This window comes from Lynx rufus, unplaced genomic scaffold, assembly GCF_022079265.1.
Source record: "Lynx rufus isolate CCGP_SWC_20201006 ecotype Redwood Valley unplaced genomic scaffold, mLynRuf1.p SCAF_6, whole genome shotgun sequence".
Taxonomy (NCBI): Eukaryota; Metazoa; Chordata; class Mammalia; order Carnivora; family Felidae; genus Lynx; species Lynx rufus.
The window spans coordinates 125948759-126092937 of NW_025814878.1; the positions used below are offsets into that span (position 1 = coordinate 125948759).

Below are 144179 nucleotides of genomic sequence, written 5' to 3' on the forward strand. Positions count from 1 at the left end.
TATTATCGCCCACCAGTTCACAGGTGAAAAAACTGGGGCAGAAGGAAACTAAGCACAGCCAGTCAGCAGAGGAGCTGGGATTCAAACCCCAAACTGCCTGCAACTCAGAGCCAATGACCTTAACCATTACTGATTAGCAACTCACTGGATATTTGAGCTCGAGTTAGCTACTTAGTCTGTCCAATCCTTAAGACTCTCTTGTATAAACAGGGATATAAATATCCACTCTACTGGATTCATGAGATTATGTATATGAAGCTACTATCACAGAATCTGGCATTCAAGAGGCTCTATAAATATTTCTCCTTTCTTTTCTGTTCAATTATATTCCACTCATCTTTTACATTCTGTCTCTTTCATGAAGCCTCCTTGGAAGAAAGAATGAACCACTTCAGCCTACAGTGATCTCTTCCTCCTGTACAATCCAGGAGTTCTAATATTTAGTTTTAAATTGTGTTCCAACTATTTCCTTTAGGTTAGACTTTGCATCTCCACCTAAAATATTTTGTAGGCAGTAGCTACATATTATTCTGTTCACATCCCCTGTATTTTGCAAAATATGTGGTAAGAACTAGATAAATGTTGGCTGGATTAGCATTATAGCCTCCTGGATATGGTCTAAGATAGATCTTGCTTTAGAAAAAGTACATTTTTGGGGCAGCTGGGTGGCTCAGTTAGTTAAGTGCCGGGCTTGGGTAAGTGCTGGACTTCGACTCAGGTCATGATCTCATGGTTTGTGGGTTTCAGCCCCATGTCAGGCTCTGTGCTGACAGCTCAGAGCCTGGAGCCTGCTTGGATTCTGTGTCTCCCTCTCTCTCTGCCCCTTCTTGGCTTATACACATACACACACACACACACACACACACACACACACACACACACACATTCTCTCTTTCTCTCTCAAAAATAAATAAATGTTAAAAAAAATAAAAACAATTTTTTTAGAACAAGTTCATTTTTTTAACTTTATATATTTTGAGAGAGAGAAAGAAAGAGAGAGAGAGAGTGTGTGAGGTGGGGAGGGGCAAAGAGAGAGGAAGAGGGAGAATCCTAAGCAGGCTATGCACTGTCAGCACAGAGCCCCGCAGAGTCCAACATGGAGCTCAAACTCACAAACCATGAGATCATGACCTGAGCTGAAACCAAGAGTTGGACACTTAACTGACTGAACGACCCACGTATCCCTAGAACAAGAGCTTTCTATATTAGAAAAGGCATTATGAAAAAAAAGATTCGTGATTTATCACTTATCCAGCCTGGGTAACAATGAGTAGAAAATGAGGAACAAACTCTAACTCTCTTTTCTTACAGCCTGTGATGTCGAGGCTAACAAACTCTTGTTATTAAAAAACCAACTATGTCTTCCAAATTGCTATATTACCAGGGAAATAACATTGATACTAGAAAACATTAATAGCACCCAACCTTAAATATGTATGGCTGCAATTAGGATTCAAGTGCTTCACAGATGTGTTAATTATTCATAGCTGGTGATTTCCCTCTGAGGTAATTATAAAGACTATTAAAATAACTGGAATTTGTAGAATTGGCTAACTATTGTGTTAAGCCAATCCTGGGAGTGAGCCAAAATGAGAAGCCAAAAAAATGATTCCACTGATAGAAACCACAGCCAAACAACAGAGGCAACTGATTTAAGGATCCAAACACAGCTCATTCTCTCTGAGTTCTTAAATTAGACCTAAGACCACCAGAACCTGGCCCCGGCACACTCCACAGAAGGAACAAAGTACCAAACCTCATGCCTGGCCCGCTTCCACCCAGAGAGACGGCTTTATCCACAATCCTGGGACCGTACGTGGTCTGCTTTCCATCCAGTACTGCGTAACGGCACAGGCCCTACTTTTGCTTTCAGCTTTTGTATGGACTCTTCTTCAGATGTTCTTAATTTCATCCATTACCTCTTTAAAACATTGACCATCTCCATCTACAGTTTCTCAATTTGGGCCTCTTGGCTTAAGAAGGGTCAACAGGAGTCAAAAGAAGACAACGTCAAGCGGTAAGGAATTCTCTAATGTGGACATAATGGCCATTAGAAGGAGCTAGATGAAGGTTGCCAACCACACAGGTCAGCCAAGTGAGGGCCGGGCTAAATGGAAAGATATCTTAAAGGAAGGAAACCTCAATATAGCTATTTCCGCTATTTCTGAAGAAATGGTCTATGTCTAATACAAATCAGAAACAAACAATTTTAAATGCAAATTTCACACTGCACTTCTGAAAGTTATAAATTTCACCAGAGAGCATGTCAAACAATTTGATTCTGATGTATCCTAATGAAAAGGCATTGAATCAGTATCTATGCTTCCAGACAGGGAAAAGATTTATGAATACCTAAACAAGGCAGGCTGAAAATAGTCTACCCGACTGTGAAAAACTTTTGGACGCAGCTTATGCAACCTCCTGACGTAATGAAGTGTCTCAAGTTTCTCTTCATTCTGTTAAATGTTACTCCCTGTGACACTTACACACAATACATTATACCTCTTATTTCATAGGGAGGATATGTCAACACAAAGTCCAATATTCAGATGACATTTCAAACAGGCAATCCTCTGGAAGTTTCCAAATAGCTTTAGAGTTGGCATAGTATAGGCTTCAAGTTCAAATGACTGTCCCCAATTTTTTCTCTGGACACAAAGAAGAAAACCCATAATATGAAGTTATGAAGTAATGAAGTAATTTATCATGCCACTGTCCTTCAGATGAGATTTCCAGAAGGTAGTGTCTAAATATTAGAAATGTTAATTTCTATTGTTTGCACGAACATGATTAGGCTACCTCGGTGATGGCCAGATTGTGAAGGATCACAGAGAAGGCAGCTCTTATTATGAATATCTACCAACCGCATTGAAGACAAAGGACCCACAGGGTTCAAAAAGCTCTCACGCTACTCAAAAACATGTTTTGATGAAATGGATATTCATTCTCTCTAGCAAGTGTATGTTTCTTATCGGAAAGCCTGAAACAGAAGTCCCAAATTCTCTTCAGGAGTAAAAGGAAAACAATGTCGTAAATAACTATAGTTCCAGAGGCCGCAGGTAGTAATCTCTGGGAAGGTTCCCAGAAATGGACAAAAAAGGACCCAAGGCCATCATCTCACCAGAGGCTATAAGGCAGTACAGTGTTCCCAAAGCAAAGACAAACAACTTACCCAGCCAGAGCCCCTCTTAGTAACGCCAAGTGGTACTAATTCATTACTGCTGGTCACTGGATTCCAGTGAAGGAAACTGAAATGTCATACCTTCATTCACAACATGGGCTCATGGAATTATTTTTTCCGGATTCCTTGGGAAGTTAAAGTATTTGAGAAGAATATCAGGAACTGTTGTTTCAGCCTGTTTTGTGAGTAGATAATTGCCTTCCAACTCCATTATTTCAGGAAATGATGTGTGCGGCATTGTTCTTAGATGGGGGTAGCACTCTGTTTTAGCAAGACTCATACATGCTTATTAAACAAAACAAAACAAAAGCATGCAGTCTAAGTAAGTCACTTCGCTGAACTCAGACTTTTTGAATCTGGTCTCTAGATAAGAGGCTGGCCCCAGACAACCTACCCACATACCAATAACATTCTTTTGAAAGGGTGTAAGCAAAACTTGTTTTGAGAAATGAGAAATTTCACCAAAATTACTAAATGTGGTAATAAATAACTTTGGTGAATTAAGTGCTGTCAAAATTGGTTCAGCAAAGACCTGTTTGAAAGGCTAGGTTTTTCTCTAATTTGGGTCTGAATCAAAGGCCAGCCTGGGAACCAGAAGTAAAACATTTCATCCTGAGAAGTACCTTTGATTCCATGGAATATATTAGCTGATCTTCCTGAAATGTGACATCATTTGTGGTACCAGCTGTATGGGTGTGTCATCTAAGGGTTTACAAAACTAGTATTTCTTTGGCTTTAGTATGTATTTTAAGACCATAGAAAGCAGTCTAATCCAGTTAAGTGCTCCAAGGGGAACTCCTACGGACTTCACTTTAAGAAGCTTAATCTACTTACAATCATGACCTATCAACCTTTTTATGGATGGACCGCAAAGAGTGAATTCCCAAATGGATACCTAGAGTTGATGATGATGATAAAACTGTTGAAAAACAAACCAAACATAAATATGGTACTTATAAGTCAGGCTACGTTGGAAATATAGTACGTAAGTTAGCTCATTTAATCCTCAGAACAAACTTATGAGGTAAGTTTTGGTACTTTCACCACCCCTATTTTGCAGATGAGGAAACTGAGGCACAGGGCGGTTAAGTAACCTGCCCGTGGTCACCTACTGAATAAGTAGTGAAGGTGGAACTGAACTCACAATGGACACTTTTACCCCCTCAGTTATCCCATATTTCACGGTTCTCAGATACTTCTGTCTGATTCAGTTATGTATATTACAATTGTCACATCTCCTCTTAACAGAGGTTATTATTTGGATGGTTTGTTAATGAAATGAGAAGTCCTGAGAATTTTCTAGGTAGAGTCTCTATTATGATTCAACCTTCGTTTCCAATAGTTGCGGAAGAGAAGTTTTATTTTCCCCTTGAATAGCATATTACTATATTATAGGATGGGTCAATAAAGAGAAAGCCATTTATATGAAATATCTATGTCTAGCATTGTCATTCAAAAGTTTAAGAATACATTGTCTCTAAAGTTTTTTTAAAAAATCCATTACCAAATGTAGAATTAAGCTATTAAGAAATACCTCAGTTCTTACATTTGTTTTTATTCTACACTTAAAAAAAATCAGGTATGAAGAAATACAGGTGAAGAGTGCTAGACTACAGCATTTCCTCTCATCCACCTACCCATTCACCCATCCATCCATCCATCCATCCATCCATCCATCCAATCAATAAGTCCCACATGCCAGGCACTGTGAATACAGAATGGGTAAGACAGACAAAGTTCCTGCCCTCATGGGGCTTATATTTTAGTCAGGGGACATTAAATACAAATGTGAGGGTGCTATTTTAGGCTGAGTGGTCAGGGATGGCCTCTGTGAGGAGGTGATGTCTTGACCAGAGTGCTAAAGAAAATGAGGGAGGGATTCTTGATTGGATATGGGGCAAAAGCGTGTCAGTCAGAGGCTCCTGGGTGGAAATGAGCTTGGATAGGTTTGAAGATCAGCAAGAAGGCCAGCATGCTAGATGAAACTAAGCAAATGTGCACAGGGGTGGGAGATAAAATGTGACACAGACAGGACCTCATAGGCCATGCCATGAAGCACGGATTTTGTTGAGTGGGAGAGGATGTCATTAGTTTTAAGCAGGTGAATGACAATGCTCTGATCTGTGCTTTCTGAAAGACACATGTCTGCTGTGAGGGAAATGAATTGATGGGAGCAAGAGAAAAAGCATGGAGACTGGTCAAGAAACAGTAGTCTAGGATCTAAGATCTAGGTAGAAAACTGGTAGTGGCTTAGACTAGAATTGCAGCAGTGAGCTGGTAAAAACTGGTGGTTAGACTTGGGATATTATATGAAGGCCGAGTCAATTTGGCTAAATGATGTACTGGATGTGGTGTGTGACGGAAGAATCAAGCACAATGCCGAGATTTTGATCCAAGCAACTGGATAAATGGTGGAGCCTCATACTCATGACATTTGGAAGGGTGGGAGCGGGACAGTTTGGGAGGAAGGGGCATCAAGAGTTCTGTGGAGACAATGAAGTTTGACACCTTTTAGACATCCAAGTAGAGACGCTGACTAGGTCTATTTTTGAATGTGTGAGGGGAAAAGTCAGGGCTAGAGATATAAATTGGGGATAAAGTCATGGGACTGGCTGTAGGCAAGAGAATAGTCTGAGCCTTAGGCACATATAAAATTAGAGGTTGGAAAGAAGAGGCATACCCAGAGAAGTGGAAGGCACCCTGGGAATGTATGGTGATCAGAGAGCCAAGTGGAGAAAGTGTTTCTAGAAGGAGGGAGTAACCAACAGTATCAACTGCTGGGGTAGAAAACTGTGAACTCATTGGATTTGTCTTGATAGAGGCTGCTGGTGACCTTGACAAGAGGGGTTTCAGTGGAGGAGTGGTACTGAAAAGCAGGCTGGAAAGGCCTCAAGGGAGAATACAAGGTAGGGTAAGTGGAGACAGCAGCAATTTTTCAGGCATTTTACTGTAAATGTGAGCAGATAAATGCAGCAGTAGCTAAGGGTAAATGTGGAGCCTCTGGAGGGCCTCGTGAGTCTAGATGGTAGTTTTAACACATTTGTAATCTGTTAAATTAATGATTTTGCATCATCTCTAAATTTTTTATCTTTTCATCTGAAAAAATGGAAGTAAATTAGTTTAACTGGTTATAACCTATGTTTGAAACATGCATTTTTCTTCTGTACACATTAACATTTTTTTTTAATGTTTATTTATTTTTGAGCTAGAGAGAGACAGAGTGCAAGCTGGGAAGGGGCAGAGAGAGAGGGAGACACAGAATCCAAAGCAGGCTCCAGGCTCCAAGCTGTCAGCACAGAGCCTGACATGGGGCTCAAACTCACGAACCGTGAGATCGTGACCCGAGCCAAAGCTGGACACTTAGCCGACTGAGCCACCCAGGCGCCCCTCTTCCGTACACATTTAATCAAAGTTTTGTTTTGTTGCTTTTTTAGGATACAAGGCAGAGTACAAATGGGCATCTAGACTTGGCTCAGTCGGTCAGCTGGCCATAGCAACTCTGAGTATTGCCTCTTACTTTCCGGTAACAGTAATCACACTTTAAAAGGGAACTTGCCCTTTTATTTACTAAAATCAAATCTAGATGCTCCTAGGTGGGCAGTGCAGATGAAATTTCTACTGGAGAACAGTAACCAGGCCTCCCAGGTATAATGTCCACCTTCTCCCTTGGAGATTTCTCCCTGCTATTACCACCATGTATGATGCCAAGGGACACCCACTTCCCAAAATCCACCCCCCCCCACACACACCACTGAGGTCATGTTGGAATATTGAAAAAAGGTTTCACCAAGGATTTGGAGGTTACAAAGTGGAAATAGCATAAAATAAAACTAGATAATCTGGTTTATAAAACATAACTCACTCATCTTTGGCTCAAGTACTCCTATCGAGAGACTCCCTGACTAGCTCCATGTAGCAGAGGTTACCTGTAACCCTAACCCACCAGGAATGCCATCAAATGTGCCCAGATTTCTGAAAGTACAGAGGAGAAGGGAAAGGGAGGGGAGAATGGAGGGATTCTCAACCCCTTTGGCCCTAAGAGTTACCACTTTCTCAGGTGATTGACAGTAGTGTCCATGCATTCCAGCACTCAAGTCAGTCTCACTCTGGGACCTTAAGAAGATACTTACAAGAGATTGTAAGACAATAAACCCAAGAGCAATGCAAGAGCTATATACATAGACACATGTATCAGATATAGGAAGGTGTTTTGTTACCATCTTATAATTGTAGACACCATTGGGACCTGGGATCTCCAACACCACCTTAACTCACTTCATGGTAACCCAGATCTATGATGGGAAGACTAGTTTGGACATGAAAGAAGGGAAGAGGGAAAAAAATGAAAATAAACCCTTAGGAGTTGTTCTCTACAGCCACTTGTCATTTCTCAAGACCCAAAGAAAGCCCTTAGGCGGCACCCTCACAGCCAACTCAGTCACCTCACAGAACGTCCCACACTTAAAAGAAAGAACCTCAGGGGCACCTGAGTGGCTCAGTCGGTTGAGCTTCCGACTTCGGCTCAGGTCATGATCTCCGGGTCTGTGAGTTCGAGCCCCGTGTTGGGCTCTGTGCTGATGGCTCAGAGCCTGGAGTCTGCTTCGGATTCTGTGTCTCCCTCTTTTTCTGACCATCCCCCATTCATGCTCCATCTCTCTCTGTCTCAAAAATAAATAAACATTAAAAAAATTTAAGAAAGAAAGAACCTCAGACAAAATGTATGAAGTTCATTGAATCTGCAAATGAAGATACCTTTATCCAGTGGTGGGTTTAAACAGCTATCATTGTCACCTGAGTACATTTTTAAAAATTTTATTTAAATTTTAGTTAGTTAACATACAGTGCAATACTGATGGCAGGAGTAGAATTTATGGATTCATGACTTACATACAACCCCCAGAGCTTATCACAAGGGTGCTGCTTAATACCCATCACCCATCTAACCCATCCCCCCACGCACCTCCCTCCATCAATCCTCACCTAATGACATTCAAAAATGTGTGAGTGTGCATGATGGTGGTAGGGAAGGGTGCTTCTTTTCTGTCATCTGCTTCCTATTGTTAACAAATCATGTTAAGAATTCCAAAATCTCTTCAGCACCAGAGAAGAAACTGTGACTTCATTTGGAAATAAGGTGGAGAATTTTCTGTTTTGAGGCAGTAAGAGTAGCAATAGAAACGCAAGATGACTGGTGTGAGGCCAGGACTGGCGACAAAGAAGGATTTGGCTTAAACTAGAGAAGTCTCTCTTCATGAACTAAGGGATTTCTCCTTCCTCTGTTCCTATCTGGCAACATTACCTTCAGAGCTAAAGCAAGAGGGGTTCATTCCAGGTCTCTCAAGTTGAAAATCTGGGTACATTTAAATTTTATTTAAAAAAAAATTAAATATAGTGGCTTACATCATTACATACTACTGGTTCTACTACTGGTACCATAATATTTTGAGACCTAATAGTTTTGTGGGCTAGCTAAGAGCCTAATCACTATGTACATCATTATTTCCATCTAGAGATTCATTCCAAGTTCCAAACAGATGACCTAAATTTTGGGGGAAAAAAATATGTATATATTGGTTAATTGGGAGTAATTGTGTGTGTGTGTGTGTGTGTGTGTGTGTGTGTGTGTGTGTGTTTCAAAGAGGTTAAGATTTCAAGTTTCTATTTTTGCAGTATATAGTTCACGTTAAAAGCTTCCTAAGAGAAATAGCAAATAATAAATTAGGTGATGATAGACCAGAAACCTGATGGTATGTATACACTAAAAATAATGGAACACATTAGTCTATGTATTTCTTCATATTCAATCATTATAAAACACACATGTAAGTAGCGTGGATAATTCAAATCTTCCTTAACAAACTCATGACTAGCTCTGTAATATGGAGAGAATTTCCCTTGTTTAAATCATAGTCAGCACATGTTCTCAGCATGGGATATAAAACAGCATAAAACACATTCTTTGTCCTTGAACAATTTAGTCTTCTGGGAAAGGAAATGGGAAATCCTTAAACGGGGGTAGCTGCTTAAAACCCCATAGTATTTTCCCACTAATTATATGAAAGCAAAATATCTAAAAGATGAAGAAAAGACCTTTCAATATCTTTTTGACTTTCCTAATTTATAGTGATCGTACTCTCAAAAGCAAGAATTCAGTTACTTGGGAAAACAATTAAGAATCATATAAAAAGGGTAATGGGGCTGATTATCTAAATCTGAAACTGTGCTAGTAATTGGCGTAATATAAATAGCACATAAACATATCTATATATGGATGTTAACAATCCCCACTACCTTAAATTCCAAACCAAGATCTTCATTTCTAACCCTGCCCTGTCTAGACTAGGAACTGCTGTTTTCAGCTACATTCTCAAGATCCATGAGCAGGTTAGTAATTTCCTCTATCAATCAGTCATGCCTCTGAGTCTACAGAGTAACCTTCCTGTAACTTTCATAGTGCCACTTACTCTAATAGTCTCATTACCTACAGGATAAACACAAATTACTAAAGTTGGAAATGATGTGAAAATTTTCTAAGTGATGTGTTTAAGTCCCTGTATAAATTTAGTGATGGTATGACTAACGCCAGTCTTTTGGCTCCCAAACCAGTGTGCTTTCCAAAATCTAGTCTTCCCTATCACTGTTTTCAACATCGAAGAGTCTACGAATTACTATTTTGAATTTGCTGGGTGTATTTCCATCTGTGTTTTTGAAAAACAAGGGCAGAAACCAACCTTTATTCACTTCTCCATCCCTAGTATCTATTGAGGAATAGAGTGGCTAGAATATAGGTGCTCCATAAATGCTTATTGAACTAAACTGAACCAGACATATTCTGCCATCCTTTTTGTTCTCTAAGACCTAATGAATTCAAGTTTTATCTCTGTTACGAACGATTTCCTGATTATAATTCACAAAGATAATTCCTACCTGGAATTCGCTTGTATATTATGGGGTGTGTGTGTGTGTGTGTATACATATACATATATATTTATATATATAAAATGGCCTTTGACATATTATAAAATATTATGGTCTTTGATATATTATTATTATGGTCTTGGCTTTCCTATTATTATATATATGCACAACTTGATTATAAATTCCTTTAAGATTGAATGCTATATTGACTGTATTTCTCTTGGAATCAAATCCAGATTCTGCACAATGCACCAAGGAATAAATGCTTATTAAATCCTACTTTGGCTTCCATACTAGGTGGGGGAAAATGCCCTGACAACCACCTCTTCGATTCCTATTATTTTCCACCAATTATATGTTTGTCTCTAAACATTCATTTAGAAATTATAACTCTACCTTTATTTGGAGTACAGGACCGAGTTTTTCAAAAATTCATTTGAAAACATTCCTGGGAATGCTGTTTCTTTCTTTCTTTTTTTTTAATGTTTATTTATTTTGAGAGAGAGGAGAGAGAGAGGGAGGGAGGGAGGGAGAGGGGCAGAAAGAGAAGGAGACAGAATCCCAAGCAGGCTCCATACAGTCAGTGCAGAGCCCGATATAGGGCTTGAACCCACAAACTGTGAGATCATGACCTGAACTGAAATCAAGAGTTGGATGCCTAACCAACTGAGCCATGCAGGTGCCCCTGGAAATGTTGTTTCTTGATTTGATTTTCATTACACAGCTGTAACCTAATCATCAGTGCACTAGTCTATATACTTCAGTATAAAGTCCAAAACATCACCTCAGGCTTTTTACTATGTATTTTTACTGCTAATAAAACCCGCACATCAATTATATAGTGAAAAAATATGTATGTTTGAGACAGGAATAAAGTTATGAAAAAATACAATTCTCAAATGTACTCCTAATCCTCCTGAAATCTTGTACATACTTTTCTACATTCTACTATTTTTGCTCAGTGACGTACCTTAAATTCATTATCTCTTACACATCTTTGTTCATAGATGGTATGTACCCATCTACACATAACTGCTTAAATGGAGGGGAAGAGAAAACAAATCTGTTATCATAGTGACACCTGCTGGTTTTAGCTATAAATTTTAGATTCCAAGCAAAGGACACATTCTTTAGAATCAAAATTTTGCTTAGTAAAGTTAAACATTAATGTCTTCCATTTGAAGAAATTGTTTATTTGATGTATAATTAATTTTTGAAACAAATTTATTTAATATGCAATTGACATTTAAAACATTTTTGTGATAATAATCTAACTTTATAAACTGTTTTCTTAAAAATGATACATTTCCAAAAAAAAAAAAAAAGCTTTTTAAGCCTTTTGGAGTACATGATGTTTTTAAAAAAGTGGTTTGACTTGCAGCTTTCTTTTCAAATTCTCTACAAATATATTTTAAGGGAATGCATTACATTAACTCTTAAAATCATTTACAGGATATTTTCTTTGTAGAATTAGAATTTTAGCAATATAAGCAATTTCATAAAAGTTAAGAATTACATCTATGCAATAGAGAAACTTTTTTTAATGTTTGTTTTGAGAGAGAGAGAGAGAGAGAGAGAGAGAGAGAGAGAGAGAGAGAGAATGCGCACATGAGCAGGGGAGGGGCAGAGAGAGAGAGACAGAATCGCAAGCAGGCTCTGCGCGGCCAGCCTGATGCAGGGCTTGAACTCAAGAACCATGAGATCGTGACCCAAGCCAAAACCAAGAATCGGAAGATCAACTGAGCCACCCAGGAGCCCCTAGAGAAACTTTTAAACACAATCTAGCTAATCTCATATATTGACTTTTTTCTATCAGCTCTACTGAGATATGACATATAACACAGAGTTAGCTTAAGGTGTGCAACATGATTTATGTATATATGTCAAAATGGTCGCCATAATAAGTTAACATCCATCACTTTGCAGTTATAATTTTTTTCTTGTGATGAGAACTTTTAAGGTCTATTCCCTTAACAACTTTCAAATATACAATATAGTACTGTTTATTATAGTCCCCATGCTCTACATGACATCCCGTGACTTATTTATTTTACAACTGAAGTTTGTACCTTTGACCCTCTTTGCCCATTTCACTCTCACTCCCCACCCTCCACCTCTGGCAACTACCAATCTGTTTCTGTGAAGTTTTTTTTTTTTTTTAGATTCTGCATATAAGTGAGATCACACAGTATTTGTTTTTCTGTAACTTAACTTACTTACAATGCTCTTAAGACCCATCCATGTTTTTGCAAATGACAAGATTACCTTCTTATGGCTGCTAAATATTCCAGTGTGTACATATGTATCACATTTTCTTTATTCAACTGTTGATGGACTTAGGTTGTTTCCACATCATGGCTACTGTGAATACTGCAATGAAGAGAGGGGTGTAGATATCTCTTCCAGATAGTGATAATGTTTCCTATAAATATATACCCAGATGTGGAATTCCTAGATCCTATGGTAGTTCTAGTTTTAATTTTTTGAGGAACCTCCATACTGTTTTCCATAGTGGCTGCACCAATTTACATTTCCCCTAACAGCGTGTGAGGGTTCCCCTTTCTCCACATCCTTGCCAATACTTGTTATTTCTTATCTTCTTGATAGCACTCTAACAGGCATGCAGTAAAATCTCATTGTGGTTTTGATTTGCATTTCTCTGACGATTAGTGGTGTTGAACACTTATCTATATAACTATTGGCCATTTGTATCACTTTTTTCAAAAAATGTCTATCCAGTTCCTCTGGCCATTTTCCAATTCATTGTTTGCTTTTATGCTGTTGAGTTGTATGGGTTCTTTATATGTTTTGGATAGTAACCTATCAGATATGATTTGCAAATATTTTCTCCCACAGTTTTCATTTTATTGATGTACAGAAATAAGTTTTTTGAAAGTAGTCCCACTTGTTGCTTTTAGTATCAAATGCAAAAAAAATCATCAAATGTCAAAGAGCTTACCTCTATGCCTTCCTTCTTCTAGGGCTTTATGGCCATATATTCAAGTCTTTAATCCATTTTAGTGTATGGTATAAGATAGTGATCAAGTTCATTCTTCTGCATGTGGCTGTCCAGTTTTCCCAATACCATTTATTGAAGAAACTATCCTTTCCCCATTGTGTATGCATGTGTGTGTATGTATATATACATACATACATATATACATGTGTGTGTGTGTGTGTATATATATATATCTTAAAGTTTATTTATTTTGAGAGTGTGCATGTGCGCAGTGGGGAGAGGGGCAGAGATGGGGAGAGAGAATCCCAAGGAGGTTCCACACTCTCAGCACAAAGCTGGATGCAGGGCTCGATCCCATGAACTGCAAGGTCATGACCTGAGCCAAAATCAAGAATCAGATCTCAACTGACTGAGCCACTCAGGCCCCCTCCCCATTGTATATTCTTGACTCTCATCATAAATTAAATGACCATATACACATGGGTTTATTTTTGGGCTCTATACTCTGTCCCACCGATGTGTTCCACTGTTCTGATTACTATAGCTTTGTAATATATTTTGAAATACAGAAATGTGATGCTTCCAGACTTGTTCTTCTTTCTCAAAACTGCTTTGGCTTACCGAGTCTTTCGTAGTTCCATACTGTTTTTAGGATTATTCTATTTCTGTGAAAAATGCCATTGGAATTTTGTTAGGGACTACATTGAAATCTATAGTAATTGTATTGAATTTGGGTAGTACAGACATTTTATACATTTTATTATTCTTCCAGTCCTTGAACACAGAATATCTTCTCATTTATTTGTGTCTTCTTCAATTTTTTTCATCAATATCTGGTAGTTTTCAGCGTAACAATCTTTCACCTCTGGTTAAAATTATTCCTAGGTATTCTTTTTGAGATGTGCAATTTGTAAGGCAATTGCACTTGTAAATGGGTTTTCTTAATTTGATTTCTCTTACTTTTATTGTTGGGTGTATAGAAACACAACTGCATTTTGTGTATTGATTTTGTATCCTATAACTTGGCTGAATCTGTTGATTAGTTCTTTAGATCTAACAGTTTTTTGGTGGCATCTTCAGGGGTTTTCTATATATAATATCATGAAAGAGGTAAAACTGTCTCTCTTTGCAGATGACACTGACTTCTCTTACAGTCAAAATTTTCACTCATAAATGGTAAGATTTGCTATGAAGTCTAAACTCCATGCCTGCCTGGTCTCAATCAAACTTGATTTTCTTTTTTTAAGTTTAAGGGAGGGAAGCAATTACTCCAGAGGAACAATGGGAACCACATTCTGTATTCACTTCCATTTTTAAAAAGTATACTATACTACTGCCCACATTGGCTGTGGAGGGGGTTGGCTGGCCAGAAGGGCTACATGCACTGCAAAAGGTTGGTTCTTCTATCCCGTCTCTCCTTTTGCTATTTAAATAAAGGCTGGACCACTTGGGCCTGGTGTGTGTTGACTGTTCTCAGTGACCTCAAATCACACAGCGGTCTCTTCCCTAGTGGCACTTATCTCTTAACCTTGGCCAAACTCATATCATTTTCTATCCTGTGGCACAGCATTTAACAGTAGATGTTTTCAGTAATTCAGAATATCTTAGAACACTGAAATTTCACATATTGACTTATTAGTGTTTGTAGCACATGAAACATTCTTTTTAAAAAAAAAAAACTATGTAATGGTAAAGAAAAATTGGCGGACACATCTATAGTGTGGATTTTCATGATAGTATTTATGGAATATTTAAAAAAAACATTAGGTATTTTTTATCTATCTAATGTACTGCTGCTGGCTCAGTGATAGGTGAGCAAAACACTGTATTACCTATATTTCTACCATTTTACTTTTTCTCCAAAAGAACACAGGGTGTATGTCTTGCTTACAAGGATGAAGTAAGATTAAATTACATGTAAGGCACTTAAAAGCACAATGTACACTGGAAGCTATAAGCTATGTTATATGAATGTATACTTACCTTAAATCGATTTGGATTATTTCTTCAGAAATAATTATAATCTTGAATTTGTGTGAGGATCAGGTGTTACTTATTAATTTATTGCTCTTATAATGCATCACATTTAAAAATCTCATTTTCTGTTTTTTATGGAACATAAAGATAAAAATTTCAGAGGCCACACTGCTTTGTTAATTTTGCCAGACCAGTGACAAGAAACCACTGTTTTTAGCAGTTAAAATTTAAAAATGAGAAGAGGATGAGCAGGCAGGCAGTGATGTAAGCGATTTTGAGCCTCTCGTCATTCTATGACCTTGAATTACACTGTCAATAAAATATTAATATCCATATTTATTGAAGTTGAAAATTAATGAAATGATTGTAAAATTCTTCTGAAAGACTAAGAAAAAACTACTAGAAAGCACATTTTCTAGAATGGTAGCTTCAAATATTTTCACTGAATTAGTGTTTAAAATATTTTTCTGGTATTTTTCATCCTGAGATATAGACTTATAGCCCAAATTGCAAAAAAGAGCCTCTAAGGTGCCGTTTCAGGAAAGACAGTCACCATGCTAACTTCCAAAGCAATACAACGCTCTACTTTTAATTTGCAATGGCAACAAGAACCTAACACATCAAAATACATGTACATTTAAAAACAGTTGAGAAAGTGAATGAAGTGTTCAGATGGAAAGCCTATCTGTGTTACAGGAGCAAAGACGACAATTTACAATGTATCTTGGAGGCATTTGTGAGTCCTCCAGGTTTTCATGGCACTTCAGGTTTAATACCACAGATCTAATACCTCTATCTACATAGCCATAGTATCTATCTACATATTCACAAATAACAATAATGTCCTGAAAAGAATCCAAAATGATGTATTCAGGTGAAAGTGATGTAGGTTCAGAAAGACTATTATGCTCTCATTTGTTTTCAGTAGCTCACAAATAGTAAGGAAGACTCCAGCAGAAGTAATAAAAACAATCAAATTAGTTCAGAGATAATAAACAATCAAATGAACAATATTTGGTACAATAATGAAAAGGAAAGGTGTCACCTTTTATACAAGAATATGGACACTTCTTTTGGGGGTAATTTTTTAAATTTGGAAGGGAGAGAGAGTGAGAGAGCGAGCGCGCACATGTGAATTCTTACGAGGGGGCAGAGACAGAGGAAGAGAGAGAATCCCAAACAGGGTCTATGCTGTCAACACAGAGCCCAACCTGGGGCTGGATCTCAGGAACCAAGATCATGACCTGAGCTGAGATCAAGAGTTGGACACTTAACCAACTGAGCCACCCAGATGCCCCTTGGGGTAGGTAAATTTTAATATAATAAAATCAACATGTATTTGTCTGACATGCTATTTCTGTGCGGAGAAATCTCACTAGATATTGAATACCAAAAACAATGAGAAAAACATTTATTTTTTTATTCATGGCTGAGTAATGGCAAATTAATAGGAAAAAGTGAAATTCCATAGCATCATTTAGACTGGCAATTGGTAACAGTCCTAAAAGCATTTTCCCATCCCCGTAGCCTGAAAGGGTTCCAGTTTTAAGAAGCCATGCCTACGTGGGGGACAGGAATTACAATTTGGGACTGTCTGCTCCGCCATAACAAAATACTACAGATGGGATGGTTTAAACAAACTTGTTTTCTCACAGTTCTGGAGGTGGTAAGTCCAAAATCACAATTCCAGAAAATTCTACCTCTGGTGAGGCTTACAGATGGCCACCTTTTGCTGTGTCCTCCTATGAACTTTCCTCTGTGTGCAAGTGGAGAGAGAGTGCTCTGTTGTCTCTTCCTCTTTTTATAAGGACTTGGTTACGGGATTGGGGCCCCATCCTCATGACTTCATTTAACCTTAATTACCTCTGTAAAGGCCCTATCTCCAAATACAATCACACAGGGGGTTAGGGCTTCAACATATTAATTTGGCAGGACAAATTCAGTTTGCAACAGGGACTGAGCTGGATGAGCAGTAGGACTGGTGAACCCCCAAAAGGTGTCATTCTCAATGAGTAAACTAGAAAATACCTAAATGTGCCTTTCTTTACTCCAAGGAGATCCATGAAGGGGAAAAAGTCTCCTCTGAGAATGCCTTATCACAGCCCAACACTCACCTATGTTTGAGAATGAATTCACACTACTTCTAAGTGTATGTACACATGTGCATGCATGCAGTGAAGGACAGGGGAGAGAGAGGCAGGAAACCCCAGAGGCAAACTGAAGGGATCCAGGGTTCATCATGCCACAAGATACAAACTGGTGGTGTGAGAAAAATGAAAACACTATCTCCCTATAGAAACATATTTTAAATAAAAACTCCCCAAAATAAAGTTTAGAGGAATACCAACTCATAACCCAAATCACTGATCATATTAGAAAACAAATCACCAATATGCTTGTTTCAGATCAAACAACATACAACAAATTGGTAGATTTAGAGTCACAAAAAAGGAGAAAACATGAAATTATCATATACAGAACATAAACATTTACTATGTCTTAGGAAAAGAAAAGGAGGGGGCAACTGGGTGGCTCAGTCGGTTAAGTGTCTGAATCGACTCTTGATTTTGGTTCAGGTCATGATCTCATGGTTCCTAAGATCGAGCCCTGAGTTGGATTCTGCACTGAGAGCACAGAGCCTGCTTGGGATTCTCTCTCTCTCTCTGCCCCTTACCTGCTCATTCTCTTTCTCACAAAATAAATAAACATTAGATAAAAAAAGAAAAGAAAAAGAGGAAATAATGGAGCTATTTGAAATGACCAGGAATGTTTGAGAAAGAAAGAGACAACACTTTTGGTAAAGAAAAAAACAACTGTAGTTAAAAACTCAATGGGTTAGGGGCTCAGTTGGTTGAGTGTCTGACTCTTGATTTTGGCTCAGATCATGATCCCAGGGTCACAAGATCGAGCCCCACTTCGGGCTTCGTGCTGAGCACGGAGCCTGCTTAAGATTCTCTCTTTCACTCTCCCTCTGCCACTTCTCCTGCTCTCTCTAAATAAATAAATTTTTAAAAATTAAAAAAAAACTCAGTAAGATATAAATTGGTTAGAGATGGCAAGAACGCAGAATTAGGGAACTGGAAAATAGATTTTTAAAGAAATATCCAGAATTCAACACACTGCAGACAAGAGACAAAATACGAAACAGATATAAAAGGGATTTGAAGAACAGTGGGATGGTAAAATGTAAGTGTAATTTGATTTCCTAAAGGAGAGAACAGAGAGAATGAGCAATGTCAATATTTAGAAATAGTAGTTGAGAATTTTCCAGAATTTTGAAAAATCACTAATTTTCAGGTTTAGAAAGCTCAATGAATTTGAATAGGATAATAAAAAGAATTTTGAAAAGATCAAAAATACTGGAATTAAAATAAAAAAGAAAATCCACAGCTAGACACATTGTATTATGATGACTTTAACTGTAAAACACCAAAGATAGACTATAAAGAACCTGAGAGAGAAGACAGTTAGCTTCAAAGGAGTAGTGATCAGCTACAACTGTGACTTCAGAAGCAACAATGGATGCAAGAAGATAATGAAAGAATATCATTAAATACTGAGAGAAAATAATCATCAACCTAGAACTGTAGAGCCACCTAACTTTCAAGGATAATAAAATGATAAGCTTGTGGATAAATCTAAATAAATACTGACTGTATAAAATAAAATAGCTATTTTTGTAGTGAAACAGATAAAATTAAAATTCTAGACACTAATTCATTGAGGAAATAAAACTCTGTTTAGGAAGATAGGAAAGACACTAACTTTGGATTTCATTAACTATGCAGGTTAAACTTCTTGGTAAGCACTGAAAGTTAAAAATTGAGTTTTATCTTTTTTTAAAAAACATTTTATGTTTATTCATCTTGAGAGAGAGAGAGACAGAAAGCACAAGTGGGGGAGAGGCCCAGAGGAGAGACAGAGTCCCAAGCAGGCTCTGCACCATGAGAGCAGAGACCAATGTGAGGCTCGAATTCATGGACCCGGAGATCATGACCTGAGCCAAGATCAAGAGTTGGACGCTAAACTGATTGTGCCACCCAGGCGCCCCAAGTTTTACCTTTTGAACTAGTAGAGGGAGTGTGAATGGAAAAAGAAAGCAAGGGGCGCCTGGGTGGCTCAGTCAGTTAAGCGTCTGACTTCGGCTCAGGTCGTGATCTCATGGTTCGTGAGTTTGAGCCCCACGATGGGCTCTGTGCTGACAGCTCGGGGCCTGGAGCTTGCTTCAGATTCCCACTTTCTCTGTCCCTCCCCCACTCAGACACACAGACAGACACACACACACACACACACACACACACACACACACACTCTCTCTCTCTCTCTCTCTCTGTCTCTCAAGAATAAATAAACATTAAAAAGAAAAAAAAAGAAAAAGAAAATGAAACTCAATCTAAAAGAAGGCAACAAAACAAAACAACCAACCAACAAAACGTGGGCAGTGAGCAAACAGACAAGCACAAGAGATGAGATAAATGAATCCTAGTAAGTTACTAGTTTCAACAAATTTAAATGGATTAAACCCTCCACTTAAAAGATAATTAGATAGAAAGAAAAAAATCCACCTAGAATTTTTGTTAAAAAACACAGATTTAAAAGTAATACAAAACTAAATAAAAAACATTACTAGGAATAGAAGCTACACTATAAATGTAAGATTTATTCTAAGCTTTGAAGAAAGAAAATGCTAAACTTATATGTACCTAATAAGAAAGTTTCAAAATACAGAAAATGAAAATTGACAGAATGACAGGAAGAATTAGAATATCCACTAGAGTAGGAAATTTCAACATATCTCAGAATCTGAGGGATCACTGAGAAGGAAAACAGTGAAACAGATAATTTGAACAACACTGTAAGTTTGTTTAATGGATACCCAATAACTGGAAAACAGTGTATGTTGAAACACTAATGAAACACTTACAAAAACTAACAATATTTTAGGTCATAAAGCGAATAAATTTCAATGTACCAGTCTGATACGGCCCCATTCTCTAACCACAATCCAATTACAGCATAAATTCATTATAAGAACAATTTAAAAATCTACAGGTTATGAAATGAAAAACCACCCGCAAATATGTAAGTCAAAAAAAGAAATCATAATGAAAAACAGAAAATACTTAGGCCTTAAAAACAAATGTTGCTATAGCACTTTAAAAGGACAGAACATTATTTCATTTGATCATTATAAAATCATCCTGTGAGCTACACAGAACCTATATTACCTCTGCTCAACCACATAAACAGTAGAAATGTTGAAAATTAAAGTTAACTTTTTAGGTAAATAAAATATCTATCAAAAGTGCTTTGGAAACTGAGATGTGAGGGAAAATATTAAGGGGAAGGCAAACCAACTGTCTCTTTCACACACTATGTTGAATAGCTCACAAAGTTATAAAGAAAGAATGTACTATCTTAACGTTTAAAGTTCAAGATGCCCACCAATTCATTTTGGTTTAAGAAGTCCTTTAGATCCTTATGTAAAATATACGAACTTATAATGGTATTTATTATTCATATGAGATGAACAAACACCATCAGAAACCTCTGCTGCACGAGTGGATGGAGGAACCAGTTAAGAGTACGTTTGCTCTCACACACACAGTCCTGATTTCTTGGTTATAGCATCTGTTCAAACGGTGCACAGGCAATTAACAGCATTCCAAAAACTGCCTACAGTACAAAGGGAATTTTCATTTAAGGTTCCCCTCCCTTTTCATGTGTGGGCTATTTTTGGAAGTATGGTTTTATTTTTTTCCATCCACTGAAAGAGAATTAAGAAAATTCCAACATGCCTTTGTGTCAGCAAGTGCTCTTTTTTAGTCCAGGTACCAGAGAATGATTGATGAACCTGTCAAGCCTACAGTAGCGGACAGAGAAAGTTGGCAGAAGTTCAGTGTTATTGAAAGAAATCTCAAATACTTATTTCATCTCCTCTATTAACTTTAATCACATTTTCAACATGGAGCCAAGAATGAAGCTTTGACAGGGGGCCATAAATTTACACAAGCAAGCATTGTCACTTTTCTGCAGTAGCAAGACTGAGATAACACAAGAGAGTTGGGTATTTTCTTTCCTGCCCCTTTCTTTATTGAAGAGCACTAAAAAAATATTTGAAAGATTTACCCATACCTCAAATTCATTTGCCATAAATCTCAAGAAATTATTGCATTTAATTTTGCTTGGTTTATGGCAAATAAAAAAATCAATTTAATTCCTCAATTAGACTGTTAAAAGCAGATTTTTTTTTTTTTAAAGATCACAGTGATGACAGAATTGGTACATGTTTCATCATAATACACCTGCTTATGAGAACAGACGTTGAACACTAAAAAAGGATTTACATTTAACATGGATCATTTGCTATGTGGGCAAACACTTCTGGTTTATTCAGAGCCAGAATCTTTATATGGTTCCAGAGGGACTCCTTGGCAGATTCTGCTGATTACTCATTAAACAGTTGAAACATGTATGGACATTATTTATCTTACAAAGCTTACCCACAGCAAAACAGACACAAAAACGAGGTAAATGAGGTGAATACTACGGACAAGATTATGGTTCTTGGAAAGGCTAAAAGTCAAATATATTTTTGGTAAGCTTTTCCTTCTAAGTATGTTTTAAAAGTTGAAAATATTAAGTGCCGGAAGGCCACAAAATTTAACAAGTGTGTTTTGTCACTCAGTGAAACACACGGCATTATGCTGAACTGCAAAATCTGTAACCTTTCCCAGCAGGCAGTTCAAAGGCCAACGTGGCCATCTTTGCCTCAGTAGAGACAAGGTTTTGACTGTCCCCTCTCTTAAATATGATCTCTGCTCCAAAGACAGTGGTTTTGTCTACACTACTCATGGAATAATACTGTATAACACTCTTCCAATAGCCAAGGACGTTATGACAGGCAGCTACTGTATCTGCTTCTAAGTCAAATAACTACTGTTCACTCTGTGTGAGAATGAATTAAATTATTTTTCTAAGAAGCCTGTACTTAACAGTTCTCTGAGATGATCAATGGAAAGAACACCCAATGCTGATTAACAAAAAACAAATTTGTACCATTTTTCCTGCTACTCCTCCCCATTCAAATAATCATATGTAGGCACTTAAAACTGGAAAGATGTAGCTCTCTTCTATTAAACACTTAAGACTCCAGTAAGACCTTTCTTTCTTCTGATGTAAGAGTGCCACTGAATATATTGCTAAGCTTGAAGCAGAGGCTAAATGGTTTGGTGGGAACAGTTTTTTGGGGGAAGTCAATGTTTTCTTATTACTTTGTCACTCTTGTGGTTCAAGTTCTTAAAAGGTTGAAAATTTTGCTAGGTCCTTCTCCATCTCGGCATACTGTTCTTTAAGTCTCTCCATGGCTTTTCTGTGTTCTTCATCCACTTCAGCCTGTTTGCTGTGTTGTTCTTTCATGAAATCTTCCCACTGGATTATATGCTGTTTTTCACTAGCTATTAAATGGTCATTAAGAATCTGAGAAAAGAAATTTAAAAGTCACATGACATTTTCCAGACAATTATTCTGCTATGCAGAAGAGACAAACATAACTTTACCTCTTAATATTTGGTTACTACAGCAATAAGTTTGAAAGACACATGCTAAAATTGCATTACAGTTTTAATGTCCAATAGGAACACGACATATAGAAACATCTAAGGCTTCTCTTACCATGACTGAACACGGGTAACCATATTTCTGAAATCTCAAAAATATCTGGTATCTTTAAATGACAAAATCAAACACAATCCAAGTAAAAGTTTATGCGTCTATTTCTCCTCAAGTTCCATTTAACTACCTATAAATTTTACATCAAGTTTAAAGAATATATGCCAAAAAGAAGCATTATTATATTAAATTAAAGTGCAGGTCTTCCATATTTAGATGCATGAAAAAAGTAGATTGTGAATCACTGGAAAAGAATGGAAGACAGGTCTTCAATTCCATCCCTTAAAGTAAGTAAACACCTAACGCGTCTGCGTCAGATATATTAAGTTCTTCTTGAGATTTTCTTAGTATTTCTAGATGAAGACGAAAAAATTTCCTTTTGAGTACCACGACAATAAAGACACAACCACGTGTAAGTCAAAAAGGCATACATTTAGTACAATTAAAATTATTATCTTTGAAGATGCACAACAAAGAGCTGAAGAGGAAAAGAGAGTCTGCAAAATAACTTTATCCTTTATCCCTGCCTTAAATGCTCTACATACACGTCTTCAGAAGTTAAGCTTTGATACAGACTAAGTCCTATGAAGCAAACAAAAACTGTGACAGATGCAGACCATAACAAGTTACAAAGCGCCTCAAGTCAGCACTAATTTCCAGCACTCCAATGAAAACAGGACACCTGGTAGAAGCAGACATTGGTGCCCAGGTGCCTGGCCACACCAGAAAGATAGGTAACAGGAAAAAAAGGAAGCTGTGTTTTCATGCTGCCATGTGTCCTTGCTGCTCCGGTTTCTCTCCCCTCTGAGTCCTGATGATAAACAGGATGAAAAGCTGGACGATCCATCATTCTTTAAGTATTTATGAAGCGCATATTTTTGCTAGCTGTTTTGCCTATCTTACCTGCTTCTAAAAGCTGCTTTCATAAAATTACATTACTTTCACTTTACAGATGAAGAAATTAAGGTTTAAAGGACACCACATTTCATTTCTTCATGGTCACTCAGCTATGAAGTTGGACTCAAACTTAGGTCTTTGTGATACCCAACCCATGCCTTTTCTATCACAAAGAGCAAATCGGATCTTTCCAGAGGAAGGTTTACACAGGTAGCTAAAAGTCTCTTTCGCAAGACAGAAACAACCATTAGAAGAGCTTTTTCTGCCAATGTGATCTGAAGTTCCTCTGCACCGAGCCTTTTCAAGCGAAAAGAGGCTGGATTAGAGGCTGAGGTTTGAGTTAAAGTCAAATGTTCCCTTTTAGTATGTGTCCCAGACCCTAGGACCTGCACAGGCACTACGGTGGTGGGTGAGAGGGCTAGGGAGGGGTTGTTGACGCTATAAATTTGGGAAACAGGTTAACCAAAATCCATTTACCTTTTAACTTTTCAGCCTCATGGACTACAATTCTCCAAAAGATGAATAAAACATGAAGAATTCATTAAACTCTTTTCATGGAACTTTGGCAAACATATTATATTCTCAGAGAGAAGAAAATGCAAACGAGCTCCCTCAAAAATGGAATCCTGCTTTAGCTGTAACTTACTTTTTAATAAATACAGAAAACACTAACGAAACATGCACGCTCAGATGCTGTTTAACCGCCTTTTCTTTTCTTCTTATTCTTTTAGGATACGTACCATAACTGGCCCAGCCAACCCTGTGATTTGGACCACAAGGCAACAGGCTGGACTCCACTTCCCACCAGAGAGCACTTTTTCTAGTACACCTCCACAGAAAAATGAAGATTTGGGAAGCACACTTCAAATTCTGGTTCACTTGCTACTAGTTGCATGAGGCTGAGCAAGTTAAAGTTTCTTTAACTTTAAAATGAGGAGACTAATACTTTACAGTCATAAATAATATTTATGAAGACCAGAGGTATTACATGTTAAGGTCCTAGCTCAGTGCCTGTGGAGCTTAATGAAAACTGATATTACTATTATATGAATTATAAGCAAAACATCTAGAAGCCAGACCAAACCACTTTTTATCTTCCCCATTTTTCCCTTTAATTTTAATAATTTAATTTCAGGAACAGATTCTTATAATAATATGAATACAGGCACTCAAATAAAAGTGACTTTCCTCTTCCCATTCCTGTACTCAATTCAATCTTCCTTGATGATTCCACTATTTACCATCTGGTTCTAAGAAAAAACTTTAAGATGTTGCTAAATACTGGTATGTCTATTTTATAGTTTCAGGATATTATGATATTTTATATATATACATATATCCATCCAACTAGCTTTTTCATAGAAGACAGATCATGTCTTGGCCTCACAGTCCAGGTGAAAAGAAGTTGAATGCTGACCAGTTTCTAATCCAGTTGAAAATCTAGTCTTGCTTTCTTATCAAGAAGTTCTTAAAGTCATTCTATTTCATAGCCTCTCACTTTTAATAACAGTTAAGTGCTATGCAAACTTGCATTCTTCATAGCAATCAGTAAAAACAAAAACAAAAACAAAAAATGGAAGGCAGTTTATACATTCATATACTGACAATCCCATACTCTTTATATACATAAATAAAATTTGGCTACCTGGAAATAACATCTTCCTGAAATTTAGTTGAGAACTATATGGTAAGACTTAATCCATCAAAAGAAAAAAAAGATATCAAGAAGTCCAATTACAAGCATTGTGGTGTTCCTGAAAAGCTCTTCTGATTTTGAATCTACTTACCTTACTTTACACATAATTCTTTTTTTTTTATGTTTATTTATTTTTGAGAGAGAGAGACAGACAGACAGACAGAGCGTGAGTATGAGGGGCAGAGAGACAGGGAGACACAGAATTCGAAGCAAGCTCCAGGCTTCGAGCTGTCAGCACATAGCCTGATGCGGGGCTTGAACCCACAGACTGCAAGATCATGACCTGAGCTGAAGTCGGACACCCAACCAACTGAGCCACTCAGGCGCCCCACTTTACACATAATTCCAACCGTTAGTTAACTGGGTTTCCAAAAGTATACCATATTAAATGTCACAAATTAGAAAAAAAATGCTGATAAATGAGACTGGAAGAAATGATAGGCATCAGCCTTATATATAGGGCAGGAGAACCCAGATAACAAAAACTTAAAACACAGTCTTTGAGGGCATTTGGTACAGAAAACCACTCTCTTGGGGTGCTTAGGTGACTCAGTCGGTTGAGTATCCAACTCTTGATTTCGGTTCAGGTCATGATCCCAGAGTTGTGGGATTGAGACCTGTGTTGGGCTCCGTGCTGAGTGGGGAGCCAGCTTAAATATTCTCTCTCCTGGGGCACCTGGGTGGCATAGTCGGTTAAGTGTCTGACTCTTGATCTCGGCTCAGGTCATGATCTCACAGTTTGTGAGTTTGGGCCCAGCATCAGGCTCTGTGCTGATGGTGCAGAGCCTGCTTGGGACTGTCTCTCCTTCTCTCTGCCCCTCCCCTCCCTGTGCCTTCTGTCTCTCTCTCTCTCGCAAAATAAACAAGCAAATAAATACATAAGTCAAAGGCTCTCTCTCTCTCCTTCTATTGCTCTCCCTGTGCCCTCTCCCCTGCTCACATTCTCTCGCTCTTAAAAAAAAAAAAAATAGATTAAAAAAAAAAAGAACACTCTCTCTTTCTCTTAATTCCCTGAGGACATCTCCATATTCACCATAATGTAAAACTGTATATTCTCAGTAATTCCTAATTCATAAAGAAAGTTAGTCTATAACATTTAGTAAATTTTTTGCAAAAACCAGGGAAGTATGAAATTATATATATATATATGCACTTATTATTTTCGTTGTGAAGCAGCGTGTGTACATAGTGTGGAGCACGTGCAGGCAGAGGAGGTCCTGGGGGTTCGGGGACATCACGGAGCCTCCTGCCCTCCCCAGGCTGCCACCTACTCTTAGAGCCCTGCAGGTCCCAAAGACCATGGGACTCAGAATCCATCTGCAAAACACATCAGCTGCTTAAATAAGTATGAAAGACATTTTTAAAGATTTCCATCCAAGATAAAGTTATAAAAGTGGTGTGCTTAAAGAAGATAAAACCTCAGCCTTGTGGTAAACTTGGCTAAAACTCCTAGACACATAAGGTTTTACTGTATACAATAGCAGAAAATGCCCCAATTAGCTGTCTCCTACTTATCACTCAAGCAAAAGGTAAACAGTGTTCTAAGTCAATAGGCGTGAAGGTTATCCTAGGGTGTATCTACTCCAAATGTGAGGACATGCGACCTGGCCAGCTGTGACTTTACTGGTCAAAATAACAAGGAGCTGAGCAGCTGCTTCATCAGAAGCAGCAGATATGCCTCCCGACAGACTGCCACAATACGTCCTCGGTGCCACCAAAGCCATTCTAATGCCAGCATGCGCCCCAGTTCATACACTTAGAAAATCCACAGATTTAGCTTGACGTGCCAATGAATCTGTTTATAATACAAAGAACTCTCAGAAATAAGGAAAAATCTTTTATAAATACTGAACTAACTGTACACTACCATCACCTGTGCCCATCACTTTCAAAAATAGCCATTCTGCTTTTATGTTCAATTAATGGGGTTCCACAGAAGACTTAGTCTGAAGTAAGTATTCCTCTAATTAAAACACATCTGAAAAACAATTCCATCAAACTATAGTTACATTCAAACAGATTCATACAAGTCTAATAGGAAGTGATATTTCCCCTACATACATACCAAATCCTTTCTCTAGGATCCTTTTTCCTGGCATTATTAGTAGTTCAATGAGTACTGAAGATTTTTTCCTGATGTTTATACAAACGTATTTCTTTAAGAACAACAAAATGAAGTCCTATTACATAGGATGGTCTGCAGCCTTCTCTTTTCAGTAATGACACAATATGTACGAGAGGCACAGCAACAGCAGGAGGGTGGGAGAGCTCTGCCCTGGGTGCAAGCAATAAGAGAGTGTATTGTCTGTAGAGAATTTAAATCAATGACACAAACAAATGAAAGACTGTGTTTTATCATCAGCAGGCACTGACAATACTGAAAAATGCTGGTGATAAAATACTCCTAAACCAAAAATCTCTCTTTGGTCTAAAGCTCTAAATAATTACTGAGGTTACTGTCGAATTTTAATAATATGTTTCAAATTAACACATTTCTATTGTTTATCCTTTAATAAGTTTTGTGTTTTACACTGAAGTTAATTTAGAGGACTTCTAGTTACATAGCCCGTCCCAGACAAAGGTGAAGTCGGCTATACACGTTTATTTAAAAAGCAAATTCCTAATAATTCAGAATCACTTAAGCTTTCTTTAGATGCTCAGCCCCTCCAACTCCCTGGGAGTAATGAAATATTACTACACTTAAATAATGAGAGTAGAGCAACTGCAGATGAAACCTGAATTAGTTCCAATCCATTATTCTACATTATCTTTTCTTGGTACTTAAACTTGCATATGTTTTTATTTGTACTTAAACTTTTTTATACTGTGGGGACATTGGGAGCCACTAGAATAGTTGCCAAAGAAACAAAGACAGTATTGCAATTTCTGGAATTGATCGTGATATGTGATTTTTATAAAGCTCTTCCAGACTTACTTTATGCTTAAAACTTTTCTGAACTATGTATCTATTGCTTCATGTGAGAAATTTTTCAAAATTATTAAAAAAAGCATTTTTAATCAACTATGACTCAAACCTGATTGATAAATCCGTCAATACTATTTAAATAGTCAAAGATCAAATTAGATGAAGTTATTAATAAATCTGCATAAGAATCAAAAGCAAACTAAAATATTATTACTCATTACCATAACATTAATTTGGATAATAGGTGCTTCCTTTTTTTAAAAAAAAATAATTGATGTACTTAAATTTATTAATCTCTTCTTTTTTTCCTTTGGTGGTGTAATATTTCTTAAATTTTTAATTTTTTTTTACCAGTGTGACTACATACATAAAGTTAAAAAGAACACCACCTGCATTTTTTTTTCTTGTTATTATTCTTTAACATCAGGTTTATTAATTAAAAATAATTTTGTTGGGGGGATGTTAAAACCAGGTCTATTCTAGGTATAAAATATTGTACATACACTGCTCCTATAGACCAATTTCCAAGGTCACACAGTGAGAACAGGGTAGAGTAAGGTTAAAAATCCAGTTTTCTACTCTTTTTGCTATATAATGCTATTTAAATGAAATATTTAAATTATTAGTCTCTCAGGATTAGCAATGTTTTAAAAATGACAGAAACTAATAAGTATTTTACATTCCAGTTTCAAAAGTAATTAAGAGCTTTAAAAAACCTGACTGAATATGCCTGAATAGGCATAAAAAAAAATCCATAGGCACACACTGTGTACCACCCACTTGGGGACTTATATGTGGGACTCCTGCTAGTTTTCTTTTTTTTTTTTAATTTTTTTTTTTTTCAACGTTTATTTATTTTTGGGACAGAGAGAGACAGAGCATGAACGGGGGAGGGGCAGAGAGAGAGGGAGACACAGAATCGGAAACAGGCTCCAGGCTCTGAGCCATCAGCCCAGAGCCCGATGCGGGGCTCGAACTCACGGACCGCGAGATCATGACCTGGCTGAAGTCGGACGCTTAACCGACTGCGCCACCCAGGCGCCCCTCCTGCTAGTTTTCAAAACAAAGGTAGAACTAACTTTGCACTAGTTTTTCTTTTTCTAGCAAGAGGTCATATGAAAAAGCACGTGGCATTAAAAATCAAGTCACCCCAGACCAGACGAGTTCACTGGTGATACTACCAAACATTTAAAGAAGAATGAACATTAATCCTTCTCCAACTCTTCAAATAACTGAAGAGGAGGGAAGACTTCCCAACTCATTCTATGAGGCCATCAATGTCTTGAGACCAAAGCTAGACAAAGACACTATAAGAAAAAAGAAGTGCAGATCAATATTCCTGATGAATACTAGCAAGCTGAATTCAACAGCATATTAAAAGGATCATACACCATAAACAAGTATTTTTGGACCATAAGGATGGTTCAATACATGCAAATCAATAAATGAAATATACTACATCAAGAGAATGAAGGGGGAAAAACACAAAATCATGTCAATCTCTGCAGAAAACACATTTGACAAAGTTTTATCTACATGATAAAAACACTGCACAAACTAGTAATAGAAGGAAACTATCTCAACATAATAAAGGCCATAGGTGAAAAACTCACAGTTAACCTCATATCCAGTGGTGAAGAACTGAAAGCTTTCCCTCCAGTATCAGGAAGGAGACAGCGATTCTGCTTTTACCACTTCTACTCAACATAGTATTAGAAGTCCTGGCCAGGGCAATTTGGAGAGAGAGAGAGAGAGCGAGCGAGCGAGCAAGCATCCAAATCAGAAAGAAAGAAGTAAAATTATCTGTTCTTACAGACAACATGATATTATATGTAGAAAACCAGAAGATTGCAACAAAGAACTTACTAGAATAAACAAAGTCAGCAAATTTTGCAGGATACAAAATCAATACTCAAAAATTAGTGCATTTCTATACTCTAACAATGAACAATCCAAAAAAGGTATTAAGAAAATTCCATTTACAACAGTATTGAAAAGAATAAAGTATTTGGGAATGAATTTAACCAAGGAGGAAAAAAGATATACACTGATAACTATAAAACATTCCTGAAAAAGAAATTAAAGACACAGTCATTGGAAAGTCATCTCATGTTCATGGACTGGAAGACTTAATGTAGTTAAGATGTCAGCACTATCCAAAGTGATTTGCAGGGTCAATGGCATCCTTATTAAAATCCCAATGATGTTTTTTGCAGAAATAGAAGAATTCATCCTAAAATTTGTATGAAATCTCAAGTGACACCAAATAGCCAAATCAATCCTGAAACAAGAATGAAGTTGGTTTCACACTCTATTAACCATGTGTCCAGGAGGCTTTGACATCTGGGACCCTTTTTGCCCTGGAGAGACTGTCCCTCCCAGGGCCAGCCTATTCCTAGAGATAGTAAACAACTCCCCACAGCATACCTTTTATATGCAAGCTAACCAGCCCAGAGCCTATACCCCAACCACCTCTACTGGGCTCTCACCCTCTGGGCCACTATCCACCTGCCCTAATCACACAAGGCCAGATAGCCAGGGAGAGCCCTATGCCCCAGAGTCTGCTGAACTCATTCAAATTAGCCAATCCTAAACCTGCTAATCCTGCCTCACATGTTCCTTCCTGCTGCAACTACAATAACCTATTTTCCCCACTCTCTGCCTCCTGACTAACTCTGGTGCTTCCTCATAGGGTCCCATGTGCATGGCAGGCATCCTCTTCTTGGGAACTATGAGTAACAAACAACCTTTCCATGGCAACCACCCCCTTATCTGTTGGCCTCACCATATCTGAATAATAATAAAACCTACATTTTATAAAATACATTTCCTGATTTCAAAACTTACCACGAAGCTATTATAATCAAAATAGTGTGGTACTGCCACAGAGATAGAGAGACCATCAGAATAGAAGAATTAAGAAATAAACCCCTGCATATAAGGTCAAGTAATTTTTGATAAGGGTGTCAAAACCATTCAATAGGGAAAGGGCAATCCTTTCAACAAATGGTGCTGGGAAAACTGGATATCCACATGCAAATAAAAATGAAAATGGACCCTTGCATCATATACGAAAATTACTCAAAATGGGTCAAAGATCTAAATGTTAAGTCCTAAAACTATAAAATTCTTAGAAGAGAGGGATGCTTCAAGACATTGGATTTGGCAATGACTTATTTGTTAGAACACCAAAAGGATAGACAACAAAAGTAAAAATAAACTGAACTTCATCAAAATTAAAAACTTTTGTGTATCAAAGGACTCTATGAACAGAGTGAAAGTCAACCCATAGAATGGGAGAACATGTTTGTAAATCATATATATGATAAAGGGTTAATATCCAAACTATATAAAGAACTCCTACAATTCAACAACAACAAAAACAATCTGGTTTAAAAAATGGACAAAGGACTTGAATGAACATTTCTAGAAAGAAGATACACAAACAGCCAATAAGCAAAGGAAAAGATACTCAACATCATTAATCCTTAAAGAAATGCAAATTGAAACCATAAGAGACCATCTCACACCCATCAGGACTGCTGCTACCAAAGAAACAGAAAATAACAAGTTGACCAGGATGTGAAGAAAATGGAACCCTTGTGCACTGCTGAAGGGACTATAAAGTAGTACAGCTGCCATGGAAAACAGGAAATTTTCCTCAGAAAATTAAAAACAGAATTGCCACTTCATCCAGTAAGTCCACTTTTGCATATATACCCAGAAGAACCATGAACTCATGTTAAAAGCAGTGTTATTCACAAAAGCGAAAAGGTGGAAGCAACCCAAGTATCCACAAATGAACAGATACACAAATATGGAATATACATATAACGGAATACTAGTGATCCTTAAAAAGGAATGAAATTCTGATACTTGCTACAACACAGACGAACCCTGAAGACACTATACTAGAGAAATAAGCCACTCACAAAAAGATAATGTTGTATGATTCCACTTAGAAAAGGTGCCAAGAGTAGTCAAATTATAGAGGCAGAAAGTAGAATGGTGGTCGCCAGGAATGGAGGGGGAGGGTGGGGATGGGGAGCTAGTGTTCCATGAGCACAGAGTCTCAGCTGGGGAAGATAAAAAGTTCTGGAAATGGATGGTAGTAATGACTGTAGAACAACAGGAGTATACTTAATGCCACAGATTTGCACACTTAAAAATAGTTAAAATTTATGTTCTGTGTATTTTACCACAACAAAAAAATTCTCAAATCAGGTTTCAGAGTGTTCCTCCTAAATGAAATCAACTGCATTTCTTAAATAAGTGGATACGTTTGTTTTTCTCAAGATAAAATTAGAAAATGCCAACTTTAAAAAAATAATGAGGGGCTTCCGGGGGGCTCAGTTGGTTAAGCCTCCAACTTTGGCTCAGGTCGGGATCTGATGGTTCATGGGTTTGAGCTCCGCATCAGGCTCTGTGCTGACACTTCAGAACCTGCAGCCTGCTTCGGATTCTGTCTCCCTCTCTCCCAGCCCCTCCCCCACTCAATCTCTGTCTCTCTTTCCCTTTCTCTCTCAAAAAGTAAACATAAAAAAAAAGAAAATGAAGAGAAAGTTTATTAATACACCATAACTGTGTACCAGAAGTACTTAGCTCTAATGATTTTATCTCTTTCTACAAGAGAGAAAGAAATAGTAATAAAAATTGGCTTACATATACCTCTTTAGAGATAAATTTAAACAGGTCTATAAATGAACTCTGGGATACATAAAAGTTTTGCATATATTATGTCTAAGTGATTCTTAACTGGGGTGGGGGGAGGTGGATTTTGACCCTCTTGTCCCTCAAATTTTTGGTTATCACAGCACAAGAGGACGGCTACTGGCATCTAGTGGGTAAAAGCCAAGGATGCTGCTAAACATCCCACAAAGCACAGGACAGCTTCCACAACAAAGAATTATCTGTTCCAAAATGTCAATACTGCAGAGGCTGGGAAACCCTAGTCTAAGGGAAAACTCTGAATAAGCCAATGAAAGTCTAAGGCCCTTTCAAATATGTCAATAATACGCTGTCACTAATTTTACCTATGCCTTACACCAACAAATAAAGAATTTAATTCATTTAGTAAGAAGTGTCAGAATAACTGCCATCAGTAAGGATTTTAAATAGAATACTACATACTGATCTATTTGTATTTTTAAGCTCTATCAAGAATAATGTATATGCTATTTCACTGCTCTCATGAAAAAAATCATGCAGGGGTATAACCAAATCTAATAAATTTCTAGAGACAAGATGAATTAAAGGATTCATGTTTATTTTATTATCACGTCCAGTCTGGTTGAATACGGCTTCACAAACTGACACTTGTGCACGAATCTAAGTTTAAACTACTTACAGATATTAACAGCTCGTTTCCCTTGATGGAATATTTTTCAGAGTCAGTGAATTTTCTAAGCTAGTTGTATTTTCATTTCGCTACTCTTAATGCTAGCTTCCAAAATGCAGCTTTGCGTTAGTGGGTAGTTTTTCAAGACATATGTCAAATAACTGGGGAATGTGCATTTATTGTTCTTCTGAATGTACTTTTAGGTATCAATTGTGGGAAGTGTAATCTGGATGAATGACGTTTATCATAATTTACTTCCCACAGAATTCCACAAATTGTCTTGACATAAAAGAATTAATGATTAACGGCAATAGTCTATTTTATTCCATTACTACTCCCATCTTTCTTTGTCCTGAGAGGTATTCAAATATACAAAATGTAGCCAAAAGTATAACCAAGGGCAACAATTACCATTAGATTGTAAAATGAAGCTACAGGTCGATTTTGCTTTGTACACCTTTGCTAGATAAAACATTAAACTTTATGTCTACATCTTTTATATATATATATGTAATCTGAAACCATGTCAGTTTCAGCAAAAACCAGATGGAGCAGTAAAAAAAAAAAAAGTCCTTAAAGATACATATTTCAAATATTCTGCTAATTAGAGAAGTACTAGAAAAGAAACAAAGACTAAAAGTTTATTGCCCTGAAAGGATATAAGGAATTTTTACTTTTCTCTGAGCTCTGAGAAATACATTTTTGTGTAACTTTCAGCTGGTTAATTTTATTAAATTATCGTGAGAAAATAATCAGAACAGATTCTTTTTTTTTTTTTTTTTAACGTTTATTTTTGAGACAGAGAGAGACAGAGCATGAACAGGGGAGGAGCAGAGAGAGAGGGAGACACAGAATCTGAAACAGGCTCCAGGCTCTGAGCTGTCAGCACAGAGCCCGACGCGGGGCTCAAACTCACAGACCGTGAGATCATGACCTGAGCCGAAGTCAGATGCTTAACCGACCAAGCCACCCAGGCGCCCCTAGAACAGATTCTTATACATGTAGGTTTCATAAATGGCATACTAATTCTTAGTGAAACACATTTCAGTACATTGTACTGAATGTGTATTCCACATTAAAAAATGGTTTAGTAACATTCTCTGACATAATACCTATAAGAAGTATATTTAAGATCAACATAATCTAAGGGCTTTTATTATTTCTTGAGGCCATTTTTTTTTTTTCTTTCAAACCATGTGATGGTATCTTAGTATCTTTTAATTTAGAAAATCATGAATGGGCAGGATTCTCAATGCTTCACCAACTCTAACCAGACCACAGCAGGGCTCTTATCCGCACAGTGAACACCTGCACCTTAAACAAATGACTGGGCTGGCAGGGGAGAAATGGTGCCTTACATTTGGAGTGACAGACAATCTGCAAAGCTGTTTCATGTAGATTACGTAATACAATTTGTCTGGTAAGGAGAGAATCAACCTATCAGGTAAGTAAAACCGGTATTTATTTTGCAGATGAGGAGCTTGAAGGGCAAGGACCTGTCCAAGGGCAAACAGCTGGCTGACAAAAGGAACTACCACAAGTAGAAGATGCCAGTTACTTCTTCACCTAAGCCGGTCATTCTCCTGCCTATATACAGTTAATACACCAAATGTGATAAAAGTTCCAAGTGACAAGAGGAACTATTCCAATTATAATTTTAGGTTAGTTATGCTCAAGAATGACAAAAATTGACATTTAATCACAATCATAACTGCACTGACAATGTCTTAGGAAGACCAATAATGTGTGAGTGCACATTCACATGAATCTGCTTAAATCACAAAGCAACGTGCTACCACAACTTTTTTATTTTATTTTGAAAACCAAGAGAATTGCTTATTTACAGGAATAGCCAGTACAGCCAGCGTTCTATCCACTAGTATTTCTGTTTAAACAGAAATACTCCTGATGCCCTCAACAACAAACCGTTCAATACAGCATTCAAGACTCTACAATTATCTCTGGAAATACCCATTTAGATACTCTACATATCAGCTGCGTGAGACTGCTGACTTCTCACATCTTTTACCTTTGCTTACACTGTATTCCTCGCCCTACAATATCTTTCTTCCCATCCTCTATCAAACTGAGTTCCTATCAAACTTGAGTCCCTACTCAAGGCTGGGCTTGAATGTCACCATCTTCTGAATACATTAGCCAAGATCCTACAAAGTTCTTCGGAACTTGATCACAGCTCTTAGTTTATCCTACATTGCACTAGTGTTAGTGGTTTGGGGCTCCCTCTTCTAGACTGCTAGTTCCTGAGTGTATGAACTGCCTTACACTTAACAAATTGAAATATCCCCACTGGCACCTTGCAGAGGAGAGAACTAAAGAAACACATCCGGTGTCAGCCTGGCATGGCCTATGTAAGGTCCTGTGCTTGTCTTTACAGTGTTCTCTGGACATGATGCAAGCATGACACCGTAACAGATGATCCTGCCCGTGGCCTTGCCTCGCCATTTTATCAACACGCTCAATGGCCCTGCTTCCTGACCCAGCCTGCTGTGACCTTACACCTCTCGGGCAGCCTTCCCACCTGCCTGAAATGTTTAGTCCTTTCACTAAGGCCTAATTCACCAAATTGCTGAATTTTAAACTCTGTATCAATATTTAGAGTTGAGCAGAGGGTACAGCAATGTAAACTCTGGCATGGTTTATTCCACTGTATTTTTATATACAGTGCAGATCTGAACTATTATTGTGGATTAACCATAGCACATTCCAGAGAAATGGAGATAGCAACACTTATTTACCCACAAAAGATACTATATTCAGAGTGACTCAGTATTTTCAGCATTTCTTAAAAAGTGTATCTTTATTAGTTCAGAACAATGAATAAGTTATAAAAATACTTTATGGAAACTGTAAGTGAAAATAGCAAATGATCACAGGACCTTAAATTCTTGTGTTGTTTTTCTACATCTAAACTTACTTAAGATATACTTTCAATAAGCAAAGCATTACCTAGCAAGTGTTTCGCATACTCTTATGACTATTCATTAAGTAACCCATCCACGGGCATGAATGCTTCCTTTTCTAGAAGAAATACACATAACATACTCATCAGTGCTTCAGGCTCAAAGAAAAGATTTATATTCCCAATCTGGTAGGCATTTTTTGTTCCATGTAAAAGTCTTATTCTCTCTCCTCAATGAGACAAATACTGCTTTCAGGGAATAGTTGGAAATGTTGAAAAGGAAAAAAAAAAAAGAGATCTGCAATTTGAATTATAAAAATATGGGTGGTACAATCAAGTGTTCATACCTCCTGAACACATCTTCAATGAATCAGCCATTTTTAAACCTTTTAAATCACTGCATAAAGAAAACAAATTCAGAGACTTTTTAAATAAAAAGCAACTGCTAATAATATGATGATAATAGGAGTTGTAGGTCCCATTATCCAAATGATGTACTTTTACCTTCTTTCGTTCCTGCTCCTTCTGTTGGAGTCTACAGACTGCATCAGAAGCTGTTTGCACTGAAATAAAACAGACAATGGGTTTTCAATCAGCAGCCCTTGTTCAAGACTTAGCTAAAAGAAACACCCCCAAAACTTGAATTGTTTTAGATCTCAAGAAACTATGCAAAAAAACTGATATTATTTTGGCTGTGATAGGCTGGCTAGAAGGGAAAAAAGAAGTTTTGCCAATATACTTAGGATGTCATAATTAGAACCAACATTATTCATGAGCCTTGAGGTATAAGCCAAGGGTATTTAGGTACTAATTCCAATGACAAGTTGTCAACAATGACTTCAGAATTCTCCAAAAAGATATAAAATGCCTGATAAATTTATCATTACATTCTCATTATGTCTACAATGTCTCTCTGATTCATTAGCCCTCCCTCTCCCTTTTTCTCATTCATACAAACTTCTCTCTTGCAGGCAGTACTTGGTACCCACAAGGCTTCAACAACTTCCCATTCCTGCTTCTGCTCTTGCCTGCTAGTTCATCCTGACTGCCACTGCCAGATTCAAATAAATTTCTCTGGACTGTTTCCTTCGAGTGACTTCCCTTTCTAATGAACCACAACTGCTCATGATAATTATTAGAGTTATTTATTATCACTATGTGCCCAGACCTGTCCTAAGTACTTTCCATGTATTACTCCTCTCAATCCCATCTTCCTAAATTAGGAGAGGATCACTATCCCATTTGACAGATTTCTGGCATCTATAAAAACCTGAGGTACAAACAGTAGGTAATATGACTAATAAGTGCAGAAAGCAGGTTGTAAGGGGCGCCTGGGTGGCTTAGTCAGTTGAGCGTCCGACTTCAGCTCAGGTCATGATCTCAAGGTTCGTGAGTTCGAGTCCCACGGCGGGCTCTGTGTGGACAGCTCAGAGCCTGGAGCCTGCTTCAGATTCTGTGTCTCCCTCTCTCTCGGCCCCTTCCCCACTTGCATTCTGTCTCTCTCAAAAACTGAATAAAAATTTTTAAAATTTTTTCAAAAATAAATACAATCAGATCCCTGCCTCTAAAGGCATGGCTCATACCCTCAACATTCTCCTCTTGTGATGTCATCAATGAAACTGGTTTTCAACCATTAGTTCTTCAGACCTCTTTATTTACTGAACCCATTTTATTTCTGTATACAAATGTTTTCACTTCACTGTTTTGCACGCAGGTGACAGGGAACTGTAGTCAAATGTAGAGTTGAGCACTCAGTTGTATAACTTGCATGTTTGCTTGCTCACTCATTCACCTGCCAAATATCGAGTGAGCATTTGCTATGAGCCAGGCACTGTCACTGTTGCTTTTCCTAACACCTCAGCACCTCAGTTCGTCGTTTGTAAAATTAATGGAACAACTAATGAGAGGACTTCAGAACTGACATTAAATGAGATAACAGAGTGGATACTAGGCTGACAAGTAATTTAAATATTAATAGCACTTAGAGAAGTTCCTCACACATTGTAAGCAGTCAAGGAAGGTTGTTATTACTATTATTCTACTTACTATCCCTACTGAAAATGCTTTCCTTAGTCCTGTCTCCTAATGACAATGTTTTACTTGTCTTACGAGAACAGTTTATGGTGTCCTGGCTTCATAATAAAGCCCTCCTAGATTAAGCCTTTCCCTATAAGGATTTTCTCTTATTTGAAATTCCTTTACCAGGTATGTGGGTATTTCACCACTTTACCTTGCATTTGCTTACACAGAGGTTTAGTAGTGTTTCACAACATGCCTTCCTCTCCTACCCAGACCTAGTCCCGAATAGGTCCCAAGTTCCTTAGCAGGGCAGGGACTGTGACTTCCCTTTCAGAAAAATGTTAGGTCCCTCCCTGTGAGAATATGGTAAAAGAGGAGGATTCTGCTTTTAAAAAGTAATGTTTTTATCAGTAGCCATTTATTTTAGTTATATCAAAGATAATATTTTAGCCCTGAAAATTATGTTCCCAATCATTGTTTGTTCTAACAGAAAAGATGAAAACAAAACAAAATGGGAGCTGATTAGATCTGCCTTCTTTCTGTGGCATATTAATATTACATCATTCTTCCCAAGCAGTGGTTCTATCATTTCCTGATTGGATTTTTTTCCCCCTGACTCTGAACATAACTTAAAAAAAAATCCATTCTGTGGTCTTTGGGTGCTTCATCATTTTCAGATCATTCTGGGCTTAACCTAAGAGAAGAATTACAAGACTATGACATTATTTTGTCATCTGTTATGTCCTTTAAAATTTTAATTAGAACACATCTGACAAAGGCACACTTTTGTTCCTTACAGGGATTGTCTTTGTGCTCAGACAGAACGCCCATTTTTAGAAATTTCAGTCCCTTAGAAGTTGCTGACTTTTTAATTCTTTAGCCACAAAATAAGAAAGGTTTACTTTCTAAATTTAATGAAACCTGCTTTTCTAAAATACAAGAAAATCACGTGACCATACCAAACATTCCTTCTTCATGATTAGAGACCCCAAGAGGAAAAGGCCTATTATTCAACCTTCCTATCACTTCCACATCACTTACTGGTTGTACCTAATGCAGCAGGAAGCCGTTTCCCCTGTTGTCTGCATTTCAGGAGACCATACTTATTTTAAAGAGTGAAGAAATGTCAAATTACTTTCTCTCAACCAAAAGATTTTTTGAAATTAGCACCACATACAGTAGTGCCACATACGATAGGTGACAATGTCCGGACTGTCCTCACACAAGAAAAACAAATACATTCTATCATGATTGGTATGTGTGAACCTCAAATACATACATAAGCAAGTAACTTTGGCTTGGTATTAGATGTTAGCTGAATTCTCATTCATTCATCTCAAGGAACAAATAATTACTTCGGAACTCCACTGTTTTAGGTGCCAGGGGTACTAGAGAGAACAATCAGAGTCCCCGAACTCATAGAACCTATATTCTGGTTGAGGAGACAGATAGCATATAAATACTTAGCATGCCAGGTTGGGGTGGATACTCTGGAGGAAAAAGCAAGGTAAAGAGACCAGAGAATGCCAGAGCGAGGGAACATGATTATTACAGAGTAGCTAAGAAGTTCTCACTGTTGACACCTGAGCAGAGATGGATGGGAAATGAGAATGTACAAAAATCTGACAAGAGTATTCAATGGAGCCCGTGAGTGAAGTCAGTTAAGCTGCCAACTTTCGCTCAGACCATGATCTTGCAGTCCGTGGGTTCGAGCCCCACATCAGGCTCTGTGCTGATGGCTCAGAGCCTGGAGCCTGCTTTGGATTCTGTGTCTCCCTCTCTCTCTCTCTCTGCCTCTCCCCTGCTTGCGTTCTGTCTCTCTCTCTCGAAAATAAATATTAAAAAAAATTTAAAAAAAGAAGAAAAGGCTGACAAGAGTATTCCAGAGGAAGCAAGTGCAAAGGCCCTGAAGTGGAAGCACGTTTGGCACATATTAGAAGAATAAGGAGGCCAGAGTAGCTCGAATGAAGTGTGGGAAAAGAAAATGGAAGGAAATAAAAGAGTGGGCGCCATTATGCACACTCATCTAGGCCACTGTGAGGAGTCTGGCCGTTCTGTAAGCAAGAGGAGGAGGTTCTGATATAGTAATGACAAGAGCCAAATTACATTTCAAATGGATCATTCAGGCTCCTATGTGGAGAACAGATTATAGGCAGGAAAGGCATAAAGATGAGTTATGTGGTTACTAGAACAATCCAGGTGAGAGATCAGAGTGGCTTAGACCAGGGTGGCAGCAGTTAGTGAAATGGTGAGGATGGTCAGATCCCAGTTATGTTCTCAAAGTTGTGCCCAAAAAATCTGTTAGTAAGCTACATGTGAGCAGAGGTAGGGAGAACAGAAAAGGAAGAGGCAGTGCGTGAAGAGGATGCTGGTAAAAATTCTAACTAGTAAAGTGCTATAAAATTTTTGGTTAATTTTAGGGACCTGGGTAGTTCAGTCAGTTGAGCGTCAGACTCTTGATTTTGGCTCAGGTCATGATCCCAGGGTCGTGGGATCAAGCCTCATGTTAAGCTTTGCTCTGAGTGTGGAGCCTGCTTAAGATTCTCTCTCTCTCTTCCTCTGCCCCTCTCCCCTGCTTGGGCTTTCTCTCTCTCCCTAAAATAAAAAAAATAAAAATTGGTATTTTAAATCATTGACTTCTTAAACATTTCTAGGTAGAGACAGATTGAAGCAAAACCACACAAACTTAGTCCCCTAAATCACTCACAAAATAAATAAAAAGTTAAAAAAAAATAAAAGGTAAAAAATTCCATCACTTACTGAACAGGGAAAAATTATAATTGTATACTATAAACTTTGAAATGTGGTATGATGGCCAAGAACTGAGATTCCTAACCCCTAATTATTTCATCCCCCAAAAGTCAGAAAAAGAAAATAAGTTGACAAAATTGTTAGAACTCTAATATGCTTTAATTTGTACAGAAACAGATATGAGGGGTGGAGAAAGGCTCATAATATGTGAGAGACAGATGAAACAGACACAGCCTCCCTTCTGAAAGAAAACCTAATAAAATTGTCCATAGGTGCTCCGTTATACAAAATCTCTCTTTATTAAAAGAGAGCAAACATATTGCATGAAATAAAAATTGAAAGTACAGGGCTAAGGAAACAAACAGAATTATACTATCATCATTAAAGATCCAGTAAACAAATGAGAAGGAAGTCAAGAGTCTAAGACTAAATAAATAAGTGGCAGCATTAGGACTTCAGGACAGAAAGCAAATACTATAAACCTTGATCAAGTTAAAAGTGAGGTTGGGGAAGAGAGTGGTGAGGGAAGCTGTGAATGTCTGAATGCCTCCAACTCTCAAGGCATTAATTAATGCAGAACTAATAACATCATGACTCTAACTTCTAAATGTTTTTTATAATTATTTTTCCTTGAACGATCTTTTAGTAAATACTATCTTTTATGCAAAAGTGACACTTATTTTAAGGTATTTCCTTCAGTTTTAAGTGCCTGTTGCATTAAATTCAAATAAAATTAAAAATTAATACCTAAGCTTAAAAGGTGTATGGCCCTCCCCATAAGACAAAACAAACAAACAAACAAAAACAAAACAAAAATAAAAACAAAAAAAATAGAGGTGCCTGGGTGGCTCAGTCGGTTAAACATCTGACTTCAGCTCAAGGTCGTGATATCGCCAGTTTGTGAGTTCCAGCCCTGCGTCCAGCTCTGTGCTGACAGCTCAGAGCCTGCTTGGGATTCTGTGTCTCCCTCCCTCTCTTCCCCCTCCCCACTGGCATGTTCGCTCTCTTTCTCCCTCTCTTTCTCAAAAATACACATTAAAAAAAAAAAAGTGTATGATCTCATTATCAAATGCACTCTCTCCCTCATACCGGCCCAGCTATTCATTCAGCTATCATGTCTCTATCCATCCTTCTATTTGGATTTACACAAAGATGTCTAAAATGATGTTCACCAATGTTAAAAAGCAATGGTTATTTTCAGGTAGTTACTAGGGTGATTTATTGCTTTCTTCCCTTTTTTTTTTTCTTATTACTTAAACATACATTCTTCTGCTTAAATAATAATAAAAAAATAAAGTCATGTCTCTCTAAAAAAAGAGGGAAGCAGGTAAGGAAAGAAAATTTCCTATGACCGTGTTAGTTAGCGTAAGGAAAACCCACAGGCTCTGTCCTTCTTACTCTAAAATCAAGGTCTAGGTCCTTAATACTAAGGCAAGATCTCCAGACAACAAATGTGGTGAAATCCGTAAGTCTATTAAATAATTAATAAGCAGGGCATAGACACTAATACTGTTTTCAGGATTAAAAAATAACATAAAGGCTGTCTCTTTTTTAATTTTTAATGTTTATTTATTTTTGAGAGAAACAGAGTGTGAGCAGGGAGGGGCAGAGAGACAGGGAGACACAGAATCCCAAATAGGCTCCAGGCTCTGAGCTGTCAGCACAGAGCCCGAAGTGGGGCTCGAACCCACAAACCACGAGATGATGACCTGAGCCGAACTCGGACGCTTAACCGAGCCACCCAGGTGCCCCCATAAAGGCTATATGTTGATGACTTTATGGGTTGCTTTTTTTGTACCCTCCAAGAACTCTCATTTACTGTTTGTGATTTTTAAAGGAACCACAGGTAAGTTTTTGTTCTAAAGCTTCTGGTCATCAAATCCAAAGACACTATACAAGGTGGGTGGCCACACAGCCAAAAGCGGAAACAGTTCCAAGCTGAGGATTCTGTAATAGGTCTACATTCCAATAACTCAAGATGTCCCCACCTTACTGCTCCACAGTTACCTAGCTCTGCGCAACATGTGAGACCAGCAGCCGGAGGTCCACAGCTGCAGAGTTCTGAGCGGCACAGCTGACCGCACCACCAGCACAGGAAGAGATAAATGTGGCAGCTGTATTAACAGGCACAAAACAAAACTTAACTCATCACTAGGCTTGTAGAGTACTACTTAGACCAGAATATACTCCACTACATTCCACATAAGCTGGCTTTTATGATTTTGTACAACTCCTTGATGAATCAGTATTGAAAATAAACAAGCCAGCACTCTGACTTAAAATGTCAGATTTTTAAACGTGCAATTCCCTGGGAACGACAGATGGGACCAGGCAAAGCTTTAAAATTAAAGCACATAATCATCTCCATTCTACCCATGCTCATAATACTTAGCAGAAAATACTTGGGCTGAAGCCTACTGAAGAAGCCTTCCATGCTTCTAGTAGGAAAACACCTCCAAAGCCATTTTTTAGGTCCACAGAGCTAATTACACCCAGAGTAGTCCATAGATCTTAAAACCTTAATTATCAACTTTGGATTTTATGTGTTTTAATTCTTCCTTTCAGGATACACTTACAGTCTGAATTCCATTTTACTAGTAATACTTTTCTATTTCATTGTGGAGACTACTTTTAAGAGGCTAGTCTTCACATCAGAAGTTATGTTAGCCCAAGAATGAATTAAATCAAAATAACCGTTCACAGATTTTTACCAAGTTTTACCCAATTTATCTTTATGACTCAAAGTGTAGAAAAGAACAGTTACAGGCACATCTCAAATGCATACATAAGTAGTCTTACTAATAATCGAGTTTTTTAGTATAATATCTACAATGTTTGTCAGGGTTAAGGAAGTAATAGTCTGAACAAACAAATGATGTGTGTACTAAGATGCAAAAGCCTACAATCAATTTTAGACTTTCTGCTGTTTCGTTCAAAGATACCAAATGTAATCTTGGGCATTTATTCTCTCCAAGCCCCTTTTAGCATTAGAGTACATGAGACTAACTTGGACCTGAAGACAAACACTTGCTAATTTCAATTATTAACCAAATCTCCCTACTGTATTCCTTCACAGGTCATTATATTACTGGCTAGTTTTGTTTTCTCCCCACCCCCCCCCACCCCCCAGAAAGATACTTTTTCATTTGCACTTCAGTAATCCATCATTATCTGCCAGCATTATCTACCCTCACACAAGCTGAACAGTGTCAGTATGGATCTAGATCCAAGGAGAAACCTTGAGTTTTTGATATACTTCTAATTTTAAAATCAGTTAGTAATAAAACTCCTTTTATTTTATATGTTTAATAAGTATTCTTTTTTAATGTCTCTCCACATTACAATATTTTGCTTAACGAAAAAAGTTATAAAATGTTTACAAACATTTATGATGGGATCCTTTTTTAAAAAAAGTTAAAAATTCTAGTATCCTGTTTGAAAAACAAGTTTCATTTCACTGCCTAATTCTTAGTCATCAAACTTCTTATGCATAATTAAATTTAAAAAAAGGTAAATAATGCTGCAATTTTCTCACATCCTAAAAGGACTGCTTATCTTGTGTACCCCAGATGCACACATCTCACTTTGGAGATTAATGCTCTCAACATCGTTGGCAACACACATTAATCACTAGACAGTCACATGCTCTGTGACAGGGCTTCCATTTTATAGGTTTTGATTAAGAATTCTCTCTCCACCTACCACCAAAACACTGAAGGAAATACATTTTGGCATAGCATTCATTTGAAATAAAACAGCGTTAAAAAACAAAACAAAAACACACAAAAAACGCTGGCTTACATCTCTGGAGAACTTGGCTTAAGTCGTCCTGCATTATTTCTCTACATTTGGGAAGAGTATGTTCATTTGTTTCATGGATCATATTCTTCAAATTTTCAAGAACTCGCATTTCTCGAAGACCCCGTTTTTCCTATTAAAAGAAAGTAAATTATGAATACATATTGTGTCTTAAATCTCAGTAATTACTTTCTGGGATTTCCACCCAGGTTTTGGTTATATGTTATTACTGAAATTTACACAGCTTTCTTCCAATTATTTGGCAATAAATGAAGTCACAACCTGGAGGCATTTTTTAATTATGAAATGCTTCAAAAGCTGCAGTGAGTAATATTTTTATAGCAATGTTTAAAAATGGGCACGAGAAGGGGCGCCTGGGTGGCTCAGTTGGTTAAGTGTCTAGTCAGCTCAGGTCATGAGCTCACCATTCATGAGTTCGAGCCCCACAATGGGCTCCCTGCTATCAGTGCAGAGCCTGCCTGGAATTCTCTGTCTCCTTTTCTCTCTGCCCCTCCCTCTCCCCCTCTCTCTGTCAAAAATAAACATAAAAAAATTTTTTTAATGGGCATGAGAAATAGTAAATGAACCAAGAGGCCTAGATTGCCACATACTTCATTCTGTACAGCAGGGAAATTAAGACACCCTTGATCTAATTTTACTTTTGTTGTTTTTATATAAAATACATAATAATAGGTCCTACTATTACGTTGTTTTTAAAACTAATTCCATTTTTCTCAAAAATGCGTCATAAAGGGAATACTTTCCTATGCAGAAAAGAGTTAACACTGACCACTGTCCTTAGAAAGGCCTGCTTGCATGGTTGGCCTTCAGCTGGGGGCTAGAAACTTGACCAGTAAATAGTTCCCTACACTGGTATAAAACTTTCTATAAATGAAAAGACACATCCGTTTTTCTGGGAGTTTGGAATTTTGATACATGCTGGGCAGAGAGTGCCTACTTAACCAGTCGCCAATCAAATCCCTGGAATCCTATACTCAGGTGAGCTTCTCCAGTAGACATTTCACATGTGTTGTCACGGCTCATTGCTGGGGGACTGAAGAACATCTGTGTGACTCCACTGGGAGAGGACTCTGGGAAGCTTCTATTTGGTTTTCTCCAAACTTCTTGTCACACACCTGTTCCCTTTGTTGATTTTGCTCTATATCCTTTTGCCATATTAAAGCCTAGCTACCAATAAGACCATATGCTAAGGCCTATTTAGTCAATCGCTGAACCTGAATGTGGTCCTGATCCCTAACACACCCTGCTTCAGAAAGCAGACTTTAACACTACCTACCACTACACTTGAGGGTAGGCCAGTGACTTGGTTCCAAGGAACAGAGTAGGGAAAGAGAAAAATATTAACTGCATGGTGGAGACAATGAAAGTTGACATCATCAGTGATGTCATGGTGATAACATGTACCCTCTGATGTAATGTGACAAGAAGGGCACTTCCCCAAAACCCATAACCCCAGTCTAATCTGAAAAAAAACACCAGACAAACCCAGATTGGGGGACATTCTACAGGATACTGGCCAGTATTCAAGACTGTGAAAGTCATGAAAAACATGGAAAGAGATAACTGTCACAGACCAAAGAAGGCTAGCAGGACTGACAAGTAAACGCAATGTGGTACCCTGGATAAGGTCCCAGAACAAAAAGAGAACTGTAATGGAAAAACTGGTGAAACCTGAATAATGTCTGGTATTTCATCAATAGTAACATACCAATGTTAATTTCTTAGTTTTTACCCATTTAGTATGGTAATATAAGGCATTAATAGCGACAGAAACTGAGTAGGGGTAAGGTACAGGAGAACTCTTTATACTAACTGAGCAACTTTAATGTCAATCTAAAATTAATACAAAATAAAAAGTTCACTAAAAAAAGAAGGGCAGTTAACTTGACTGTAGAGAAGTAATAAGTTAGTTGTGACACTGGGGTTTTTGTTTTGTTTTGAGCCATTCTTATGGAGCAGCTATGGCTAGGTTTTTACTCTAGTATTTCCATAGTAAAAAATTAAAAAGTCATACAAAAGTTGAGAAAGAATAAACAATGAATCCTGTACTTATCACCAATCAACAATTCTTAACTCTTGGCTGATTTTGTTCCCTCTGTAACATTCCATACATCCTCCTACCCACAATCCTAGATTATTTTGAAGCAAATCCTGGACAGCATATAATTTCAACTGTAAATATTTCAACATCTATCTTTAAAAGACAAAGACTCTTCTTAAGAAAAAAAAATACATCTCTCTGCCCCTTCTCCCCTCACTCTCACTTACACACACACTCAATTCTTTAATATCATTAAATATCAAAGTCGTATTCCCATTTCCTCAAATATCCCATTAATGTTCTTTTTGATCCCCGTTAAACCCAAATCTAAGGAAAACATATATTGCAATTGGTTAGTATGTTTCTTTTTTTTTTTTAATCTATAGATTTCCCCTCCATCACTTTTGTCTTTGCAATTTGTTGAAAAAAGTTGAGTCATCTGTTCTGCAGTTTCCCACAGTCTGTTATTTGGCTGAATGAATCCCCATGGTGTAATTTAACATATCCCTTTGTCTGTTCTCCTTCCTGTAAATTAGTAGTTAGAACTAGAGGCTTGATCAGATTCAGGGTTTTGTTTTGGTTTTTGTTTGCAGGAATATTTCAGAGGGAGGTGGGTTGTGTACTTTCAGCAGGATGTTGGTAGCATTCCGTCTTCATTTATCAGCAGGAATAACCTCTGTAAAGGGAAATTTCCCCATAACCACTTGGTTACTCTGAGGAATGTTTACATATGCAAGGCAAAATAAAACACTTGATTACTTCCTCTTAACAGTTTAACTTATTTAACAAAAATAATGATATGGTTCCCTAGTATTCTCTAAAGGTTTCTGTTTGTTCTATGCATTCCTATGACTCATAGATTTAACGATTTTGAAGTTCTTCAAGCCATTACAGTATTTTTCCTTATTGGTGCTCAAACTGTCCTATTTTTGTCCAGTGGGAGCCTAGTTAAGTTGGCTCTGCAATGCTTCAGACAAAATTCTATGTTCTTTAGTAGCCTCTCTGCTTCTGATACGAATGGGTGCTCTAGGCTCACCTAGTACATTTCTAGACTCAGACTTGGAATCAGCAGGTCTCTAAATGCCACTATTTAGAAATTGTACTTAGAGAATGATCACTGGGGGTGCTCACTGCTACCATGTCAGTCATTATTTCTAGGCCTTTTAGTGAACAAGGCTATAAAATAGGTGTTTTTATTTTTTTTTAATGTTTGGTTTTTTTTGAGAGAGAGAGCATTCACATGAGACTGCAACTGGGGAAGGTACAGCAAGGGAGAGAGAGAATCCCAAGCAGACTCCTCACTGTCAGTGCAGAACCCAACACGAGGCTCGATCCCACAAACCAAACCATGAGATCATGACCTGAGTCTAAATCAAGAGTAGGACACTTAACCCACGTGCCCCAAGGTATCTGTTTTTAAAAGATGCATTTTAATGGGGCACCTGGGTGGCTCAGTCAGTCAGAAGTCTAACTTGATTTCAGCTCAGGTCATGATCTCACAGTTCATGGGTTCGAGCCCTGCATCAGACTCTGCACTGACAGTGCAGAGCCTGCTTGGGATTCTCTCTTTTCCTCTCTCTCTCTGCCCCTCCCCTGTTAGTTCTCTCTCTCCCTCTCAAAAAGAAATAAAAACATTAAAAATAATTTTTAAAAAGATGCATTTTAAGTTTATAATCACAAATTAAGAAAAATAATGCTTTTAATTATACTTCTCAGTCTTATGTCTCTTTGCAGTTCTCAAAACACCAGACAGAACTACAATTTACTTTATCACTACTTCAATCAAACAACAGCAACACTAGTATCAACAAAATGATTACTGAAAACAGATTAAGGGTTTGTTGTTGTTGCTGTTTTGAAGGGATATTCGACTATATATGCACAAATTACTATGTTTTATAGTTACTTGGAACAATTTCTTTCTGCATGGCAATGCCACCATCCAGAAAGACAGGTTTGCTTTTTTACATTTCACTTGATTTTTTAGGGATTGTTCCTTAAAAATTTTCTTTTAAATTATGTAAGATATTTACATGTCTCCAAAACTGTATTAAAAAAAATACACACACACACACACATATATATATCTATACATAGATCTATATATATAAAGTCTAGCTTCTATGTATGTCTTTGCATTGTATTACCTCCTCTCTATTTAGGTAATTCTTTTAAAACTTTATCCTACTACTGTCTTAAGTATAAGGATACACATCCATATATATATATATATATGTATGTGCATATACACATGCATTACATATATATACACAAAGGTATATATAAATGTATATATGTATTTATTCATATGTATAAGTATATATATATTTTCAATTCCTTCTTAAATGTAAACATGATATACAGACTTTTCTTATTTCACTTTATGAAATTCATAAACACACACACAATGTATATCATCTTTGTGTGATCATGTGGTCTATTTGTTCTTTTTTGGTATATCTTTCAGGATTGAGAAAAATTTGGTGTTTCTGTTCTCATGGTTATGTTTATATTAGTACTTATAGAATACCCTTGGTCTCCATGTATTTGGTTATTGTCAGTTGGTTCCCTACTATAAGCAACAACATTCAAGGCTTCACAAGACCCTCTGTCATCCGTCCATGTCTTCCTCTAGTTTCTGATACCACAGAAGCTTTTTAGCTGTTTAGCTGGTGATTTGGTCATTTGGTATTTTGGGGATACCCTGTCCCCTGGTTTTATTATAGATGTTGCCTGATTTTGCTACCCTAGTAGTTCTGTTTCTATAGACCGATTGAAGCAAAAAAATCCCAAAACAAAACAACACAACAAAAAACTATGTCAAAGCTTGCTGCCATCTTCCCCCCATGGCATTGGAATCTGAATGAATCAAGATTATAAAGATTATTTCATTTCTTATGGTGCATTTTTTCTTTGTCAAGATGTAAAGGAATGGTCTCTCAATTCAAATACAAAGACAATGAAGAACAGAGAGTGGAGTTCTGCAGTTCTACTCAGGGTATAGGTCTTACTTGGGGGGGGGTGGTCAATGGATGGGCTTTGGGGTTCCAGAATCCCCTTGAAATTGTACTCAAATTGAATACATATAGGTGTTCTATGCATTTTTCTGGGAGAAAAAAAATTCTTCAAGGACACCTTGACTCACTAATGTTAAGAGCCACTATCAAAGTTAAAATATAAAGTTAAGAATCCCTATGAAAACACCAACAGCGTTTTTCAGAAATACAGCAAAGAATACTGAACTTTGTATGAAACCACAAAAGACCCCAAATACCAAAAACAGTCCTGAGAGAGAAGAACAAAGCTGGAGATATCCTAATCTCAGATTTCAAGATATTCTAGAAAGCTGTAGCAATCAAAACAAAAAGACCCCTACATCAATGGAACAGAATAGAGAGCCCAGAAATAAATCCATGTTTATATAATCAATTAAGCTATGACAAAGGAGGCAAGAATATGCAGTGAGGAAAAGATAGTCTCCTCAATAAATAGTGCTAGGGAAACTGGACAGCCACATGCAAAAGAATAAAACTGGACCACTTATTTTACCTGATACACAAAAATAAACTCAAAATGGATTGAAACCATAAATATCCTAGAAAATACAGACAGTGATCTCTTTTATATTGGTCTTAGGCAAAAGAAGCAAAGCAAATATAAACTATGGGACTACACCAAAATAAAAAGTTTTTGCACTAGGGTGCCTGCATGGCCCAGTCAGTTAAGCGTCCGACTTTGGCTCAGGTCTTCTCATGGTTCGTGAGTTCGAGCCTCACAACAGGCCCTGGGCTGACAGCTCAGAGCCTGGAGCCTGCTTCAGATTCTATGTCTCTTCTCTTTCTCTCTCAAAAATAAATAAACATTAAAAAAAAAAAAGTTTTGCACAGCCAAGGAAACCATCAACAACGTGAAAAGGCAACCTACTAAATGGGTGAAGATATTTGCATATGATATATCTGATACGCGGTTAATATCCAAAATACATAAATAACTTATATAATTCAACACCAAATAACAAATAATCCAATTAAAAAATGGGCAGAGGACCTAAACCAACTTCTTTTTAAGATATATGCACAGCCAACAGAAACATGAAAAGATGCTCAACATCACTAATGATCAGGGAAATGCAAATCAAAACCTCACACTTGTCAGAATAGCTAGAATCAAGAAGATAAGAAACACTAAGTGCTGGCAAGGATGTGGAGAACAAGGAACCCTTATGTACTGTTGGTGGGAATGTAAACTGGTACAAACAGTGTGGAAAACAGTATGGAGGTTCCTCAAGAAACTAAAACTAGAAATACCATTCAATTCAGTAATTCCACTACTGGGTATTTACCCAAAGAAAATGAAAACACACGGGGTGCCTATGCAGCTCAGTCGGTTAAGCATCTGACTTTGGCTCAGGTCATGATCTCACGGCTCGTGAGTTTGAGCCCTGCTTTGGGATCTGTGCTGATGGCTCAGAGCCTGGAGCCTGCTTCGGATTCTGTGTCTCCCTTTCTCTCTGCCCCTCCCCTGCTCATGCTCTATCTCTCTCTCTCTCAATAATAAATAAGCATTAAAAAAAAAAAATTAAAAGAAAATGAAAACACACACCCCTATACTACACCATTATTTCCAATAGCTAAGCTATGGAAGCAACCCAAGTGTTCACCAATAGATGAATGGATACAGAAGATGTGGGATGTGTGTGTGTGTGTACACACACACACACACGTGCGTGCACACTGGAATATTACTCACTCATAAAAAAGAATGAGATATTGGCATTTGCAATGACATGAATGGACCTAGCACTTACTACGTTAAGTGAAATAAGTTAGATGGAAAAGGACAAATACCATGTGATTTCACTTATATGTGGAATCTAAACAAAACAAACAAGAAGCAGAAACAGACCCATAAATAAAGAAAACAAAGAAATGGTTGCCAGAAGGGAGGGAGGTGGGAGGATGGGCAAAATGAAATGAAAGCGGAGGACAAGTACAGGCTTCTACTTATGGAAGAAGTCTCAAGGACAGAAGGCTCAGCAGAGGGAATACAGTCAATGGTACTGTTAATAACATCACATGGTAACAGATGGTAGCTACACTTATGGTGAGTACAGCATAACACCGACTTGCTGAATTACTAATTTGTACACCTGAAACGAATGTAACGTGTTGTGTCAATTATACTTCAATAAAAATAAAGATAAAAAAGAACCACTTATTTAAAGGGTTATTTCTTCTAGCAGGCAAATTGGAGTCTCACGTTGTAGAAAGGGAGTTTATAGCCCCATTCATTTAAACAAACATATAGGCCCAATGATAGTGTTAGAAAAGATGTTAGAAATTAGAAAACAGTCTCGCCCTTGAACTTACCCTCTGGTACGTGCCTGTTTTTATGCTGGTATTTTTGACCAAGGTGTACTGTTGACACTCATTACAAAAGGAAGACTATTTAACATCTATTTAACTGCATATATATTCACATATATTCTGGTGCATAAATATCAAAGCTCAGCACTAATGAAGCTTGGCTTCTGATGTGTAACACTCCATAAAATCACACAGTTAATTTCTAAGTTGAAATGAATAGCAAGTGCTCATGTAATGTTCTTAAAACAGTGCCTGGTTAAGTATGTGCTCAAAAGTGCTAGCAATTATTAATAATATTAGTACAGTTACTATAACCTTTACATTTAAGATGTAATTTGATAGTGTTAGAAAGGAAATGGGAGACCAATATAAGAATTTAAAATTTTCTTTCAATCACTAAACTGGTCAGTCCAACAAGATTTAAAACCATATTGTATATACATATGTTTATTATATGCTATATAGGACATGCTTTACCCTGATATTTAATAATCTGCCAGTTACTCCAATAATCTATTAACCAAAAATGAGAGATTAGGACATCAAGTGAAATTCTAGCTTGACGTGTCTGCCTTTTGAAGGATTTTCTCTTCATGAATTCAATCCACGTTCAAATTCATCGACACAATCCCTCCTGACTCCTGCAATTACTGTACTTATTTGAATACCTTTGTTTTTTAGCCTCTAATTATAATCATCATTTCCTCCATTTTTTTTTTCCTACTTGCTAACATCTATTTTCCTTTCTCAGCTCAAACACCATCCCTTCTATGAAAACTTTCCTCCCAGCTCTGTGGGGAGTTGTTTCTGGAGTTGTTTCCTCCTGAGATCTCACGTGCTTTGTGCTTATTTTATCATAATAATTCCACCATGAAAATTCACTGTTTATAGGTCTTCTCCCTAGACTGTCAACTTCCTGGAGATAGACTGTTTCTTATTTATTTTTATATACCTACTGTGACAGATAGTTCTGGATCCATTCTCCTCCTCTTTCTTCCTATCAGTCTCCAAGTACTATTTGAGGTGGTATATGGTTGGAGTTCCCAGAGCCACCTTATAAGCATAAGGGTAAGAGCAACACTCCAGGGAGGTAGAAGGCAAAGTTAGAAGAAAAAGCTGACATCATAGAGCCCTAGGCTCCAGGTATTGTGAGAGAAATATAAATACTTGTTAAAGACACTATTTTTCAAGTGTTTGTTACCAGTACCTAAACACATTCCTTACTGATACACATAGGTAATCAACAACTGTTCAATTAAGCACTGAAGGAATAAAATTTGCTAAAAACGAAATAAGCAATCAGAGGAGAGGTATCGGGGGGATGGGCAAAATGGGTGGACAGTGGGAGTCATGAGCTTCCAGTTACAAAATTAATAGGTCTTGGCGATACAAGGCATAGCACAGGGAGTAGTCAATGGTACTGTAACAGCCTTGTGTGGTGACAGATGGTAGCAACATTTGTGGGGCACACAGCATAATGGATAGATTTGCTGAATTACTACATTCTATAGCTGAAACTAATATAACATTGTGTGCCAACTATAATCAATAAAAAATGTTTTTCCATTAAAAAGATTTGTGAAACTAAAAAAAAAAAAAAGAAATAAGGAACTTGTACAGGACCATATATCCCCAAAACACATCAGAAATGCTCACTAATGTGGGTCTTTCCTCTGTTCCACATGAGAGGCCACAACATATCCTCTGGGGCTAGAAAGATAACGGTACGGCAGACAATGCCTCTCCCCACTCACACTACCAAGTTGATGCTCATGGAAAAGGCCCTACAGGGATCTCTGTTCAGTGGAATCAAGGATATAAAAGATCTGCATAAAGTCAGGAGAAAGTCAGTCAACTGTCCAGAAATACTAACAAACACAAAAAGAGAGCTTAAATATAACAGAACTTCAATACCTTAAGTAATGCTGCCACCATGTGGCACTTATTCCCCTCCTTCAGAAATAAAATTTTATATAGAAAAAGATGATTGTTGGCCCGTGCATTAACTTTCTGAAATACAAAAACTATAAACATCTGTAGTTTTACATACTAGTCAGATTTTCTTAAGGTGAACTACGTTTAAATGCGAGAGAGATGAAAGTTCTAGGGTGCACTGGTAACACTGCTCTGCCACTCCTCTCTGCCCAACCATGCCATCTGGGGTGAATTAGTGGATGCTACTATTTGGACCAAGATAGAAAAGGAACTGTAAATAATGCAGATATATATTCAAATCCAAAGCCTCTAAAATGCTTTCAGCTTTCTTCTAATTTGAAGAGAAATGTCAGAATACAATACACAGAAAATACAGGAAAGTTTCCATGCTATTCCAAACCCTCAGGAAGACCAACCGGGGAGGTTATCGTGTAAAAACCTGGATCAAGTATCTATCAAGAAAAGGAATTATATTACATTTAGTTGAAGGTAACAAGTTAAACTTAGCCGACAAGATATTTTTGAGCCCTTCAGAGGCCAGTCTTCAATGACAATATGAGAATATCTTGCTTCATGAAGGGTGGGTCTGTGTCCGTCCTCTTTACCAGAGCAGCACTGGTTTCTATGTTATGTCTCACACAAAGTAAGTGCTCGAGACACTTGCAAAACAAGCTTGTTTCTATCATACCCAATGTGATAATTTTATTCTCTAGCAAACATCTTTTGTTTTTCTAAGTTTTATTTATTTTGAGAGAGAGAGAGAGAGAGATAGGGGCAGAGAGAGGGAGAGAGAGAATCCCAAGCAGGATTCTGCACTGACAGCACAGAGCCCAACACAGGGCTTGAACTCACAAATGAGGAGATGATGACCTGAGCCAAAATCAGGAGTTGGATGCTTAACTGACTCAGCCATCCAGGTGTCCCTAGTAAACAAACATTTTTCTAAGATAACAGTTCTGCCACCTGCTTAGCAAAACTCTATTTTCCCTAAAATCATTAAAAATTGAACTCAAGCTCAAATTATTGTAAATTCTGAGTTAAAACAATTTTTTGACTGTATTTGCTACCATCTTTTTCTTAATAACAACAGTTACCAACATTTGTCTAACACCTATGTATCAGCGATTTAAAAATAGCATATCATTTAATCTTCACAAAAACTGCACAGTATATATTGCTCTTCCCATTTTTAAGTGGGAAACTTAAGACTCAGTAAAGCAAGTAATCATAGCTAGTAAGACGGGGGCGGGATTTGAATCCAAAGATGTCAAGCTCCAAGGCCCATGTTCTTTTCATTCCTCAACACAGCCTCCTTTCCAAAGAGACCTTGGAAGGGCTCACGATGCGTAATGCAGGTAATCTCTCTCCTCTGAGACACATGCCCATCTTCCCTTGGCAATTATCTTCTATCCCAGTTAGAAGAGGCATTGGCTTCAACAGGAAGTGAGCTCTTAACGGCATAAATGTAAAACTTTTTTCATTTTGAATTCAACATTCAGTTTCACTTGTATAGATAGCCCTTTCACAAAAACCATCTACATTATTCAAAGAATGCTGATATAGGGGCACCTGGATGGCTCAGTTGGTTAAGTGTCCGACTTCGGCTCAGGTCATGGGCTCACAGCTTATGAGTTTGAACCCCGCGTCAGGCTCTGTGCTGACAGTTCAGAGCCTGGAGCCTGCTTCAGATTCTGTGTCTCCCTATTTCTCTCTCTGCCCCTCCCCCCACTGACGCTCTGTCTCTCTCTCTCTCAAAAATAAACAAACATTAAAAAAAATTAAAAAAAAAAAAGAATGCTGATATAGGTATAATGATAAATTTTCTAGGGATAACTCAGCCACTAATTAGCAATGTGCAACTTTTCAATGTTGCTTTCCATCTCTGGGCTCAGTTTCTATGAAGTGGGTTGGGGGGGGGTGGATCAGAAAATCCATCTTAAGTCCAAAATTCTATGTTTAATACCAAGCAGATCTCTAAAGTTATATTTTAAAAACTATTCAGTATTTCAAATTAATCAGACTAGCAAAAAGAAAAAAAGATAACTTATGAAAAAGATGACTTATGACATCACTAGACATTAGGAAACTCAAATTTTTGTCAAGGCTCTGCTGTTTTTCTTTTGAATCATATTAAGCACTCATAGTGCATTGGACATTGGTTTAGGCATTTTTAATATAATGAGAATAAGGCATTTTTAAACAATCAGGAGTCCTGACTCTTATGGTACCTCTATTCTAATGAAAGAAGACAGGCAATAAACAAATAAATAACAAGAAAAATATCAGGTAGTTATAAGAGCTTATGGTAGGCAGAATTCTAAGATGGCCCTCAAGACCCCCCCGCCACCCAGCGTACACACACCTTCTCTTAGTTATTCTATCAAACCCTAATCTAGGTGCCACTGTATCTATACTCTACAGATTGATTAAGGTCCCAAATAAGCTGACTTTAAGAAAGGGAGATTATGTTCAGTGGGCCTGACTTAATCAGGTGAGTCCTTTACAGAGTCTAGGCTCTTCCTGGCAAGCATGAGAGGGAGAGACTCCACATGAGTGAGACTGATTTGTGGCTTTGAAGATGGAAAGAGCCACGTACCAAGGAACGTTAGTGGTCTCTAGGAGTTCAGAGGGGCCCCTGGCTGGCAGCAAATAAGGAAATGGGCACTTCACTGTATCAGGGCAAAGAAATGAGTTTTGGTACAATCATGTCAATTAGGAAGAGGACTCTGAGCTCCAAATAAGAACAATGTCTGGCCAACATCTTGATTTTAACCTTGAGAGAGTGTGAGCAGAGAACCCAGCCATGTGATGCTCAGACTTTATTCTAAGTAACTGGCAATAATCTTCAAATAGCATAAAAGGGAATCATCTCTGGATAATATTCTGTGTATCCCAGATTATGTGTATCCCACCACGACAGTAATGATGATGAAATAGCTAACAGTTATTTCTTCCTAGGTACCAGATAACATTCTAAGATACACACACAGAGATGCATTCATTGTGTGAATGTGCATACCTTTAATCTTTCCAACAACCCTGTGAGGTAGGTATTATGCAGATTTTGAGTATGAGTCTATTGAACCTAGAAATGATATCTGATGTTGCAGCTCTGTCCCTCTATCTCGAGCGCTCTGTACCACAGGCTTTCTGAAGTTTTAAAGGATTTATGAAAAGATTCTCTCCTTTTGGTAGGTTTAGACTCCCTGCTTGGAGTCTTATTTGGAAATAGAACCCCAACTTACACAGAACCATGAAATTTTTTGTGCAACACCATTTACCATCTATCTGACAGTAGCTTGGGATGTTGCTGCTTAATGCACAATGAACCAATTATACACGTGTAAAACAACAGTACTATGAAACAGGATGGCAGGCTGGCACATCAGTAGCACTGGAGCGCAGCATGAAAGGTCGGCTGGCAGATGGTAAAGCCAGCAAGGCAGGGGCCAGGTCAAGGATGCGTGGACTTCATCCTGTGCATAGCAAATACCATCAAAGGGTTTTAAAAAGTGAAATAATGTCTGAGCACTCTGGTGGCATGGGAAACACTGGCTTTGACTGGGCTGATGAAGCAGGCACACAAATCAGAAGGGATGGAGATTTATGAGTAACATCCAAAAGAAATGGTCACTGAATGTGGGTCCTAACTGGGTCGGAACAACCAAGTATGAGTCTCATGCTTTAACCCGAGTGCTCTGGGTGGGTGCTGATGCTCCAACTGAGGAAAAAAAATAGAAAATGGATCTGGAAGACCTACACCCATCAGTCTTTAAAATCTTTTTTTCACTGTATCTCATGTTACGGATGAAAAAAGCTGAGATCAACAGATATGAAATACCCCAGAGCAGGCACCGGAACTTGAGCCCAAACCCCTGCTCCTTCTACTCCTTCCGCTCCTTCCATGAATGGCAATGCCTCCTAATGAGCTCTACTTTGTCTATGTTACGAACACATGAATGGAAATCAGAGATTTTAAAACCACAGAGTTCCCCTTCTATATATTAACACACTAACAACTAGGGCAGCATTTTTACAAAGTAAGGTTTAAATACTCACTTCAAATTCTTTCACAAAATAACGGGTTTCACCTTGAATAACTGGTCTGTGATCTAAAAGCCTTGAATGAATTTCTCCAAGGTCTATAAAGACAAAATGAAATTCAGAGTTAATCCACACTGGGGGGCACAATCTCTATCGTGATTCACTCTTCCCAATTCCCACGAATACATGTAGGTTAAAATCTAGTTTAGACTGGATTTAGAGGAAATCATATCCACTGCTAGTAAATAGGTACAAGTATTTCTGAGAGCAATTTGGCAATATCTAATACAGCTTAGGACCTGCACACCTAGCAGTTCCATGCCTATGTATGCACCCTGGAAAATCTCTTGCACAAATGAAAGACATTTATAAATGTTTACTACAACATGAGTATGATGTCAAAAGAAGAAAAAAAGCAAACAGCCTAAACATACTCATACAATGGAATACTATAAATCAGCAAATAAAAATGAATACACTGGGGTGCCTGGCTGGTTCAGTCGGGTAAGCATCCAACTCTTGACTTCAGCTCAGGTCATGATCTCACAATTTGTGAGATAGAGCCGCGTGTCAGCACAGAGCCTGCATGGGATTCTCTCTTTCTCCCTCTCTGCCCCTTCCCCGTTCACGCTCTCTCAAAATAAATAAACTAGAAAATAACCCCAATACATTAAGGTTACATTTATTAACATGGATAAATCCCATAAATATAATGCTTAACAGAAAAGCCGGTTTCAGCAGAATAAAGGTATTTACCTAAACTTAAACAACATCTAAAAGACACTTAATTTGGGGACACATACAGAAGCAATAAAAGTAGAAAGAAATGCATGAGAACGGTAAACAGCAAATCCAAAACAGTGGCTACCTTTAGAGAGGCGAGAGGACAACACAATTAGAGCAAGGTACTCAGTGGGCTTTGGGTGTTTATTAAGATGGGTAGAGTGTTCGTTACAGGTCTCTATACTTTTTGACAAGTCTGAAAAAATTAAAGGAAACAGTTCCAAATTTTAACTGTTTTTGGTAAGTCATTCTATTCATTCTACTTTGTAACAATTATATTGTGCAAGGGGTAAACCTCAAAACTCCTAGAGGAAATTAAGTCTCCAAATAAGTAACATGCATCATTCATGTTCATTTACTGGTATAACTTGTTCCTCGAATCTTTTATTTTTGCAGACATGCAATGGGGCAAATTTCATTACTCTATTTAAGGAGTTTATTAGGATACATCTTAGGAAGTATGCTAAGTAAAAAAACGTAAACAGATACGTAACTTTTGCTTAAGTCCTTCAATGACTTATTACCCAGAACACTTCTATAAGAAGGTAACAGGAGTTCATTTTGAAAAAAAGAAAAAGAAAAAGAGAAAGGAAAAAGGACTATGCTTAAATTTGGGAAACACTAGATAAAATCAAGTTAGACAAGTTCCTTTACCTCAGATCTTCTGGGAGGCGATAGTTACTCATGAATTATTAATGCCCAAGCGAGGGTTGCACTATGCAGAAATTCATGGACCTTATTTGATTAAGAGAACCTATGTGGCAAATAATATCTGTTCGCATTTCAACAAACACCAGTGTCTTTGAAACACAACTGTCTAACAGGCTCAAGTTCACACCTTGTAGTAGCCACACAGGGTCCTCCATATGCCTGGTTCCAGCCTCATCTCCCCCCATGTTGACAACTCTGAACGACTGGCGGTTTTCCAAACACATCGCGCTACCTCATGCATCCTTGCCACAGCTCATGCTCTCGTCACCACCGGGAACCTTCCTGAATCCCTGCTCTTCCTTCCAAACCGCTGACATCACACTTCCTTGAAATTTTCATTTGTTCTATTCAGCTTCCTCCAAGGTTTCAAGGAGTGCCCCTATTTTATGCCTCCCAAAGCACCCGGGGCAATTACTTCTATCCTACTACTTACTTACTATATTGTCCTGAAATCATCTCTCTCCTCCAGTGAGTATCTCAGAGACAACATTATTTGTATTACCCACAGAGGATATGTGGGTTAACATGTATTTTTCTATACGATGAGAAGCTATTAGGCTTTGTTGATTTGGGGAGATCTTCTGCAGCCTGATAGAATTTAGGTGGCCTTTGGAGAGAGAATTCAATTCTGTTTAGAAATGGATAGTGATCACTTCTAAAACTGTGCCCCAAAATTTAAGATAGTAAAGACTTGGGGAGAACATACATGTTACTACAGAAATTAAGCCACTAAATATTTTTGTTGTAACATTACAACAACAAAGCAAGCATATAATAATAATTCAGGAGTCCCAAGGACAAATTCTCTAAGTCTGATCATGTAAATGTAAGCTACAGAGTTTCACGTAAGTTCAACCCTAACCCTGCAAAGCATTCTTTTGTTGTTTGATATATAAGATAAAATAATCTTTCATCCTCCAAAAGTTCACACTCTAATATGAGTGTTGGACAAATACCCCTTCACACAAAAGACAGAGAAAAATAAGCACTTTAATGGAAGATCAATATGCCATGTGGCTATGGAACATGAAGAAATATGGTCAATTGTAGAGCTCCCATGATCTAACAGAAGAAGTTTCTCCTCTGGCCCTGAATTTCCAGGCCTTTATTGTAATATCATAAGGAACAATTTACTGCAATTGTTTCTGATAACTCCCACGGCATCACCAAAAAGATGCTCTTCTTCCTTATCAGGTCTCAAAACCACTCCCTCTTTTTCATCCCTGCTTGTCTCACTAGGACTATTTGAACTAACTAGTCACTTTTCTCTATAACCCACTCCACACAGAGTCAGTTCTTGTCATTCCCAGTAGCAATGTTTACACAGTTGCCTCCAACACTAAACTAGCAAGCACTGAACTACTGGTCCTCTAGGAAATACAAAGTTGGGTTCCTGCAAGCTTCTGGTCACATTTTTTTGTCAAACCAAAATGCCACTTGTGTCACACAGGTTTGTTTTCCAACATCCTTGTGAAACATGCCGCTCTCAGTGTTTAAATTTTTTAAAAATATTTTATTTATTTTTGATAGAGACAGAGCACAAGTGGGGGAGGGGCAGAGAGAGAAGGAGACACAGAATCGGAAGCAGGCTCCAGGCTCCGAGCTGTCAGCACAGAGCTCAACACGGGGCTCGAACCCACGAACCTCAAGATCATGACCTGAGCTGAAGTCGGATGCTCAACCGAATGAGCCACCTGGGCGCCCCAACTCTTAGTGTTTACCATCTGCTCTTCCAATAGAATCCTTTTCCGTGTATAACACTTACCAGGTATTCTTAAAGTTCTCCCACAGCCCCTTGACCTGCATAACCTACTTCACCTGCAAGCTGAACACTTTCATCCTGTACCACCTTTGAAAGTATGGCTAGCACTGGACTGAAGAGTTGAACGTTTTCCTGACCTTACACAACTGACCATAAATTTCTGTGGCTTTCAGCTTTACGACAATGCTGTCCACTATGCTTGGTCAATCATCTCAAGAATGCACAAATTTAGCTGCTTTCCCATCACTTCATCACACACTATGAATGTTGCTTTGGCACTTTCTGGAATGGCTGAACGCACAAATTGGTGAATCTCCTTCCTTACTGTGGACTGTTGACTAATTCACATTTATCTCACAGCAAACAGCACTGTAATTCATACCTGAAAGAAACTTGTCTTCTACAGTGTTTTCTCTGTAAGGCACACCACAGAATATGTGTGTACTTAGGGAAAACTCAGCACTACACATTGGGGATCACTTGAAAAAGCGAAATCAGCAACAAAAGCACAAAAATGTGAAAAATATACTAAATAAAAAGCAGAAAGGACACATTTACGGTATGAGAGGTAAAACAAAAAGCAAAGGGTTGCCTTGTTCAGCCTCAACTACAAATGTGCATGTAGAAAAACTCAAATTTTTCTCTCTTCTGTGCATGTGGGAATGACCATGAAAGCATCATCAATATTGATTTTGAAGTTACAAATTCATTTTAGCAATTAGGCAAATTCACAAATACCTAATCCACAAGATGAGGATCCACTGTTATCTGCCTGAGTGCTTTATTTAAAATACAAATCTGGGGCGCCTGGGTGGCTCAGTCGATTGAGTGTCCCACTCACACTCTGTCTCTCAAAAATAAATAAAACATTTTTAAAAAATTAAAAAAAATACAAATCTAACCACATGATTCTCATACTTGCTGGTTAGTTTCCTAATTTAAGAAAAAGTCCAATCTAAGGCAAGAAGTGTTCTACGGTCTGATTTCCACCAAACTCCACCTCTCTGAGAGTCACTTTGTAGCAATATATGTAATTTCCCAAACATGGCCATGCTGCTTGAGGCCTCCACACCTTTGCTCAGGCTATTGCAAACTAAGTCCAAAATACCCTTGCCCTCTTTTCTTAATTGCTAACACTTTACTCTTCAGTAAAAAAAAGTTCAGGAAGCCCTTCCTATTTCCCACTCTTTACCTCCTAACCCGCACCCATGGGCCACAAACCCTTGGGCCACAAACCCTTACAGACCCAGGGCGTAAGCAGTGAAATCATTTATTTATTTCCTTTTCACTAATTCTCGCAATAAAATTCAACAATGATCTGTTCAGAACCAATGGTCTTCAAGTAAGGATGAACTAAAAATAGACTTTCAGAATGAAGAGTGAATGGTTCCATAAAAAAGCCAAGAAGATTCTAGACATATTTTTAATTAAAACTCACTTTTCAATTAACTTGAAAAAATTTACCCTGAATAATCTTTTTCTTTTTTTTTAAAAAAGTAACACATGAAAGAAACAAAACAAAACTGTGTATGAAGGGATACAATCAACAATGAAAGGGGCGCCTGGGTGGCGCAGTCGGTTAAGCGTCCGACTTCAGCCAGGTCACGATCTCGCGGTCCGTGAGTTCGAGCCCCGCGTCAGGCTCTGGGCTGATGGCTCAGAGCCTGGAGCCTGTTTCTGATTCTGTGTCTCCCTCTCTCTCTGCCCCTCCCCTGTTCATGCTCTGTCTCTCTCTGTCCCAAAAATAAATAAACGTAGAAAAAAAAAAAAAACAATGAAAAAGACAACCCATGGAATGGGAGAAAATATATGCAAATCACCCATGAGAAAAGGGGTTAATATCCAGACTATACAGAGAATTTCTACCTCAACAACAAAAACTTGATCAAAAAACGGGTACAGGACTTCAACAGACATTTCTCCAAAGAACACATACAAATGGCCAATAAGCACATAAAATGATGCTCAAATCACTAATCATTAGGAAAATGAAAATCAAAACTACAAGACACTACTTCATACCCATTAGGAGGGCCACTACCAAAGAACAGAAAATAAAAAGTGTTGGTGAGGATGTGGAGAAACTGGAACCCTTGTGCCCGGTGAGACTCTAAATAGTGCAGTCGCTATGGAAGACAGTATGGTGATTGCTCAAAAAATTAAAAATAGAATTATCATTTGGTCCAGCAATTCCTGTTCTGGGCATATACTCGAAAGAACTGAAAGCAAGGGCTCAAACAGTTACTTGCATACCTATGTTCACAGCAATATTCACAAAAACCAAAAGGTGGAAGTAACCCAAGGGTCCATCCACAGATGAATGGATACAGAAAATGTGGTATAGACATACAATGGAACATTATTCAGCTTTTAAAGGGAAGGAAATTCCATCACAGACTACAACGTGGATAAAGGACACGTTGAGGACATTATTCAAAGTGAGATAAGCCAGTCACAAAAGAGCAAATACTGTAAGATTTCATGTATATGAATTATCTAAAGCAGTCACACACAGAGGCAGAAAGTAGAATGGTGGTTGCTAGGGATTGGAGGGAAGGGTCAGATAGGGAGTCAGTGTTTCATCCCTACAATGAGTTTCAGTTCGGGAAGATGAAAAGTTATGGAGATGGATGGTGGTGATGGATGCACAACGATATGGATGTACTAATGGCACAACACTGTCCATTTAAAAATGGTTCAGACAAACTTTATATGTATTTCACCGCAATTTAAAACATTTTTAAGTAGCAGTTCATTTAGATCGCACATATAAACATTTATAATTTAGCCCTAACACCCACGCACCACTCTCAACACTCCTAATTAGACTTAAGAGACAACATGAAGTCTACAAATAGCCACAGCCAGCCGTGCTGGGGGCTGTCTACAATCTTGACAGATAAGGTTAAAATAGGCAGCAACCGAAGGATGTCATTCCCTGGGTGGTGCTGAAGGACTCTGGAATCCTACGTGGGGGGGGGGGGGGTGGGGGGAGGTGTTCAACGCTGCAAGATGTTGGGACAGACAGGACCAGCACAGGGTTAAGAAAGGACGAGGATGAGAAAGTGCAGTATTTAACCGGCAAAGATCCTGCTACGGGAAAACAGGGTTGTTGTGAGCTTTGGGAATCAAACCTACTCAAGTTCTGTGAGAATCCAGGTTGTAACCTTCTCCCAGCGTAAAGCCGACAAACCCAATGGACATCTGTAGCTGTATATGGCGCTTTCACGTTTTAAGACGCTTTCGTATATGTTATCTAATTAATCCTTGCATGACCCAGGAGCACACAGGGGCAGAGTAGGTAAAGCGGCCGAACCAAAGTCACCCAACTCCTAAACGACCTGACTAAGGGAGCAGACCCTTCTCGACCCCTAAGCCCGATGCTATATCTACGCGTTACAGCACCGTCAAGAGGCGGCGTCCAAAGAAGTTCTGCGCCCAAAGGTCCGGGGCTTGGGAAAGGGGAGAGGGGGCGGGCCTCAAGACTCACGTCCGCGGGTTTTTCGAAGTAGTAACAGGGGCTGAGTTGGCTGGTTATTATTGGAAGGCACCTGGCGTGGGGAACCATGCGGACTCCGGCCACGACTCCCCCTACCTCCCACGAACGCGAGGCCGCCCTGCAGCCGGGGGGGCGCCCCAGGTCAGAGGGCGCCGCCCCGGAGGTGGAGCAGCGCCGGGATCCACCAGAGCGCAGCCCCACTACTCCGTACCCTTGATAATGAGGTGCGCTGGAGAGCCCGCGGTCCCCAGCGAGTCCTTTTTCCTGTCGCCGCCGCCCGGGGAGGCCTCACAACCCACAGGCGTCTCCGTCCCTCCGCCACTCATCGCGACCTGCTCCGCCCACCCGCCTCCGCGTTGCGCCTGCGCAGACCTGAACTGCCCGCCTTCCGGGCGCAGGCTTGAAGCGTCATCAAAGGGCATCGGGGAAGCTGAGTCCACCCAGCGGGCAACAAGTTGCGTTTGGGTAGCCAGAGTTGTAAACTTGAAGAAGCCGATGCCGCCATGCTGGGTTAGGGCAGATGCTGGCGGAATTGGAATTTGCCTGAAAATTAGAGTGAACGTCTGTTATTGCACCTTAAACTGGCTAGAATTTATTCTGGATTAGAGAGATTGAAAGAGAGAAGATACAGCCGCAGAATAATAGCAATATTAGTAGTAGTAGAAGTATATTATCTCTGTTATACCTGCCACCAATATTTTATAAAGCATTTTGACGTGCGTTGCCGCGTTTGGTCATGGTAGCAACTCGGGGAAACGATTTTATCATTTCTTTATAACAAATGAAGAAATAGGGTTAAAGGTTAAGTAACTTGAGTCTAAGTCTAATCACTTATGCTCATCCGTGCCGCTGTGAAGAAAAAACAAATTTGTTCTTGGCATTTGCGTTTGTGAAATATCAACCGGTTGTGTATTGTATGGTCTAAGAGAAAATACATGTCATTATGAAAGAGAAAGATTTGCTGGGCTGCTTTGAATTGTGGTTATGAAGTGTCAGCTTTGGGGATGCATATATCTAATTGCTGCTCTTTGTTAAACTCCATAAAGTTCACCTTGCAGCCTCAACAAGTCTTTGTGCAGACAATGTGAATGCAGCTTTGCAATGGCTCCTTCACCTCCTGTGTTCATCCAGTGGTTCTAGGAATCATCTCTATGTTTTCACTTGTCCCCCAGCCCCCCCACTTTCTGTACAGTCCTTACTGTCAAGGGTCTTGCAGTCGAGTGCTGAAGAAACATAAACCAACATTTAAAATATAAATCCTACAAATAATAGCATGGAGGAAGGTGCAGCACATGTGGGACACACCGGGGGGTGGGAGGTGGCCAGGAGAGACTTCCCAGAGGAGGCACCTATTTGTCCTCAGACCTGAAATGAAGAAATGTCAATCAGGGTATGTGAGAAGAAGATGGAACTTGTGGTTTTCTAGCAGAGGAAACAAGTCCAAAGGCAGAGACATAAAATAGATGGATTAATACATGAAATGTACAGCTGGTTAATTCCAAGTTGTTGCCTCTGGTTTGTAACCTTTCTAGTCTCACTTTCATTTCCCTAGCTTTAGCATCAACCTCTAGAAAATATAATTATTTTTAAAGCCCTTCACTATTCTCCCCCCTTCTAGGTACTTTTCTTACTCAAGTTTTCTTCTATACCTGCAAACCCAAATTTCCTCTCATAGCTTGTCTTCTCGTGTCTTTGAATAACTGGGGCTCCTGGGTGGCTCAATTGGTTAAGCATGCAACTTCGGCTCAGGTCATGACCTTGTGGTTCACAGGTTCGAGCCTTCCTTTGGGCTCTGTGCTGACAGCTCAGAGCCTGGAGCCTGCTTCTGATTCTGTCTCCCTCTCTGCTTCTCCTCCAATTTCCCTCTTTCTCTGTTTCTCAAGAAAATAAAGAAACATTTAGTGTCTTCGAATTACTGAAAAATCTGAAAAGGCTCACTATGGAAGGTTAATGCTTCTTCCACATTAATGTGGCTGTTATATATGCAGATCCTGGGTTCCATATTCAAAAGTTCTGTTTCAGTAGTTCTGGGGTAGCTCCTACCTCCCCTTACCCAACTGCCGATTGATTATGATTTAAGTGATAGAAGAATTCTAGGTGCAGTAGTTAAGACTTTAGAACCAGACCGAATTGGGTTGAAGCTCTGGCTCTGCCATTTGCCTGCAGTTCCTTCCCTGTCAAATGGCAATAAAATATCCATTTATGACGTTGTGATGATTAAAAAAGATAATACCTATAAAGCACTTAGCACAATGCCTGGCACAAACCAAATGCTCAATAAATGTTATTATGATTACAATAACCTCCTTATCTCCTTTTAAAGCCTTGTATAATCTGTTCTCATTCTTACAATCCACCTGTATCACCCACCACTAAAATATCTTGTACTTTTTTAGGACTTTACAATTTATAAAATGCTATCACAGACCATCTTCCCCATGTCTCTTAATCTTTTCATGAATCTAGTTGAGGTAGCTATTAAAATACCCATTTTGATGAGTAAACTGAGGTTCAGAGGATACAGTAGAGAGCCTCCAAAGATGACTGCAGTGATTCCTTCCCTCCCTGTGTGCACATGCAACATGCTTCTCTCTTCCCCTCAAGACCTGGAGTTTGTTTCCTATCCCCTTGAATCTGGACTGGCTCTTTGACTTGCTTTGACGAATAGAACATGGTGGGAAAAAAAATGCTGTGCCGGTTTGGGACCTTGAGACACCTGGTGGCTTCTACTTTTGCTCTCTTGTCAGCAAGTCCAGGGTCTCCTGCCCTGAGAACTGAGACAGCACATGTAAAGAGAGGCTGTGTGAGTGAGAACTAAGGCACCAAGCAGTCAGCACCAGGCCGCAGAAATATGAGGGAGCCATTCTTGGTTCCTTCACCCCGACCATCAGCCTTTTGAATGCAGTTGCACCATCTGCAGTGAAACTGATACCACCACATGCAGCCAGAAAGCTGCCTGATCTGTATTGTGAGAAATAATGAATTCTGTGAGAAATAATACAATTTTGAGAAACATTAAATAAATAAATAAATCCATTAAATTGTGTGTTTCAATTATGCCCTCCCTCTCATCGACAGGATTTAAGATGGCTTACAATGATCCGGGTACTCCCACAGGATGACATCACAGCTACCAAAGAGCGGAACCATGGACAGAGTCTTTAGATGACCAGGCTGGTGCATTACAATACAGCAAAGCCCAGTCAGCTAGGGGGTCTTTCTACTGTGCCATGGCTGTGCCAGGAATATTTCTGCTTCTTCCCTTTGAACGCTCCCTTCCTTACCCCTCCACCTATTCAACTCAGTAAACTTTATTTATGGTGTATAGTAAGGGATTTGGCTGATCTCTGTTCCTCGTTCCTTGGAGATAACCTCTAAATCTTTGGAATATCTCACTTTAGATATTAACTTTGTTATTCATGGTGGCCTGAGTTTATGCTAGCAAGGTGACTCTCAAAGGCCCTTAGATGGTTTCAGGATGGGAGCTCAAAGACCACTGTGTGATTAGAGGGTTGGGGCTCTGAGCCATGTAATATCAGTCTGACCTCTGGGGGGAGGGGGGTGGGTCCTGGCAAGGGGGTTCAATCACGTGGCCAATGATTCAAGCATCCATGCCTAAGTAATGAAACCCAAATAAAACCTGTACAAGCCCTGGTGAGCTTCCTACTTGGCAATCTCCCCCTGATGTGCCTAGAGGGTGGGGTATACGGAGGATATAGAAGCTTCCTGTTGGGACCCTCCCAGGTCTCACCTTATGCATGTATTCCTTTGGCTGGTCCTGATTTGTATCCCTTACAACAGAACTACAATCCTAAGTACAGTAGTTTCCTGAGTTCCAAGGACCATTCTAGTGAATTACTGAACCTGAGGGGATAGAGTGGGCACCTCCAAAATTTGTAGACAGCTAACATGGGTAGCTTGGGAACCTGGAGCTTGTGCCTGGTGTCTGAAGTAAGGGCAGTCTTGTAGAGGATGGTGTCCTTTACCTGTGGGGTCTAAGCTAACTCTGGTAATCAGTGTCAGAATTGTGTTGCAATTGAACAGACACCTACGTGGCAACCATGGTTTGCCAGATAATGTAAGTGCTCTACACATATTAATTCATTTAACTCTCATGTCAGTCTTTTGAAGCAGATACTGCTGTTATTATTACCATCTTACAGATGAGGAGGCTGAGGGACAGAGAGGTTAAATGACTGCCCAGCTTGCGTGTGGCAGAAACAACCTTGGTCTCTCTGCATGCATTTACATGGGTGAGTAGAGAGTGGGGAAGGGAGATTGGGAAGGAGGGAAGAGAGAAGCCATTTGACCTCTAAAAGGGCAGATGGGCTGTAAACTTCATTCCAACACATTTAACAAGCATGCAGTGAGCACTTTCTATGTACCAAGTGAAGTGCTAGGAGCTGAGATATAGCGGTGAGCAAGATCGTTCAGCCTTTTCCTTCTCTCAGTGAGGGTACAATCTACCAGAGGGAACAATATTAAAATACCGTACAATTACTTTTCTGCAATTCTGTTGCTTATAATCTGTAGGTACATGTTCCAGCTGTTTGATTGTATTGCTCTACATGCTACTGAGTTATGTTGTTCTCTGGGATGGTTAGGTTCATAGCAAGGAGTCAGAGACGAGTCACATTAGCAGTGCTGTTGCATCGGGAAACTTCAGCTAGGATTAGGGCTGCTTGGACCCTATATCATCCTGCCAAAGGTCTGGTATTACCTCTTGCTGTCTGGATTGATGAGATTTTTCTGTATTCTTAAATGAAACTTTGAGATAATTATGGATTCTCACACAGTTGTAAGAAATAATACAGAGAGATTCCTTGTACACTTCACCTAGTTTTCCTTCAATGGTAATGGTTTGCAAATGTTAATATCACAAACAGGATATTGACATTGATTCAATTCACCAATCTTTCAGGTTTCCCATTTTCTTATATTCATGGTGTGTGTGTGTGTGTGTGTGAGAGAGAGAGAGAGAGAGAGAGAGAGAGAGGCAGAGAGACAGAGAGAGAGAGAGAGAGAGAGAGACACACACACAGAATCTGAAGCAGGCTCCAGGCTCTGAGCTGTCAGCACAGAGCCCGATGAGGGCTCGAACCCACAAACTGTGAGATCATGACCTGAGCTGAAGTCGGATGCCTAACCAACTGAACCACTCGGGCGCCTCTGGCTCTATATAATTTTATCACAGTCAAGATAGTGAACAGTTTCAAAGCCATAAGGATGGCCCATGATGCCTTTTTGTAACCACAACCAACTTCCTCTCTGTCCCCATCCCAATCCCTGGCAACCTATAATATATCCTCCATTTCTAAAATTCTGTCTTTTAAAAAAATATTATATGCATGGAATCATACATTAAGTACTTCTGTGTTTTTAAGAGCAGGTATTCTCACCTTCATATTTACACGATCCAAGATCATTTTCCAGAGGCTCAATATCAGACAGTTTCAGACCATATAAATACAAAGGGATTTTTCCAGTTATTGTGCTTTATGAGAGTTAAGATATCTAAATCATAGAAATAATGTTAATTTAATAGGAGTAAACTTCTGACTTCGGGGTAGTATTTGCTAAATCCATATTGAATCTTATGAAAATTAGAAAATAGAAATAAAATGAGCACTTAATTATATACATCTTGAGAACAACACTGAAATTCATTCCTTGGTATAAGCCCATCCTTAGAGGCATCGCTGGGGGGGGGGGGCGACTTCCTAAATCTATTTTGCTTTTTATCATATCTATTTCACAAGATTTTCCTCTGGAACATTCTCTGTTGACATCACTGTTTATCCTCTTCTGTCTAACCTATTTTTGAGGAGGATGAAAACAATTAAAAATGGAAGAAACGAATGAAAGCAAAGGAGAAGGAAAGATTAGAGGGTCTTTTGACGTAAGATGGTAAATATTACTGCATCTCATGAAGTTTTGGGAATGCACCTGGCACACCAGGCTTGAGAGGCCATTTGGTGGAAGCAGCATGCTGTGCTTTGATATCCACCGCCTTCCGGGGGACAGCCACTCCATAGTCCTGTACTGAATCCTGCTTGTTGCCCCTACAGATGCTTCTGGTGTAGATACATCGCTTGGAGTGCATGTGGTGCTTTACTGCAGAGCCACCACGAGAGGGACGTGCTCCTGTGATAGGGCCAATGGATCAGAACGTAGAGTGCTCTATCACCATGCTGGCCACACCTTCAGAAAATTCGACTCAGCCATGCCAAAAGACAAAAGCACCCATCGTTGAGTGACCAGGCTGCTCTATGCCTACTGTCACCCAATCTTTGGACAAGTGTCGTACCAGGGTCCTCGGGGTAGGGCCAACCACAACAGACCTCTTGAACCACGCAAACACAGATTGGGACCCAGCAACTTGTATAGAAGTCCTAGGTGATTTACCACGCACGCTAAAGTCTGAGAACCACTGCTTTAGTGCAATGTCTATCGCGCATTCCCCAAACTTCTGACAAGGATAGTCAACTCTTAGATTCTTTTATCCAAGTGACAGGGCTCAAGTCAAATGCTGAAAACAGTTAGAAACTGCCAAGTGGATGAGGCCAACCAGAGGGTTAAAAATCTCTTAACTGACTTTAAGATAAGGGTGTGTGTGTTGTAGAAGGTCCGGAAAAATGAGGCAGTAGAGGAAGGACAGCCTATATGACATGAACAGACTAGTTCATGGACCGCACCAAAGAAACTTGGGACTTGGTAATCAGATGGCTGGAAGTTTGTGGTCTTGGTCAAAGCAAGCCTGTGGCTTTATTGTTTAGAGCTATGCCTTGTCAAATTAGTTGTGTGGCTACTGTATTTCAAGCTTAACTTGGACAGACAGGCCTCCCAGGCACGAATTTCTCAAGCAGATGATGTTAGGGAGGACAAAAATTACCCACCGCAAGACTGAGGGCAGATGACACTCAGCAGGAATGGCAAGCCAAATCTGCAGGATCCATAATACAATTGGCTAGCCCTAGGGACCCAGTCTCTTTGAAGTGGAAGAGACAGCACGAATGAGCCATCACATTAACTCACCAGGCCGGAAAAGATGCAAAGCTTTCATTCTCCCCACAAAGAAATGAAAGTTTAAAAGATTAAAATATTCCTAAAGGAATCACGATAATGGAATCAGAAATCCTTGAGACATAATAGTAAAACTAGCCAACATCTCAAATGCTCCTGACTTCCGTCTACCTTCTTTTGGCCTCTCTCGTAAGTGAAAGATGAGTTTTGCTAGATTAGGTAGCAGTTGGAATTGGTTTTATTCACCACTAGTATTGGGAATAAAGGCAGAGCCTGCAGGAATGTGGGCTTCAGCAACAAGTAATCATTATTGCAAAATCAAATTCCCCATCTCATCTCTGATATGCCTGTATGTAACCCTAGAGCTGGGCTTCAAAGTGTTATAAATTCAGCATATAAGACATGGAGCAGTGGGATACAGAGCCCCTTGTGTACCTAAAAGCTCTGCCCAGCAAGAGAGATATATGATGGTAACTTTCTCCCCATTGCTTTTGCAATAAAATTCACCCAGAGCTCCAGGAAGTTAGAAATGTAATTCAGCTTCAATAAATCAAGACTAAAATTAAGATGGCCAGATATGTAGCAGCCTGCTCAGGTGTATGGAGAACTTGAAATTTAGTGCCCTGGTAATGGGTAGGGGCAGATTATCTAATTATGGAGAGAAAGAAGAAATATTGCTCTCTGGGGTAAAAAGCTAAATGCTCTAATCCATTAAACCACCACATCTCTGCCAAAGCTAGATTAATATCAAAGTTCAGGTAACATCTGACTTTTTTTTTTTTTTAAGGAATGAAGTTAAATGAAAAAAATATATAAATGAAAAAGCTATACTTCACAATAATTCTAATTTGACTACTTGTCAAATAGTTGCGTGTTCGATCTTACAGTGGGATGCACCTGTACCTGATTATAATAGAGTTCTATTCTTTCCCAATGATAGGTCTGCTTAAATTTTTATCAACATATCTTCAGGCTTTTCTGGAAGGACTTTTAGCAGGGCTCTCATATGATGCACTGGCCAGAGGTGATCTTCCTGTTCATTCTGTTCCTACCTTCCTGCTTTCATCCTTGCAGAAGACCTTATGAGCTTCTCACTGACTGTAGTTAACTATGGCTTCACATTTAGTTGGGTGGAGCCAATGGAGGACGTCCATTTAACAAGGAGTAAAAATGAGAATGTCCACATATCTGTTAAGAACCTCTGTTAAGTGCAATAATCTTATTTCTGAATTTGGATGAGGAGGGGGTGGAGTTTCAACCAGAAAGTCAGGTATGGATAGGTGATTAGGTCATTCTTGAAGCTCTGTTACATTTTCCTACCATACTGAGACAGCAGCTACTTGAGATTTACAACCACAGAACTGCACAAAATATTTCATGACATCTGGAAGCTTTGGATATAACTGTGCCTAAAGTCAGATGACCTTTAGAAATTGCCTCCAGTCCTACTATATCTGTGTGTTTTAAAACCAGTGTTCATTTTTAATGAATGAAAAATCCATGGATTCTTGCCTGAAGAATGACCCTTCCCTATTTGAAATTTTTTATCTGTTCTTGAAAGTTGAGTGTGGAATATGGAGACAGGGCCATCTGTCCACTCAGGGCAGTCAAATCCACCCCTGTAACAGACTATGGTGGCAGACTATGTCCTCTGACTCTGAAATTGTACAATTCCTGCTCATTCCAACGACAGTTCAAGTGAGGTGTTGGTTAGCATGTGGATTGGCCTATGCCCCAACCTAACTTCTTAATATGAGATAATCTGAATGTGTAGTGCCTAGTAAAGAGTCTGCAACATAGTAGACATTCAGTAAATGGTACCTGATTGTTTCTATTTACTTTCCAACAATGTTGAGTGATGGCAGCCTCCCAAAGAAACTTTACACGTTGTTTCAGAAATTTGGTCATAGACCATTAGATTGTAAATGTAAGCACTAATGTCACCGTCATCCTCAGGAACTAGCAGTTTCTGACACATAGTAGGTGCTAAATAAATATTTGAGGGATTATCGAATGATCAGTGATGCAGGCTTCTGCGAATCAAAGAAAATGGTTGGAAAGGGGCATACACTCTTCAGAAGAAATAACATGCACAAAGATTGCCCCACTTTCTTTTAGAGGAGTCTCACTGATCTTTTAGAAAGCGAAACAAAACAAAATGAATAGTATGGTCCCTTTTTGGAACAGCTTGAAAGATGTAAGGACCAGAGATTTTTAAGTTGGTAAGTAATACGACAAATTCGTGTTTTCCAAAATCATAAGATGCTCTGCCCAACTGTCTTCTCTCAGATGGGCTCATGTTGCACAGGTGTCCCAGGGACAGCAGAAGGGAAAAGACTTAAGAATTAGATTAAGGATTTCACTTTATAAAATTGTAGGTTATGATTTTACAGTTTTCCATAGTAGATTGTACTGATCCCTTTCTGTGTGCTAGGCACTATACAATGTACTTTTTATACATTCTCATTGCAAATTAAACAATGAGATCAGAAATTTTCATCTCTATCTCCTAAGAGGAATTTCATGTTCAGTGACTTATTCAAGGTCTTATATGGTGAGGCTGATACGTAATTCCATTCTTTTTTTTTTTTTTTTTAAGTTTGTGTATTTATTTTTGAGAGAGAGAGGGAGACAGGGAATACCAAGCAGGTTCTGCACTATCAGCACAGAGCCTGATGTGGGGCTTGAACTCAAGAACTGTGAGATCATGACCTGAGCCAAAAATCAAGAGTCAGACGTTTAACCAACTGAACCACCCAGGCTCCCCCTATGATTCCAGCCTTAGAGTAAACGAACAAAAAAAACCTTCACTGAGCTATAACTCACATATTACAAAGTTTACCCATTTTACCCACCTGAAGTGTACATATCTATGAGTTTAAGCATATTCAGAATGTGTAACTACCTCATTTATTCTTGAAGTTACTCATTTATTTTATCCAATGCTTAGGAGGGCAGCTTTTTCCCCTAAGGTTGGTAAAAACTGATTTCTCAAGTTGATTTAAGCAGAAACTTCCTGGTCCACGGGTAAAGTAGTTTACAGGTTAAGTTTGAGCCAAACTTTTGTCTGAACCCCAGCTCGTTGATATTGATTGTGTGATCCTGGGTAAGTTCCTTAACAAATCTGTGCCTCAGTTTCATTAATTGCAAAAAAGAGAATAATCATTAAAGGAGTGAATTCACTTAAAGCACTTAGAAGTCTGCCTGCTACATACTAAATGCTCAAAAAGTGTTAGCTATTATTGTTATTAAAAGTACATTAATAGACCCTCCTGGTAACTCTTGAGTATTGTAGAATTCTGAAATAGCTTCTGAACCATGGAAATTGTGGTCAGTGAAAAGTACTTACTGTATTCTAATTGTTTGCAAATTGATGATCCATGGAATGTCAACAACTTACTAATAAAATTTCTTTTACACTTTGGCACTCAGAAGGTATTTCCCCATTTAAACACTACTTCCTGTGACAGATACTAGCTGTCTGCCCAGTATCCTTTTTCACCCCTTCTTGTCAGAGCACCAATTTTATTCTGGATGACAATGTGTGGGACAGAGAACTAGGTTTCCGGCCCTCTTCCCAGCTCAGATGGCCAGACATGTAAACAGATAGTGCTGAATAAAGCTTCCAGGAAAGGTCCTTCAGTTAATTCAGTTGGGAGAAGACAGTCTTTTTGCCCTTCCTTTCTTCCCCCTTCTCTGGTTCTTGATCATGGACCCTGATGTCTGGGGCTCTGGTAGCCATCTTGGACTGTAAATTGAGAGAAAGGAAACTACCTGTTGAGTACCGAGAAGCAGAAAGATGGCAGCTGCCTGCCCGATACCAACTGTGGACTGTGTGCATTCTTTCACATGAGAGGAAACAAACCACTTTCATGACGTTACTTGGTTTTTCTGCTACTTACAGCTGTACCTAACTGCAACTCACCCTTAGACTTTTCTTGGTCAGTACAAAATGTACTTAAAATAATACTATAGTCTCTCAACAAACATACGCTTAGCGTCTGTTGTTGCGTGCCAGTCATTATTTTGAGGGATGGATGTGTAAGGGAAGTCTCTGCTCTCAAGGAATTAACAGTCTGGGAGAAGAGAGACAGAATCCTAATGGTACCAGAATGTCAACTGCCAGAAGCAGGGGGAGGGGGAGGTGGGTCAGTCAGGACAGACCTGACTTTCAGGAGGACGAGACATAGTTGAATACTGAAGAGAGTATCAGGTGAGATGGGACGGGCATTTCTGGCAGAGAAGTACCTGACAGAAATGACCTAGGAGGCACTGCAATATTTCTACACGGAAATGAATTGTTTCTATTTTAGATGCTGAGAACATCATCTGACCTTTGCTTACTGGAGCCAGGTCTCTTACATTTCTGCCATCCTCTCATCCTCTAAGATCCAAGTTAGTGACGGGAAGTCCTGGTACCTAGCAGCACCAGATAACACCTGTGGAAGCAATGCCATGCACCTACATAAAGAACTGACTAGCAGACGTAAGGGTACCAAGGACTCACGAGGTAGATGTGGGAGGAGGGGGCATTCGGCAAAGAGGTAGACAGGGGTCCTCCTGCCGCTTCCTTACAACCGACCTAACCCTGAAGAGAACGAGGGAAATGCCTGGAATGGGAAAGCTGGGTAGCCATCTCTCAGCTATCCTGTCTGTCCTGCTTACTTCCCCCAGCAGTTCCAGGGGCAGAAGAGAGAAGTGTTGGGGGGGGGGGGGGGAAGGAGGAATTTGCAGCAGTAAAACATGACACGGAATACTTGTGGCAGACCCAGCTGGGGTGGTGGTTTGAACGAAATGTCACAGACTGGGTCTGCCTCTATGGCACACATACGCACTCCCAAGATTGACTTGAGCCCTCTATTCTCAGTGTGCAAATACAAGTTTATAGTTTCTAATTTAAAGGCTGTATTATAAAATTAAAAATGTTCCTAAGGGCAATACACTTTGAGATTTAATCCTATAAAAATTGTCCTATTTTACAAAGCACTCACCACAGTTGGCCTCTTAAATCTGACTTAGTAACATAAAGGACAAAAATGGAGGCGCAGGGGGGGGTGTCTTACAAACAAAAAGAGAACATTTTACTGATAGACATGGGCTCTATGTTAGGCTTTTCCACATATATTACCTCATTTAATCCTTGTAAGCGAGAGTGATCTTTATTTTTATAGATAAGGAAATATGGTTAACTGATTTGCTTTGGGTCATAAAGCTAGTAAGTGATAAAAGAACTCAACCAAAGGGCTATATATTTCCCAAATCTTTTTTCACTTGACCTTTGAACTGTATACCGCTTAGACTCAGCATCAGCACCAAAATAACAGTATTAAACAGTAAGTGCTCAAAGACTCTATTATTCTTATTATTTAGAAATATAAGTTCTTTAGATCTCAGTAATTGATTATCTACCCAGCAAGTAAGTTATAAAATGTATAGATCTGTTAATAATGTGCCTCTTTGTTCTTTACAGCACTTCAACAGCAGCCTGAGTTGGCTCTTAGTTCAGAAAAACCTAGTAGTTGTCAGGCCTAAAATTGGTGGGATAGCAAGAATTTCCCTTCTTGTCTTTAGCCACTGCCTATTCCAATAAGCCCAACAACAACAAAAGAACCATTAACTCCAATGAATGTATCTTATTCCAGCTCCCTCCAGGGCAGTTCAGTAGGTAGTTTCACCTCAATGAATACTGGCTACAGGAAAGAAAGAAACAAACAAAAAAGATTTTTTCAACCGCATTTACTGGCTCGCATAAATATTTGAAAACAAATCCATCTGTCTTCCCTTTCTGTATCCTTGGCACAATTTATTATAGTTTTTAGTAAACAAATTACTGTAAATATCCATAAGCAGAAAATGAATTTTAAAATATGAGGGAGAGGTCAATAAATAGTCAAATATGTCAGCCACTGAAAGGACTACTTTTTCTCTTAAGATTAAGCCACTGATTTGCAAGTTTATATACTAAAATAAGTTTCATCTATAAAAACAAAGTAATTTATAACTTGATCTCAACTCAAAGTTTTGACAGTTGAATTTTTACATATAAAAGCTGCAAAATTTCAACTAAAGAAGACAGAAAACATTCGGATATAAGTTTATTCTATCAACCTCAGCAAACAAAGAATGACTGCGTATCAATTTACGTTAGTCCTCTGGTCCGGAATATACTTTCCATTTAAAATGTCTGTGACCACGCTTCTGTATGTCATGGATAGCTTCTAGTGGGAATTAGTATATAGTCTGTTCTTGATGAAGACAACAGTGGACAGATGTTGCCTGATCCCTGGGTAATGCTGAATGTGACAAAACCAGCGAGACACATTAAGATATTTTTCCTTTTCTTGAACTGTCAGGTCAACCTAAATAGAGATTAAAAACACATAACACAGACATTACATAAGAACAATTATCAATATCATTTGACTAAAAGATAAAAACTGGGGGGAAAAAAAAAAAACAACCCCAGTTCTCAAAAGCCAATATATTTGGATAGGATTAAATAATTTCAGCCACTTAGAAGAGCCATTTGTTTAATGCTTTTATGTTCAGTTCAACACCAGATATGCTTTCTAAGGAAGTCTCGAATTTTCAACAAATGAAAAGTTTACATTAACCCAGCATCTGGAGGCCGAAAGAGTTTGTTTTTTACTTTACTGGAAAGGAAGATAGGAGAAAGTTAGAGAATAGCTCCCAAAAGGTAAGACCTTGGTTCTTTCCACAATATTTTTTTTTTTAGCAAATCTAAAAGAAAGGTTTATTAGGATCTAACATGCTTAACAAGAGAATACTATGTAAACTCTAATACATGTGTGTATATACACGCACATTAACAGATGGCTGGTGTGTGTGTATATATATATACATACATATATATGCCATATACACACACACACACACACACACACACAGAGGGGGAGAGAGACAGATGGAGAGAGACTAACACTTCCTTTTCATTAACTCTGGGTAAGAACTGTACTCAGGAAGACAATGACCCACTTAATTTCAAGTGATTATTGCTTAATACAAGGAAGGGCTATTTCCAGTGGCATGTGCCTCAGATGAACAGACCTTCTCAATTAAGTTTGTCACAAAGCTGAACTCTATCTCCATTGAGTGCAGCAGGTCACACAATTTCCTGTCAAGCTACAAGAATGCCCAAGATCTCCTTAGAAAAAGACGTAATAAAAACAGTCGGTCCTATCATTTCACTGGGCTCAAATTCCAAAGTAGGTGACTCAACGACTTTTCTCTAAGCCAAATCTTAAAACTAGAATTAAGGAGAGTTGTCAGGTAAAGAGAGAGCCAGTGGGCCAGTAACTAACAGCCATGGCCCATGTTTACGATAGTGTGGCTCCTTTTGCTGTTGTTGAATCCACATTTATTCAGATATTACAAGTGTCTGTAAAACTGACTAGAACATTTTACACAAGGGAAAAAGCCTCCTGTGGTTCAAATCCATTAGAGGTCTGCTTACTGGAAGGCACTTTTAGTGAGAGAGCTGTCCTGGGGCTGTTTAGAAGTTCGCATATACTTGTGTCTACAGGCAAATATTCTGCCTGGGTCAACAAAACTGAGGACAAATCACTCTAGTATGCAAAATTTATTGCAGAATATAAAATAATGTTGATAAAATTAAAAGGCAGTCACATAATATTCTCTCAGATGTTTAACTGAACTCATTATTTCCACTTTATATTTATTAGAAGGCAATTAAAAAAGCAAAACCAATACAAATCATCCTGCCTTCCTTTTTACCGTCGACATGAGGATACTACTGATCTTTTAACAATATCAATATCTGATCTTTTAACATTGTCTTAGGTAGTTTCAAAAGTCGATCTCTGTTGGCTCAGTTTACTTAGATTATCAGCAGTGAGAATCTTCTGCCTCTGCTACATAAAAAATTTAAGTTTCAGGTTTAAGTCCATACATATAAGTTGCTACACAAATGATGAAAACATATTCATCTTGTTTAAGGCAGTGTAAGGTTGAATCTAGTTATCAGAAATCTGTTACTATAACTGTTTCACTTACAATATCATTAGTCTATGGCATGTATATATAAACATATACATGTATATATATGTGTGTGCATATATATATATACACATCTATATATATATGGTACTTTTTATTACAAGAGAATTCATGGCTTCACATGTGAAGAATTATCTTATTCCTAACTGTCTGGTCTATAAACAGGAGGGAAATAAACATTGCTGAATAAACTGAATTATCAGTTTATGTTTCAAAAGGTAAAAAACATTTTGTAAAAGAGCTAATGTTTTGTTCTTTCTAAATGCTTTCCATATGTGAACTTCACCAGTGACTTCAAAAGAAAATGTAAGATTTAAAAGAAAAATGTTTACATAGACTTTATTTTTATATAGTTTTTAAATGTCTACTTACTTATTTTGAGAAAGAGAGCACATGAGCAAGGGAGGGGCAGAGAGAGAGGAAGAGAGAGAAACCCAAGCAGGCTCTGTGGTGTCAGTGCACAGCCTGAAGTGGGGCTCGAGATCATGATGACCTGAGCCAAAGTCAAGAGTCCAAGGCTCAACCGACTGAGCCACCCAAGTGCCCCCCAAATATAAGGTTTTGAAAAAGCTCAACCACTACTAAACATAATTGCAAGTCTAACAGGAGATGGGGGGTGAATTTTCTTCATTCATTCATTCATTCATTCACACATACATACGTATGTAAACTCAAAATCAACTTCAGCAAACCTCTTTACCAATAGTTAAAGCAAACAGAACAAGTTCCACTCCAACTCGATTTTGTGTTAGCTGCTGCAATATATGATTCAAATCTGACCGCTTCTTTACAATTTACTCTTTTCAAAACTTCCATTTAAAAGTCTCCACTCAGCCACTGTGTGAGATGTTATTTTTAAGGATGAATTAAAACACACTGAGAAGAAAGCATTTCCAAACAATAAAGTGCTTGTTTGATCTATGATCTACGTTCAAGTTATTCAATCAGATTCCAAACATAAGTCAAAAGGGCAATGTCTGTTTACTATTTACATTTCAGAACAGCATTTGCTATCATGGAGGACTGGCTAATGCTGCTCCTCAGACTATTATTTAAAGTAATAACAATAAAATATAACACACAGCAAAACCAATATTCTCCAACTTAAAATTTTCACATTTAGAGTCTCCAGTATAGAGATTATCAGCAGACGGTATGAAATAATTTCTATTCCAAGAGCTTCTAAACCTTCTTCTAACATTTCCAATCTATTCCAACAAGATGGATCTATTTCAGAGAATGTGAATCTGTTCATTTTCCCTCAGAAAATTGTGCCAGTGGGGTACCTTGGTGGCTCAATCGGTTACGCATCTGACTCTTGATTCCGGCTCAGATCATGATCCTAGGGTTGTGGGATCGAGCCCCGCATCCAGCTCCACGTTGGGCATGGAGCCTGCTTAAGATTCTCTCCCTCTGCCCCTTGCCCGCAAGTGCACGTTCTCTCGTTCTCTCAAAAAACAAAAAACCTCAAGTGACAGAAATACACAAAAGCTTTTCCAAAAGGCTCAGGCTACCACTTACCCTCCTTTTAAACTGTAGAGTTTGTCCCCTGAGGCTGAGAAAATTATGACTGATAGATTTGTTAGCTCTCTTCTACATTTTTGGTAGACGTTCTATTTCTGAACTCACCATAAACAAACAAAAAACAGATCCCACCCCACCCCCCAAGTAACCTTACAGGTTTTTAGAACTTTTTAGATGGGACCCCCTGGGCCACTTCACTTACAACACTGGTTTTACAGCATCCCTTTCTAGTCAGCTTCTTTTCCTTTCTTGCAACAGGAAACACAATGCAACTTTCCAGTCACCATTTCCTGCTTCTCACTGGCCCACATGCCACTGTGTCTACAGTGACGATGCTTGACTCTTTCTACCTAATCATTCCTTTTTATTTATATTGGCTCTCTATACCTAGCCTGAACTTCAAAGCCAAACAGATAATATTCTTAGACACTAATTTCCCATGAAGACACATGAGAAACACTTTAAGTGACCCATTCCAGATCGGGCTGTAAGGCTGGTTTGCTATCTTTCCGACTGGCACCATGCAACCACTGGGACAATCTTTATGGTTAGTGTTCCTGGACAGCACCACAGCAATTTCTTTTACTTTTCCTTTCTTTCCTAAAAGAATGACATACCTCCATTCGTGTTGCAGACTTCAGAACAAATGTAATTTAATTGATAACAATCTGATAGTCAGGCAACAGATAACCCTACAAAGGATTTTCATAATCTTGAGCAACAGTCTGCTCACAGGGACTGCTATCTACTAGTGAAATCACTTTAGGAAAGCAATGAGTCACTGGTATGACAATAAACAGCCACACTAACTGGCAGTTTAACAAAGGGAGAACAACGTAATATTCCTCAAAGGGAATTACGATAGACCAGATCTTATAATTAGAGTAACTTAGCCACAACTAAAGTTGGGCTTACACTGAAACGAAATACTGTGGGATTATTTGAGGACTTGAAGGTTCCCTGACTGCTGTTTAGTGCACTGCGTTGATTACATACGAAGTATTTAATAACGTGAAAACAAAGGAACGCATGAGGGCAAAGATAAATATATACCGCCAAAGCAAATGAAGCACAAAAACTGTCTGATGAATACGAGCAGGTAGCCAAACTGAACTGCACATTGATTCTGTCTGAACTTAATGCCCAGTAATCACCTTTTCTCATATGGATAGATTTACACCTAACTCAACAGGGATGTCATTTAACACCACAGTGCAAGTCCATCACAGTAGAGGTTTTAGTCTGTGAGGGGTTCCTTGAGAAGCTGTTCTCTGACGTACTCTGCCTACACTTGGACCGGGGTCGGAGACACGCTTTGGTTATGTACTCATTTCATGAAGCCAAACGCATGCCTTGCCACATGATGTACATATTATTCTACTCACTTTTGTTTTGAAAAAGAGAAGTATAATATCCTTCATCATAGTATCCTAGGTCACTACATGTAAAGAAGGTATACATTCCGAAACAGGAAAATATAAATAGGCATGGATCATTAAATATTCTTAACGTAACCCTAATTTTAACATGCTGCATTGGACAAAATACTTCCAAACTGCTTGAAAACCAAACACCCTTGGGAGCACCTAAGTAACTTTGCAGCTCATGCTATGAATATTTTGCATTATAGAATTATGACCTTGGTCACTCTGCTGGCAAAGAAATTCCATACAAGCTCCCTCCTTCTCAGAGTATTTCCTTTCCCTACCACGTGACCTGCATAAGCCAGAAGAGAGAAAAATGTAAATACATACTCAGGTTGTAAGAGTTACACTTCATTACTGTCTTTTTTTTTTTTTTTTTTTTTTAATTAGATGGGAGAAATGGCTCTTTGTCAGTGAGAGCTTGACACTACAAGGAGGCAGGCCTAGGGAAGGCCCGACAGGCCTTCCCTACCTGCGGATAGCGCCACATGTAAGATTAGATTACATTTCTCCTAGTGTTAAGCTTTAAAATGAAATAGTGTCACACTCAAATGTTTTAAAAATGTCAACAAGAGTGTTGTGGTTGTTAGATGGATGTTGTTCTTGTGCCTCTCTGGAAAGTAGCCACGCTCTTGGCTATGAACTCTCCCTCGAGTCAAGCCACAGATGCCTCCTAGTTGAAAGATGGAGGTTTCCCACCAGGATAAAGATACACAGATACCATAAGAGCAATCTTTAGCTTGTGGGCTTTTGCATTTGGAAATGAGGTAAACCGTGCCATGTCACCCTTCTACATTCAAAAAGCTACTAAAATATTTTGAATCTGGAACGGACTAAAAGGAGGCTGGGGTGATCAAAGAATTTCAGCTCTACTTCCACTGGCTTCGCATTCAAATAAGATAATTTTAGACTTAATCATACTGAAGCTTAAAACTAAACATCGCACTCTCAAGATTTACAACCTAAAACAGGAAACACAAAGAGAAGAGATTGCTAAGTACTGCTGATCTCAATAAGCATCTAGTACGATGCGTTTGCTAAGAGCTGCGAGGTGTACATGATATGACATGACCTTCTTCAGTCCCCTTATTTTGCCTGAAATGGAGTCTTACCTCTTCTAAGCATAAGGAAACATCTGTCCCACTTTATTCTTGTTGTATCAGTAATGACTAATAATTATTAATAACCCTCCTTTCACTGTCAAAGTGTTGTTCTGGATGAGAAATCCTACGATCATCCTACTTAAATGCAATTATTTATATTCAAACTTATCACTAGCTTTCTGAAGCAATGAAAATTCCCTTAGATAGCTAAAGCCATCCAAATCCTGCAGATATTGTTCTGACAATTTGATGATTCTACATTTTACTTTACTCCATCTGCCTCTTTAATTGTTCACATAATATTCTGACCAGAAATTAGCCCTTTGCTTTATTCAATAATTCTCTTCCTGTAAAATGTTCTTATTTCTTTGAAGAGATCAACAGTTACTTGAAAACAAGCTTTATACTTCTTTTATGTCTCTCAAGGATAGTAAAATGGGCACATATAATAAACTCAGTTTAAGTATCGTCGTGAGAACAGACTATTAGGCTGAGTGAAGGACCGTACCTAGGTGGTTACCCTGACAATGTTACAGAACTGAGCACAATCCCTCAGGGATCTTAGAGGAACAATGCTTAATAAGCCAAGTAAATCCAACTGAGGAATTAGAGCTTGAGCAGGGCGTGAAGAAAAACTATCGTACATTATGGTATTTGACAGCATACGAAGGGCATCCCCACACATTGTGACACTTGCAGCAGAAGACAGACTTTGTCTTGGCCCTTCCAAAACCCAGGCGGTCTTTGCACAAAGCACTAGTTTCCTTCTGTATAATAAGAGGGTAGTACCACTAGTTCCATCTCCTTTATCTGAGGTACAAGGAGAAAATATACATAAAACTGAAAAATACAGAGAAATATGTTAATTACATTAGTCAGTGTTCGTGGAGGGGAGTGTAGACGGTATGCACTTGGGAGGCATTATGTCTGACAGCGGTGTTATAGTTACGAATTGCCGTAGTCTCTGACTCAAGCAGTTTACGATTTGAAAGAGAAATTTTCCAAGAAGAATTACAGTACAAAGGAAACAAGCCAGAGCTGAGGGAGGCTGGGAGGCACAAAGAGAAACCGAGGAAAGAGCACTTCAGTAGGCTTCAGGAGCCCGAGGGGGCCTCACCAGGAAATCAGTGCTGTAGCTGAGTGACCCTTGGTGAAATGTGAGCGAATCTGGGAGGAAGATAAGGGCTGGGCCCAGGCAGCGAATGAGAAGAGCAGAGTGAGGGCCCTGAGCAGAGGGGGCGCAGAGCAAGAGACCAGGGAGTATGTTACGGCTGAGAGAGAGGCATGTGGGGAGAATGATGGCAATGAGGCCGGAGGGTCAACATGAAGAAGGGGCTCCCGTCCGGGCAGTGAGGAGCTACTTCATTATTTTGAGAAAGAAAGACACATTCATGAGAAAAATCGCTCGGGTGGCAGTGAAGATGGACTGTATGAGAGGAGACTGGTGGCAGAAGGCCATTTCAACAGCACTGACAGAAGATAATGAATTCTGGAACTAGGGCAATATCACCCAGGATCGCAGCAAGATGTATGTGAGAGGCATCCCGGAGGTGGAAACAAAAGAACCTGATTAATTGGATGCACGAGGCACGGAATACAGGAAATGGGTTATTTTTTTCCACAAGGAAGAAGATCGGTGTTGGGAGGAAGTTTCAGGGGGAGATAGACATAAGGAAGCCCAAATTCTGGAGCCAAACTGCCTGGTTTCCAGACATGGTTTTGCCACTAACAGTGTGATCTCAAAGAAGACATGTGACCTCTCTATGCCTCTCTTACTTCATCTGTGAAATGGGGATAATAATAATAGTACCTACCTGATAGGGCTGTTATAAGGATTAAATGAGTTAACACTTATGAAGAATAGAGAACACAGTGAGTTCCATATAATTGTAAATAAATTTAGGACGGGAAACAATTTAAACAGATTGACCAGATAATGGGAAAAATGGCAGATATGAGGAAGAAAGGATGTAACATTTGACAAGATCCAGAAATGGGGCAGGAGGGGGAGTTCAAGTAAGAGAGCAGAAAAGGGAGACAAGAGGGATGCATGAATGGGGGCAGGGCAGGGGGGCTGGAAGATGGGGGAAGATGAGGGCATTCAAATCAATAGCCTCCACCTTATAGCTGAAAGAGGGAGGAAGGCTCCGAGATAATGAAGATAAAGGAGGAGGGAAAAGGAGGGGTTAAGGAAAGCGCTAAGGGTCTGGAAGTATGCCTAGGAGGAATGAAGAGCTGATGCAGATGAGAGCCCGGCTGAAACTGAACAGTATAAATTCATAGTGGCACCAATCTGCAGCTTTGTGATTTCTCCCACAGACCTCAGCCTGGACAAGGACATAACATGGAAGCATTTATTAGAACTGACCAAGAGGTGGGGATTTGCAGGGAAAGGGTGGTGAATGTACAGTGGAGCAAAGAAGCTGAAGATACTAGTAAGAGTATTTGAAGTTACACAAAAGGAGATCCAGGTTGGATGGAGAAAAAGTACGTAGGTTTGGAAAAAGGGAAGGGATCCAGTTGCTTCAGATAATGACGGGATGAGTAAGAGATTAAGAGCTAAGAAGTAGAGGTTGTACAGAAGATGTGGTACTGGAATTAAGAATTAGAAGTAGGGGCACCTGGGTGGCTCAGCTGGTTAAGCATCCAACTTTGGCTTACATCATGATCCCACAGTTCAAGGGTTCGAGCCCCGCATCGGGCTCTGTGCTGACAGCTCAGAGCCTGAAGCCTACTTCAGATTCTGTGTTTCCCTCTCTCTCTGCCCCTCCCCGGCTTGTGCTCTCTCTCTCAGAAATAAATAAACATTAAAAAAAAAAAAAAGGAATTAGAGAGGGGGAGGGTGATGATGGGGGGCTAGTCCAGGCCATGATGACAGTCAAGTTTACGGAATGGCAAGAGAAGTAGCTGCGAACAGGAGCAGAGACAAGAACAGGAAGCAAACAGGTCAAGGAACAGGAAGCTACTGCATTTGATGGATTATGTGGAAGGAATATGTGCATAAGGTACTTTGTATAAAAAAATTCATTTTTATTTGAAAAGGTGAAATGCAAATTTGATTTAAATTCAAGACAAATAAAGAAATCATTCTGAACATTACAGAGAAAAAAGCTAACAACTATTCAAATACTCACTATAAAGCGATGGAGTCCATAGTACAACAGGATATCTGCTAAGGTAAAGTTATATCCTGTAAGGTAGACTTTATCTTCAAGATACGAATTAAGATCCTAGAAAAAACAAATAAGATATTAATCTAAAAAGCGATAATAATCAAGTCAACTACCGTATCATTAGATTTGGAACATTTAGAAGACTATTAGAAAACAAAACACTGACTTTTAATTTTTTAATTTCTGACATTAATAGACTCAAATTCATTCAAAAGAACCGATCATAAACCAATCGCCTCATTTTGAAAAATAGGGTAAATGTTATTAGTCTTATTTTAAAGAAATAAAAAAACATTAAAAATGTTATTCAAAATACCATCTATGTCAACTTCAAAGGCACGCATTTTTCCCCCCAGGGTTGGGGAGATCATTTTGTAAATTATGATGTTAGATTTACTTTTTCCATCAAAATATAAAAAAAACTCTTCAATAATTTCTCTTAAGAGTACTATATAATTTACTGGCTTGCTGTATTTTTTATATATGCATATTTAAAAAGTTTTAATTGCAGTAGAATCATGTTACCATCTTACCCACTTTTAAGTGTAAATATCAGGAATATTCATACTGTTGTGTAACCAATCTTTGGAATATTTTCATCTTGCGGAACTAAAACTCCGTCCTATATTGACAGATATATTTAGAACTCTGCATCCCAAGGCAACAGAATATACTTTCTTCTCGAGTGCACATGGAACATTCTCCAAGATATATCACAACATACTGGGTCACAAAATAGTCCTTAGGAAGTGTAAAAGAATTGAGATCATAGCATGCACACTTTCAGACCACAATGCTATGAAACTTGAAATCAACCACAGGAAAAAGTCTGGAAAACCTCCAAAAGCATGGAGGTTAAAGAACACCCTACTAAAGAATGAATGGGTCAACCAGGCAATTAGAGAAGAAATTAAAAAAATATATGGAAACAAATGAAAATGAAAATACAACAATCCAAACGCTTTGGGATGCAGCAAAGGCAGTCCTGAGAGGAAAATACATTGCAATCCAGGCCTAGCTCAAGAAACAAGAAAAATCCCCAAAAGAAAATCTAACAGCACACCTAAAGGAAATAGAAGCAGAACAGCAAAGACACCCCAAACCCAGCAGAAGAAGAGAAATAAAGATCAGAGCAGAAATAAACAATATAGAATCTAAAAAAACTGTAGAGCAGATCAATGAAACCAAGAGTTGGTTTTTTGAAAAAATAAACAAAATTGATAAACCTCTAGCCAGGCTTCTCAAAAAGAAAAGGGAGATGACCCAAATAGATAAAATCATGAATGAAAATGGAATTACTACAACCAATCCCTCAGAAATACAAGCAATTATCAGGGAATACTATGAAAAATTATATGCCAACAAACTGGACAACCTGGAAGAAATGGAAAAATTCCTAAACACCCACACACTTCCAAAACTCAAAACAGGAAGAAATAGAAAACTTGAACAGACCCATAACCAGTGAAGAAATTGAACCAGTTATCAAAAATCTTCCAACAAATAAGAGTCCAAGGCCAGATGGCTTCCCTGGGGAATTCTACTACACATTTAAAGCAGAGATAATACCTATCCTTCTCAAGATGTTTCAAAAAATAGAAACGGAAGGAAAACTTCCAGACTCATTCTATGAAGCCAGCATTACTTTGATTCCCAAACCAGACAGAGACCCAGCAAAAAAGGAGAACTACAGGCCAATATCCCTGATGAATATGGATGTATATATTCTCAACAAGATACTAGCAAATCAAATTCAACAGCATATAAAAAGAGTTATTCACCATGATCAAGTGGGATTCATTCCTGGGCTGTGGGGCTGGTTCAATATTTGCAAATCAATCAATGTGATACATCACATTAATAAAAGAAAAGAACCATATGATCTTGTCAATCGATGCAGAAAAAGCATTTGACAAAATTCAGCATCCTTTCTTAATAAACTCGAGAAAGTAAGGATAGAAGGAACATACTTAAACATCATAAAAGCCATTTATGAAAAGCCCACAGCTAATATCATCCTCAATGGGGAAAAACTGAGCTTTCCCCCTGAGATCAAGAACAGGGATGTCCACTCTCACCACTGGTGTTTAACATGGTGTTGGAAGTTCTAGCATCAGCAATCAGACAACAAAAAGAAATCAAAGGCATCAAAATTGGCAAAGATGAAGTCAAGCTTTCACTTTTTGCAGACATGATATTATACATGAAAAACCTGATAGACTCCACCAAAAGTCTGCTAGAACTGATACATGAATTCAGCAAAGTCGCAGGATACAAAGTCAATGTACAGAAATCAGTTGCATTCTTATACACTAATAATGAAGCAACAGAAAGACAAATAAAGAAACTGATCCCATTCACAACTGCACCAAGAAGCATAAAATACCTAGGAACAAATCTAACCAAAGATGTAAAAGATCTGTATGCTGAAAACTATAGAAAGCTTATGAAGGAAATTGAAGAAGATACAAAGAAATGGAAAAACATTCCGTGCTCATGGATTGGAAGAATAAATATTGTCAAAATGTCAATACTACCCAAAGCTACCTACACATTCAATGCAATCCCAATCAAAATTGCACCAGCATTCTTCTCGAAGCTAGAACAAGCAATCCTAAAATTTGTATGGAACCACAAAAGACCCCAAATAGCCAAAGTATTATTGAAGAAGAAGATCAAAGCAGGAGGCATCACAATCCCAGACTTTAGCCTCTACTACAAAGCTGTAATCATCAAGATAGCATGGTATTGATACAAAAACAGACACATAGACCAATGGAATAGAATACAGACTCCAGAATTGGACCCACAAAAGTATGGCCAACTAATCTTTGACAAAGCAGGAAAGAATATCCAATGGAAAAAAGACAGTCTCTTTAACAAATGGTGCTCGGAGAACTGGACAGCAACATGTAGAAGGATGAAACTAGACCACTTTCTTACACCATTCACAAAAATAAACTCAAAATGGATAAAGGACCTAAATGTGAGACAGGAAACCATCAGAACCCTAGAGGAGAAAGCAGGAGAAAAACCTTTCTGACCTCAGCTGCAGCAGTATCTTACTTGACACATCTCCAAAGGCAAGGGAATTAAAAGCAGAAATGAACTATTGGGACCTCATGAAGATAAAACGCTTCTGCACTGCAAAGGAAACAATCAACTAAAGGCAACCGACGGAATGGGGAAAGATATTTGCAAATGACACATCAGACAAAGGGTTAGTATCCAAAATCTATAAAGAACTCACCAAACTCCACACCCGAAAAACAAATAACCCAGTGAAGAAATGGGCAGAAAACATGAATAGACACTCTTCTAAAGGAGACATCCAGATGGCCAACAGGCACGATGCTCAGCGTCACTTCTCATCAGGGAAATACAAATCAAAACCACACTCAGATATCACCTGCCAGTCAGAGTGGCTAAAATGAACAAATCAGGAGACTATAGATGCTGGTGAGGATGTGGAGAAACGGGAACCCTCTTGCACTGTTGGTGGGAATGCAAACTGGTACAGCCGCTCTGGAAAACAGTGTGGAGGTTCCTCAAAAAATTACAAATAGATCTACCCTATGACCCAGCAATAGTACTGCTAGGAATTTACCCAAGGGATACAGGAGTGCTGATGCATAGGGACACTTGTACCCCAATGTTTATATAGCAGCACTCTCAACAATAGCCAAATTGTGGAAAGAGCCTAAATGTCCATCAACTGATGAATGGATAAAGAAACTGTAGTTTCTATACACAATGGAATACTACTTGGCAATGAGAAAGAATGAAATACGGCCTTTTGTAGCAATGTGGATGGAACTGGAGAGTGTTATGCTAAATGAAATAAGTCACACAGAGAAAGACAGATACCATTATGTTTTCACTCTTACGTGGATCTTGAGAAACTTAACAGAAGACCATGGGGGAAAGGAAGGAAAAAAAAAAAAAGTTAGAGAGGGAAGAAGCCAAACCATAAGAGACTCTTAAAAACTGAGAATAAACTGAGGGTTGATGGGGGGTGGGAAGGAGGGGAAAGTGGGTTTTGGGCATTGAGAAGGGCACCTGTTGGGATGAACACTGGGTGTGGTATGGAAACCAATTTGACAATAAATTTCATTAAACAAACAAATAAATAAATAAATAAAATAAAACTCTGTCCTATTAAACAACTCCTCATCTCCCCCACCCCAGACCCTGGCAACCACCATCTTTCTGTTTCTATGCACTGATTACTTTCAATACAGCATATAAGTGAACTCATAGAGAGTTTGTCTTTTTGTGACTAGCTTATACTTAGTATAATAACCTCTTACGTGAGTCAAAATTTTCTTCCTTTTGGGGCTTGATAATATTCCATTGTTTACATATACCAAATTTTGTTCATCGATTCACCCATCTCTCAGCTATTGTCAATAATATTGCTATGGACATGAGTGTACAAATATCTCTTTAAGACCCATTGTGAATTATTTTGGGTATATATCCTTAAAATAGAATTCATGAGGATGTTTTAGCTATAAAGACTCTCAAGGTTGTCACCTTCAGACTAAAAAACTACAATTAAATAATATTTTTTTTTTTTAAAATTTTTTTTTCAACGTTTATTTATTTTTGGGACAGAGAGAGACAGAGAATGAACGGGGGAGGGGCAGAGAGAGAGGGAGACACAGAATCGGAAACAGGCTCCAGGCTCCGAGCCATCAGCCCAGAGCCTGACGCGGGGCTCGAACTCCCGGACCGCGAGATCGTGACCTGGCTGAAGTCGGACGCTTAACCGACTGCGCCACCCAGGCGCCCCTTAAATAATATTTTTGATTAGTGATATAAATCAAATTGTCCCTACCACATTATAGAATTTCACATATTTAGATATTCACAGAACCCATGTTTGATGTTCATTTCCTTTGTTTTAAAGTCTTTCCCATGCCATTGCCAAACTTTATCAGATATTTTTCCCCTACAGAGTTCTGAGTTTTCTGTTTTCCTAATTAGTTTTAAACGTCCTAATAATATTGAAAAAGTGGTATAATAAACAGCTATATATCCTCTTTCTAGATTCAACAAAGGTTAATGTTTTGCAATGCCTGCCATTTTGAAATTCTGTATTACCTTATTTGTGAGCCATTTAAACTTACAATCATGGTTTTAGCCTGAAATGGAACTCTATAGAGAGTAAGAAGTAAACCCTTTCATAATATTCTATTAGCAAACGTTTTAAAAATAAGTAATACAAAGATAAATAGCCCATTATAAAACTGGGCAAAGAATACATAAAAGCAAATTTTTAAAAATCATTTAAGTTCAGGTACAACTATATGATGCAATACTAACAGGTTATCAAATAGGTAGTATAAATGAATATTTAGGGACATGAAAGATATTCAGAACTCACTGTCAATGAACAACAAAAAAAACAAGTTACAGTGTCCAATAGCTACCCACTTTTAAAATAAAATGCACACATGTATATACAGAAAGGAAAAGCATGGAAAGAGCACAAAAGGAGTTCAATAATATCTGACAACTAAAGTGTTAGTAGCAGTTCTCTCTTGGTGGGACTATAAATGCTTAAAATTTTTTTCCCTTATTTGTATTTCCTAAATTTCTTTAATAAGTATTTACTGTCTTTAAGATAAAAACACTATCACAAAATAGCAAAAAGCAAAGCAAAACAGAAGACAACACTTTCTCATCTATGTTCATCTGGCCAAAAATCACACTGCAGTCCATTATACATACATTAGTCTCCCTAGCCAGTCTGCGTTCTGTAAGGACAGGGGCTGTGTTCTTACAGCCTACCCTTAATGGGTCACTGGATCACAAGCCCTTAGAGCTGCATCTGACACATCATTGTAGGTACAGATTAGGAAACTGTGGCAGGGCAAGGACAACTAAGTCACCTATCCCCTTGTACATTTCAAAAATGGTAGTATCTCTGGTCAGATTCTCTGGATTGGAATTTCAAATACTATTTATATATCCCATATACAACGTTTTGGTGGAATTACTTCCATGTGCCTAATACCAAATCTCTGAATACAACTTTGGACTTATAAACCCAATTCAGTGAAATCCTGTTCATATCTTTCAGAATTAAGTACTATTACTATCCTTTCTTCTGGGAAATTACAAGAGATAGTTAACATTTGCCTGAAATCTCACATTCACTGAGAGAACAGACATGCTTGCTTCCCTTTGGAAATGCTGCTGAGCACGGCAGAGGCCAGCAGGAAGGGTCAGTGTGGATATTAAGCATGAATAGTTGATCAGGATAGCACCTATAAAGAAACAAGGCCTGAAATCTACCAGTTCTCTTGATGATATCTATCAAGAATATAGTTTAAACCATTCCCCCGAGTGATAAATGAAAAGCTTTTCGTACTATGAGACCTTCTTACACAACTTACACTACCAATTTATATAATGGGAATAAAATTAGAAAACAGAAGGGATTCCTGCAGTGGTATGTGGTTGTCTGGATGATTTCTAAGGTTCCTTCAAATTCTAAACTTCTATAAAAAATTTTCAATCTGCTTTATTTTTATGTAATTAATAAAAAATATCATTTGGAATTAAAAAAATTTTTTTAATGTTTATTTTTTTTTGGGGGGGGAGGGGTAGAGAGAAAGGGAGACACAGAATCTGAAGCAGGCTCCAGGCTCTGGGCTGTCAGTAGCAAATCTAATGTGGGGCTCAAACCCACAAACCATGAGATCATGACCTGAGCTGAAGTTGGATGCTTAATTGACTGAGCCACCCAGGTGCCCCACAATGTTTTTTATTATTGGTGATTCTGGAGCCATCTTCAGTTTATACCTTATATCAATAGATTCTTTTATTCTGATCTAGGTTCTTTGGAAAGAAAATACAAATCTTAAAGCAATACGTCTCAAGGGAAAAAATGTGGGCTTTCTCAGATCAATCTAACAGTGTTTTTTAGTAACTCCCAAAGATTCTGATTCCCTTCTTGCCCTTGACAAAGTACTTTACTGCTGAATGGAGAAAATAAGTATTAAGACATCACATTAAATAAAAATCATGCAAGTAATTGTTGACTATGATGAACGTTATGAGAAAAAGGACATAGAATAAGGACCTACATCTGTTAGAGAGAGAGAGGTGGCTGAGAACATTTCTGAGGAAGGGGTATCTGAGCTGAGATCTGAAGGCAGAGGGCTGGTGGACTCTTACCAGCACAGGTAATAACAGGTACAAACCTACCCTGAGGCAAAAGGAAACAAGAAGGCCCATAGCTTCAGCTACTGAATCTCAGGGGAGAGAGAGCTTCCTGCTATTAACAGTTCACGCATTTATTTTAGCCTTTACAGTGAATCACAATACCTTCAACAGAGTGCGGACATCGTCTTTACTGGAGTGCCCATCCACTCGAGTTACCCTGTACTCCAACCACTGCTGAACTACTGCTTTTTCTTCTGCGGTGCTCCCAAGCAAATATTCTTTGTTGGCCTGCTTGACAAGATGGGCTGCTATAGTAGTCAGTCCTGTTAGACTTGGACCGTTGTTTGTTTGAAGAACTGGAATCTTAAAAAGAAAAAATTCTTCAGATAAATTTAAAAAACAAGTACCATCATGTTTTTAAGTTCTACGTATCAAATCCCTCACTGTTTTTTCAAGACAATCTAGGATTCTACTCTAAGGTACTAAATTATATACAAATGAATATCAGCAAAATAGTTGTTCTATTATTTACAATTTGGTAACAGATGTTTGGAGTAAAACTTGTAGTAACATTGCAAAAATCAGTATGTTTCTACATAATTTATAACTGTGCTTATACAAGAGGAAAAAATGGAAAGCCTAATAATACTGCATTAATTTCAATCAAGTTTACCAATACCCTATTTTAGCAAGATGAACATACTTAAATAAACCTGACTTCTGTAATAACAAAAAGATACAATTATAGTAACACTGACTTAATGCTGATGTAGTTACAACCACCAAATGAGATCTAGGCTGGTTTTAGTGATATGTGATCTTAATATAATTAGTGATCTCATTAACTAGGTATGGACTGTGATGGTGACTTGGTTGCTATGAACTGCATATCCATCAATTCTGGAATTATTTAGAGTAAGGTCACTGTTGGCCAATATCTCATATTTTTAAAAACACTCTAAAATATAATTGGGGCCAATGATAATAGTCTGGGCTTCAGGTAATCATCTGAAAAATAATACTGTTTTTGTTTCCCTTATTAGAACAGTAATACAAAAGGTCAGCTTATAAGAAATTGCTAATTAATTTAAATGTTTTTGATGTACAACCAAGCAAAGACCTATGAGAAATTTAAAAGAAAATGGGGAGGTGCGGTGCTTGGGTGGCTCAGTCAGTTGAACATCTAACTCTTGAGCCTGCTTGGGATTGTCTCTCCCCCTGTTACTCTCCTTCTCTCTCAAAAATAAATAAACAAGGAAGGAAGGAAGGAAGGAAGGAAGGAAGGAGGGAGGGAGGGAGGGAGGGAGGGAGGGAGGGAGGGAGAGAGGGAAGGAAGGAAGGAAGGAAGGAAGGAAGGAAGGAAGGAAGGAAGAAAAAGTATCACCTGATGGGGAGACTGACCAATTACCCAAAAACAAGTATACAAGGGCACCTGGGTGCCTCATTCAGTTAGGTGACCAACCCTTGATTTCAGGTCAGGTCATCTCAGGATTCCTGAGATACAGCCCTGTGTCAGGCTCCTTGCTGACAGTGCAGAGCCTGCTTGGGATTCTCTCTCTGCCTGTCTTGAGCTCACACACACACATGCTCTCTCTCTCTCTCTCTCTCTCTCAAAGTAAATAAACATTAAAAAAAGTATACAGTCTAAATGACCCAAACAAACCAAACAAGAATATCTTCTTGGGAAGATGGCTGCTTTTTCCAGTCACTAAATAGTATCTGTACTTGTAAAGTGATTTACACTTTGTGGGACACTTTCATGCTCACATTTAGGTCAACAGGACCCTGTGAAGTATACGGAGAGATTAACATTTTCAGATACAAATTCAAAGGTTACCTCCTAAAAATTAAAGTAACAAAAGGTACTTTCTGGTTTTCCACTTCCTTACCTACTTCCCATTCACTACTTAGCTCCTTGAAATTTCACTTTTGCCTTCATACTCAAATGAAGCCTCTACCTCTAAGTTCACTGATAATATCCTTTAAAAAAATGCATGGAGGGGCACTTGAGTGGCTCAGTCAGTTAAACATCTGACTGTGGCTCAGGTTATGATCTCACAGTTTGTGAGTTCGAGTCCTGCACCAGGCTTTTTGCTGTCAGCACCTCTGGGGCTGCTTGTAACGTTCTATTCCTTGACTGTGTTGTTACCTACCTGTGTTCACTTTGTGGCAACTCATCAAGATTTATTCACTTTTCTGAATGTATGTTATATTTAAAAAACATTACAAAACCTGAAAAAGAACCTGCAAACAATGACTGTGTGTGGGGAAATGACATTTAATTCTAAAGAGGATTATTTGTAAAAATACATTATCCACAATCCCACCATGCTAACTCAAAAAATTCCCAGTTACCTTCTCATTTAATCACTACATCTTCTAAGTTGGAAAGTAATTTCATCATCATCTTACAAAGAATCAGGGTCACCTGCTTTGTAATGGCAAGGTGGATAATGTCAGGGTTTGGATAAAGTAAGACTGACTTGTAAAGTCCATTCTCTTTCCTTTATACAGCCTAAAGTACACAAATCTTGTATAGCTGCAATCATGGGGCACATGCTATTTTCATATTATTCTTAGAACGCCATGGTTTTCTAAGTAATCACCATCAGTGGCTATATAAGTAATATTCCAATGTGCTGATGTACCATAATTTAATGAACCATTCTCCCAAAGCTGGATCTTTGGATTGTTTTCAATTTTTTTTTTAAATTTCTTTAAATAATCTCTACACCCAACGTGGGGCTTGAACTCATAACCCTAAGAGATTAAGAGTCATATCCTTTACTGACTGAGCCAGCCAGGTGCCCCTGGATTTTCAATTAAACATTTTTTTTAATGTTTTATTATTTTTGAAAGAGAGAGAGAGAGAGAGAGAGAGAGAGAAAACGCTCAAGTGTGGGAGGAGCAGAGAAAGAGGGAGACACAGAATCTGAAACAGGCTCCAGGCTCTGAGCTGTCAGCACAGAGCCTGATGTGGGGATTGAACCCATGAACCACGAGATCATGACCTGAGCCTAAGTCAGACACTTAACCAACTGAGCCACCCAGGTGCCCCTGGATTGTTGTCAATTAAAAAAAAACAAAAACAAATTTTTTTATGTTTATTTATTTTTGAGAGAGAGAGACAGAGACAAGAGTGCAAGGGGGGAGGGGTAGAAAGAGAGGGAGACACAGAATCTGAAGCAGACTCCAGGCTCTGAGCTGTCAGCACAGAGCCTAATGTGGGGCTCAGAACCCACGGACCATGATATCATGACCTGAGCTGAAGTGGGAAGCTTAACTGACTGAGACACCCAGGTGCCCCGTCAATTTTTAATTATACTAGTCCCCCCTTATCTGTGGGGAAGATGTTCCAAGACCCCCAGTGGATGCCTGAAACCATAGGTTTGTATAGTACCAAATCTATGCATACTATGTTTTTTCCTATACATAAATACCTATGACAAAGTTGAAGTTATAAATTAGGCACAGGAAGAAATTAACAGCAATAACTGATAATAAACTAGAACAATTATAACAATATAACAAAAGTTATGTGAATGTGGTCTCTCTCTCTCTCTCTTTCTAAATATCCTATTCTACTATACTCACCCTTCTTGCGATGATGCGAGATGATGAAATGCCTATATAATTAGATGAAGTGAGGTGGACAGCATCAGCATTGTGACATAGTGCTAGGCTACTCCTGACCTTCTGACATAGTGTCTATTTCCGGACATGACTAACCATAGGGAATTGAAACTGCAGACACTGAAACTATGGATGGGGAGGTGGTACACAGACAGGTGACTAATGTATAATTGGTAATGTTACAGAGAATGCCTTATTGCTTGATGTGGAGAATGAAGGCAGAAGAAAAAAATTAAACTTTCTTACAACTTACAATCCATTGACAAGTCCTTGAGAAAGGCAGAGTGACCTTCCTCTAGAAACTCAACTGCCTTGATGTTAATACTGTGCTAAGGGGAAAAGGCAACCTAAGCTTAACATTAGCCTAATCTCCAGGAACCTGTAAGTCTCACAAAAAAATTCCTTTGGAAACTTTATCTCTACCCCTCCTCAAAGATATATGTTACCAATCATCTTCCAAGCATGTGGCCCACTGATATACATCTGAAGGGTCTCAGAAGGTTTTACTAGACAGTAGTAAATGACCTTTTCCTAACAACAGCTAGCCCCTCCAGGTCCTGGAAACCTTGATTCCAAACCCCTTAGAGACTTACGCTATCCCTAACCCCCTCCCAAATTGAAAGTATATAATTAGACACTCCTCACAACCCCAGTGCAGCTTTCTGCCCAAGGGTCCTGTCCCTGTGCTTTAATAAAACCACCCTTTTCGCACCAAAGACAGGTCAAGAATTCTTTCTCGACTGATCGCTCCTGAACTCCAACTTTTCATATCATTGCTGGCTTACTGCTGTCAGCTGTCTTCCCCCAAAATGACTGAATCTTTTCATATAATCCCAACCCTTTCCCCAAACACACAAATAGAAACTTTCAATAGCTACCCTCTGCTAAGACAAAAAAAAAAAAAAAAAAAAAGTTTAAATTAAAATAAAGTAAGAAACCATACTCTGAACTCCAAAGCCCTCACAATTGCCCTCAAACTATAATTTTGGGCTTACTTTGCATTGCAGCACTTTTCATATTGGTCTACTTCTTGCTCCAAATTTCCCAATCTTTCATAATTTTGGTCTTACACACTTTCCATAGCAGCTTTTCTGTGAAGTTTACAAACCCAATCTCACAGTTAAAGTTAACTTTCTCCTTTCACATTCCTCAACAATGTTTTCCTCCACTTAGTATATATTCCATTCTGCCCTAAATTGCCAAAGATTGTTTCTCATACTAGATAAGCCTCCAAGACTCATGTCTTGGCAATGTTCTCTAAAAAACAGAAACCGAACTAGGGAATAGTGGGCGAAGGGAAGGGATCAGCAAGAGGCCAGAGGAAAACGCAACAGCAGGCCTTTTGTCTCCAATGTCTACTTTGCCACCAATCAATGGGCTGATCTTAGGCAAGTCCCATGACTTTTCTAGGCTTCAGGTTAACTTATGTATAAAAACTACACAAGGACTGCTTTTTACCATGGACCAAACTGAGGAACAGAAAAAGAAAAGCGTCACATGGAAAAAATCTCAAAGGGACGAAAAACGTATTTATCCAAAGTTGTCTGCTTACAATCATTCCTCTTTTTTAACACATTCCATCCACGTCAAACAACGATGTTTATGAAACACAAACGTTCTTCAACGCCCTGTCAACGCCCTGAGAAATCGGGAGTCCTTATACCTTCCCAGTCAATTTCATACCCAGTACCTTTCCCCTTCATTTTCTGCACGCTGCACACTGAACTTGAAAAACTCAGAAAAATCTTCCTTGAATCTCCCAGATTGGAGCAAAACCAATTATGTATTCTCTCAGACATCTGCGCTTCAATGTAGCACTTTTCACTTGTAATTAAAACAGCAGCAAAGTTTGTCCACATAGAAAAAAACCAAGCTTCCGGAGGAGGAAGGAGTGAGTCCGTCTCAACCACTGCTGCATTCCCCAGCTCTAGCACAGCGCTACCTGGCATCCTGTTAGCTCTCTGGAGTGGCTGAATGACACTGAATGAAAGGTAGTGTTCTAGTTAATGCTGTCACTGAATGCAAACGCGGGGCCTCCAGACTGGACTCTTTGAGGGCCTTTCTCGCTTTCCCAGAACGGGATGACGACAATTTCCCAGGAGAAAACGTTCAGGCTGAACCCGAACTGGGGAGGTTCCCCTGCACCCTCTAGGAGCCAGGGCCGCAGGGGGAGACCGAGAGACGCCAGCCGGTCCTGCGGCGCAGACACGTGGGGAGAAGGAAAGCCGCCTCCTCATTCTGTCAGCCTCTGCCGGCCACCCCGTCCTACCTCAGCAAGCCCCGCTCCTGTCCACCTCTCCCCCTCCGCGCCGCCCCCGTTTCTCACCTGGCGCTCGCCCTGAGCGCTGTATTTGTTCCCTTTACTCAGTCCCAGAGACTTCTCCAGCAGCTTCAACTCCGCGGCCGCCGCCATCTTCCGGCAGGAGCTCTTGGCAGGGGCGGGACCAGAACAGCAAGGATCTCCTGCATTGGCTGGGAGGGAAGGCCCACTCCCACCAATGTCACCATCTATTGGCTGAACGCAAGGGGGGGCGTGGAAGTCTCTCAGAGCGCAGAGGCGGGGTCAAGGTAAGGGGCGGGGCAGAAGGATGGGTGTGAGACAGGTGGAGAGGTGGTAGCAAACAGCTGTGTGAGGTCTTGGAGCTCCCGAGCTTACTGGCAGAGCGGGGCTTTGCTGTTGCTGTAGACCGAGTCAGCAAACTTCTAGACAGCAGGCTGCTTTCCTGGCTGCTAGAGTTAACTGGTTAGCTGATTTGGCATGCTAAGAGTCTTTTTATGCATAACTGGAACCAAGATTTACTTTAGTTTGGCTTACGGAATCTGTGAATTTGAACAATCAAATTGAATAGCAAAGAGTTCACAATCTATGAGGAGTTTCTAACATGGTGTTAGTCATAGGAATTTTAATAGCGTCGTAATGCTGTATTGGAAAAACTAATTTTCCGTCTGTCAATCTACAGTTTAATAGTAACAGTAGAAATATAAATTTAAAGACTATTTATAGAGCACTGGTATGTTAGATAACATCAAGCAATTCCTATGGCCCAAGAAAATCAGCCATTAATAGTTTTAATGAGCTTTATTTGCCATGCCACGAAGATAAAGTAATGATGTAATTTAAGTAGCTTTTGGCATGTAAATAAGCAATGCAGTGACGTTTCCCTCCTAAGCCCCTATATTCTTACATCTTCAAGACAGAAAATGGGTAGCATATGTTGAAGCCTTGAATTTCCAAAAGATTTCTAGAAAGATTTTTTTTCCCAAATTGAAGAGTGAATAAACAAAATTTATGTCAGTCTGAGAAAAATGGAAAAGAATTACTACAAGGTAGTTCACTAAATCAGAAATATAGAAGTTTCATGGAGAGTGCTGTCCCTGTGTGACACCTTCCTTACTCTAAAATACTTAATGAGTTAACACTGGTAGCAGAATTAAATGTAAAGAAAAGAGAGTTTGGCCAAATCAACATAAACAAAATACAAAAGAAATTCTGGTGTAAGTGGATTGTTGTGCATCTATTTTCTCTTTACTTTCCAAAATACAGAGAATTGAATGACTATTTCACTACTTCTAAAAAGGTCAGTACTCTAAGAAAATTCACATAATCTATTTTCAGTATTTAGGTTCAGTTTCTGTTTATAATGAAACATTTAAAAAAATCCCACAGTTAAGGGCGCCAGGGTGGCTTAGTCAGTTAAGCCTCTAACTCTTGATTTCTGCTCAGGTCATGATCTCACGGTTCCTGAGGCTTGATCTAAATTACCTGAACTGATGATTTGAGTTCTGGGATAAAAATAACTGAATGGATATTCCCCTAAATGATAGTTTGGGAAGTTTGAGTGGATAATCAGGTAAAATATCATCTTTTAATTTATGCACTTTGATTTGAATTATTGCGGATAGATTTGTAATTGAAAAAGAAAATTTGTTTTAATGTAGAAAGCTTCCCTTCAAGCCCTGATAACTTTTAATACTGGATGTCTTCTTACTCTCTAGTATTCTTACTTTTGTTGTGGATATTAATGACTGGGGGAGAAAATTAACTACTGCAGGGCTGCTGAGATGAAAAGGAAGGGAGGTGGTGACACATAAAAAGAGGCAAATTTAAACCGGATTTCAGGAGCCCAAAGATTCTGTTCTCTATTCAGCACTGTTTATGTCACTCTAGGCAGGGAGTTAGCCTCGTTGAGATTCAATTTCCCTAAATATAAATCCAATGGGCTTGGATTCTCTCTGGTTCCTTTTGGCATTGATATTCTGTTTTTCAGTATTTAAGGTGATCATATGTTTCACTTTTTGCCTTAAAGTGAACATGTATTTTTGTATGACTAATGTAATTTTGTAATTGTAATTTTGAAATGTAACTGCACCACTAAAGCAAATTTGTATGGTTGGCTGGAAAGCCTTTTGCTGTGGCCAGCTGTGGTATATAAATATCATGGCTTGCTTGTTTTAAACAGAATTTAGGGGTAGAAATAGAGGGGTTTAGGTGTCCCTGACTACTCTCTTTTATTATTTTTTTTATTTTTAAATGTTTATTTATTTTTGACAGAGAGAGACAGAGCACAAGCGGGGAGGTGCAGAAAGAGAGGGAGACAGAATCTGAAGCAGGCTCCAGGCTCTGAGCTGTCAGCACAGAGCCCTATGCAGGGCTCAAACTCATGAACTGCGAGATCATGACCTGAGCCGAAGTTGGATGCTCAACCAACTGAGCCACCCAGGCACCCCTGGATCAAAGTTCTGATTGGCATAATTTAGTCACTTGCTTGTGTCCTGGCTGTAAGCTAATCTGAGAAATTGAGTTTTGACTTCAGTATTCAGTATTCAAAGAATTTATTTTACACTTATCTCTAATATCATATCTAAATTACAGAAATAATGGAGGCGGTCATTATACATTGCTTATCTGCTCTGAAATGTGGAACAATACAACTATAAAAAATGCAGGGGCGCCTGGATGACTCAGTTGGTTGAGTGTCCGACTTCTGACTTTGGTTCAGGTCATGATTTCATGGTTCATAGATAAAGCCCTGCGTGGAGCTCTGTGCTGACAGTGTGGAGCCTTCTTGAGATTCTCTCTCTCTCCCTCTGCCCCTCTCCCCAACTTGCACATGCTCTCTCTCTCTCTCTCTCTAAGATAAAAAATATATAATTATTAAAAACTATAACTATTTGTAAGACTATCAAAAATGGGAAGATAAGATGATGAACATACAGGAATAAGAGCAGCTTGCTGATTGCCCTGTTGGTGTTAATTAGAAGGAAAAAAAAAGCTATTATTTTACATTAGGTGCTGAAGGAAAAGGAGGGAAGGAGAAAGAAAAGATTTCTAGCTAGTTCCAATATTGTTCATGATAGGCAACTGATAAGCAGTATCCCAAAGAAGAGAGGATTTGATTAATATATAAAGGTAGTATTCTAAAGGTAACCTTAGAACAAAAATATAAACTTTCCTAAACACCAAAAGAAAGAGATAATAAAAGTAAATGGAACAGACCATGTAAGTGGATGACTGTATGTCTGTCTCTACCAATATGACAGAAATAATGAGGCCAAGTATTGGCTGACAAGCAAAATTCACATTGTATTATTTATAAGACCACATCCAAAAAAACACAAAGGGCACTTTATAATGCTAAAGGCTAAAGATATATACCCCATATTATATGCCCCAGAATGTGACAAAATTTTTATCAAAGCAGATACAACAGGAGATGGTAGGAGAAGTAGAAACTCAGGAATAATAGGGGCTGTTAGTATATTTCTCTCAATCTGAGACAGAGCAAGTGGAAAAAAAAATCAGGAAGAATATAGAAAATCCAGATAAGAGAATCAGTAATGTAGAACACATGCATATGAACAAATCTCTGAAACCTGATAAATAGAGAAAACACCTTATGTGTTAGTTTTCCTGTGGCTGCTGTGGCAAATTCCTACCATCTTGGTGGATCAAAACAACAGAAATTCATTTTGTCACATTCTGGAGGCTAGAAGTTCAAAATCAGTTTCATTGTGCCCAAATCAAGATGTCGGCAGCTTGCCTCATTCCAATATTCAAGGCCAGAATCCTCAGATTTCTTTCTGTTCCGTCTTCACACAGCCCTGCTCTTTAGTTTGTCACATCTCCCTCTGCCCCTCTCTTATAAAGACACCTGTAGTTGCATATAGGGCTCAGTTGTATAATCCAGGATAATTTCCCCATCTACAAACCCTTAACTTAATCGTATCTGCGCAGACCTTTTTAATATTGCTTTATAGAGTAATATATTTTCATGTTCTAGAAATAAGACCTGATATTCTTGGGGGCAATTGTCACCTACCATACCTTCATTTCACATGCACCCCTGGATCATTCATGAAAATTCATTGCATCTTTGGTCACAAAGAAAATAAATAAATTTGAAAAGTAACAAATTCTAAAGAATAAAAATAACAAAAGCATTATTTTTTTGACCACAATGCAATAGCATCAGAAACTAAGAATAAAATAAAAATTTAAAAAGACTTCTTTTAGAAATGTAAAAACGGGGGCACCTTTTTTGACCACAATGCAGTAGAATCATAAACTAAGAATAAAATAAAAATTTTAAGACTTCTTTTAGAACGTAGAAACAGGGGCTCAGTCAGTTAAGCATCCGACTTCAGCTCAGGTCCTGATCTTGCGGTCCATGAGTTCTAGCCCCACGTTGGGCTCTGTGCTGACAGCTCAGAGCCTAGAATCTGCTTGGGATTCTATCTCTCGCCCTCTCTCCCTGCCCCTCCCCCACTCATATTCTGTCTGTCTCTGTCTCTCAAAAATGAATAAGTATTAAAAAAAATTAAAAAAAAAGAAATGTAAAAACATTTTAGTAAGTGACTCTTGGACCAAAGAGGAAACACAGGATGAAATAGTAGAATTTGTGGATCTATGAATACAGTTATGAGAGGAAAATTTATACTATGAAATATTTATATTAATAAAAATGAAAAATAAATTAAAATTGAAATGTAGATAGGGAATTTAAAAATAAGCCAAAAGAAAGCACAGGGAAAGAAGTGATAAATATTAAAAAATGTGTAAGAAAACAATAACAATGAGAGTAGAATTTATGAATAAAATCAAATTGCAAAAGTGAAAAATTCACAAAATTAACAAACCACCAGCTACTGTATGTAGTGAAAGATATAAAAGGGAGAAAGCATAAATACACAAAATTAGAAGTGACAGGAAGGCAATAACCATCATAACGGAGAAAATTTTCAAAATCATAAAGAGATTTGTTTTGTGTAAGTCCCTGTAAATATACACTTAGATGAAGCTTCCTAGAAAAATGTTTTGAGTTATTTTCTGGAAAAATGTGACTTCAAATTGACACCAGTGAGAACAAAATCGTAAAGAGACTAATAGTCACTAGGAAAGAAATAGAGGGAGGAGTGGAAGAACTGCCCACGAAAAAGTACCAACTCCAGATGTGTTCACAGTGGGAGTCTACCAAAATTAGAGATCAAATCATTTCAATGCTGGTGAAATTATTCCAGAACATAGAAAGAGAAAAACTTGGAAATTTGTTTTACAAGGAGATGAAGGCATTGATCCCTAAACCTGTCAAAGATTTTTCCTAACAAGAAAACCACAGAACAATCTGTTATACATATATATGTAAAAATCGTAAATAAAATATTAGCAAACAGAATCCAATGGCATATTAAGAAAATACATCACGAATAAGTGGATTTTGTTCCAGGAATGCTAGGGTGGTCCAACATTGGGAAATCTGTTAGTATAATCCATCATGTTAATATGGCTAGGGAGAAAAATCATATAATCCTTTTGCCGGCTCAAAAAAGTCATTTGACATTATTTACTACTCATTCACATTAAGAACACTGAATACAATGGCAATTAGTATATACATATATGTGTATGAGTAAGTGTGTGCCAAAATCCCAAAGGTAGCAGTTTATTTTTTATTTAATGGGAAAACATTAGAAGCTTTCTTGTTAAAATCAGGAACAAGGTAACAGTGCTCACCATCTCCACTATTTCATGACATTGTGTGAGACAGTTTTAGCCAATGCATAATTACGTAAGAAAAAGTAATTAGAGGCATACAAATGGAAATGAGAGGTCAAATCTGTTTGTAGAGAATTTGATTTTATATCTCAAAAACTCAAGCTAATCAGTGGGAAAACTACAAATAGTAGGAGAATTTACCAAAGCAGTAGATTATAATAGCAACATTAAAAAATCAATAGTTAGAAGTTATAATTGAAGAGAAGATCCCATTTGTATTAAATATTAAAAAAACGGAGATGTGAAAACATAGGTGTCACTTATATGTAAAACAATATGAAAACTCAATGCTGCAAAAGTACATTTGAACAAACGGGCAGGCATGCCATATGGATGTCAAGCCTCTGTAAATTAATTTATAAATTACTAAATTGTAAGAAAAATCTAACAGGTAGTTTATTATTATTATTATTATTATTATTATTATTATTCTGGAATAATAATAAAAAGCCATAAAAATTCTGTGTGTGAAAAAAGAGCAATGTAGTTTGGGGGCCGGGAGAGCCCTTTACCATATTAAAACTTTATTATAAATCCTCTATAATCAAAACAGGGTGGTATTGACATATGAAGAGACAGATCAGTGGAACAGAATAGAAAATCCAGATAGATACCCAGTTGTATTTGTTAATATGCAATAAACTCAAATTAGTGGGGGAAAAGATGGACCGTTTATTTTATTTTATTGTTATTATTTTAAATGTTTATTTATTCTTGAGAGAGAGAGAGAGAGAGAGAATCTGAAGCAGGCTCCAGGCTCTGAGTTGTCAGCACAGAGCCCGATGTGGGGCTTGAACTCACGAACTGTGAGATCATGACCTGAGCCGAAGTCAGATGCTCAACTGACTGAGCCACCCAGGCGCCCCTGGACTTTTTCAATAGCCTCCGCCACACACAGAGAGATAAACTCCAAATATATTAGAGACTTAAGTGTATAAAATAAAAGCATACAAGTACCAAAAGAAAACATGGGTAATTTGTACTTACACTATGTACTCATAATAATTTAAAATGTACTTACAATAAGGGGAATGAAAATTATAAACTGCATTGATACCGTTTCTTATCTGTCATATTGGCAACAATCCAAAAGGGTGACATCACACTCTGTGATCGGCTGTGTGAAGAAATATGTGCTCTCATACATCTCAGATGACAGCAAAATGATATAATTCCCACGAGTGGAACTGGGTGATGCCTAGCAAAATTACAAACATCTTTACTTTTGGGCCCAGAAATTCCACCACCAGGCTTGATTCCACGGAATACTGATAAAAATATAGAAACAAGAAGATATATGTGTATAAGGCTATTGAATGCCATCCTGTTTATGATAGTAAAAAACTGTAAACACCCATATGTCCTTAAAGAGGGAGCAGGTTGAAGAAATAGAGGATGAGTTGAAGAAATAGGGAGCAGAGTGCTAAGTAGCTCTAAAAAAGGAATAAAGAACGTCTTTATATGGCGGTAGAAAATGATCTCCAGAATATGTTGTTAAGTGAAAAAAGCAAGGTAGACAAGGTGTTTATGGCATCCTACCATTCATCGAACAAAGAGTGGGTAGTATAAATACACGTATATTTTTGCTTCTGTTTAAAAAGGGAATAATAAACCAAAAACTTAAAAAAAATGAAGTGGACAGGAATAGAAACTAGACTTTTGTGATTACATTTTTTCTTATAGGTTTGACTTTGGAACCAGATACACATTTTCACATAATTATAAACATATCACATCTAAGAATTTGTCCCTAAAATACTGAAAGCAAAATAAAGCAAAATGGTACATCAAGTTGGTGCACAATCACATAGTGTGGAACTCTTTTAAATGGCTTTGTAATGCAATAATTTAGTTGTACATTCTTTAGTGAGATATACCCTAAAGACAAAAGTTCATGAAGATGTGCAGGGTTTTTTTGTTTGTTTGTTTGTTTGTTTGTTTGTTTGATTAGCATGTTGGCAGTGTTCGTATTCTAAGGCGTGTGCACTATGTATGCCTACGAAGGCACGTATACCGTGGCACAAAGCAAAGAAGTAATTATGGTTTGCAAGAAAAGAGAAGCAGATGCAAGAAAGAAGAGTTGAATCAAAGCTCCTCAGTTCTGAACTTGAATTGAAATCTTTTTTTTAATTTAATTTTTTGTTTTTTAAAATTTACACCCAATTGGAAGAATAAATATTGTTAAAATGTCAATACTACCCAAAGCTATCTACACATTCAATGCAATCCCAATCAAAATTGCACCAGCATTCTTCTCGAAGCTAGAGCAAGCAATCCTAAAATTTGTATGGAACCACAAAAGGCCCCGAATAGCCAAAGTAATTTTGAAGAACAAGACCAAAGTGGGAGGCATCACAATCCCAGATGTTAGCCTCTACTACAAAACTGTAATCATCAAGACAGCATGGTATTGGCACAAAAACAGACACATAGACCAGTGGAATAGAATAGAAACCCCAGAATTAGACCCACAAAAGTATGGCCAACTAATCTTTGACAAAGCAGGAAAGAATATCCAATGGAAAAAAGACAGTCTCTTTAACAAATGGTGCTGGGAGAACTGGACAGCAACATGTAGAAGGATGAAACTAGACCACTTTCTTACACCATTCACAAAAATAAACTTAAAATGGATAAAGGACCTGAATGTGAGACAGGAAACCATCAAAACACTAGAGGAGAAAGTAGGAAAAGACCTCTCTGACCTCAGCCACAGCAATTTCTTACTTGACACATCCCCAAAGGCAAGGGAATTAAAAGCAAAAATGAACTATTGGGACCTCATGAAGATAAAAAGCTTCTGCACTGCAAAGGAAACAATCAACAAAACTAAAAGGCAACCAACGGAATGGGAAAAGATATTTGCAAATGACATATCGGGCAAAGGGCTAGTATCCAGAATCTATAAAGAGCTCACCAAACTCCACACCCGAAAAACAAATAACCCAGTGAAGAAATTGGCAGAAAACATGAATAGACACTTCTCTAAAGAAGACATCCAGATGGCCAACAGGCACATGAAAAGATGCTCAACATCACTCCTCATCAGGGAAATACAAATCAAAACCACACTCAGATATCACCTCACGCCAGTCAGAGTGGCCAAAATGAACAAATCAGGAGACTATAGATGCTGGAGAGGATGTGGAGAAACGGGAACCCTCTTGCACTGTTGGTGGGAATGCAAATTGGTGCAGCTGCTCTGAAAAACAGTGTGGAGGTTCCTCAAAAAATTAAAAAAATAGACCTACCCTATGACCCAGCAGTAGCACTGCTAGAAATTTACCCAAGGAATACAGGAGTACTGATGCATAGGGGCACTTGTACCCCAATGTTTATAGCAGCACTCTCAACAATAGCCAAATTGTGGAAAGAGCCTAAATGTCCATCAACTGATGAATGGATAAAGAAATTGTGGTTTATATACACAATGGAGTACTACTTGGCAATGAGAAAGAATGAAATATGGCCCTTTGTAGCAACGTGGATGGAACTGGAGATGTGATGCTAAGTGAAATAAGCCATACAGAGAAAGACAGATACCATTATGTTTTCACTCTTATGTGGATCCTGAGAAACTTAACAGAAGACCATGTGGGAGGGGAAGGAAAAAAAAAAAGAGGTTAGAGTGGGAGAAAGCCAAAGCATAAGAAACTCTTAAAACTGAGAATAAACCGAGGGCTGATGGGGGGTGGGAGGGAGGGGAGGGTAGGTGATGGGCATTGAAGAGGGCATCTTTTGGGATGAGCACTGGGTGTTGTATGGAAACCAATTTGACAATAAATTTCATATATTAAAATAAATAAATAAATAAATAAATAAATAAAATTTTCTTTGATGGTTGAAGCAAAAATTATAAAAAAATAAAATAAAATAAAATTTACACCCAAATTAGTTAGCATATAGTGAAGCAATGATTTCAGGAGATTTCTTAGTGCCCCTTACCCATTTAGCCCATCCCCCCTCCCACAACCCCTCCAGTAACCCTCAGTTTGTTCTCCATATTTATGAGTCTCTTCTGTTTTGTCCCCTCCCTGTTTTTATATTATTTTTGTTTCCCTTCCCTTATGTTCATGTTTTGTATCTTAAAGTCCTCATATGAGTGAAGTCATATGATTTTTGTCTTTCTCTGACTAATTTCACTTAGCATAATACCCTCCAGTTCCATCCACGTAGTTGCAAATGGCAAGATTTCATTGAATTGAAATCCTAATATGAGTTCATAATGATTTTATCTTAAAGAAAATGAAAAGTATTTTCTATCTAGCTCTGTTCACTTAGAAGTCTTAGAAACAGGAACAACTGCATAACACTGAGAGTCAATCAGACCCAGGTTTTAGTTTCGAATACTATTTCCACTGAAAGGAATAATCGTTCTGTGGAGAACTGACTGATTCCAGATCTGGGACAAGACATGTATCAGATGATCCTGGATCATCTTGTCAGAGCAGAAAGCAAAGAAGTTATCAAAGAATGACAAGGAAGCGTGAAAGGGTGAGATAAGATCATTTGAGTGTCACTAAGACTGCAGTGGATTAAAACACTTTAAATATATTTGAATCTATGAATTCATAATGATACTAAAAAACAAAAAAGAACAAAATCAAAGCGACCCTCATTGATCACCTTTGGGTGATTCTAGAGATCCAGTTCATCATTTTGAAAAATGATAAATAATAGAATCAAAAAAGGGAACTTGTTTCCCCCTCGATTATTATATAGTTACTGCATTTTGGGGAAACCAAATACTGTTGAGGGGTAATTTTCTCTTTATGGAAGTGCTCAAGCTAAGAAATGAAGAGAAAACAATAGACTATCATTGTTTTGCATCCTTCAATGAAATAATAAATCTAGGCAATGGTTATTAACAGTTGCTCACATCACAAAAATGGAGACAATAGATATAAAGTGCTTCAGAGAAAGGTACATTAACAAGCAGGTGGGGCGATGGGGTGGCTCAGTTGGTTCAGCATCCAACTTTGGCTCAGGTCATGATCTCACGGTTCATGGGTTCGAGTACCATGTCGGGTTCTGTGCTGACAGCTCAGAGCCTGGAGTCTGCTTCAGATTCTGTGTCTCCCTCTCTCTCTGCCCCTCTCCTGCTCATGCTCTGTCTCTTTCTCTCTCTCCCTCAAAAATAAATAAAACATATAAAAAATTAAAAAAAATTAAAAACAAGTAGTCTTGCCAATTGAATCTGAATGTAATTAAGCATTTTGCTCTAGCAACCCATAGGGGGAAAGAAGAACATGTTAAACCATCAGCAAATTCTAGATCATAGGAAACTCTTTGGAACAAATGATCTGTTTCAGTAAATAAATTGTGAACAAAAAAAAAGGAAGTAGAACTTAAAAATTTAAAGAGGTCTAGGGACATATCAATCAATTGCAATGTATGGATATTTTCTTAAACCTAATTCTAGCAAAAAACTGTTAAATTAAAAAAAAGTTGGCAGTCAGCCATTACAGTGGCACACATCGATCACATTCCATTTTGCATACCAGGGATATTAAATTACGTACTCAAATTCATATAGCTAATAAATATGTGCATGAATCACCTGGAGTTTTAAAAAATGCAGATGTCATGCTATACTCCAGGAGATCCTGATTTACTTTATCTGGGTTGGGACCAGGCATTGGTATTGAAAAAAAAAAAAAAAACACAAGAAAACAAAAAACAGTCCCCAAGTGATTCTAATGTGCAACTGGAGTTGAGACCCCCTTTAATAGAGACCCCCTTTAATAGAGGAGGGGTGCCTGTGTGGCTCAGTCAGGTAAGTGTTCAACTCTTGATTTCAGCTTAGGTCATGATCTTAGGGTCATGGGATCAAGCCCCACGTCAGGCTCCAGTGCGGAGCCTGCTTGGAATTCTCTCTCTTCCTCTCCCTCTGTCCCTCCCCTCCTTGTGCTCTCAAAATAAATAAATAAATAAATAAATAAATAAATAAATAAACATTAAACAAATAGAGGATCTGAGATTTCAACTCAGTTTTCTGTCCTCAAGCCCCTAGAGTTCTAACTTCCTGCTGTCTCCTTTCTCTGTGATTATGGTGAGCTGGTGCCTCCTCTCCAGTCAACATCAGGCATAGGAAAGAGGAGAAAGGTATTTTATTTAAAATAATCAATGGACGCATTTCTTAGATGATTCGCATATTTGATCGGAGAGCTCCCTGTTGAGGCAGCCTTACTCACAATAAAGATAACTCGAGGACTTGAGTTTGTCAGATGGAACACTTCTCTAATCTGCTTTTATTACAGTCAAATTTTAAATCCACAGCACCTTAGGATATGAATTGAACGTCAAGTGAAATTAATTTGGCAAGTGGAACATGAACTGGCTGACTTTCCTTTTCGGAGCAGGCCTGACAGCTTTCTGTGTGTCATATTGGCATCTGTTAAAATGAGCTGCAGATGCCAGAAACTGTTACTGTATCAGATTGCTCTTAGCAGTTTGGGGGAACGTAACTTTCTATTTCAGAATATGTTGGGATTTTGAACGCGTGTTTAAGCGACATTGATTGGGAGGTACATAGGTGATGCCTGCACCCTGTGCGCCCGTTTCTCTTTGTCACAGGTACCTCACACATCTACAGGTGTTCCGTGTGTGTGTTGAGCCATTACTATGTGCCAGGCACTGAACCAAACACTAGGGACACACTGATGAGCAACCCCCTGCCCTATTAGGTTTAGGGCATCTTGAAGGAAGAGACTAGAAAACAGATAATTGGGATCCTGTGGCAGGCAATGATTGGGAAATAGAGAGAGTGACAAGAACACACAGAGGGACACTTAATGTGGAACGGGGGGAGGTCAGGGAAGTTTCCAGGAGGTCCTGGCACCGAACCCAAGACCTGAAGAATGCATGGATTGGTCTGGAGAGAGCTGGGGTGGTGGGGTGTTAGGGGAGAGTTCCAGGTGGTGGGAATTGCATGTGCAAAGGTTGTAATGTGAGGAGAACCTGATTCTTTGCAGGAACCGCTCAGGGTGAGTAGTGAGAGGGGAGGCTGGACAGGTAAGTAGAGGCTGAGTCAGAAGGGCCTTGTAAGCTGTTTCCGAAGTCTTTACTCCAAAGTCTCTTAGGCACCTCAGACGCAGCATGTCTGAACTGAGCTCCCTGTACTGTCTCGTGCCCTTTCCCCAGGGCCACCCCTTCTCTCCTGGTCTCCATCTCACTGAATGACATTCAAACATTTGCCCAAGTCAGAAGTCCAGGCACCAACCTTGAGTCTTCCCTCTCCTTCATGTCCCACTGCAGGACAACCCAGGGTGGATTCAAGGCCCAAGACAGTCTTCCATGCCCTCCCTGCCTCCCTAGCATGGGCAGACTGGCTCAGAGTGTCTACACTGGATCTGTACTTGAGCCCAGACTGCCTTCTGGTCACTGTTAGCCCTTGAAAGCTGCTTTTTGTATCTGCTGTTCCCCATCCTCACTGCTCATGCCTTAGCATAAATACTGTCATGGACTGTGTGAATTTTTCAGCTACCTGGGGTAGCTCCTACATGGGCTCCACACATCATTTTGGCTTCTTCCCTTCTGTTCTCCACCTTGCAGCTTTAGACATCTATCTAAAGTGCCAGTTTATTTTGTCAGTCCCCTGCCGAGGACTGAGAATTTAGTCCAGATTCCTTAGCCTGTCAACGAAGGTCCTTTATAACCTGACTGCCGTTGACTTCTTCAAACTCACTTTTCGATGCCTCCTGCCTGGTGTTCTCTGCTCCAGCCCTGCCTGTCTCCTCACAGTCCTGAAAGCTCCATGTACCCTCTTGCCTTTGGGTTTTTGCATCTGTTCCCACCAAGAATGCCACCACCCTCCCTTAGGGCTGAGGCTCCGAGCCCTCAGGGCCTCTTTGGGAATGTTCCCTCCACAAGGCAGAAGTAGCCCATGGCACTGAAACTGCTTTCTTGTCTCTCTGCCCATCGCCAGCAAGCTCCCTGAGGACAAAGACCGCGTCCTATTTATTGCTGAGTCATTGGCACCTGTAGAAGGCTCCTAACAGAGTGGGGACTCGATAAATTCATTTGTTGAATGAAAAAATGGATGCACAGAGACACAGAATGATGTTGAAAGCTAGGGCCATGGGTCAAAGCAATGAACACACAAACCATGAGGATATTGTAGAGTTCTGCCTTTACGTAAATATTAAAACCCAAAAAGCAAAAAAATCCACATGTGATGGGTGGGCCAGTGCAAATAAAAACAATTCCGAAAACTACAAATCAGGAGTTGGCAAGCAGTTTCCTAAAGGAAAAATCATTTCCTTTCAGCAGCCCTCAGTCACTCCTTTACTGATTTCCTGAACTGCCTTCTTGGAGCTCTGGAAGTGGCCACTTATCACCTCATCACGGCCATCTTATCCTCTTCGTTGGACTGTCAAACATTTATCACTCACTGTTGTGTGCTGGACAGTGCCCTGGGCTCTTGTATTGACTTATGGATCCTCACCACAACCTTTGAAGCAAATACTATTATTAACCCCATTTTACAGATGAGGAAATTGAGGCTCAAATAAGGGTAAGAAAATGAATTTCTAGAGCATTCAGAGAGGGAAATGCCTTAGAAGAAAGAAAGAATCCAATTCCCAGTAGGTTTTGAGACTCGCCCCCGCTGGACCTGTTCTCACAGCCTCATAACTCTCAGACTCAGCGGCAATTCTGAGAAGCTCCAGGCTCTTCTTGGGGACAGCAGTTCATCACAACTCAGCTAGAACTCAGCCGGAGAGCCATCCAAGGGTCACTGCTGTGCCGTGGCGGCTCGCCCGCCTGCCAGCAGCTGCTGCTGGTGCCAATATTGTTGCTGAGCTGAGGATGCGTTAGGGAAGAGCTGTTGGCCCAGCTTCAACCTCAGCCTTGGGGGCGATGATGGCAGATAATCACAGGATTTGTAGCGGCAGAATATCTTCCCAACCTCTCTGGAGGAAGGCCCACAGGCACGGCGTGTCCTCCGTGCTACCGTTAAAGTGAAGACTTAGCATACACTGACCCATCTCTTGGCACAGGCTAGTTCTTTCACGTAAGAGTACAGGCTGTTAGAAGGACAGGTGTCCATATAGCTACTACTTTTCAGCCTGCTCAGGGTCACCTTTTCTCTGAAGACTTTCCTAATCCATCCATACCCTTGCTCCTGACCAAGGCAGAGCTGGTCACTCCCCATTTTGGGTCCTCCTGAACCCCATAGGTCCTTCCAACAAAGCACTTGCTACACTTGACCTGTAGGTCTCTTACAAGTAGACACTAAGTCACTGGGAAGGTGACTGGCACAGAATTGCCATTCAATAAATGTTTCTAGAATGAAGGAATGAAGATTAAATGAATAGTAATCTTAGGAATGAAATCTTAGGGAGACAGAATAGCGTTGAAGAAAGGGGGTCTAAACTATATATATACACCCAAGGACTATCGGTCCACATGCTGGTGTTGAAGGGCCGCACTTGTCCCCATTTATGGCAGCTACTGTTGGATTCATACCCAGAAGCTATTTCTCTTTCCTTTTCCTCCATCCAATAGGGCACAGCTTCTATAATACTGACAGAAAGTACAGGAGAAACTTAAGATGCAAAGGTTTGATTGTTTTGGCTCCAAGTGGGTAACCTATTGTTTCATGGTCCTTTTCTGCTAATAATTGTTAGGATAGATTTTCTAAAGTTGTTCTTAAAATCTTTTGCAAACTTTGGTTAATTTTAGAATTTTTCTCCACCCCCCCAAATATTCATGTATGTATTGGCTACATTTGTCTACATAATAAGTAATTCCATAATCTCAGAAGCTTAGCACATAAAAATTGGTTTCTCAGTCATGTCACTGTTGAGCGTGGGTCTGTGGCAGACACAGTCATTTAAATACCCAGGCTCAGCTAGTCTAATGGCTCCATGATCACCGAAGACCTCAAAAATCCTCCTCTGGATCCTTTCAGTCTGAGCTATAGATGAGAGCACAGACAGAGCATTGAGGGCCATGCCAAGTGCTATGGGCCAGGACCAAAAACGTGGCACATCACTTCTGTCCACACGCTAGAACTCTGTCATGAAGCCTCACCTAGCTGAAGGGAGGCTGAGTAATGGTGTCTCTGTATCAGCTGGTTCTTCTTCCTTTGCCCCTTGGTTCCATTCTCCACTCTCTTTAGCTCTGCTCTGTGCCCCAGAAGACTGACATCACACTATGGATGACATCACCCAAGATCTCTGAATCTTCCAGATTCAGATTCAGGCTTCCAGAAAGGTTCAGTGTGGTAGGCACAGGCAGGAAATTGGAGGGCTAGAGTTTGGAGTTTCTATATCTTTCTCCCTTCTTGCATTTGTTTGGTTGTCTGATAGAGTCTGACTCCAGTTTTGAGGTTTGATGGCTGACAGCTTTTAGGCATCAACCTAACCCTTCCCCACCAGTGCACATCTGGTACTTTATGTAAGGAAACTCCACATACCTCCTTGAGGTCTTGACATCAACGGGAAATTTGAACCTCATAGTCCTAGCTTGGGTATGGGAACTCTTCTCCGCTCTGATGCCCTAGGCATGATGAAGGCCAAAGCCATTCTTTGCTCTTTGCTCTTGCCATTCTAGACTGCCTTGCACCTACCCTTCTCTCCCCTGAAGTCTGTTGGGTGTGTGTAATAGACTTCCTTCCAACTCTCTTAGTGGATGAAGAAGTGTTGTCAGTCGAGATGGCTAGCCTTGAGGAGGAGTCCATCCTGTGTGTGGAATGAGCAGAAGACAGGCCATGTTATCTGAGAGCAGCTGGCAACCTAGTAGTGGCAATAGCTCTCTCTTCTTGCTAATCCCTGGGTACCTCATCATCCCTTCTTGATTTTCCCTAATCATGTCCACACCTCTGTAAATAGTTCTTCCATTAAAGTTTCTTGAATCATCGGAGTTGGATTCTGTTTCCTGCAAGAATCCTGATTTACACTGGAAAAGATAGCAGGTTTGCTGAGCATTTTGTTAGTTGCTATTGCATGATGGTCAGTGCCAATATTTAAGTTTTATCCTTGGCTTTCAACAGATTTGGATATATATGCATGCTAACGTAAGTAGATGGGATTTGATTAGGGCATTTAGTAGAGGAGGATTTTTTTCCATGTACTTGACGCTAAAGTGTCACTTTGTTTTAAAACATTTTTGAGAGTAGGATGGCATTTAGACATGGAATGAACACCACTCATCTGAGACTGGGCTCTGGCTAACATGGGAAAAGCATGTTTCATATAATATTCCAGTGTAAGGCCAACTGTGATTCTTTGTAAGGGGGCATTGCTTCAAAGATCAACCTGCAAACTAGACACGCTTTTTCCTCCAGCTCATCCTGCTGAGGTGCGCATAGATGTCCCTGTGTTAGAATCAGCTGGTGCTGGAAACAGGTCCATGTAATTGAGGAAGGAGATGCCAAAGAAAATCAGGGGGACAGGTATGTGTTCCCACAGTGGTCTTGGAGTTCCATGGATGACTTGTCTGTTCGTACCTTATCCTCAGTTGCTGCATTGAGATTAGGCAACTGAGACTTGTGTTTCTAGACTTCCCTTGATTTCATATCAAGCATTTTCCAAATTGAGGGGCATTTTTCAAATTCCCTTAAAGTTTGTGAACAAGAATCTCCAGGGAGGCTTTGCTGTCTTCGCTCCTGATTTGTGTGCCCTTGGTAGCTTGCAGCTCTTTCCAGGCTCTCTGGTGTTAAATTAATAACAAATGATGTGGAGTTGACAGGTGGGTGAAGACAGACGAGTACCATGATATTAAAAAAAAATCTCAATCTGTTATGTAGCACAATGTAAAACACTCTGTCAGGTTTTGCCTGTAGGCATCTTAATTGAACTTAAACATTTTGCTCACATCTTTTTAACCCAGAGGATAGAAACATGGCCCTTAGCATCTCTCTCGCAGACTTCGTGGCATGTATTACTGTGATATAGAATACCAAACTTTGCCACTTATTTGGGATTATTTGAAAATGCACTGAACGAAGCAAAAAGGATAAATCTAATTCCTTGATAGAGGAACTAGCTGGTTCTCAATTGAAGTTGTAAGGGGGTCATATTTTGGATCAATATCAGCATTTTGTGACAAGCAGAGCCAACTCCGAGTGCCTCAAGATCCGTGTGCTCCTTGTCATTATAAGTATTTAGGCAATGGTAGACCATCTGCCAAGGACTCCTTGGAAATGGTTCTTAGCAAGTATGCTGGATCTTGGAAGACTAATTTCGCAGTGTTCAAACTGCATACATTTAGTTTGTTTTATGTATTAAATGTCAATGCAGTTTTTCTTTAAAATAGTTTTTTATGGAAAATTTCAAACACACACCAAGTAGAATACTAGAATGAATCCCCATTACCAATCCCTCAGTTTCAACAATTATAACATTTCCTTTGAAGACGGGGGCTGCCACAGGAAATGAATTTAGAAACTGCTGGCTGGGGTGATATCACAAGTTCCCATGATTCAATTTTATAGGGAACTTAAACTTTCCTGTCTTGAAGGGTCTTGGTGTAAATTGAAAGAGAAGATTTTGATTTGTGCTCCTCCTGAGCTATTCTCTTGGCCGCTGGCCCTCTCCATCTCTGCTCCCAACTTTCCCATGGACATCTACTCATTTCTCTGCTGGATACAATTTTTTGATTCATTTTGCTCCCTCTCTGTGTGCCTGTGGAGGGGTGAAGATAGGCAGGTTTCACAACTGTTTCTGCTGTCTTCCTTTGTTTTCTTTCACACCACCTGATTTTCCTGAAGGGTCAAGGCAACTACAGGGAATTATAACAAAAGGAAGAAGGCTAAAATTGAATCCAAATTTGGCCCATTAGTTCAAGAACTGGCCCTATCCCAGAAGTTATACCATTCCTGAGGAGCATACCCAGGATACCCTCATGAGTATTCCCAGATCTTAATCCCATTTCTCCCATCCATAGATTTATACAAGTTCCCAAGGGGTCTGGGGCTGTGACCTGGATTCCACTTATCAGCTCCAAGGGAGTCTGGGGTTGAGAGCTTCCAGCTTCTACCTTGAGAAGGTGGAACTCATAATTAGGGAAATTACCAGAATGTAGGGAGGATGTTCAGAGATGCTAGTTGGCCACACATACTATATTACCTGTATTCTTTTTCACTGTGAGAGCCATCACCTCACTGTTGCCAGGATTATCTTAAAACAATGCTCAATCCAGTCCATCTCTTCGTGATTCCTTAGTGTTGAGACAGCCATTCCAAAATTCCCTAGTTTGGCAGGGATGCATCATCAAGTGGCCCCCTCCTATCTCCCAGCTGCCTTTCCTACTTTCTCACCTCTGCACTCGCTATGGTCTCACAATGCTGAATTTTCTCCAGCTCCTCCATGGGCCACACACTTTAATTCCTCCACAGCTGTGGCAGAGACTCATCATATCTTCCAATATTTGTTCTCTTCTTCCTTAGTTATGGAACCTTTGATTCTCACCTGGACTCTTGACTGTCCAGGATAAACACCACATTTCCCAGTCTCTCATGCATCCAGGTGAGGCCGCGTTCTGCTTAGCATGATTTAAGCTAAAGCACCACACAAAAGAGCTCTCCCTTCTTTGCTGGAGTCCAGATATGATGGCTTCTGTTGGAAGAACCACCTTGGACCATGAGGAGGAAGACACACGTGGAGGATGGCAGATGAACAAGATGGAAGGAGCCTGACTCACTGATGGTCATAAAGATGCCATCCCAGCGGCAGGTGCTTCTTTGCAACAGTGAAATAAAACTTTGTTTTGTGAAGCCAGTTTTTTTTTTGTTTGTGTGTGTGTTTTTCTGTCACACACCTAGTGAAACCTAGTCCTAATTATTTCAGGGCCTTTATGTGAATGACTTTTGTCCACTTGGAAGATTTTTATTCATACTTCAGCATTTAATTCCAATATAATCACTCTGAAACTAGGTTTCTTTGTTTTTTGTTTTTTGTTTTTTCTTTGTCTTCTCCACAAAAGAATTATTTGCTGTCCTATTTTGTATCTAAACCATTGTATCTGGGCATCTTTAATAGATCTTCTTACCTTGTGTTATAATAATGGCTCACATTCTGTCCCCTCTGTCAGTGAACTCCATCAGGAGATCACTTCTCTTTCCTCTGGGCACACCCAGGCTTATCACAGAGCCAGAACTGGTGGATATCCAGTTCCGAATTGCACTTCTAGTTCTTTCTTTTGGCCTCTTTCACATTTCAAGTGATGGTCAGACGTTATTCTGGTTGATTGAATTTTTCCCTCTCTTCTGGTGGGGATTCGTGGGGAACCTTAAAGCATGCTGGGTGAGAAGAGGGGTTCAGCTTTCATACAGATCAAGGGCATTTTGAAAAATTTACCTCTAAAATTACCAAGCCTTCAAAGTCTCAGAGTATCACTTCCATCCTAGTCTATTAATCAAGGATGCCCTGATTTAGGGGCAGGGGAAGTAGACTCTGCCTCTGGAAGAGTGGCTGCAAAGTTCTGGAAGAGCATATGGGATGAAAACTATTGTTGCAGCCATTTTTAGAAAATGCAATCTGCTAACGTCTCCCTTCTGGCCACAATAATTCAAATCTGTCCTGCATGGAAACTGCACTCGCCCAAAGCCTCATCCCAGGAGCAAGCTCCAACTCAATGTCCAGTGTCCCATCATTTAAATCTTGTCCAGGTGAGGATGAGGCAGGCTTTTGAACATTACCTCTGAAACAACTCCTTGGGAACTCATCCTTTTTTTTTGAGAAAGAGAGAGGGTGCCATTGAGTAAGGGCCAGAGAGAGAGAGAGAGAGAAGTGGGGCTCACCTGAAGCAGGGCTCGTGCTCACCCAGTGCAGGGTTCTTGCTCACCCGATGAGAGACCCGAACTCATGAACCGTGAGATCATGACCTGATCTAAAGTCGGATGCTTCACTGACTGAGCCACCCAGGCACCATGAGAACTCTTCCTTTTGACTGAAACAGCTGTTAAGTACAGTGACACAGTATATGGACCCCATTTAACCCAATACACAATGATGGGATAGGCATGGGATAACCATTGTAAGCATTCTGTTCAGAGAAGGTGAAGGTACACAGCCCTTAAGGGTTCATAGCAATTCTGAAATCCAGCTGCACAAGTGTTGCCAATTCTACAATTAGGGCTCAGGCTTAAAGATTGGAAGTGATTCACTGTGGCTCTTGGCCTCATTCTCTGAAATAGCTTTCCTCTTCCATCAAATGTGGCCCTTGTTTGAAGCTGAGTAATTCTTAAGCATGCAAATTTTACCATTCCGTTTGTACTGTCTATCCCTCTCAATTCAAACTAATATTATTCCTTTAAAAAATTCACAGGTTTTTTTTGGGACTTGGTTTGTAACCCATCTCATTAGGCAAAAGCAACACTCCAAATCCCCTGAATAAACCCCTCTGCAGCTTAGATTCCCTCTAAGACAGTTGAGGGACAATGACTTTTTTCTATTTTAAAGGGGTACTGTCTTCCGAGATCTCAACAAAAGACTGTATGGTCACACCCTTGGCCTCATCTTTAGACTGTTTTCCTGATCGTGCCTTGGATTTGATCTTTGTTCCGAAGGTTTTATTTATTTATTTATTTATTTATTTATTTAGAGCGTGAGTGAACGGGGAGGGGCAGAAAGAGAGAGGAAGACAGAGAATCCCAAGCAGGCTCCACGCTGTCAGCATGGAACCTGATGCAGGGCTTGGTCTTGAGAACCATGAGATCATGATCTGCAGTCAAATGCTCTACCACTGAGCTATACCCCCAATGAGATCATGATCTGAACTGAAATGAAGAGTCAGACGCTTAACCAACTGAGCCACCTGGGCGCCCCCAGAAGGTATTTCTTAAATTTTTTTTTTTTCAACGTTTATTTATTTTTGGGACAGAGAGAGACAGAGCATGAACGGGGGAGGGGCAGAGAGAGAGGGAGACACAGAATCGGAAACAGGCTCCAGGCTCCGAGCCATCAGCCCAGAGCCTGACGCGGGGCTCGAACTCGCGGACTGCGAGATCGTGACCTGGCTGAAGTCGGACGCTTAACCGACTGCGCCACCCAGGCGCCCCCAGAAGGTATTTCTTAGAAAGAATTTGTTTTTGAATGCAATCCTGGATCCTTTGTATGTATATGTTCCTTAGCTTATCTAATTTGCTTTATTTCTCTTACTCACATTTTACCATACACAGCAAATAAAGGCAGGTTGTATTCTCAGTACTCTGCTTGGGTATCCCCTGAGCTAGGTTATCCCTTCCAGAAACACATCTTCTATTCCACCTTCCCACAGCAACGCTGTTGCTAAATTTTCTGTTACTACATCACAAGGATCCCTTTTCTTTAAGCTTCTTGGAACATTTTCTTCATTTTCCTTTGAGTTATTTGGCAACCTTCTCCTTAGGGCTATGGTCACGATTCTGCTTAACAGCCTCCCGAAGGTCTTCAGGACTTCTTGCAACCACTCAGTCAGAAAGCCTGCATGTATTCTATGATATTGTTGGGGAGGGAAGTACCCTACTTCTGGGTACCAAAATCTGTTTTTTTTTTTTTAATTAAAAAATGTTTCATGTTTATTTACTTTTGAGAGAGAGAGAGAAAGAGGGAGAGAGAGAGAGAGAGAGAGAGTGCACAAGTGGGTTAGAGCAGAGAGACAGGGAGACACAGAATCTGAAGCTAGCTCCAGGCTTTGAGCTGTCAGCACAGAGCCCAACTTGGGACTCGAACCCATGAACCATGAGATCATGACCTGAGCCAAAGTCAGACGCTTAAACGAATGAGCCACCTAGGCGTCCCTTTAAAAAAAATTTTTTTTAAATCAGTTTTGAATTTATCTAGGTCATCCACAGCACAGCACCTGGTGAGTAGTGGATATTTGCTGTGGAACTGAATTGTCAGCTCTTTATTTTTGTTGTTTTCACATTTTCAATGATGGAGTCTGTCTTACAGTTTTTAAAAAAGATTTTTTTAAATGTTTATTTTTTGACAGGGAGACAGAGCATGAGTGGGGAAGGGGCAGAGAGAGAAGGAAACACAGAATCCGAAGCAGGCTCCAGGTTCTGAGCTGTCAGCACAGAGCCCGATGTGAGGCTCGAACCCACAGACTGCGAGATCATGACCTGAGCTGAAGTCGGACGCTCAGCCAACTGAGCCACCCAGGTGCCCCCTTGTCTTAAAGTTTTATGCATGAGAAGAGAGTAGTGGTTTTGACAATGGATCAGTGGCATTTTGAAAACTTTTCTTTTCAAATTACTTAAGCACATGGGGCTCCTGGGTGACTCAGTCAGTTAAGTGTTTGACTCCTGATTTCATCTCAGGTCATGATCTTGTGGTTCATGAGTTCAAGCCCTGTGTTGGGCTCTGTGTTGGTAGTGCAGAGCCTGCTTGGGACTCTCTCTCTTCTTCTCTCTCTCTCTCCTTCTCCCTTCCCACTCTCTCTTTCTCTCTCTCTCTCTCAAAATAAATACATAGGGGCACCTGGGTGGCTTAGTCGATTGGACGTCCGACTTTAGCTCAGGTCATGATCTCACAGTTCGTGGGTTCGAGCCCCGCGCCGGGGTCTGTGCTGACTGTTCGGAGCCTGGAGCCTGCTTCAAATTCTGTGTCTCCCCCTGCCCACCCCCTCCACCCCATCTCTGCCCCTCCCCTTCTCGCACTCTGTCTCTCAAAAATGAATAAATGTTAAAAAAAATACTTCAAAGTAAATAAATAAATTTAAAAAATAAAATTATTTAAGCATGCAATTTGAGACATCGTAATTTGTTTTTACTCCATAGGGGCATTCATAGTAACCAAGTAATTGTGTATAAAATAAATACAAAGGTCAAAGTTATTTGATATTCAGACTGATTTTCTGACTGATATTCAGACTAATTTTGTTTGGGAGGCGGGGGTTGTTGTAAACGATAAACTTTTGAATCATTTTTATTTAAGCTTATTCTTTAAAAAAATTTTTTTAAATGTTTATTTATTTTTGAGAGACAGAGACAGAGTGTGAACAGGGGAGAGGCAGAGAGAAAGGGAGACACAGAATCTGAAGCAGGCTCCAGGCTCTGAGCTGTCAGCACAGAGCCTGACACAGGGCTTGAACTCACGAACCATGAGATCATGACCTGAGCCGAAGTCAGGCACTCAAACAACTGAGCCACCCAGGTTCCCCTATTTAAGCTTATTCTTGTGAGGAAGGGAAATTTAATCCCCTTTGACCACCAAACCATTGACTGAACCATTTCTTTTTTAAATATATCACAAAGTGCAAATGATAAGTTCATGAAAATGGGAACTTTTATTTCTTATCTTGCTCAGCTGTTTGCAGTAGCATTATCCCATCTGTGAGTCTGACATGGCTCTCTTGCTTTTCGAGTCGCTTTGGGTGCCTGTGCACCATTTGGATATATGTGTGGATTCCCCAGTGTCCCTACATAAAAAGAGACTGCAGGTGACAGTGACTGAAATTAGGGACACAAAAGAGAGAAGAAGCATGAGCATTTGCACGGTTTTTGGGGACAGATAATGCCCCCCTGGTCAACATGCTGACACGTTCCTCCACTGGTCCCTGTGGTTGCTCACTCCCCTTGACTACAGCCTATATATCTCTGTGGCCTGTCCCCAGTCGTGGAGACTTGCCAGAAAAAATCCACTCACAGCCCTTGAATTGAATCTCAAAGGTAGATGATAACTGAATGCAATCACATAACTATTATTTTTCTGCCACAGATAAATTATTGGTGAAGATGGCTTTCTTTCATATTTTTAAGATAGTTGCTATTTGTTAAAAGAACAGCAGCGCAGTTTGTCTACAGAAAGGTGCACCAATAGTAAACATATGGCTCAATGCGATCTCACCAATAGAACACACGTGTGTGACTCCAGTGTGCATCCAGATCAAGAAGCGAGGTTTCCCGCACCCTTTCCAGTCACGACCTATCCAGAGAGGAACCACCATAGATTAGTTTTGCCTGTTGTTGAATGTCATAGAAATGTAACCATACAGTAAGTTCTCCTTTAAAAGCATTTAAAAGCTTTATCGAGACATAATTGACATAAGTAAGTTGCATATATTTGGAGCGTGCAACTTGCTGGGTTTTGACGTATGAATGCACTCATGAAACCATGATTAAGATAATGAGCATATCCATCATCCTCAGAGTTTCCTTATCTATTCTGTCTCCACTCCTACCTCTCTTCTCTCCAGGCCACCACTTTCTGTCACCACAGATTAGTTTGCATTTTATAGAGTTTTATATAAATGCAATCTTACAGAATGTACTCTTCTTTTTTTGTCTTTCACTCCCTATAATTAGTTTAAGACTCATCCGTGCAGTTGTGTGTATCAAAAGATCAATTCCTTTTAACTGCTGAGTAGTATTTCTTTGTATGGATATACCATGGTTTTTATCCATCCACCAGTTAGTAGGTATTTTTGGCATCTGGCTTTTTTTTTTTTTTTTTTTTTTTTTTTTTTTTGCTTAACAGCACGTTTGTGAGATTTATTCCTAGTAGGTCATTTATGGTAGAAAAGTGGAGTTATTCTGTAATGCTCCATGGGATAAAACTCTACACCAGAGAAGATGAATCTCTCTGCGTTTAGTGTGAGGTTACCATACATTCACATACTAATTCACGTACTAATTATAATAGTTATGTCATTCACGTACTAATTCAAAGCATTTATTAAGCGTCTCCTTTTTTACAAGACCCTGCGCTAGACAATGGGCGTTCTGTGGAATGGTAGACTGGATTATTGTTTCTAATTGTTTTCTGCCCTCTCTGTAAGAGCATTATCCATTCCTGTTTGTAACCACCTGGCTTGCAGTGTCTATGTGAGGATTACACTTTCCTGCCTCGTTGATGTCAGGGGTGGATGTTTGACTTATTTTGGTCAATGAAATGTAAGCAGAAACGTGAAACGCCATCAAGTGGTTTGGTCTTAGCTCTTTTCTCTGCCACAAAATTACTGTGTCCTCGACACGGGGCACTTCTTCAGCCTGGAGTCTGAATGAAGAAGGCACGTAAAACAGAACAAGTGTGTGCCTGTGGCTGAGACGGGTAGTGAGCAAGAAATCTTATTGTAGGCGGTAGGTACGAATAAGAGCTTAGCGACTTTCTGCACGAGAAAATCAACTCAAATTACTGAATTATCGGTTGTGTTTTTATGATAATACAACATTGCAATATCTAAGTGTTAAGGCTTTTTCAATTTTAACCAGTCTCCTTATTCTTTCTTTAACAATATATTTCCTTTACTAGGGCTCCTGGGTGGCTCAGTCAGTTAAGTGGCTGACTTCAGTTCAGGTCATGGTCTCGAGGTCTATGAGTTTGAACCCCACGTCAGGCTCTGTGCTGACACCTCGGAGCCTGGAGCCTGTTTCGGATCCTGTGTCTCCCTCTCTCTCTGCCCCTCCCTTGCTTGCACTCTGTCTCTCAAAAATAATAAACATTAAAAAAATTAAAAACAAAAAAAACCAATATATTTCCTTTACTCTTAAAAATTTTTTTTTTTTTGAATTAAGAAATAAATCGTTTCCTGAGTGCCCAGCTTCTCTCACTTAATACTTGGTCATCTGATTTCTTTTCCTGAGCACATTTCAGGTTTGAGACAGTTTTTTTTTCATACTGTTCTCTGTGGATCCCAAGAATATTTCTTAAATCTCTCCTCTGCTCCCTACTGTGAATTACAGGCATAGTGCTCTAGATTCTTCTTCCATACTTGCATTCTGGTTCTTCTTCAACCACAGAACCTCCTGTACAGTTAAGAAAAAAATGGAGGGGCACCTGGTGCCTCAGTCGGTTAAGCATTGATTTCGGCTCAGGTCATGATCTTGCAGTTGGTGAGTTCGAGGTCCACATTGGGCTCTGCACTGATGGCATGCAGCCTGCTTCAGATTTTCTCTCTCCCTTTCTCTCTGCCCCTCCCCTGCTTGTGCTCTCTCTCTCTCAAAATAAGTAAATAAACTTACAAAAATGGAAATGACAGTTAAGAAATTATCAGCACCGTGCCAAAATTCCCACCAAAGGCCTTCTGCTGATCTACCAGTAAAAGAGGTCTGACTAAGATAGACTCGGCTATATTTTCTTTCTTTCTTTCTTTCTTTCTTTCTTTCTTTCTTTCTTTCTTTCAAGATTTTTCAATATTTATTGTTGAGAGAAAGAGAGAGAGAGAGAGAGGGAGGGTGGGAGAGGGAGAGCCGAGAAGGGGCAGAGAGAGAGGGAGAGACAGAATCCCAAGCAGGCTCTGCACTGTCAGCACAGACTGTGATTTGGGGCTGGAACCCACGAACTGTGAGATCATGATGGGAGTCTAGATCAAGAGTCAGGCATCCAACCAGCTGAGTTGCCCACATGCCCCGTGGCTATATTTTCTTATAACCACCCCTCTGAATCATTTATTTTCTTGTATTTTACACTGGGCCTGGGCTAACTGGCAGAGCTTCAAAACTCTCCAAAAGGAGTCACTTTATGTCTTAATATTGTCAGAAACTCTATCAGTTCAGTGTCAGTTGGGATCTCACTCTGCGCTCACTTGTCACTCTAAATTCTCAAATTAAAATTCATTCCTGATCTATAAAATTCATGTAGCTACCTTGGCCTTATTATCATCCTGTTGTCACTGGAAGGTTTTAAAGTCCCATTTCTAGGAGCTTGCTTCTAACTTACCGCCAGCTATAACATTACAGACATGCCCAGGAGATACTGGGTTCTATTCCCAATAATAGAGCGAATATTGCAATAAAGCGAATATGGCAATAAAGCATGTCAAATGACTTTTTTGGTTTCCCAGTACATACAAAAGTTATGTTTACACCCTGCTGTATAGTCTGTTAAGAGTGCAATGGCATTATGTCTAAAAGAACAATGTACAATGCATCTAAATTTAAAAATACTCTATTGCTGGAGCGCCTGGCTGGCTCAGTCGGTGAAGAGGTTAAGTGTCAGACTTAGGCTCAGGTCATGACCTCACGGTTTGTGAGTTTGAACCCTGCACTGGGCTCTGCGCTGTCAGCATGGGGCCTGCTTCTAATCCTGTCTCCCTCTCTCTCTGCCCCTCCCCCATGCTCTCTTTCAAAAATAAACATTGAAAAATCATATAAAAATTTTTAAAAAATACTTTACTGCTAAAAAAATGCTATCATCTGAGCTTTCAGTGAATCCTGATTACTGATCACAGATCATCATAACAAATATAATGATGAAAAAATTTAAACTACTGTGAGAATTACTAAAATGTGACAGAGACACAAAATGGGCAAATGCTGTCAGAAAAATCTCACTGATAGACTTGCTTGACACCAAGTTGCCTCAAACCTTCAATTTATTAAACAAAAAAACCCCAATATCTGCAAAACACAAAGCGAAGTGCGGTAACATGAGGTATGCCTATATGCATTTGGAAGAAATATGAAAATCTAGCTTATGTGCCAGGGCTGGAAAAAAATATGTTTACCCAGTGATTCCTGGCTATAGTTAACTTTTTAATCTGTTTCCTGAACCTTTTCCTCCCTAGCTAGGCTGTTGTTTGGGATCTGACCAGCTGATGTCACTATGGGACCGTGAATGCAGGCATATTTCAAGGTCCTCGGTTCAGAGAAACTCTGGATTGGTGTCTTAGCAGCCCCGGGAAAGATAACCTCCCTCCCACCCAGCGCCAGCCTCCGCCCGACCTCCTCTCTCCCCCTGCCTGCGTAGTTTATAAAATTGAGAACTAGCTGACGGATTTAATTTTGATGGAGAATTACCTGTAGGCAAGAGGGCAATCAAACCCATACTGTTAAGGAGAGGGGGGCTGAGATAATGAATCTATTATCTCTGTTTAGCAAATGGAGAGTGTCAGGCTAATAATCTGTCAGTTTCTTTTTTCTACACTATAAGCTTTCATTTCCATCGTTAGGTGCAACTAACTTAGAACTATCTGTAAAGGGGCTGATTAACTGGATGGCATATTTTCTAGACTTGTTACTTCCTATATCCTTTTTTGTGCCTGCCTTTGATCTGCTTGTGCTATCTCAGAATCCCAGGTGGACTTGGGACTTCAAACCAGTCTCTTGGCCACAAAGATTTATTTATTTATTTATTTATTTATTTATTTATTTGGGGGGGGGGGGTAGGGGCAGAGAGAGAGAAGGGGAGAAAGAGAATCCCAAGCAGGCTTTGTGCTGTCAGTGCAGAACCCAACATGGGACTTGATCTCACAAATCCATGAGATCATGACCTGAGCTGAAAACAAGAGTTGGCCACTTAACTGAATGAGCCACCCAGGTGCTACACCCCAGCCATAAAGTTCTAGAAACCATGGAGATTTGGTATGGGGGAAGGTTGAGAGGAAAGGCTAATAAGAGTTTTGGAATTACCTATAGGCAGAAGGCATTTATGCCACCATTTCCTCTCAGTGCAACAAATCATGTACAGGTTCTCAGAGGCCACAGGGGATCACTCTGAGTTTGAGTTTAAAGTTGTACTAATGTACTGCCTGGATGGCTCAGTTGGTTAAGCGTCCAACTTCAGCTCAGGTCATGATCTGATCAGGTCATGGGTTTGAACCCCACATCGGGCTCTGTGCTGACAGCTCAGAGCCTGGAGCTTGCTTCGGATTCTGTGTCTCCCTCTCTCTCTCTGACCTCCCCTGCTCATGTTCTGTCTGTCTTTCTCAAAAAATAAACATTAAAAAAAGTTTTTTTTTAAGTTGTACTAGAAAACTCAGGGTCACTAACTGCACACACCCTGCATTCCTTTGCTAGGGTTGCCATAACCAAGTATCACAGACTGGGTGCCTCCAACAACACAAATTTATTTTGTCACAAGTCTGGGATCAAGGTGCTGGCAGGATTGGCTCCTTTTGAGGCTCTTCTTCTCAGCTTGTGTCCTCACATGGCCACCCCTCTGTGCAATTGAGCATCCTTGGGGCCTCTCTTGTATGTCCTAATTTTTTCCCTGTACAAAGACACTAGTCAGACTGGATTAGGACCACTTTAATGGCCTCGTTTTAATTGAATTACCTCTTTAGTATTTTTTATGTTTATTTATTTTTGGGAGAGAGAGACACACAGAGTATGAATGGGGAAAGGGCAGAGACAGAGGGAGACACAGAATCCGAAGCAGGCTGCAGGCTCTGAGCTGCCAGCACAGGGCCCGGCACAGGGCTCGAACTCACTAATGGTGAGATCATGACCTGAGCTGAAATCTGACACTTAACTGACTGAGCCACCCAGGCGCCCCTTGAATCACCTCTTTAAAGGCCCTGTCTCCAAATGCGGTCACATTCTGAGGTCCTGGGAGTTAGGGTTTCAACATATGAATTTGAGGGAAGAAAATGGTTCAGCCCATAATCCCCTTTCCACTCCCTTTGCTGATCTAGATTGAAGTTGACCAGTCTCAGAGGCTGATTTTTCGACAGAAATATCTTTCCCGATTTCCTTAGCTCTTTACGTCTTTTTGAGTAGCAGAGAATAGACTTGCCAATAACCTGCAGTTCTCTTCTTCAGAACCATCAGATTGCAGAGAACTTCCAGATGTCCAGGGATTCCTCCTGAAGATCACAGAACCTGGGGGAACAGGTATCTGTTCAAGCCAGTAGGAAATAAGGCCCAAGCCTGGGGTTCCTAATGAGATTTTGACTGATCCCAAAGTGCCTTAACTTGCTCTCCTTCCATTTATCCTGAGGCTATAGACACGCAATTTTAAGGAAGCCAATACCAAAATGCTCTAAAACTTAAATTATTGAAAATAGAGTTAATGCAAAAATAATTGAATTGAGATGGTACCTTTGCTTTGTAAGTTAAGATGGCTTTAGCCTTTTATTAAATAAAATTAAAGGACTGTGAGTTAAAATAATGTGCAGTTGTTACACTTTTATGTTAAAATTAGTAACATGATGATGCCATGTTAGAAAATTTAGAAAGTATAGATAAATAAAAGGAAAAGTCAGTTAGCTACAACTCTTGGGTTATTTATCTTTTCTTTATTTCCCTCTGAACATATCATACTATAAATACTGCTTTCTATCATAGAACAAATCTTAACTGAAAACAAGGAAACTTCTCCTAAATTGGTAATGTAATAGAATTTATAAATAAATTAATTCAATCATGTTTTCATCAAATGTATATTGAGCACTGACCACTCCCGGGACTGTTTTAGGGGCTGAAGACATTGCTGTAAATAAATAGGAAAAATCCCTGATCTCAGATTCTAGTGAAGAGACACAGAGCAAATAGAAAATCCATAAAAGTGAATTTTATTGATTGCAAAAGCATAGAATTTTTAAAACATCTTTGATACTGAGATACATCTTACAGTCACCATTGGTCTGTACTGGTCACTGCCTGGAACTTGTGATACCAAATACTTCACAGTGAGTGTCAAGAGCTTGGAAGAAAATTCTAGAGACAATAAGAATCAGTCTTTTAACCTATGTGGATGGATGGTCGTGGGTGGGAGTTGAGATAGTGACAAATCAGAGCAACATAGCAGCCTCCTGGAAGAGGGGCTCTGAAATCGACCCAACACCACATGATACAAAGCTGAGCAGGAGCCCAACTCTGGTGAGTTTAAGGTCACTTATGGATTTATGACCAAAGATTTTTAAGGCACCAAAAATGACATTGCATGGCAAAACATAAACATGAGTCTGGGTTTTATTTTTATTATGTATTTATTTTTTTTAAGTTTATCTTATTGTGAGAGAAAGAGTGCAGGAGGGGCAGAGAGAGAAGGAGAGAGACAGAATCCCAAGCACACTCCACACTGACAGCGTGGTAATTCATGGGGCTCGAACCCCAAAACTGCAGGGTTATGACCTGAGCCTAAATCAAGAGTTGGTTGCTCAGCTGCCCTGAGACTCTGGGTGCCTGGGTTTTAAATAAAAACTTAAAAAAACAAACAAAGGATGGTTCTGGGTTAAAAAAGGATTCAAAAAGTTGGACTCTATGAAAAAGTTTTAGGAATATCTTAATTTATATCATTTTCTCTGAATGTGTGTGCAAAAGAGATACCTGATAAAAATCTATGCCTAAATAGATTTAGAAAAGCTCTCTTAATGAGCTTAACATAATTTTATGTGAGATAAGGAAGCATTGTTCCCTAGTGGAAATGGAGGTAGTTTTTCTCTTAGTGGTATACATAAAATACTGGAATGGGTCTCAATACTGTTTTAGATTCTATGAAATATGGTGCTGTATCAGATTAATAAGTGACTCTAATAAACTCAAGGTAAACTTGGAGGCTGTATTAGTTAGCTCAGGCTGCGATAACAAAATACCACATACTGGGTGGCTTAAATAATAGACATTGTTTTCTCACAGTCCTGGAGGCTGGAAGTCTAGATCAAGATACCTGCAGATTTGGATTTGGACCCTGATCAGGAGAGCCCTCTTCCTGGCTTGCAAAAGGTCCCTATTTGCTGTGTCTGGAAAGAGAGAGGGAGCTCTGGTCATTAATTCTATCCTGAAGACTCTACCCTCATCTAAACCTAAGCATCTTCCAAAGGCCCCACCTATAAGTACCAATACATTGGGGCTTAGAACTTCAACATATGAACTTTGGGAGGAAGCAAACATTCAATCCATTAAGAAAGGCACCCCGTTGGGTTGAACTGGTCTGAAAGAGGATTCAGGAGCACCTTTATTTTTGCCCTGGGTAACTTTGGGGAAATCTCTTGACTTCTTTCAGCCTCAGTTTCCTTGTTGGCCAAATCATACCTGCCCTGCGTGTTTTGTAGGGTTTTAATGATGATCACCTGATATTTATTCAGATGCTCAGTCACTGAGGACCGTGCCCAAGGTCTGTGCTTGGGGATGGGAGTATAGCATTGAAGAAGGCAGAGATGGTACCCTCCTTCAGAGGACAGCATTGGGTACTGATTCAGCTTTTTCCCATCTACCAGGGAGACCTTTCCTGGTTCCTTCTGCTTCCTTTGTCCAACTGATGAAATGTAATGTGCAATATTTCAGAAAGTGTGTGAACTGTTGTCATTATTTGTTTGAGCCATATTCAAAGGAAATAAACGGGCACTATAAATGGATTTTAGTTGCCTCTGGCTAAAGTACTTGGGGATTATTTAGTTCTTTCAGCATTTGGATTGGGCCTTGGCAAAAAATGTTAAATAGAAGTTGGCCTTCAGGAGGTCAGGCATCATTTTGGGTAAATTTCCTTTTTTTGGTAAGTGTTCTAGACATCACCTTATAAGGACCTATGGCCTCGGAGACTCTACTCCATCCTTCTGCCTGCCCTACTTCCTCTACCCATTCTTGCTGTCAAAACTTGCTTTTAGGAGATAACATCTACTAAGTGGTAAATGGCTGATAAAAGCTTAAAGTATACCCCTTCCTAAATGCTTTGTATTTTAAGTGCAATCAGTGCTTTGAAGTAAATAAGTAAATTTTTTTTTTTACAATAGATTTTAGGTCATAATAATTAAATAAAAAACTTGGTCTCTACCACCCATCCAGAGGCCATGTAGGAAAACTTAATTCATCACAGTGACAACCACTTACTTTTCTTTCTAAGAAGGTTGGTTCTATTTATGAGGAAACTTTCTTGTTGTTGTTATTCTACTTATTTCCTATTACAAATAATATATTATTTATCAAACATCCCTCAAACTCAAATGTATGCTTAGGGAAAACCTACTCCTCAATTCTTAAGAACAAAGGCCCTGATTCTAACTCTGGAGAGTTCTATTTTATACTTTCTTTGAGCTACTTCTAATTTTCATTTTTAAAATGGGTATTAGATGGCAAGGTGATATCTATGCATTGGATTATGACTTGCATCTTGGGGAAAAAAAACCCTGAAAATGATAGATATGAAATAACATATTTCACTTATATTCCTCCCTATCCTTATGTCTGATTATTTATTCATTTTATTAAAACAATTGTGATTTCTTGATTTAAACATAAGCAGCTTTTTTTTTAAGTTTAAAAGACTTTTTCTTTGCTATTAACATGAGCTGATAGTATTTTTTAAATTATTTTTTAATGTTTATTTATTTTTGAGAGAGAGAGAGACAGAGCATGAGTGGGGCAGGAGCAGAGAGAGAGGAAGACACAGAATCCGAAGCAGGCTCCAGGCTCTGAGCTGTGAGCACAGAGCCTGACATGGGGCTCAAACCCACAAAGTGTGAGATCATGACCTGAGCCAAAGTTGGGTGCTTAACTGACTGAGCCACCCAGGTGCCCCATGAGCTGATAGGATTATAGCCAACAGGCAGTGCCATCCTGAAGAATGTATACGGTGGACCCTTGAACGGGATTGGGGGTACCAACCCCTCCTCCACCATGCAGTCAAAAATCTGTGTATAAGTTTTGACTCCCCCAAAACTTAACTACTAATAGCTTACTGTTGACCAGAAGCCTTACCGATCACATCAACAGTCAATTAATACATATTTTGTATGTCATGTAAGTATTACATACTGTAATTTTACAATAAAGTAAGTGAGAGAAAAGAAAATGTTATTAGGAAAATCATAAGGAAGGGGCGCCTGGGTGACTCAGTTGGTTAAATGTCAGACTTCAGCTCAGGTCATGATCTCATGGTTCGTCAGTTCGAGCCCTGCCTCAGGCTCTCTGCTGACAGCTCGGAGCCTGGAGCCTGCTTTGGATTCTGTGTCTCCCCCTCTCTCTGCCCCTCCCCTGCTCACGCTCTGTCTCTGTCTGTCTCTTAAATAAATATTTTTAAAAAATCATAAGGAGGAGAAATATTTATAGTACTGTATTTATAGTACTGTACTGTATTTATAGAAAAAAAATCCATGTATAAGTGGACCCATACAGTTTGAACCCATATTGTCCAAGGGTCAGCTATATTTGCTATAGTCCAGGTTTGGTTAATATCATCTGAGCAACCATGTTTTTATCACCAGGTCAGCCTAATTTAATGTGAAGTTTTGGGAAGGTATGTTCTCAACAATGAGCAATGACGATCCCTAGACTGTTAACTGAGGTTTAATCAATCAAGATATCAGCATTAAATTTGTTGCGCTTTTCTGAGCCGTAGTGAGGTTGTCCTTTGGTCCTGTATTCTGTTGCTCATGGAACAGAAGTCTATGGTGAACAGCAGCAGTTCTAGCTTTGGAGGACATTGAGGCAGGTGTACAAGGGTTTCATTTATAGTTCATTCTAGGGACGCCTAGCCAAGCTCTCTTCTTGCTCTATAAGCTTCAAGACCAGTGGTGGGGAGAAATAGCCCATCTTTGTCGATCCTGCAGCTCAAGAGGGATGTGGGAGAGGAGAAGGGCATCAAGGATTGCTCTTCCTGTGGAAACACCAATAATGTCAACAACCTGAGCAATGCAGTACATTCAGATGGAAGAAGCCATTGACAAATCATGATCCACCTCCATTCTCTTCAAAGAAAGTTCATTTTCCTCTGAACGCCCCCAAGGAAAGGAGGAGTTAAATGGTAGCTTCATTTAATGTTTACTACACCTTAAGCACTTCCTTTGATGTCAATATCATTCCTTTCATCTTACCACTGAAGACACACTGGGCTCAAAATGGTTAAATCACTTGTCCCAGGTGTCACATAGATATCAACAGAAGAGCCAAGCATTTGATTCCTAAAATAGAAACTTCTAATTTTTTTTTTTTTTTTTTAGAAAATCATGCTATTTATTTATGGAGCTGACACTGCATACCTATAGAACTTGAAATCACGTATTATAGATTGAAAAATGTTTTTAACTACATGTCCTAACTACTGAAACTCCTGTTACAAACTTTTGGAAAAAGTCAAACGTGCATAGGCTTTGTAACTGAACATAAATGGGCTTCAAGTCCACATGCTATTGTGTGATCTTGTGTGGTAAGTTTGCCCCTCCCCCCACCTCAAGTTCCTCATTTATAACTCAGAACTAGTAAAACACCAGGTAAATGTTATTCTGTGTATAATTCTAAACACATCACATGAACTGATCACAATAAGGAAGTTTCTGTTAAGGATGATGAGTATTTCTTAAAAGCGTTAATTTAATTGCTTGTCACACATTTGTACTGTTCAAATATAGTAAGTTGGTCAGAGGTGTTGAGTTGATGTTTTTCCCATTGATAAAACAGGTGCAAATAGGACACTATACTATAGATGTGAGGAAAAAATGTTGTTGTCCTTATGGCTTTTAACTCAAACACGTATTACTCTTGAGCTCCATTCTCATTGATGTTAGAAGGCACTTACATTTGACAACTAAATATAATGGTCTCTTTCTCCTAAAACAGTCCTTTTCAGATAAATTGGTTCAATTCAAAAACTTTAAATTCCCTTTCAGGGTCTTCTCCTGCCCCTCGTTCTTCTCAAGATGGCAGCTGAATGAAGGGAAAAGGCCATGGATCCTTCCGGGGGCTGAGGCGTCCACTCCGTCCTGGCCACTTTGCACTTTGACAAGGATATGATGACTATGGCAGGTTCTGCACGGGCCTTGGGTATCCTCTTGGTGCCCTGCTAGGGAATTCTGTGGTCCCTGAACTCTGAGATCTCTTTGAACTGACCTCAGACCTCCATGGGCTATTAGTTCTCTTAGTACTTTCACTTAAGAGTCTATTGAAGGAGGCAAACACTTAAAGAAGCAACCAGCATAAAGCATACTAAGTGCTGTGGTAGAGGAAGTACTGAGTATCAGGGGATGTGTAAATCAGAGGTGCTGGACCAAGTCTCAGGTTCCCAGGAAAGGCGCTCTCAAAGTGCAACCTGAAGGATGTTCAGGAAGGAGTTGGCCAGGCCAAGTACAGAGATTTGAGAGCTGGGATAGAGAGGGGGAGTGCACCTTCCAGGCAGAGAACAGACGTGAGGGGCCAATGGCAGGCTTGTTTGAGAGGCTGAAAGGTAGGGGTAAAGCGTGTTCAGGTGGGGCGGGGAGCAGACAAAGATGAGAAGGAAGCTGGGACCATGTCAGATGGGCTGTGGCAGCCACAGGAGCCATGGTCACTAAGAGCACTGGAAAACCACTGAAGGTTTGTAAGCAGAGGAGTAATGTGGTCACATTGTCTCTGTGGGGCGTTGACTGGGCTGTACCACAAGGCACAGATCAAGGGGGTCCATTGCATTTGGTCTAGGTATTTGTTTGAAGAAAGATATGACTAGCTCAGCAAAATCCCCTTTTCATGGCATGGGTTGGCATCCAACATCATTAACAGAATTTCTTCCTCCCTCCCCGTCCCCCCCCCCCCCGACCCTGGAAAAATAGAAATCACTAACATACATTAAAATTTTATCAGAAAAGTGTGTTATTTTAACTTACTGAAAATTCTATATATTCCATGACTTCTTTCTCACCGATGCTCCACTGAAAAATTAATTATAATACAAAAAAACCTCAATGGATAATGACTTAAAGATTAAAACATACATTTAAAACCTGGTGGGATCGTAATCTCCCCATTTTTAGGTGACATGTTATGGACAATTAAAATGATCAAAAATGATCTGTTTACAGGTTCTGTGCAAAATGCTGGGCCAATATCTGCATATTGCCTGGGTGGCTCAGTCGGTTAAGCATCCGACTTTGGCTGAGATCATGATCTCACACTTCATGAGTTCCAGCACTGTGTCAGGCTCTGTGCTGACAGCTCAGAGCCTAGAGCCTGCTTCAGATTCTGTGTCTCCTTCTTTCTCTCTGCCCCTCTCCCACTCATTCTCTGTCTCTCTCTCTCTCTCAAAAGCAAATAAACATTAAAAAAAATAAAATGATCAAAAGAGACAGGTGATACCACCAGTCATTGAGATTTGGGGTATACTTTGTTACCCCAGCATAACCTGTTCTGATGAATATAACTATTATATCATAATATAATATTATACAAAATATGGAATTTTAAAATATCTCGATTTCCTATGGAAATGGAAAATCTGAAAATAGTGATTAATTTGGTTTTGCTGACACGCAAGTGACTTCTGTGTGAAAATGGATGCTACCCAGGCTTTCAGGGATGCAGTCATAAGAAAACTGAGGGGGGGGGAGGTGCCTGGGTGGCTCTGTCGATTAAGCGTCGGACTTCGGCTCAGGTCATGATCTCACGGCTGGTGAGTTCGAGCCCAGAGCCAGGCTCTGTGCTGACAGCTTGGAGCCTGGAGCCTGCTTTGGATTCTGTCTCCCTCTTTCTCTGCCTCTCCCCCGCTTGCACTCTCTCTCAAATATAAATAACATTTAAAAAAAAAAAAGACAAAAACTGAGGGTGATGGGTAAGCAAGGAGAGGAGGAGAGATGGCTTTCTTTAGACCAAAATGTGGCCCGGGAACCTCCCTCTCAGACCTCCTCTTGTATCTGGCTCCTGCTCCCCCACCCATCTCCTTTCTCCAGCTTTCCAACTCAATCCCTGTTGAGCTCCTAGGGAGACAGGTTGGAAGCATTCCCCGTGAAGATGCATGAGTTTGTTGCTTTCGATAAATAAATTGACATAAACTTAGCACCCAGGCAGTTTGCTTGAAGATACCTATCAACTTGAGCCGATCTGTTTACAGGTTCTGTGCAAAATGCGAGGCCAATATCTGCATCCAGTTCCCCACTCAAATGGTGCTCAAATGACACAATTGCGAACAGAGAGTTTAGTGAAAGTCTGCCAAATTCAAGCAAATAAATTTCTAGGGGGATAGTAATGTGTCAATATTTTTGTCCTATTTAAAGAGTTGTAACATTAAGAAAGCTTTTTTTTTTTAAGTTTATTTAGTTTATTCATCTTTTGAGAGACAGAGAGTGAGCGGGGGTGGGGCAGAGAGAGAGGGAGACGCAGAATCCGAAGCAGGCTCCAGGCTCTGAGCTGTGAGCACAGAGCCCGATGCGGGGCTCGAACCCATGGACCGTGAGATCATGACCTGAGGTGAAGTCTGATGCTTAACCCACCAAGCTACCCAGACACCCAAAGGAGTTGTAACATTTAAATTCTGGGTATTTAATGGATCAGTAGGTTTGGTTTCCTGTTTGCTAAGGTTCCCCCCTGTGGTAGGTTTTACTATGTTAAGTGAGTTGGTTCTTAGTAGGGATTATAGAATGTTTGTCCTTATTCTGTGCCCTTTCACTCCTTCCCATGCATCCACGTGCTGTGTTGGGTCATCTCTGGGGTGCTAATGGGAGAGCTGAAGGAAGCAGCGGCTAAACATGGGCTCTGATCCCGCGGTGTGGGTCTACTTCCTGTGATAGGGCAGTTGGAAGTTCGGGAACTTACTTACAAAGTGCAGCTGGCACTTTGATCCAAAAAGTAGTGCGGGCGGGCATAAAACAGGCCCAAACCTTTGTTGCTGAGAGTATCAGAAAAGAAGACTGGGGATCGTGAATCTTTAAGCTCAAGGGTTGTCTTTTTGGCAAATGTCACTAGTCGCTGTAAGTAAAATAGAAAATTACAGGGAGAAGTTTACTGCTACATGTTATGGATAATTACATAGATTTATAAGGGAGATTGGATGGCTTCCTTAAGTTCTTTGCAGGGAAGTCTCCAGTGAAGTTTATGAGATGGAAACATGGCATGCCAACAGTCGTCTTTCCCATGTCACAGAGAGGCATGCCTTCTCCTAGGGATCTTGTTTTCCATTGCCAGATCTTTACATATTTTATTTATTTATCACCCCCAAACTATTTGAAGAAGTTCATCAATATTTGGCTTATAGATGAAAAAATTTCTTATATGGTCATGGCATAAGAATTATAAGTGAAGGTCCAGGGGCACCTGGGTGGCTCAGTGGGTTAAGCGTCTGACTTCGGCTCAGGTCATGATGTCACCGTCTGTGAATTTGAGTCCTTCATCAGGCTTTGTGCTGACAGTTCAGAGCCTGGAGCCTGCTTCAGATTCTGTGTCTCCCTCTCTCTCTGCTCCTCACCCTCTCTCTCTCTTTCTGTCTCAAAAATAAGTCAAAACATTTAAAAAATTAAAAAAAAAAGAATTATAAGTGAAAGTCCTAACTTTCCAGATTCTTGCCTGATCCACTCAGCTTTAGCCACTCAATGTATGTATGGAAGATACATGAATGTCTTTTTTTAAATGTCAGTGGAATTTGTCTGTGGTTATGCACAGATGAATTAAACCAGATTCTACCTTCAAAGGCAGAATAGTGGGGCACCTGGGTGGCTCAGTCGGTTAAGCGTCTGACTTTGGCTCAGGTCATGATGTCTCAGTTTGTGAATTCAAACCCCCTGTCGGGCTCTGTTCTGACAGCTCAGAGCCTAGAGTCTGTTTCAAATTCTGTGTCTCCCTCTCTCTCTGCTCCTCCCCTGCTTGTGCTCTGTCTCTGTCTCTCTCTCAAAAATAAATAAACATTAATTTTTTTTTTAAAAGAAAGGCATACTAGCTTGCACTCAGTTCATCAGAATCCCAGTCAGAGTGGCTTACAAGTTCGTGCCTTCTCCTTGTGATACAGGGTCAATGTTGGAGAGCTGGGCACTGTTTGGAGTAAAATGCCCATAAAAAGGTTCTTGTTTAGGGGTGCCTATCTGGCTAGTTGGTAGAGCATGCCGCTCTTGATCTCGGGGTTGTAAGTTCGAGGCCCATGTTGGGTGTAGAGATTACTTAAAAAATAAAATCACATATATATGTATATGCAGATAGGCTCACATATGTATGTTTTTATATATATAAAAAGGTCCTTGATTACGTAGAAGCCCAAAGTGTCTCCAGGCTGTAGGGGGCCTTCAGGTAATCTTTCTGGGCTGCAGAGAAAATGTAGTTACTTCACTCAGGGTTATGTTTTTTAATGTCCTGTTCTTTGGATTAACTGTCAGATTGTTAAACCGATGCTCCAGTGGTTCTGAGGCCTGGCTGCATTCAGCTGGGAAACAATCCTGTGATGCTGGTCTCGTTGAGCACATAGGCCCCGTGTAAACTCGCGTGGCATTGGAGGCCTTCCGATCCTTGGTTAACGCTCCGAATGTAACATTTTGTTTCCTTTTCAAAATGACTTATTTTTCTTCATTATTGAAATAGAACCCACTTCTTTTTTTTTTTTTTTTTTTTTTTTTTACTGCCTGTTATACTTGTAAATGCAGCTTTAACAAAATTTTAGGGTTATGCTCTGCCATAGTCATTTCTACAATTAAAAGGTCTGTGTGAACTAATTTGCAGATGGATTGAACGTCTTCGTTTATTTCCCCCTCCTCCCTCTATGAAAGGACATAGAATATTTATAGGTTTTCTGGAAAGAAGGGCAGAGGCGCTGTGTGAATACGCATATATTTTCTAAAACATTCTTGTACGTAGCAGACCCTGTGAGCTTCCACATTTATATAGTCAGTAAGGCTTAAGGCATGTGTGAAGAACTTTGGTTGGTCCAAAATTTAGTTTTTTTAGAAGAGAGGTATAGAAAATTTGGCTGGATAATAATGGAATCTATTGAGACTATGAACCTTTTTTTTTTTTTTAAGGTTTATCTATTTATTTTGAGAGAGAGAGAGAGTAGGAAGGGCAGAGAGAGAGAGAGGGAAAAAGAAAGAGAGAATCCCAAGCGGGTTCCCCACTGTCAGCAGAGCCCGATGTGGGGCTTGAACTCACGAACTGGGAGATCATGACCTGAGCTGAAACCAAGAGTTGTACACTTAACCGACTGTTCTGTTCCACTCAGGCACCCTGTTTTTGTTTCTTTCTTTTCTTTCTTTCTTTCTTTCTTTCTTTCTTTCTTTCTTTCTTTTTTAACATATTCTACCTTATTTCAGTTAGCAACTTTCCTATTTTACTTCCTTGCAGTTTGGCACAGGAAAAGTTGATGCCATTTGGAATTAGAATAGACACAGGGCAAGTTCTCACTCTCTTTTGAGACCCAGTTTCTCAGTTGAAATAATATTAGCCACCTCTCTTTTTGTGAATATCGAATGAGACAATGTATAAAAAAAAATCAGCGTTCCATCAAACATAACAGTCACTCAGTGAATACACATTCCCTTTCACTCTCTTCTCTGACACATTCTTTCCTTAAGGAAAATCTTACATTAGCCTCATAGTGAGTGAGATAGAATGAATGAAGCCCTAGAAAAAGGAAGGGAGGAAGAGAGAGAAGAAAAAGAGGAGAAAGAAAGGATAAAGGAATGGTATTAACATAATATAGAAGTTAATTTAGAAGCACAACTTTAGCTAAAATGATCATTTGGTATTGTGTTAACCAAAGTAATTGATTCAGGTTTTAAAGAAAAATTGGTGATGCCACATTTATTCGGCACCTCCTAAGTGCTGGGTGCTGGGATAGGCACTAGGGATTAAACGACGAGCAGACCGGTTCCAGCCCTCTAGGAGCTCAAGTTCATGTGGGGAAATAGACACAAAAATAATGACCTCTAATAAGATCTGCTAAGTCCTATCATAAAAAACGTCTGCACATTGGTGAATGGATGGGTGATTTATACTACAAGGTTTACTCAGATGAAGCTTCATGAGCTCCAGTGGTCTCTAGCACATTACAGACATTTTTATGCCATGTTCTTCCCCCCATGAAATGCCTTGCCATTGGATGTACAGTTGGGGTAATTCATTGCTCATAGTCAGAATAAGTTATTTGGGCCTCTATAAACATTATCTGAGGAGCAAGACACAAATGCTTGAGTATTAGGGAAAGCCAGAGACACTCGATTTCCTCAAGGGTTAAGATGTTTTATCGTTTATGTTTTATTTAGTAGCAAAACAAACAAATGCACAGGAGACCAAGAAACACGTGAAGCATCTCACCACTTAGCCTTCTAAAATAAGTTGGCATTTCCAGCGAGAAGATATAGGCTGGGAAGAATTCCCTGTCACTCATAGCTTTAAGCAGATCTGACAGTTTCTTATTTAGAGAGAGTGCATTCCTTAGTTGACATGAAAAGTTTTGATGACACCACCGCCCTAATTACCCTTACTCTCTGGAAGAGCTGAAGCCACAACCCAATTCCGGGTGACATTTTTTGGCCCCTCTTGCTATTATCGGTCTCACTGACCAGTCATGACATCAAGTCAACCTGCAAATACAAACTCCTGAGTCACTTAATGAGGCCCTTAGTATCTACGCCCAACTTTGAGGCCTCCAATGAACTCTTTCGAATCCCCTCTTCCGATGAACAACATCAAGTAATGATTCCATTAAAATAAATGCATCTTTGTTCGAGATGTCAGGTTTAGGGGCATCCGGCCTCTGAAGCTGGCTACGGCGTCACTCCTTTGCTAGGGACGAGGTAGGGAGCTCACTGACGTGATGTGATTAGAGCAATTATTCAGAGCTACCTGTCACAGCTAATCAGCTCTGGTTTGCTGGATGGGAAGAGGTGGCCTCGTCCTGCCTCCGGAGACCAAGCACTGTTATCCGACGGCATCTTTGCCTCCAGCATCTCCTCAGACGGGCTCAAGTTTCAAGCATTTATTGGCAAAACTTAACTTCCTTGCGTTTATTTTCATAGTGCTCCTCCTCAGAGAAGGTCATCGGAGGCTTGTTCTGATTTATTTTTCTTCCGTGATTTCTCCTTTATCCCACTTGACATGTTTTCCAGTGGAGTATGATGAAGCAATTCTTCTGAGTTATGGGCAACTGCTTGTTTTCTTTTGCCCTGTCGAATCATCCTGAAGATGACTGTGTTCCCATTTTCATCCTGAAGAAAAGGATGAAAGCCTTTCAGTGAAATTTGGTGTCGCCGAGGAGGAAAGAAATTTGAAAGCCGTAGAGACATGGCTTATCTTTGATGCGGAAGGTATTGACGAGGAAGAATTTGTCATAAATCTTTGTGAGCCTTGTCGTCATCGTCATCATCATCACCATCCTCTTTTTTTTTTTTTAACGTTTATTTATTTTTGAGACAGAGCATGAACGGGGGAGGGTCAGAGAGAGGGAGACACAGAATCCGAAACAGGCCCCAGGCTCCGAGCTGTCAGCACAGAGCCCGACGCGGGGCTGGAACTCACGGACTGCGAGATCATGACCTGAGCCTAAGCAGGCAGCTTAACCGACTGAGCCACCCAG

General features: G+C 39.3%; 2 protein-coding genes across 2 annotated transcripts; both read right to left on the reverse strand.

Moving 5' to 3' along the window:
* Positions 1-19877: 19877 nt before the first annotated feature.
* On the reverse strand, positions 19878-65545 carry BLOC1S5 (biogenesis of lysosomal organelles complex 1 subunit 5). Its single transcript, XM_047102408.1, has 5 exons — positions 65425-65545; positions 58474-58556; positions 45055-45184; positions 36988-37046; positions 19878-22514 (listed from the first exon to the last, which is right to left on the reverse strand). Exons 1-5 carry the CDS (start codon positions 65537-65539, stop codon positions 22335-22337), a joined length of 567 nt encoding a protein of 188 aa, XP_046958364.1. The 5' UTR covers positions 65540-65545; the 3' UTR covers positions 19878-22334.
* Positions 65546-78318: 12773 nt separating this feature from the next.
* On the reverse strand, positions 78319-100720 carry EEF1E1 (eukaryotic translation elongation factor 1 epsilon 1). Its single transcript, XM_047103149.1, has 4 exons — positions 100633-100720; positions 94836-95036; positions 87459-87554; positions 78319-78595 (listed from the first exon to the last, which is right to left on the reverse strand). The coding sequence occupies exons 1-4, from the start codon at positions 100717-100719 to the stop codon at positions 78455-78457; spliced, it is 525 nt and encodes a 174-aa protein (XP_046959105.1). The 5' UTR covers position 100720; the 3' UTR covers positions 78319-78454.
* Between the last annotated feature and the right edge of the window lie 43459 nt (positions 100721-144179).

What these genes read in the sequence shown, in the direction of transcription:
- BLOC1S5 (XM_047102408.1), bottom strand. Translation starts at nt 65,539, where the DNA reads ATGAGTGGCGGAGGGACGGAGACGCCTGTGGGTTGTGAGGCCTCCCCG. An exon ending in AGCGCACCTCATTATCAAGG is followed by an intron (nt 58,557 to 65,424) that starts GTACGGAGTAGT and finishes TTGTCTTTATAG; the next exon opens with ACCTTGGAGAAATTCATTCA. An exon ending in AGGAGCAGGAACGAAAGAAG is followed by an intron (nt 22,515 to 36,987) that starts GTAAAAGTACAT and finishes TTCTTTTCTCAG; the next exon opens with ATTCTTAATGACCATTTAAT.
- EEF1E1 (XM_047103149.1), bottom strand. Translation starts at nt 100,719, where the DNA reads ATGGCGGCGGCCGCGGAGTTGAAGCTGCTGGAGAAGTCTCTGGGACTG. An exon ending in GCGCTCAGGGCGAGCGCCAG is followed by an intron (nt 95,037 to 100,632) that starts GTGAGAAACGGG and finishes TTTCTTTTTAAG; the next exon opens with ATTCCAGTTCTTCAAACAAA. An exon ending in ATGGACTCCATCGCTTTATA is followed by an intron (nt 78,596 to 87,458) that starts GTGAGTATTTGA and finishes ATCTCTATTTAG; the next exon opens with GTTGACCTGACAGTTCAAGA.